Source organism: Lontra canadensis, unplaced genomic scaffold (genome assembly GCF_010015895.1).
Source record: "Lontra canadensis isolate GAN:19392208 unplaced genomic scaffold, GSC_riverotter_1.0 scaffold45, whole genome shotgun sequence".
Classification (NCBI taxonomy): domain Eukaryota; kingdom Metazoa; phylum Chordata; class Mammalia; order Carnivora; family Mustelidae; genus Lontra; species Lontra canadensis.
This window is the reverse complement of record NW_022631039.1, coordinates 5,088,150-5,226,475: the sequence shown is the minus strand read 5'-3', so window position 1 is coordinate 5,226,475 and position 138,326 is coordinate 5,088,150. Positions and strand designations below refer to the sequence as shown.

The 138,326-nt window shown below is 55.7% G+C and overlaps 4 protein-coding genes and 1 long non-coding RNA gene across 9 annotated transcripts in view; 3 read left to right on the top strand and 2 right to left on the bottom strand.

Annotated features, from left to right (window-relative positions):
- Nucleotides 1-8,888, top strand: part of NCF1 (neutrophil cytosolic factor 1) — an 11,606-nt gene extending 2,718 nt beyond the window's left edge. The window contains exons 2-11 of one of the 2 annotated variants that reach the window (XM_032872396.1): nt 74-154; nt 2,465-2,540; nt 2,671-2,836; nt 3,788-3,840; nt 5,060-5,173; nt 5,541-5,648; nt 6,428-6,545; nt 7,463-7,570; nt 8,081-8,226; nt 8,528-8,888. In XM_032872396.1, the coding sequence (XP_032728287.1) occupies nt 74-154; nt 2,465-2,540; nt 2,671-2,836; nt 3,788-3,840; nt 5,060-5,173; nt 5,541-5,648; nt 6,428-6,545; nt 7,463-7,570; nt 8,081-8,226; nt 8,528-8,649 (1,092 nt within the window). In that variant the 3' untranslated portion in view covers nt 8,650-8,888. Of the gene's footprint in view, nt 1-73; nt 155-2,464; nt 2,541-2,670; nt 2,837-3,787; nt 3,841-5,059; nt 5,183-5,540; nt 5,649-6,427; nt 6,546-7,462; nt 7,571-8,080; nt 8,227-8,527 lie in introns of both variants that reach the window. The other variant, XM_032872395.1, reaches the window with a different exon arrangement.
- A 3,555-nt stretch (nt 8,889-12,443) lies between these two features.
- LOC116876324 (general transcription factor II-I repeat domain-containing protein 2) lies at nt 12,444-44,882 on the bottom strand. Of its 3 annotated transcripts, none has more exons than XM_032872389.1 (16): nt 44,837-44,882; nt 43,459-43,562; nt 36,259-36,397; nt 32,869-32,988; nt 31,412-31,595; nt 31,212-31,240; nt 29,701-29,755; nt 29,352-29,395; nt 27,689-27,766; nt 24,083-24,139; nt 21,593-21,655; nt 18,133-18,210; nt 17,156-17,239; nt 16,148-16,331; nt 15,920-15,948; nt 12,444-14,196 (listed from the first exon to the last, which is right to left on the bottom strand). In XM_032872389.1, exons 2-16 carry the CDS (start codon nt 43,555-43,557, stop codon nt 12,587-12,589), a joined length of 2,853 nt encoding a protein of 950 aa, XP_032728280.1. In that variant the 5' UTR covers nt 43,558-43,562; nt 44,837-44,882; the 3' UTR covers nt 12,444-12,586. The 3 variants fall into 3 exon arrangements, with proteins under 3 accessions (XP_032728280.1, XP_032728281.1, XP_032728282.1); XM_032872390.1 differs by lacking the exon at nt 44,837-44,882 and adding an exon at nt 43,695-43,716; XM_032872391.1 differs by having other exon boundaries at nt 14,068-14,196; nt 15,920-16,025.
- A 9,950-nt stretch (nt 44,883-54,832) lies between these two features.
- Nucleotides 54,833-76,481, top strand: RCC1L (RCC1 like). 2 transcript variants are annotated; one of them, XM_032872393.1, is made up of 11 exons: nt 54,833-55,159; nt 56,972-57,101; nt 58,733-58,861; nt 59,701-59,767; nt 60,786-60,837; nt 61,617-61,701; nt 63,933-64,114; nt 67,642-67,729; nt 68,988-69,161; nt 71,097-71,182; nt 76,295-76,481. In XM_032872393.1, exons 1-11 carry the CDS (start codon nt 54,848-54,850, stop codon nt 76,370-76,372), a joined length of 1,383 nt encoding a protein of 460 aa, XP_032728284.1. In that variant the 5' UTR covers nt 54,833-54,847; the 3' UTR covers nt 76,373-76,481. The 2 variants fall into 2 exon arrangements, with proteins under 2 accessions (XP_032728284.1, XP_032728285.1); XM_032872394.1 differs by lacking the exon at nt 68,988-69,161.
- Nucleotides 76,482-83,775: 7,294 nt separating this feature from the next.
- Nucleotides 83,776-99,137, top strand: LOC116876323. Its single transcript, XR_004384374.1, has 3 exons — nt 83,776-83,863; nt 97,051-97,056; nt 99,127-99,137. It is a non-coding gene; the product is annotated as an uncharacterized LOC116876323 (long non-coding RNA).
- Nucleotides 84,717-131,094, bottom strand: CASTOR2 (cytosolic arginine sensor for mTORC1 subunit 2). Its single transcript, XM_032872388.1, has 9 exons — nt 130,914-131,094; nt 98,754-98,824; nt 90,826-91,019; nt 90,283-90,415; nt 89,652-89,775; nt 88,830-88,940; nt 88,480-88,562; nt 85,199-85,293; nt 84,717-85,119 (listed from the first exon to the last, which is right to left on the bottom strand). Exons 1-9 carry the CDS (start codon nt 131,024-131,026, stop codon nt 85,054-85,056), a joined length of 990 nt encoding a protein of 329 aa, XP_032728279.1. The 5' UTR covers nt 131,027-131,094; the 3' UTR covers nt 84,717-85,053.
- Nucleotides 131,095-138,326: the final 7,232 nt, after the last annotated feature.

The following is a 138,326-nucleotide window of genomic DNA, read 5'->3' as shown; positions in this document are numbered from 1 at the left end:
CCTGCTCTCCACCCCACCCCTGCCCCCAAGTCCCATGGGCTCCCCCAGGAAGCTGAACGAGTCCCCCCCCCAGGTGTACATGTTCCTGGTGAAGTGGCAGGACCTGTCTGAGAAGGTGGTCTACCGGAAGTTCACGGAGATTTACGAGTTACACGTGAGTGCCCTGCGCGCACATGTATGTGCATGTGCGTGTGTGTGTGTGTGTCGGGGAGGTGACGTCGCACCCAGTCCCAGCTCTGCCCTTCCAGGAGGAGGGTGGCCCAGGTGCTGGCCAGGAAGGGAGGAACCCAGAGCACCCCCAGCCCACAACGGAGGGGCATTATTCCTTAACTTAGAACATTTTCCTTAGAGCATGTTTTATTTTTTATTTTTTTTAACGTAAATTCAATTAGTTAACATATACTGTATAATTAGTTTCAGAGGTAGAGGCCAGTGGTTCATCATTTGCGTATAACACCCCGTGCTCATCGCATCACGTGCCCTCCTCAGTGTCCCTCACCGGTTGCCCCGTCCCCCTGTCCCCCCACCTCTCTCCGCTCCAGCCACCCTCAGTGTTTCCTAGAGTTGAGAGTCTCTTATGGTTTGTCTCCCTCTCTGATTTCATTTTTTCTTTTTCCCTCCCTTCCCCTATGAGTCCTCCGTCCTGTTTCTTAAATTCCACATATGAGTGAAATCATATGGTAATAGTCTTTCTCTGATTGGCTTATTTTGCTTCATTAGCATAATACCCTCTAGTTCCATCCACTGTGGCCGCAAATGGCAAGATTTTCTTAAAGTATGTTTTAATGGGATAAAATACACAGAACATAAACTTAGCATTTTTAAAAAAGATTTCATTTATGTAGTTGACAGAGAGAGAGGGAGAAAAAGAGGGAGAGAGGAGCACAAGCAGGGGGAATGACAGACAGAGGGAGAAGCAGGCTCCCCACTGAGCAGGGAGCTTGAATCGGGGCTCGAACCCAGGACCTGGGGATCATGACCTGAGCCGAAGGAAGATGCTTAACCGACTGAACAAGCCAGGCGTCCCACAAGCCTTTTTTTTTTTTTTTTAAGATTTTTAAAATTTATTTGACAGACAGAGATCACAAGTAGGCAGAGACAGGCAGTGGGGGGGGGGGGGAAGCAGGCTCCCCGCTGAGCAGAGAGCCCGATGTGGGGCTCGATCCCAGGACCCTGAGATCAGGACCTGAGCCGAAGGCAGAGGCTTAACCCACTGAGCCACCCAGGTGTCCCGACCCACAAGCCTTTTTTAAGATATAGAAAATAAAACAATACAAAAGAAGTGGAAAGCACCCTTTATCCCCTGCCCTTGTCCCAGCTCCAGCCCTGGATGGACACCCACAGACACACACACACACAGACACACAGACACACACACACAAGTCCAAGAACAAGACAGAGTCGTGTTAAGCGTGCATTTTCCGCAGGTTTTCCAGAAGCCATCAGCATCGTGGCTGTTTCCTTCTCTGCCTTGTTCCTGTTACTAGGTCGTGTTTTTGAGACTGGTCCATACTGATGTGTATGCGACGCTGTCTCTCCTCTTTAAACTGTCCTGGGTTGTTTCAATGTAGGATTAGCCCCTTTTACTGACTGGTGGACTTGTTCGTTCACTCAACAACTATTTACCGAGCACCCCCTGAGTGCCCGGCGCGTCCTACTTGGTGAGCGGGAGATGCTCTGAAGGTGACGGGGGCATAAAAAAGATACAAGTCCTTGCCCTCCCTTGTGGACCTTCAGTTCTAGCGGAGGAGTCAGGTTAACAAACAAAACGCAAGGAATTTACACAGTATGTTAGACAGTCATCAGAACTGTAGAGGAAATAAAGCGGGGGAGGGTGGGGGATGGGAGGACTGAGCTAGGAGGGGAAATTGCCAGGGAGAAAGTTTCACTGAGGGGGTGACATCTGAGCAAAGACTTGAAGAAGGACAAGAGAAAGAGAAAGCGCAAGTAAAGGGGGGAAGAATGGGAAGAGCAAGTGCAAAGGCCCTGGGGCAGGAGTGGGCCTGCAATATTCAGAGATGCCGGAAGCACAGGGAACAAGGGAGGGGTGGGTGGTGGCCAGGGAGGTAAGTGAGGCAGGCGGGGACAGGTTTGTGGGGCCTTGGAGACGAACGTGAAGCCTCTGGCTTCCAGTCTGAGTGAGCTGAGAGTCAGGGAGGGCTCTGGGCAGAGGAGAGACAGGATCCAGTTTAAGTGTGAAGAGGGTGCTGGATTGAGGACAAAGATGGAAGGGGGTGTAGGTCCGGGCTCAGTGGAAGCTCAGATCGAGGTGGCGGCTGTGTGGGTAGTGACAAGGGTCAGATTCTGGACAGATTTCAGGAGTAGAACCGGAAGGATCTGCTGGTGGCGTGAGCGTAAGGTGGGACAGAAAGAGAGGACCCAGGACGGCAGCCGGAGTGTCTAGCCCAAGCCAGGTGAGGAGTCGTTTCCGAGTGGGTGCCTTCACCTTTTCTTTTGTGTCCAGAAACTGTTAAAGGAAATGTTTCCTATCGAGGCGGGGGACATCAACCCACAGAACAGGATCATCCCCCACCTGCCAGGTGAGGAGCAGGGTCCCCCGGCCTGGCCCCCTTGGCCTGCCCTACCCAGCTGCGCCCCCCTCCTCCCGCCCCCTCGGGGACTTGGGCGTGTGCTCACGGGTCCTCTGCTGTCCCTCCTGGGCCCCTCCAGCCCCCCGGTGGTTCGATGGGCAGCGGGCCGCAGAGAGCCGCCAGGGCACCCTCACCGAGTACTGCAACGCCCTCATGAGCCTGCCGGTCAAGATCTCCCGCTGCCCCCACCTCCTCGACTTCTTCAAGGTGCGCCCCGATGACCTCAAGCTCCCCACGGACAGCCAGTGAGTGGCCCCTCATTCCGGCCCTGAAGTGGAAGAGGGAAGGGCGGTGGTGAGCTCTGCCTGGGGAGGGGTGCGGGACCTCCCCACTAGGACAGATAAGTCAAGTTCAGAGAGGGGAGGCGACTCGCCCAAAGTCACACAGCCCAAAAGAGAAGGAGGAAGGATTCCAACTCTGGCCTGTGTGACCTGGAAACTGTACCCCCCTTGCCCCCAGCATCCCTGCCAAGTCTCTGCCTGGAGCCCGCTGAGCCTCCCGGTGCTGGGTCTGGGGTGGGGGAGCTCTCTGGGCTGGGGGTCCGCCCTCCTAGGTCCACAGCCTCAGCTTGCCTTCTGAAAGCAGTTTCCCCATCAGTAGCGGGGTGGGAAGGGCCAGAGGGAGGAATGGGGGTCGGGGGGAGCATTTACAAAGTGTGAAGCGCAGAGTCCCCGGGGGTGGGAGTGCGGGGAGGGCTGGTGGCCACTGTTGGTGGAAAGCATCGGAGAAGCCGAGGGAGGTCCCATGTGCCGTCCTGCTGGGGAAGGTCCCTCTCTCTGTCCCTCTCGGCTCGCTGAGTATGGGGGAGGCCTGGGGAACACACAGCTCTGCTGAACAACCCCCCCGACCCAGGGCAGGACAGCGCAGCACCCAGGGGCCTGGGTGGCGGGGATGCCCATCTCCCGTCGGCCGCTGCCCTGAGGCCCCGGAAGAAGGGAGCTGCCCCCCGAGGTGACAAGAGCCTTTCCCGGACCAGAGTGCCTCACCTGCGTTCAGCTGTTGCCTCCTCCTTTGGGTCTGCAGAAGGCGGGGCGGGGGGGGCTCTCCTTGCCCATCCTGTGGCTTCCTTCCCTCCGCAGCAGCCCCATAGCCCCTACATTCCTTTTCCGCTTGGGAAGTTCTTCTGTAGGTCTGCCTGGAGCTTCTGCTCCCCTCTGGGAAGCTGCACACCTAACCCAGACTCTTCTTTCCTGCAGGACGAAAAAACCAGAGACCTACCTGGTGCCGAAAGACAACAACAGCGTTTCGGGTGCGTGGCGGGGACAGCCACCTGTAGGTCACCCCACGGGGACTGGGATATGATATAGGATCCTGAGCACAGTCTCTGCAGGGAAAAGGGCTGGGGTGGTGGGGAGGTGTCTCGGTGGCTTGCGCTAAAGGCTGGGGGTCTTTGGGGGTCGTTGGGCATCAAGTGAAGCTTTCGGAGCTCCCATCTGCGGCTGCTGAGCCCAGCCCAACCCTGGCTCCCGACAGCCAGCGATGTCGTGGCCGAATGAATGACCAGGTCTGGGGGTGGAAGCGGCTGTCAGGGCTCTCGGTGTCCGATCTGTATGGCCGATAATTGTTACTAATACAACCTGACCTTGATTAAGGACTCACTCTGTCCCAGGCCCTATTTTAAATGTCTTGCACGTATTAACACATTGTAATCATCTCTGTACCAACAGGAAGTAGGGACCAAAGTGCTATTAGCCCCATTTCACAGCTGGACACATGGAGCCTTGATTTACCTGGGGACTCAGGTCAAGGCAGCCATGAAATGGGGAGCAGGATTTCGACCAGTCAGTGGGATGCCTGGATGGGGTCCATGGGCCACTCAGGGTATGGTCTGGGGCCCAGCAGTGTCTTAGTCTACGCGGGCCTAAGCACCACAGACCTGGGGGAGGAGGGCGGCAGGGTCTTAAATGACAGAAATGAATTTTCTCACCGTTCTGGAGGCTGGGAGTCTGAGATCGGGGTGTAGGGCACCAGTCCTATGGGGTCAGGGCCCCATCCCTATCTCTTCCTTAAAGGCTCTAACTCCAGATACAGATTCTAAAGGTACTGGGGCTTAGGGCTTCAACATGTGAATTTTAGGGAGGGAGGAAGAGACGTATTTCTGTCCATAATATAGCGCAGGAGCAAGACCTGGGGGGCCGGTTAGAAATGCAGACTCTCAGGTCCCACTGCAGACCTATGGCATCAGAACCCGTGTTCCAGCAAGATCCTGGGGCGATCAGCGTGCACATTAGGGCCCTGGGGGGGCTGCTCACTAACCTCATTGAGTAAGAAAGAGCGTGTGTTGGGTGTGTGATTAGTGTCAGGAACACAGCAGGTGCTCCGTCAATGCGGGGCTGCCAAGACCGGCTGGTGTCGGCTGCTTTCCGGTTGGCAGGGGGGGGTCCAGTTCCGGCGGCCCGTGCAGGGGACTGCCTGGAGGAGGCAGCCCATCCGCCCCTGTCCGCTCACCCCACTCTCCTTCTGTCCAGACATCACGGGCCCCATCATCCTGCAGACGTACAGGGCCATCGCTGACTTCGAGAAGACTTCAGGCTCCCAGATGGCTCTGGCCACGGGGGACGTGGTGGATGTCGTAGAGAAGAGTGAGAGCGGTCAGTCTCCCTGCCCTGCTGGGACCCTCCTCACGGACGGGCTCGTGGTTCCTTCGGGGGGGCCCCGACTGTCCTCCCCACGCTGAGGGCGCCTCCCCAGCCCCCCAGGGGAGTGTTTGGGCATCTGTGCATCCCCGGGGGTTAGGTCTAAGTGGCCAGGCCAGCTTATGGTTGTCCTGGGTGGGAAGCAGACTCTGGGCTATAACCCTGTGACCCGCGTGCATGGAGTGTGGGACAGGTGACATTTCTGAATCTGAGTGTTGCATGTCAGTGTGTGTGTGTCCTGCTGTCCTTACCACCCTGGGGCGTGAGGGAGGCTGCCACGCCCACCCAGACTTCTGCCCCCCCCCCCCCGCAGGCTGGTGGTTTTGCCAAACGAAGACAAAGCGAGGTTGGGTCCCGGCGTCCTACTTGGAACCCCTGGACAGTCCTGACGAGTCAGAGGACCCCGAGCCCAACTACGAAGGTGTGTTCTGCCCTCCATGGCCGTAAGGATGTGAGGGGCAGGGGACCAGAGGGGCTCCGGGCTCTTCAGAAACCGGATACAATCATATCCACTTTGGGGTTGGCTAGGATTGTGGGGTGGACAGTGAGGTCACGGTGGAGACCCCAGAGTCTGGCTCGATAGGCCCAGGTAGGAGGTGGTGCCCTTAGGCAGGACAGAGAACCAGGAGGTAGAGTAGGGGTGGGTCCAGCTCTGGCCAGGTGCAGCGGGAAGTGGGCGGATGAGCAGCTCTGCGATTCAGGAAGGAGTACTGCCCGGAGGCGGGGGCGTCCTCGCTGACATCAAGGGGAGAACCGGCAGCCCCCCGAGCTGGATGGGGCCCATGGGGAGGTGGAGATAAGTTAGTTCACCCGTATTTTAAAAAGGAGAGATTTCACAACCGAATGCGGATTTATGGCACCTGTGGAAAACCCGGTAAAGGCATGGATGCCGGGTCAAGGGGCTCAGGTCCCCCGTGGACGGGAGCTCCACCCCTGCACTGCTTGCCTGGCCACGCGGCCTATTGAGGTGCCTGGCCCTTGATGTGGATGGTGGGGGGTGTCGCGGGCAGAGGGCAGAACTGCAGGTGACCCACGAGTGGGGGGCAGGAGCCTGCAGAGGGAGACCAGCAGGGACCAGCAGGAGAGGGCGGTCCTGGGCTCTTGCTGGAGGAAGCCTCGGGACCCAGAGAGCAGAGGAGGGGAGGCAGGCAGGTGCTGGGTCGACCCTCACACCGTGCCTCTGCCCGGGCGGCCAACCAGGTGAGCCCTATGTCACCATCAAAGCCTATACCGCGGAGATGGAGGACGAAGTGTCTCTGCAGGAGGGAGAAGCCATCGAAGTCATTCATAAGCTCCTGGATGGTTGGTGGGTCATCAGGTAGGAGAGCGTCCCTACCTCCCCCCCTCTCCCTGTGCCCACCCCGAGGGTCAGCCCTGGCCCAGGGGCTGGTCTGTTTGGGCTCCATGCTCAATGGCGAGTGGGACTCCAGGTAAGCCACCGCCTCTCTCTGGACTCAGTTTCCATTTTGGTAGCAGATCAGTGACTATCCCGCCCAACCCGGCTCTCAGGGTTCCGTGTCCTTGTCCTTTGTGACTTGGGGTCACCTCGCCATCTGTTGTTCTTTCTCCAACACGATTCATTGTTGCGTTCATTATTTTACTTGAGAAGCTTTTTGCTTTTAAATCTTTGGTTGTCACTGACTCTTGTCTGGTCATTCCTCCTGGGGACTCGCAGAGGCATCTTCTCAGACCCACTGGGCCTCCCCAAGTCCTTGGACACCCCTTCAGAGCCTGGAGTCCTAGGGCCTGTCCTCAGCTTGGCTTGCAGCTCGTGGCCACAGCACCCAATGGTCATTGGCCGGGCTGGGGGCTCGGAGGCAGGAGGATATCTCTTAATGACCAAGCACAAAACCCCAAATTTAAAAGCTTTTGGAGGAAAGCATAGGGGAACTTGGTGACCTGGGGGCAGGTAAAAGTTCTTAGACACAGGAAGCCGTGGCTTTGAAAGAAAAAACAAATACACGGGGTGGCAGATGTTTTACTGCAAACACATGTCCCTGGGGGGCAAGTTGGACCTGCTAACTTCCTCGAACTACCAACATCATGGCTGGGGGGCCTGTTTTGCACAGTTAAAGAAACTGAGGCGCGGCAGGACAGGGTCTGGTGTTGGCCAGGCTTCAGGGTGTCTGCAACCTCCAGCTGCCTTAACCCCAGTTGTTTAGAGGGACCCCTGAGCGTCCCCCCCCCCCGCTCCCTCCCTGACTGCGGGGGCTTCAAGGGCTGCCTCTGTTGCAGGAAAGACGACATCACAGGCTACTTCCCGTCCATGTACCTACAGAAGTCCGGGCAGGACGTAGCCCACGCCCAACGGCAGATCAAGAGCCGAGGGGCACCTCCCCGGCGGTGAGCGCGGGTCCCGGGACTGGACGGGGGTGAGGAGGGGGTGCCACGGGTCCCCTCTGTGGGTGCAGGCCCTGGATTGGCCGTGCCGGGGAGGGGGGCACTCCAGCCAGCCGGGGAGACGGCGCCCTCGCAGGATCGAGGGTGGACGTGCCCTCCCCCACCGTGGGGCCGGCACGGGGGCGGTGGGAACGCAGGGGTGTGGGGGTGCAGGTGAACACGTCGACGCCCCGCGTGCCTGGGGCTGGCCCTCGAGGGCAGGGCGGCGGCAGTCCAAAGGGCTTGCTGGGAGGGGCCGGGCTGAAGGCGGGCGAGGGGCGTGGGAAATGGACCTCCAGCCCCGCCCCGTCGTGTGGGGGCCCCGCCCCGTCGTGTGGGGTCCCCGCCCCGCTCCCCACAGCCCGGGGCCAGTCGTTGGGCCCCAGGGCGGGTCATGCGAGTCCCCGCAGGCAGGGACGCGGGCGCAGCGAGGGTGGCCCGGCCTGAGTAACGCCCCCGTCCCGCTGCGCCCAGGTCGTCCATCCGCAACGCGCACAGCATCCACCAGCGGTCGCGGAAGCGCCTCAGCCAGGACACCTACCGGCGCAACAGTGTCCGCTATCTGCAGCAGCGTCGCCGCCCGGGGCGGCCGGGACCGCAGAGCGCAGCCAGCCCGCTCGGTGAGTGCGGCCGGCCGCCTGGGGCGGGGGCGGGGCCTGGGGCGGGGCGGGGCCTGGAGGAGGGGGCGGGGCTGGGGCCGCAGAGCGCCGGGAGCGGATGCCGAGAGTCCCCGCGGCGGCCTGGGGGCGGGCTTTCTTGGGGCGGAGCCTAGAGGATGGGGCGGGGAAAGGGGTGGGGCCAGGGGCGCGGCGTGAGAGTCCTGAGCGGTCTGGAGGCGGGGCTGACCGGGGAGGCGGGGTCCGGGGTGGGGCCTGGAGGGTGGGGCGGGGCCTCTCATCAGGCCCCTGCATTCCGCCGCAGGGGAGCAGCGGGAGAGCGAGCGCGCAAAGCCACAGCCCGCGGTGCCCCCGCGTCCCAGCGCAGACCTCATCCTGCACCGCTGCAGCGAGAGCACCAAGCGGAAGCTGGCGTCCGAGGTCTGAGGCCGGGCGGCTTCCCCGAGGTGGTGTCCTGGCTTCTCCTCCCTGCCCCGCCCCCTCCCTGTATACACCTGTACAGATCCAGAAGTCTGGATGCCTCGGGCAGCCCGGCCCCGCCCGGCTAACTGTTCCGCGCTCTCAGTTAATGCTGCAGGGAGTGGGCAGAGGTCCTGCAGAGCAGCCGGGCGGACCGGGCTGGCATGCCCTTGGGGTTATTTATAGAATTGGGAGCGTGGACTGTGCGCTCTGCTGCGGCGGGAGGCTGGGGGAAGTTGCAGGAACCGAGGTCGAGGTCCGTTGGCACACTGCCCTGGCCTTGGCCGAGACTAAGTTTGCACGGGGCCAAGTGCAATAGGAACCCCTGGTCCCCCCGCCCCCCCCGCCCCGCGCTGGCTGTTTGGGCAGAAGCTGCCTGCTAAAACTGGGGTCCCACTGCAGAAGAGTTCTGAAGAAGGGTGCCGCAGCGCGCCCTGTGTGCCCCTTAGTTCGGTGACAAAGAAGAATTGTCATCTAGGTATAGGGAGATGGTTATTCACTGCCCAGTTAGAGCTCTACCAGAAAGCAGTCCCTCACTGATGCACCGTCCCTTGCCGGCCCCACCAGCCCTGCTGCCAGCCCATGGCCTCAAAGTCTTTGCTGGTGATCTTCTGCAAAATGCAAAGACACCAGGGTGCAACCTGGGCTGCAATTCTTGCAAAAGCAGCAGCTTAAGAGGAAGGCAGGGGGGAGGGGGGCCCCGCCCATAGGGGAGGTGGCTCAAGACAATGGGCAAGGCTGGTCCCTTTGAGATAAGGGGACCCGTGCTTCTCAAGAGAATAATTTGACCAGCACAAAGACTGACCCAGGCCTTGAGAACATCCCGGAGCCCTTCCTCTGCTTTTTGCACACTCGGTGTGCTGGAAAAGTCCAGCCCCTCCCGCGCTAGCATGCGAAGCTGTGGGAGAATGAAAAACCAACCATCCCAACCTCTTTGCTTGTTCAGTCGCAAGTATGATTAAAAAAAACAAACTGTGTGAGATAAAAATACTGATTTTCCTAATTTGTAGTTTCATTTTTTCCAAGCTAAGTTCCTGATCAAATGTTTTTCTCATGGTTTCCTGCATTCCTGGTCCCCTGGAGGTGGCCTTGTGCTGGCCCCACTGTTGCCTGCTGAGGAGGGGGTGGGGGGGTGCAGGGGCCTGAGGGCAGGGGGGCCTCTGCCGTCCCCCAGGGGAACCTAGGGAGAGCGCCGAGCAGGCACGCCTATAGGGGCCTGAGTTACGGCAGCAGCTGGTGTGTGTGTGCTGCCTGGTGTGTGTGTGCCGGGAATTTTCTCGGGGCCAGGCACAATGCGGGGCTCATTCTTTACCTTGTTTTTGGTTCTGAGAACAACCCTGTCAGGTTTATGGTGGTGGAAGCCAAGCCTCAGAAAATGTAAGCGGGTTTTCAGGGTGATATGGCAAGTGGGTGGCAAAGCTGGGAGGTGGAGGGAGGCTTTTCTTTCTGGTTCCAAAGCCCTACGGGACCCATTATTCTCTCCTGACCCCGCAGAGCTCCTGGTCTGTCGCTCAGCCCTAGCGGCGGGTGCTGTGGCCGATGGGCGCTCAGAGGAGGGAGGCGACAGGGGCCTGGCTTCCAGAGCTCCAGCCCCCCGCCCCCACCCCAGGCCTGTGTTGGAGGAGTGACCAGTGTCCTCTGGCCGCCCTGGGATGGGAAGACAGGGCCTTGGGGGAGATGCTGTGTACTCTCTGCCCCGAGGAACTGATGGGGACCACCAAATCCAGCCCCCGCCTCCTGGGCTGGGCCCGAGCACCCCGCTCCTAAGGGCTCTCATTTGGAGGTGCCCCATCAGTCCACGACCCCAGAAAACCAACTGCTCACTCAGTCAGCTCTCCCAGGCGTGGCTCAGTCGCCGGAGTGACGGTCCTGGGCCACTGCAGTGCCAACACACATGCAGGGTGAAGAAGGAAGCTAGGGGCGGTAGGAGGTGATTCAAAGCAGAACGGCCCATGGAGAGCCCAGTCACAGAAAGCAGCCCGGGCTGTCCCCTGCTGTCCTCTCAGGGGCTCATCACCAGAAAGCCACACAGGACAGCCACCTGTCATGGAATAACGTGGACTTTGGCGTCCCACAGCCCTAGTCTGAATCCTGACCACATCTCTGCCATGTTACCTTGGCCGGTCACTGAATCACTCTGGGCTCTAGCTACCGATCTATCACGGGAGGGACTGACTTTTCCCTGCAGGGTCCACAGGGAGACCCCTCTGGTACTCAGTGTGGACATCAGCCCAGGTACACGGGTACCCAGGTACACGGGGGACGGCCTCCCCTGACCCTGCTGTAAACCAGCCCATTGCTCCCCCCAGAAAGGGAGCCTCTGAGCTAGCTAGATCCAGCCATACCTGCAGTCCACCCGCCAAGGACAGGAACGTCTAGGGTGGGGTCATTTTCCCTGGGTCCGAGGACAGGCACTGGAGCTCCAGCGGGGGGCGGATCCCTTGTGTGGGAAATGGCCTGGAATTTGGTTTCTCTCTCTCCTGCAGCCTCCCTTCATTTTTATGCAAGTGTTTGGTCCATGGCTTCCTGAATGGGTCACCACCAGGTCGGGGTCTTTAGCCTTTTTGTTCCCTAGTCAGATTAATTCCTCCAATCTGGAAAGTGTTCACAATTTTGGGTCACTAATTCCAGTGGCTAATACAGAGTAAGAACACTGTATGTGTGTGTGTGTGTGTGTGTTTGTACACGTGCTTTCAAAAACCAACTCTCCAGGGGTTCCGTGCTATAAAGGGAAGGCCATCAGGACAGTCTCCAGGGGACTTGTCCCCAGCTTGCAAACATGTGAGAACACAAGGGACACCATGCACAGTGTCGTTTATGGTAAATGAGATCAAAGTATTACACCAGTGTTCGATTTACTAGAACTGGCCCCTAAGTCGTGGTTCGGGAATAGCCCTTAAGTAGTCAGGGGGCGAGGATATATGTAACCCCCGCAAATGGTTCAGAAAAGATTAAACACACATTATACTCAGAGACTCATGTCTACACACTCATAGGCAACGTACACACGCACACACACGTACACACGAAAGAGAGAGAGGGAGCCCAAACGAACAGGTGATAAAGCATTGGGGTAAAATTTCAACCATATGAGAATCTGGCAAGAGAACAGGTAAGAGTTCTTCATACCTTTCTCATTTCTGCAACTTCTCTGTAAATTGGAAATTACTTCAAAACACAGTTTATTAGTTTTTTAAGGCATCCCCGCACCCAACCTGGGGCTCGAACTCACCACCCAGAGATCAAGAGTCAGATGCTTTACTGACCGAGCCAGCCAGGAGTCCCTCAAAATAAAGTTTACCAAAAACAAAACAAAACAAAACAAAACACCCAAAAAACCAAAAACCAAAACCACCTCCAAACCTCAGCTCCCTTGGCCTTTGAAAGCCTGTGTTGCTTGCTAAGTGGGATTGTCCATTTTTAACTCCTACCTTTGTGGGTCGGCGTGGCAGAGGACACATCACACAGGACTACTGCGGTTGGCGAATGTCTCCAAGGGACCGTCCCCCAGCGTGCGAACGTGTTAGATCGCAGGGGATACCGTGCAAAAAGTGGGGGACTAGATGTGTGCGCGCTTACTCTCCACGCATACACGCCTCTCTCTCTGTTTCTCTGTTGAGCGGCCTACAACTTCCGTGTGCCGGCCTCAGGGGTGAGCGGAACCCGCCCGCCGCAAGGAAAGGCAACCACCAGAGACACAATAAAACGCTCGCGATCTTTACCGGACTGTGTGGAGGCATAGAATGTCATACGAACGGGTGGGATGCCGCAAGTTGCGTTTCCGAATCGAGGTGGAAAGAACTGGAAAGTGGAAATCGCGTACACATCGTCTTCTCATCTCGCCGTCCCTGGGATGCAGAGGGTTCCAGTCGTCCGCGGGGCGCGGCCGGGCATGCCTTCCACGTCATGTGGCGATGTGGAGCACGGAATCCCACGGCGAGTCCTTGAGCCGCGAGCAGAATTTCGTCCTGCTCAGTTTCATGATGGAGAACAGCTGCTCGCAAATGTACGTGCTCCCGAACATGGAGAGGATCTTGGCGCAGTGGACCCTGTACCTCGGGTAGCTGCCCCACAGGTACTTGCAGAACTCGGGGACCCCGACCTTGTCGTATTTCGTCTTCAGCACCGTGTTGCACTGCAGGTCAATGACCTCCATCTGGAGCGCCTCGTGCACGCTCTCGACCCTCACGGAGAACGGGGAGCTGAACAGGGCCAGTTCGCTTTCGTGGACTTTGAAGTCAGACAGCCTCTTCTGGAACTCGGTCTTCAGCTCCACGATTTTGGGAATGTAGTTGAGGCCGTCGCTTTCGTGTCTGGAGACCGACTTCAGCGTGGGAAAGTGGGCCAGGTTGTTCCGGGCCAGGTGCGTCTCCCAAAGGCACAGCTTGGCCAGGAACGCCCGGATGAGGTCGTACATCTGCGTGACGACCTGCGAGTGCCCCTGGAGGGAGATGCTCAGCGTGTTCAGGTGCGTGGTCAGGTCGACCAAGAAGGCCAAGTCTCTGATCCAGTCCGGAGAGCTCAGCTGAGGCAGGGGCTTGCCTCGGGACGACATGAAGGCGTCGATTTCTTGCAGCGATTCAAAGAACCGCTTGAGCACCAGCCCGCGACTGAGCCACTTGATCTCGGTGTGGTAGAGCAGGCTGCCGTACTGGCTGTCCAGCTCATACAGCAGCGTCGTGAACGCGCTGTGGTTCAGCCCGCGCGAGCATATCCAGTTCACCGAGCTCACCACCACGCTCATGACGTGGTCCATCTTCAGCTTCTGCGCACAGAGCGATTCCGGGTGAATGATGCAGCAGACGGACTTGAGGTCCGAGTCCTTGCAGACGGTGGCCACCTTGGACTTGAGTTTCGTGACCAGGCCGTCGTTCACGTCCACCATGGCGGGGGTGCCCGTGGAGGCCACGCTGACCAGTTTTGACCAGTCGACGTTAAACCTCTTCAGGCTCTTCTCGACGCGCAGAAACATCTCGTTGCCGGATTTCGTCCCTGTCATGGGCACCGTATCCAAGAGCTCCTCTGACACGTCGAAGTTCTCATCCACGCCGCGGATGAATATGGCCAGCTGCGTGGTGTTATTGATGTCCGTGATCTCGTCGATCGCAATAGAGTAGGCCACGAACGACTTGATTTTTTCGCGTAACTTCTCCCATAAGTGCCCGGCCACGTCTTCTACGGGCTGCGCGGCGGCCGTGGTTTCCTTCGGGCTCACGGTGGCCGCGAGCGCCTGTTTCTGCTCGGGACCCGCGATTTCGGGTGACCCCAGGAGGTACTTCCGGAGCCCTTTCTTCAGCTCGTGGAGCTTCTCGTCGCGCATCTTCTCCGTGTACTGGTCGTAGTGCTTACTGTGGTTCGTCTGGTAGTGGCGCCGCAGGTTGTACTCCTTGGACACGGACATGCTCTGTTTGCATATCAAACACGTGGGAATATTCTGCACTTCCACGAAGAAATACGCTCTCTCCCACTTCTCTTGAAAGACGCGGCCCTCCTGGTCTATCTTCCTTTTTCCCACTTTTGATAGAGACATGGAGACAAGACACATTTCACTTTTTCTCTTAATGCCACTATACGAAAACTGACAGCAACGACGTGATGATAAATGCCAGGGGTGAGGCGGCAGGGGGCGGGGGGCATGGTTAACCCCGCCCTGCAGAGAGGGACGGCTGACTCTCAGCCCTAGCCAGCTGCTGCTGGACGGAAGGTGGGATCTGTGGCCAGATCTTCGGATTCCAAGAGAACTTAGAAATGGACTTTTTTTTTTTTTTTAAAGGAAAACGCTATGCCAGACGGGCTCGAACTCACAACCCCGAGATTAAGAGTGGCATGCCCTTATCCACTAAGCTGGGCGCCCTGGATCCCCAAAATCAACTTTCATAAAAGCGTCACCAGCTTTTCTTTCTTTTCCTAGAAAACGTCCCTGGCTTTTTAGCATTGGCCGCTCATTCCCATTTTTAAAAGGTACGTGAGCCGCATGAAAGGCGTCTTCTGTGATTCAGCAAGTACCTGTTTGCCACGTCTGCTTTAAGCGACACTGATCTGACAGTACGTTTGCATTTTAATGTATATTTTGTTCATTTGGGTCTCAAGAGAGTCACAGATAGAGGGATGACCACAGAAGTCACAGAGAAGGGGATGACCACGGCATGTGGTTTACCTGCTGTGGGTCGCAAAGGACCCTGCTCATAGGCACAGAACCGCACACAACTTACTTGCTTTAAATTTAAAGGAATCTGGCCATGAAGCAGGTGCGCTCTACTTGGAGAGAACACGGGTCTAAACATTCACTTTAAGAAAGTGTGGGCAGAGACAAGAAAGAAAGTCAATTTGGTGGCAGCCCGGGGCTGGGGACAGCAACAGGAAATGACAGAAAAATGGGTAGGAGGGACCTTTGGGGGGTGATGGGAATGTCCTAATATTAGATGGCGGTGACAGTTTACCTAACTCTGTAAATTTATCCAAAATCGCTGACAGGTGTATACCTCACCGAAGTGAATGTTATGGCATGTAAATTATGCCTCCATAAAGCTACAAAGAAAGTTTAAAAACAAAAACAAAAACCCATCCAGCAGCAAGACGAGTTTGGGAAGAACCATCGGGAATTTTCAAAGAGTATTTTAGCTTTCCCAGCTTGAACCGAGGAGGTTCCTTCGTGACTCAGACTCCCGAGGACTTCCCTATGCCTGCTTTTCTCACCGCACGGGACGCTGTTGACTTGCAGGGACCCGGGGGGGCCATGCTCAGAATACGGGGCACCATTCAGTTAGAAGAGATGCTGACCTCAGCCCCGGAGGGGGTCCTGGGAGCCCTCTCTGTGCCCAGTGGTACCCTTTTGGCTCTGAACTGGGGGGACATCTGGGCGGAGGGCAGGGGTGTCCTGGGGACGGAGCTGGGGTTCCAGGCAGGCGCTATGTACCCACTGGTCTGGGCTAGTTCAGTAAATGCTACCCAGCCCCTCCACCGCTCGCCGGCCAGGAAGGGCTCCCATATGCGAGAGCCAGCGAGCGCCTTCAAACTGTGCGATGAGAATTCTGGTGAAGCCCCAGAAGGAAAGGACTTGATGACCAGAAGGAAAGGACTTGATGACCAGCAGGTCACATAAACTGCGTCCAGTGAACACCAGGCTTTGTTCTAGGGCTCAAGAAGCGAGGACCCTGGGGTGAGGGCCCGGCGACACGTCTGGCGCCTCACAGTGGGTGCTGGGACGCCCTTCTCGCCCCCTACCCGGGCTACTCACCATTGCTAAGCTCCAGGCCTGGAAGGGGTCTGAAGGGAGAGAGACACAATGAAAGCAACAGAGTTCATCTGTCCTTGGACATGCAGCTCCCGGAAGCGGCCACCTCCTGGGGTTAAAAAAAAAAAAAAATCCCACTGCCCCCTTCCCCATTTCCCCCCACCCTCATCGGTCAGGTGGCGGGCGACCTTCAGATTCATTCTCATGACCAAGCAGGGGGCGCTCACCTACCTGATGACCGTGAATTTGATAAATTCTGCGGCATCCAAGATCCTTCGCATGGAGCTGATTTCCAGGTAGCCAGGGGCCTTGAAGACCACGCCCGGGGGCATGCCGTCGATCACCACACAGCCAGGGTTGAACGTGATCTTCCTATAGGGGACCTTCACGGGGAAGTCTGCCCCGATGGCTTCACCTGGGAGGAGAGAAGCAACAGAAGACGCCTCAGTGTGCCACTTGCCTTTCCCAGACCACGCTTTGTCTTTACGGCCGAGGCGTTAAGATCCTTCCCGTCCAGTGACAGTGGGGGCGGTCGGCCACGGTTGCTTCAGGGACAGCCTTACTGACTTGGAAGTTGGCAATGAGCAAGGTAACAGACGCAATTTCTCTCTCCGTGAAAGAGAAACGATCCTGGCATCTACCTGAGAGACGGTTTTATGAAGATTAAATAATGAGTCACATGGGAGTATTGAAAGCCATGCTCGGCTATTACGTAGGAACCCAGTAAATCGAAGAGAGAGTTTCTTGTGATCACGGTGTTCACATAAAAGATCGTCGGGGAAAATACACACTGATTTTGATCATAGCTCCTTCCCAGGGAGATTATTTCTTTTTTAAAAAATATATTTGGGGGGCACCTGGGTGGCTCAGTGGGTTAAGCCTGGGCCTTCAGCTCAGGTCATGATCTCAGGGTCCTGGGATTGAGCCCCACATCAGCTGCTCAGGAGGGAGCCTGCTTCCCCCTCTCTCTCTGCCTGCCTCTCTGCCTACTTGTGATCTCTCTCTCTGTCAAATAACTAAATAAATAAATAAATCTTTAAAAATATACATTTTATTAAAATTTTTTTTTAGTAAGGTCTACACCCAACATGGGGCTTGAATTCACAACTCCTAGATCAAGAGTCGCACGTTCTTCTGACTGAGCCGGCCAGGCACCTCCAGAAAGATCAATAAAGTATTCATTAAAAAGAAATACCTCAAATATATACTTTTTGGATACATAACAATATAAAAACTTACCAAATTTTCGGCTAAAGAGGTCATTGACTTGTTCTCTTAGTTGTTTTATCTTTTCAATGCTGGATAATCTTTCCTTCTCATTATCTAAAAATAATCAGACAATCAAACAAACTAGGGTTATTGATATATTTGCCCCCTAAAAAGCTGTTGGAGAAAGAGCCTGACAGCATAGGAAGAAAGCACTTTACCTGGCTTATCGTTCAGTTTAGTTTTTTGGAAATGTGTAAATGGAAGCCATTGTAGATGACAGAGAATGTCCCAATTTATAAACCCATGTAAACACACTCCATACTGCTTTAGGGAACATTTTCAACATTATGTAGGACCAGAATATTCATGTTGACCTCTACTCTTCAACACTGAATTAGCAATCTTAGCCAACGCATTATGACAGGTAAAAGGAATAAGACGTAGTAGGACTAGAACGGAATATTTTTCAATACTTCACATTTTTATTGTATTTAATTTTGAATAACTAAAGCAGTTATGTGGTTCAAAACTCACAAGACAGAACACTGCACAGTGAACCATCTCTATCCCATCCCTCTCTCAGCTCTGTTTCCTTCTTTGGAGGGACTATGTTATTGGATTCTTGTGTATCTCTCCAGATAGATTTTATATACACATATTCAGAAAGGACTGCTCGATGGGCAGCAGATAAACTCCCCTCTGTGGCCAATTCCTATTCCATGGTAGCTGGAGTTGCCCGCCCTGAGGTGTATTTTCCAGTAATGCCAAGGCATGGCTGTGAGAAGCAATATATTTGATTAACGATGTCTGATATAAGCTAGATATTCAGTGTTTGACACTCTGTACTGTATTTGATATTCCTGAATTGTTGAAAGGGTGAACTAAGCAAAAAAAAATTAATAATAACAAAGTTCCAAGGGTTTATGACCCGTGTCATAAAATGGTTAAAATATAACAAAAAGAAAAATATAACATCAATTACAAGAACGCCAGATAGACGTCCATACCTGGAACTGTCACCTGAACAATGTTAAGATCTTCAACACCAGCCGCAGAATTTTTGACGCTGGATGAATTTGTGCTTCCTAAAAAGAGAAACTGAAATTTAGGACTTGAAGAAAATTAGTTTAATTCTCCTCTAAAAACGTCCACGTGCCACTCTGATCAGAAGCACAAGCTCAAATTCTAAAGCTTCAGAGAACATGGGCTGTAGGCAGTCAGGCTCCATGCTCTGTGTCTAAGACACTCTCCATCTTCCCAGCCCCTCCGCCCTGCATGCACTTTCTCTCCCTAAAATAAATAAATAAATCTTTTAAAAAATAAAATATGAACGTGCTCCTCTGGCTCCACATTCTATAAGTCATCGTAATAACCGCCGTCTGACGCAGGACAAGCGCACACCTACACATGGGCTTCCAAATGCCTCGGTTCTTTGCTAGGTGGTCATTATCTACCAAATAACTTATAGTCAATCCTTTAGAAAACTGCTCTCCAGACCAAAAAGGTGATTGGACTTGTAGTCCCTGCACGAGCGTCATGCCCCACAAGAGAGGAGCACAGCAGGGAGGCCATCTTGGAGAACGTTTCCATCAACCTGTGTTCAAATCGCCACCAGACTTGGATTCTAACATGGGATTCTTTATTGTTTCCTCGTTTAATTCAAGTAGAGTGCACACACAACATTGCGTTGGTTTCAGGTGTACAACATAGCGATTTGACAACTCCGTATGTTCACACTACATTATATTCATAAAAGTACTTTGAGGTAACAACCTAAGCGTTAATCTATGGAAGAATGGATAACCCGTGATTTATGCACACGGTGGAATATTATTCAACCTTGAAAGGAAGTTTTGTCATTTTTTGCCATGTGGATGACCTTTGGAGAATTTATTTTATTTGATTAAGTTATTATTTCTAACTTTTTTGAGAGACCGTGTGAGTGCACATGAGTGGGGCGGGGAGCGGGGGGAGAGGGAGAGAGAGAATACAAAGCAGGTTCCACCTTCAGCTCAGAGCCTGGCACAGGCCTCCATTTGACGACCCTGAGATCATGACTGGAGCCAAAATCAAGAGTTGGGCGCTTAACCGACTGAGCCACCCAGGAGCCCCTAGAGATTTAAATGAAAGAAGTCAGGCCCCAGAGGCACCCACTGTACAACCCCACCTGTATGAAACAGGTAGAAAAGGTAAATCCATGGAGACAGAGAGTAGCCTGGTAGATGCTAGGGGCTTGGGGAGGGAAGAGTGGGAGGAACTAGTAACGGGTTTGGGGTTTTCTTCTGAGGAGATGAAAATGCTCTGAAGCTAGATAGAGATGGTCAGTCAACACCATGAATGTACAAAAGCTACTGAATCATTCACACTAAAATGGTTAATTTTATGTAATGTTAGCTTCACTTCAGTAAAAAAAATTGAAAGTATTTTAAGGGTTTCCTTTCGTGGGATTTTAAGGGAAAACCACCTCACTGTATGGCTCAGAACGGGGGTCCCAGATGCCACAGTGAGGCCTTATGATGGCCTGAGACTGGGCCATGTAAATATCACGTTTTATCTGTAAACCCACCAGGCCCCACTGACTTCAGGTATGGCGGACTTAGCACAAATCCATCCCCACTGAGGGAAAATCCATCCATCCCTCCCTCCTGGCTACGGGCCAGGGACATCACCTCTGGACAGGGGGCATCTCCTCTGCGTCCGGTTACCCGGACGGCATCACCGCATGACTTCCAGTAAAACTGTCAGAGCTAACACCCCGCGGAGAAGCGGTCCCTTCACACAGAACCCATCAGTGTCTGAATTTTCCCCCTCATACGTAATTAACCTACGCTTCCTGGGTAGAGTGAGGGAAACGGGGAAAGGCAAAATGAAGAAAAGTAAAATCACACACAATTCCAACACTGGTCGCTATGGTTTTTTTGTTTTTTGTTTTTTGGTATTATCTTCTGTTTTTTCTTTCTACATAAAATTTCTTTTTATGTAGATCGCAGTATAAATTATTATTATTTTTAAAGATTTGATTGATTGATTGATTGATTAGCAGGGAGCAGGGGCGAGGGAGAGAGGGAGAGGAAGAGAGAGAATCCCAAGCAGACCCCATGCTGAGTGTGCAGCCTGACGTGGGCCTGATTCCAGGACCCGGAGATCAGGACCGGAACTGAATTCAAGAATCAGACGCTTAACTGACTGAGCCACGCAGGCGCCCTGATCCTACGGGAAATTATGACTTGGGTCTCCCTCCGTTTTGTTTCTAACTTGCCTCGAGCCAGACGGCTTTGTTTTCCACTGAATGAACGTGGGCAATTTTCCCAGCGGATGGCCGCAGCCCTTCTTCTAACCGCTGGGCACCTGGGCTGCTCGCTCTTTCTCTCTCTTATAAATCATGATGGGAGGGATTTTCCCTCTGAAACAAAGTCAACGTGGTGACAGCAGTTTCAGAATTCAGAGAGATAAAGTAAAAATGGAAGAACCAAATCCGGATGGGAACAACCATTCCATTTCCAAATCCCCCTAAAATGGCAAAATCGATTCAGACTCTGTGGTGAGTCACGGGGAATAATATTATCTCTAAATAAAAGGGCTCCCGGGGCGCCTGGGTGCCTCAGCCATTTCGGCGCCTGCCTTTTGGCCCAGGTCATGATATCAGGGTCCTGGGATCGAGTCCCAGGTTGGGCTCCCTGCTCAGCGGGGAGCCTGCTTCTCGCTCTCCCTCTGCCTCTCCCACCCCCCAACTCATGCCCTCTTGCTCTCTCAAATAGAGAAACTCTTAAAAAAGAAAATAAAAAGACTCCCACAGCAATTAAGCAACGTAAAGAAATGAAAGTCCTCCAACTGGTAGGAAGAAGTAAAGCCGTCACGATTTGCAGACGACATGATTCTACCTATCAAAACCCCTAGAGGCTCCACCAAGAACTACTAGAACTGACAAATGAATTCAGTAAGGCCACAGGGTACAAAATCAAGGCACAGAGATCTGTTGCGTTCCCACACACTAACAGTGAAGCCAGAGTGAAATTAAGAAAACGATCCCATTGACAACTGTACCCAAAACAGTCAAATAGCTAGAAATAAACAACCAAAGAGGGGAACGACCTGTACTCTGAAAACGAACACTGATGAAAGAAATTCAAGACGATGCAAAGAAATGGGAAGACATTCCATGCACACGCAGGGGAGCAGCAGGCGGAGGGAGAGGGAGAAGCAGGCTCCCCGCCGAGCAGGGAGCCCGACGTGGGACTCGATCCCAGGATTCTGGGATCATGACCTGAGCTGAAGGCAGACGCTTAACCCACTGAGCCCCCCAGCTGCCTCCCCCCCAAGCCCCTTCTTTCTTCCTCACTCGGGATGGAGCATAGTCTGCGTCCCGGCCAGTGCTGAGCTGCACGGACAGACATACACACACACACACACACACACACACATGCCACACCGAGCAGCGTCCCTCTGACGAGGCTTCCGGAAACTCACCTTCGATTTTCACCTCAGCTTTGGGGTCCTCACTCATTTCTGAAGGGACACGCGGAGTGGAATCTTGGGAAAAAAAAAAGTCTAAAATGACACACGTTGTTATGTGCCCTCATGTTCCAGCCTTCTACGGCTCTAGAGGTCAGTGGATCAGCTGCGTCTAACAGCCAGTGCTCATCACGTCCCGCGCCCTCCTCAATGCCCATCCCCCAGGCACCCCGTCCCTGACCCCGGTGCCCTCCAGGAACCCTCAGTTTGTTTCTTGGAGTTAGGAGTCTCTCATGGTTTGTCTCCCTCTCTGGTTTCTCCCTATGTAGTTTTCCTCCCTTCCCCTACCCTTCCCCTATGGTCCTCTGCACTCTTTCTCATATGCCTCATATGCGTGAAACCACATGATAATTGTCTTAATCTGATTGATGTATTTTGCTCAGCATCACACCCTCCAGAGGAATATTGAAAAACAAAACCGAGGTTGGTGGCATCACAATTCCAGACTTCAAGCTCTATTGCAAAGCTGTCATCATCAAGACAGTATGGTACTGGCACAAAAACAGACACACAGATCAATGGAACAGAATAGAGAGCCCAGAAATGGAGCCTCAACTCTATGGTCAACTCATCTTCGACAAAGCAGGAAAGAATGTCCAATGGAAAAAAGACAGTCTCTTCAACAAATGGTGTTGGGAACACTGGACAGCCACATGCAGAAGAATGAAACTGGGCCATTTCCTTACACCACCCACCCAGATAAACTCAAAATGGATGAAAGACCTAAATATTTATTTTTACTTATTATTACTATTTTGTCATAATCTCTACACCCAACGTGGGGTTTGAACTTATGATCCCGAGATCAAGGGCCTCACGCTCTTTTGACCGACGCAGTCAGGCGTCCCTAAAAGTGAAGGTAATTTTAACTTTAAGAGGGATCATAGGGTAAGAAAGGGTAACCTTCTAAGGGATAAGGGGAGGCAAGAAACTCTCACATATTAAGAAACAGTTCCCGTTAGTGGACATGGAATGTCCTTCTCTTTGAGGTAATGGAATTCCTATGGTCAGAAGCACTTTTTTTGGTGTCATCAGAAATCCCTTGGACAAAAGAAAGCTGGGTGCTCTGTGGGGCGGGTCCCCTGCCACCAGCCCCCAGGGTCCAGCCTGTTATGACCCCGGAGACATAATCGTTTTTTCTGGTTTGCCAGAATTATGACCCGCGGACACAAGCCTGGCTGGACGATCTCATCTAACTCTGGCTCATTTTAGAAAGCTTCCGTTAATTGTTCGTAGAGGAAGAAAGACTCTAAAGGGATCAGTTGTTGGGTATTGGACTATTGTAACGTAAGATACACCGTCTTGGGGGGGGGGAACAGTGAAGACACACCACACATCTCTGCTCTTGAAGCTTCTTCTTCTTTTTAAGATTTTATTTATTAATTTATTAATTTATTATTATTTGTTTATTATTTATTTATTTGACAGACACAGCGAGAGAGGGAACACAGGCAGGGGGAGAGGGAGAGGGAGAAGCAGGCTTCCTGCCAAGCAGAGAGCCTGATGCTGGGGCTCGATCCCAGGACCCTGGGATCATGACCTGACTTAGAGAAAATACAAATCATTTTGGAACCAAGAGAGGCATCATCCTACTCCTAAAAGCAAGGTCTTCTTGCCTGTTAAACCGATAAAGATGTCCCATGCCTCTAGATGTGGAGACAAAATCTCCTTTATTAATGTTACCTTGGACATGTATGAACCATTTTAAGAGTTCAGGCCTTACACAGGATACTCAAGATTCATACACACAGGGAGGGACGTACCATCAAATTTTACTTCTAGGGGCGCCTGGGTGGCTCAGTGGGTTAAGTGTCTGCCTCTGGCTCAGGCCATGATCCCAGGGTCCTGGGATCGAGTCCCACATCGGGCTCCCTGCTCAGCAGGGAGTCTGCTTCTCCCTCTCCCTCCGCGCCTGCTGCCCCTTCTCCTGCTCTCTTTCTCTCTCTCAAATAAAGAAATAAAATCTTAAAAAAAGAAGAATTTCCTAAAATAATTCTCATCTCTGTTCAAAAGAATTTGGAGGGGGTGGGCACCTGACTGGGTGTTGGTGGACCATGCAGCTTTTAATGTCATAAGTTCGAGCCCCATGTGTGGTGCAGAGTTTACTTAAAATTATTAAAAAAAAAAAGAATTCTGGTATGCCCATCAAGAAGATAAAGTGGATAAAGCAGTAAATGGCACAGGTGTAAATCTTTCTTACCACACAACTTCTAATCTGGGTGTTTTAAGAAGAATTACTCACGGGTCAGAAAAGCAAGGGTGACAGAGCTCCTGAGACCACATTTTAGCACCAAGACCCGGGTGGTTTTCTGAGGAGGCATGCGGGGAAGCTGCCTCACTGTCCAACATGCGTCACGGGTCTTTAAAAGACCGTGTTCTCTGCAAAAACACTGCAAACCAGAACACCAAAACCGAAAAGAGGCTAAAATGCCTGGATTCTCTGACCTTCCATGGGTAACTCCATTTCTGTTACTTCGCCGCTGGCACAAGGATGCTGGCTTTCTGAAAGGGAAGCAAATGACACAATAAAAAAAAAAAAAAAGGCCAAAATAGAAAATGTAAACAAGAATTCATTTAAAACCAAGTCAACAGGTCAAGCCCCACGCAGGGATGTTCTTGAGAACCACTGCAAGTCCTTGCCACGACATTCACACAAGTGATTCCTTCTTCACGTTTTTTCTTTGCTGATTTATCTGCGCTTGGGAGAAGATCCAAATGTCCCAGAGCGGAGATGGCAGAACGATGCTGTGTGTCCATCTCCCATGCCGACAGCCACCAACGTGGGCCCCCGCCCCGTCCTTCAAGTAAATCCCAGGTCTGGCCGCGCGGGGGCGCGCAGACCGTGCATGTGCGAGCAAGACGGCGGGACTCCTCCGGCCCCTTCCCCACACCATGGCTCCCCCCAAATTAACAACTGTTCTGTACCCTCAGCTCATACCGGGTCACTGTGCAAACTTCCTCAACTGCCTCATACACATCTTTTAAAAAAATGTCATATTTGGGCATAGTTTCAAAGTTACAGAAAAGTCACAAAGAGGAACCACATACCGTCTCCTTCAACGACACGGAGATAAGGGTTTATGGTTTCCCTTGATTATGTGCAATCCTGGCCCCCTACCCCCGCCCCAGCTTCCTAAGTAGCTGGATCGATGCATGTATAGGGGACGTCCTTTTCTCCTTCTCCGACCCACCCGAGGGCAAGTTAGGGACACCGTGGCCCTTCACCTCTGAACACTTCCTCTCCAGGACGGGATCCGGTCTAGGGCCCGGCACTGCGTCTTGTTTCCACTGCTCTTCACCCTCATTTAATCTGGAGCGGTTCTGTAGTCTGCCTGATTTTTATGGCATTTCCATTTTAGAAGAAGAGAGACTCCTGGGGCACCTGGCTGGCCCGGTGAGTGGAGCGGGCGAACCTTGATCTCGGGGTTGTGAATTCGAGTACCTTGTTGGGTGTAGAGATTACTTAAAATTTAAAAAAAACTGGGTGGCTCGTGGGTTGAAGCCTCTGCCTTCAGCTCGGGTCATGATCCCAGGGTTCTGGGATCGAGCCCCACATCGGGCTCTCTGCTCAGCAGGGAGCCTGCTTCCCTTCCCCTCTCTCTGCCTACTTGGATCTCTGTCAAATAAATAAATAAAATCTTAAAAGAAATTTTTTCTTAAATTTAAAAAGAGAGGGAGACAACCCTCCCTCCACTTTTTAGTGCTTGTCCTCCTCATTCTCCATTCCCAGGGGCCCTGGAGATGGGGTACTTGCACGTATGAAAGACCTTATGGGAATTCCCAAGTCACCAATGTGTGTACGTGAGTCAGGGGTCTTCTGAGAGGTCTGTGCTCGGATGGAGGGTGAGGTCCAGGTGGAGTCGGGAATCAGACTTTTGTATAAATCTCACACAAGCCCCGGGCCCCGGTGGGGCCACAGCTGACATCACGGGCTGGGGGGGCTCCGCAAAGGCCAGTCAACATTCTGAGCAAGGGGCCTTGGTTGCCCTTATGGATCTAAACATTTCTCCCTCACTTCAAGGGTATATAACGATGTCAGTACTTCAGCACGTGAGGACTTCGCCTGAGTGGTGGCAAAAACTATCCGTCCCCTGGAAAGCCATCCACGATGTCAGGCAATTTTCACCCTTGGGGCATCAAGAAGGAAGGGGCCCCGCTTAGGAGTTTTTGTACCAAGAAGATATCTTGAATAGTTCCGTCCTTTCCAAACCAAGCCGGAGAAAGATCAGAAAGCGCACATGTAACCTAAATGTGGTTCTTCAAACGTGCTTCTTTCCGAAAAACTGAACCAGAATGATGGTACGTACGTCTATCTAGTCCCCTACTCACTTCACTGCTGCCTTGGGAGCAGACTCTGTAAATACCCCAGATCCCCTCAACCTATACATTTTGATAAAGCTCAAGGTCATTTAAGTTGAAAAGGATATTCCTGGGAGTCAACATGTAATCATGTGTACTTTTTTCCAAAACGGGAGCGATTGAGAAACAGGCACATGGATTCTTTGCGAGGGACACGCTCAGCTCAGCAAGCACGTGTGAGCGCCTGCTGTGTGCACAGCCCTGGGCTCGGGGCCCTGGGGCTCAGAGCTGGGAGAAGACGCTGTGTGCCTCCCCCCACCCCACCCCAGGAGCCCGCCACTGGCTGGGGTCGTCCGCAGTGAAAGCATAAATACCACACGAGCAGGCAGGACTAAAGGTGCATGCACTTTGGGGGCGGAAGCTCCCTGCTCTCCTTGAGATTCTGACTCTCCAGAAAGTGGTGGAACTTGCTGGAAGCCTGCAGAGCTAGGAGGGAACCCACCACACGGAGGGATCAGCTTGTATAAAAGCCGGGGGAAGGAGGATTCGGGGCCTGTTTAGGGACAGGAATCAGCCTGAGCAGGACGTCTGAAAAACTGAGGGGAGGGGGGACTGATCGTGGGGGGACGGGGTGGGGGGTGGGCAGACAGAACAGGAAGGGAGCCGGGAACAGCGATGGAAGACACGGGTGAGGAGAAGCCACAGACGATGTGTGAGCAGGGGAGGGAGGCGACACACACCGTTCTCCAGGAATAAATGATTGGGGGACAGGATGTAGGACGGATTGAAAAGGGGTCCAGCTGTGGGTGGGGGTGGGGCGACCAGCCCAGAACCAGAGTGATACGACGGACACTCTCACTGGTCTTCAGTTTTGGAAAAAAAATTTTTTTACCGTAAGTTATAGAGCTCAAATGGCGCAGGAATATTTCAAAGGTAAGATTTTCATGGGAAACACTTGGAACCTGGTCAGTTTGAGGAATTAACTGGGAAATGTCCCACAGTCTGCCTGCCTTCACACCAGAGTCAAAGACGAGACGGGATCCGGGGGCTTACAACGCTCTTATGGACGCGACAACGTCGTGTCATCCAGCTGGCATCATGCTGGGAGGGGTCCATCCGGACTCTGGTCTCTGGGGAGAGGACCTCGCCAGACAACTACTGACCAGCCACCCGCGCCCTGTGTGAAATGTGTGCGTCTCTGGTAAGCCGTGTCTTCTGTTCCCCATTTAACTTGTCAATGAAACAGATATTATTAAGAACGGGACCTGAATTTCTTTTGATACTTTCCCAGTAATTTAGGGGACAGACCGGACAGGAGAGGATCAGAGATAAGTTGTTGTTGTTTTTAAACAGTTTCCACGCGCAGCACGGAGCCCAACGCGGGGCTCGAACTCATGACCCTGAGATCAAGACCTGAGCTGAGATCGAGTCACATGCTTCACCGACAGAGCCACCCAGATCAGGATTTTTGAACGCACAAAATAAGACTTCCTAACAGATAAACTCAGGTGATGTACACCCTGGCTTACCTTCACCCTCACGTTTGCCCTGAAGCATGTGGACTCGGGCTACACGGGATCTGTGCTATGACTGTGAAACACTTTACGTCAATGGCCCTACGCTAGGTCCCCGGCATGTGGGTCTTCTTCTTCTTTTTTTAATTACTCTCTGACTGTTTTTCAGAAGGGGGCTAATGACAATTTTCCATCACCGATAACTTTTAGGAAGAAAATGAGGCTAAAATGGTATTACCTTGCGTGTTGTAGCGATAGTAATTAGGATCTTCTGATTCCTTCTTGACGGACACAGCCGCCGTCTTCACCGCGGTGCCTTTGGAGGCAACGAAAATGATAAAACCATGTGTGAGTCCGCAGCTCCCTACACACACCCAGAGAGCCAGGAGCTGCTGCTGAAACTTCCAGGCTCTGTGTTAACACGACGACACAAGAGTGAGCGAAAACATGCGGAGCTCACACTCTCTGAGCAAACGGTAAACCCGTATAAAAACAGAAGTCGTAACAACAAAACAACATAAAATCAACATCAAAGGGAAGAAGAAAGGAGGGAAAGAAGGAGGATGAAAGGAACAGAAAGAGGAAGGGAGGGAAAGGACGGAAGAAGAAGGTCAAGTTCCCAGCTTGAGAAAAATGTTCCCTTTCGAGACAGCAGCATATACGTGTGCATTTATATAAAATCCAGTAAACATTTTTTCCTTTTTTTAAAAAGACGTTTAAAAAATTTATTTATTTGACACAGAGAGAGATCACAAGTAGGCAGGGAGGCAGGCAGAGAGAGGAAGGGGAAGCAGGCTCCCCGCTGAGCAGAGAGCCCGATGTGGGGCTCGATCCCAGGACCCTGAGACCATGACCTGAGCCAAAGGCAGAGGCTTAACCCACTGAGCCACCCAGGCGCCCCGAGGTTATTTAATGCCCTACTCACCACCACCCCTGGTACTGGTCAATTCTTGGGACTTTCTACATAGACAATCCTGGCGTCTGTGAACAGAGGCCGTTATGTTTCATCATTCCCAATCTGTGTGGTTCTTATTTCCTTTTCTTGTCTTATCACATTTTTTTCAGTACGATGCTGGAAGGGAGTGGGAGAGGGAATATCCTTGCCTCGTTCCTGATCTCAATGGGAAGGTTCTAGTTTTGTTTTGTTTTGTTTAAGATCTTATTTATTTGGGGCGCCTGAGTGGCTCAGTGCGTTGGGCCTCTGCCTTTGGCTCAGGTCTTGGTCCCAGGGTCCTGGGATCAAGCCCTGCATCGGGCTCTCTGCTCAGCAGGGATCCTGCTTCCCCCCTCCCTCTGCCTGCCTCTCTGCCTACTTGTGATCTCTGCTGTCAAATAAATAAATAAAAGCTTTAAAAAAAAAAGATTTTATTTATTTATTGAGGCTCCCAGGTGGCTCAGTCAGTTAAGTGTGTGCCTTTGGCTCAGGTCATGATCCTGGAGTCCTGGGATCGAGCCCCGCATCAGGCTGTCTGCCTAGCAGGGAGTCTGCTTCTCCCTTTCCCTGTGCTCCTCCCCCCACTCGTGCTCTCTCTCCCAAATAAATAATAAACTCTTTGAAAAAAAATTTTATTTATTGAGAGAGAGGGTGTGTGAGAGAGTGGGGGGAGGGGCAGAGGGGGAGAGAGAGAATCTCAAGCAGACTCCACACTTAGCACGGAGCCTGATGCAGGGCTCCATATCCTGACCCTGAGCCCCGCAGACGTCGCTGAAAGGATCTAGTTTCTCACCAAGTGTGATATTAGTTGTTGGCTTTTTGTATTTTTTGTTGTTGTTGTTGTTACTTTGAGAGAGTGCCCCCCCTTTCTACTTTACTGAAAGTCTCACATTTTAGAAGTAAAATCAAAGAAAGGACTCATGATAACCCGCTAAACACTTGGTTTTAAAGGCATCGGTGTACATACCAGAATCTTCCATGGGCTCAGTTTTCACACTGACGGGGCCGCAGCTGAAAGGAGAAGGGAGCCCCTGTCAGGACAAGCTGGTGGCGTGAGACGTGACCACAGGCATCGGGACAGGCTGTACAACAATCCCCCCGTATCCACACCATCCTTGCTCCCCTTCCCGTTAACCAGCCGAACACAAAGCTAATTTAGTATTAACATTCTTGTAATTTGTCATACAAATAAAGGTGTCCACAGAACATAGTCTTAAAATCCCCAAATCCCTTTGAATAAAGAATGTCGAACTTCCCACGGTCTAAAAACTAACACTTTAGGGTTATGTGTGCATCTGATTTGTTACACCCCCTACCTTTCGCTTGGCGACGTCACCGACCTCTTAGCGTCTGTGGCCACCACAGGCCCACCTGTGCAGGAGGAGAAAGACACATGCTAGCCCCTTTCTGCACCTTGAAAATGCCAACATTCAGGGGCACGTAAGGTGAAAGCAAAGGTAGAGAAAACACAAGTACAGCCCCAGCCCTTACGCCATCGTCCTGGGCAGAGATAAACTCAGAGCAGCCCTTGTGTCCTGGTACCAAGTGTGGGGGCAGATTGGGGGCCGAGGAGTAGACTGGGGCTGGAGCGACCTCATGCAGGTCACTAAACCTCCTGAGGCCTCAGTTTCCTCGTCTGAAAATGGTGGTAGAGTGATGTGACGATCAATTAATACGTACAAAGTACTTAGAATCGTGCCAGGTACGGCACACGTGCGGAGAAAGGCTGAGCAGCTAATACACTCCTGTAGTGAAAATATAAGCCATGGGGGACATTGGCCACCAGGTCACCGGCCGCCCCTCACCCTCAGGTCCCTGCTTTAACAGTACCTGGGGAATTCTGGGAACTTAAAAGTGCTCTCCAAGGGGCTTTGCTCGGTGAGTAGTTCAGGCTCAGCACAATGTCACGTTGCCCGTGAACCCCGCCTGCGCCTTGTGAAGCCTGCCCCACCCCTCCCCTGGGCCTTTTGTTTCTGTAACTAGTCCTCTCAGCAGAACACCCTCTTAGGCCTGGTCTCCCAAGGCCAGCTATGGTCACTGTGTTTCCCACTGCATTCCAGAATAATCTGAAGGAGTAAGAAGTGGGCAGAGGTAGATCTCCAAATGCTTCTGGCAAAATTGTAATTTCTTGGTCCCTTGGTCATCAAAAGTTAAGGAGATGATGAAGGGTTGTGGGTTCTCAAATGCGGCCTCCAACACCCACATGTCCCGCTTTCTGCCAGAGCACGTGGGATGGGCTTCCTGGCAGAACCAACACATTGTGACCCTGCATCAGCTTGAGAACCTGGTCCTCTAGGAAGCCCTTCTGGCCACACAATTCTAACCCCTTCCAGGCTTCCGGGGATGACCACCAGCCATCCTGAGAACATCACAGGCCATCGCTGGTTCTCTGTTGGACAGTCTCCTTCATTCTAGATCGTGAGTCTCAGAAGCACGGGAACGGTCACATCTCCTACCCCGCCTCTGGACCCCAACAATGCCCGGCCCGTGGGGTGACCTGGCATCTTCACGCTCCTGTCCTTGAGGACAAGGTTGGCCCTACTGCCCTCCATGGTCCAGCCGTGGAAACTTGCCTGCTTGAGACCGGGGAGCAGAATCCCGTCTCAGTTCTTGCTGTGGTGGGTCCTTCCCTGACCTACTCACCCTCCAACAACACGATCCCCCCACCCCCCGCCCACCCTGGAGTGTCAGAAGGTTGCTCCCTCCGCGGGGAGAAGGCAAGGAATACACAAGCTTCCGAATGTACCAAACTTGCATTTTAATTAAGAAAAGCAGAACTGGCTTAGCGGCCAAGGGCAGTCACCAAGTACGAGACGCTGTCACTTACCTAGCTGACTCGCTGGACCTAGGAAAGGTCTGCAAGAAAACCGATACTATTACCTGACATGAACACACAAGGAAGACAGATCAAACATCCGCATAACCAGCTTCTACGTGTAACAGAACTTAATGAACAAATGAACTTGAAACGAAGTTGCCCATTTATCCTCAAAGACGAGCTGTTACAAGGGGGATAGAGCCTGCCACCTGTTTATGATGAATGAAATCCCCGCTTTGTTCTCCAAGATCCATTTCAGGGTGGCGAGACCATAGTTCTCAGGGGGTTGAAAGGCCACTCCTTCTGGAAGGCCCTGCACGGCCACGGCCCCGGGGTCTCGCAGCATCTTCTCGTACGGAACAGGTACCATTGCCGTCGTCCCCAAGGCTTTCCCTAGAGGAAGAGTCCAGATGCCTTTAGATGGAATGAGCCCAGACCCTACAGGTCGGTTTCATTCGAGGTAGGATGAAAACTTGGGTGGCGACACTCTGCTTTGAAGGTCAAGTAAAAGCTCATGTAGCTCATTCCTTACAACCCAAGTTCACAAAGTTTCCAAAGGGCCCAAGGAAGAACTTATCAAACATTTTACTTTACATCTTCACTTAAGAAAGAGGAAATAATAGGCCTTTTTCCTCCAGGTTGTTGGAGACGATGCACAAAGGGTGGCAGGGAGGACCTGTAGTTCTTCAAGCTGCTGTCAACAAGGGATGGGAGCCCCCACCCACAGCTTAGCCACCCCTATGTCCCTATGTCCCTCCATCCCTCCAACGAGTCAGGCCAACTTCCCGCGGAAAAGTTACAGAGTCAACATGGCCTCACGTTGCTGCCATCTTGGGGCCGTGTCAGCCTTTCTGCACTGTCTGACCAGCCCCCAGGGAAGGAGCCCCATTTCTCTCAGGGGAGGGTAGCCTGAGACCCCCAGATCCCCTATGCTCGGGGTCCCCCACAGTTGAGTGCTCACAGGGACCTGAAAGTCCCATAAATATATGAAGCTCTTTAAAAATGACAAACAAGACCCTGAGATGCTAAGGAAGGAGCTTATGTCACAACTAAGTACAACACCCCTGTAGCTATTTGGGTACTGAGCCCTTTTTTTCTTTTTTTAAAGATTTTATAAATTTATGACAGAGAGACACAGTGGGAGAGGGAACACAAGCAGGAGCAGTGGGTGAGGGAGAAGCAGGCTTCCCACTGAGCAGGGAGCCCAACATGGGGCTCTATCCCGGGACCCTCATGACCTGAGCCGGAGGCAGACGTGCAGTGACTATGCCACCCAAGTGCCCCAGCCTTTTTTTTTTTTTTTTAAGATTTTATTTGTAGGGGCGCCTGGGTGGCTCAGTTTGTTAAGCAACTGCCTTAGGCTCAGGTCATGATCTCTGGATCCCGGGATCAAGTCCCATGGCAGGCTCCCTGCTCGGCAGGAAGCCTGTTTCTCCCCCTCTCTCTGCCACTCCCCCTGTTTGTGCTTTCTCGAATAAATAAAATAAAATTAAAAAAAAACAAAAAAAAAAAGAAGAAGAAGAACTGGCTTTTTACTAAAGGAGAATGTGGAGTTTTAAGTGTCAGAGGCATCTAAGTGGTCCCATGAATAAGGTGATCTGAAACGGGGTCCAGCTGCCCCTTGGTGAACTATTTAGAGAATTAATGCTTGGCCTGTGAACTTTACCGTAACAAAAGCAGAAATAGTCCTCAACCGCTTTTCTGAGTATTTCCGTTTCTCCTGACTCCATCGGCATCCCGTTTGAGGGGCCCGGGGGCTTGGCCTCCTGCGTTTCTTGGGCAATGCCTGTAAGTGAGTGACAGGCACAGAGTCATTATCCCAGCATTTGTCTTGTGCGTTCCCTTCATGTCTCTGCTTCTGGTATTGTGAAGCAAGAAAGGGGAAGAATGAAGAAACACAAAACACATTTTTGTTTTTTTTTTTTTCCTGAGTAAATTCTACCCCCAAAATGGGGATTGAACACACGACCCTGAGATGGTCACACACTGCTCTGACTGAGCCACCCAGGTGCCCCTAAAACAGGATCTTTTATTAAGAAAACCCACAGAGATGGGGTGCCTGGCTGGCTCAGTTGGTAGAGCATGCAACTCTGGATCTTAGTGTTGTAAGTTCAAGTCCCATGTTGGGTGTAGAGATAACTTAAAAAATAAAATCTTGAAAAAAATTGGGGGTTCCTGGGTGGCTCAGTCAGTTAAACATCCAACTCTCGATTTTAGCTCACGTCATGATCTCAGGGGCGTGAGATCAAGCTCTGCCTTGGGCTCCATACTCAGCTCCACTGAGCACGGGGCCTGTTTAAGATTCTCTCTCCCTTGGGGCGCCTGGGTGGCTTAGTGGGTGGCTCAGTGGTTAAAGCCTCTGCCTTCAGCTCAGGTCATGATCTCAGGGTCCTAGGATCGAGTCCCGCATCGGGCTCTCTGCTCGGCGGGGAGCCTGCTTCCTCCTCTCTCTCTCTCTCCCTGCCTCTCTGCCTACTTGTGATCTCTGTCTGCCAAATAAATAAATAAAATCTTAAAAAAAAAAAAAAAAGATTCTCTCTCCCTTGCTCACTGCCACTCCCTGCCCGTGCTCACGTGCTCGCTCTCTCTCTCTAAAATAGATAAATAAATAAATTAATAAATATTAAAAAATTTTTAAAAACTCACAAAGACCAGGGTATTTTTGATGAATAGGATAAAGTAACAGTGATCATCACCTCTGAAATGAATCTACTGATAAAGAACTATAAATAATTCCACAGACAGAAAACAGTAGTAGCTCAAAGGAAATGATAACAGAAATGCTATTTGCTGTATAGTCTAAAGGTAACAGTCATGGTATGGGGAGACCTTCACCATGGAACGAAAGTAGAGGCATCACTACAGACATTAAAATTATAAGGCAAGTATTATAAACCATCGTTTTGGTCACCAAATTTGACAACTTACATGAAAGGAACTAGTTAAAAATGAGGTTGAAAGTAATATTAGAAGTGCCTGAGTAGTTCAGTCATTAAGCATCTGCCTTCAGCTCAGGTCATGATCCCAGTGTCCTAGGATCGAGTCCCACATCGGGCTCCCTGCTTGGCAGGAAGCCTGCTTCTCCCTCTCCCACTCCCCCTGCTTCTGTTCCCTCTCTCGCTGTGTCTCTCTCTGTCAAATAAATAAATAAAATCTTAAAAAAAAAGAAAAGTAAAATTTACTGAAATGCGTACCGGAAGAAATAGAAAGCATGAACAGTCCTGTATCTGGAAAACCAGCCCATAACTGTGAAACTTGGAAAAAAATCTGTAATTAAATATCAAATATTGGGGCACCTAGGTGGCTCAGTGGGTTAAGCCGCTGTCTTCAGCCCAGGTCATGATCTCGGGGTCCTGGGATCAAGCCCCGCATCGGGCTTTCTGCTCAGCGGGGAGCCTGCTTCCCTCTCTCTCTCTCTGCCTGCCTCTCTGCTTACTTGTGATCTCTCTCTCTGTCAAATAAATAAATAAAATCTTAAAAAATATATCAACTATTAGAAATCCAACCAGCGAGGAGCTTGGGGGGTGTCAGTTGGTTAAGTGTCTGCCTCTTGGTTTCAGTTCAGGTCATTAACTCAGGGGCATGACACTGAGCCCTGTGTCAGGCTCCACAGTCAGTGGGGAGTCTGCTTCTCTCTCCCTCTGCACCATAGCACACGCCCCCCACCCCCACGGCTTGTGCGCTTTCTCTCAAATAAATAAATATATTTTAAAAAAAAAGAAACTCAGCCGGCACCTGACATGAGTGGAATGAGAACACCCTTCATGTTCATCAATTACACACTCACTGTATTATTTAAAGATTGCTTCATGTTTGAATCTATCTTCCTGAGAGTGCAGACCCTAATTTTGGTCTTGGAAACCAATCTGAACCAAGCAATCCCTCTCTCCTTTCCATATTTGTATGATCTTGACATGTAAACATATATTTATGTCCGCATGTCCTCTGACAACCCTCGGGAACATCTACATCTATATCTCCCCTCTCTCTCCACACTCACATTCACATTATATCCTCTGATAAACCTCTGTGGGTCCCCCCTCCCTTTCTTGGTTCTAGAAAACACTAAGGTGCCTAGTCAGTATTTGGTAGATGACCTACCACTGTAGAGATCATCACTATGCAAGGTGTAGGTTTTAACTAACACCCTAGACTAGTTTCCGTCACATATGGCCCACAGGCTCACCACTCATAACACACTGAAGGCTCTGACGGTCCCATAGTGAAAAAAGGGAAAATGGTTATTAACTCAGAGGAATACCTAACAAGCCCTGAGTTTCTTCCCTTTCCTTTGGGAATAAGTAAAATAAGAATTTTTATTTATTTTTTATTTTTACTTTTAAAGATTTTATTTATTAATTTGACAGAGGGAGAGAGAGCCAGAGAGGGAACACAAGCCAGGGGAGTGTGAGAGGGAGAAGCAGGCTTCCCGCCGAGCAGGGAGCCTGATGCCAGGCTTGATCCCAGGATCCTGGGATCATGACCTGAGCCGAAGGCAGATGCTTAACAAGTAAGCCACCTATGTGCCTCCCCACATTTTTTAAAAATAAGAATTTTAAAAAAGATTTATTTTTTTTTTTCAGAGAGAGAGAGAGAGAGACATGGGGAGGGGTAGGGGAGAAGGAGAGAGAGAATCTTAAGTAGACCCCATGCCCAGCGTGGACGCTGAAGCAGGACTTGAACTCGCGACCCTGAGATCATGACCGCAGCCGAAACCAAGAGTTGGATGCTCAACCGATTGAGCCACCCAGGGGCCCCAGAATTTTTTTAAAATGTGGGTTTATAAAAGGAGTCAAAGATCATTTACTCTTTGTGCCTCACATTTCTTTTACAAAACCAGGGTGCTCCTGAGGACACAGGACAAAACCCGCCGGCCCTGTTTCTTGGACTCCTCAGTGTGAGGCAGCTAACTCACTGGGATGCCAAGTCACAAGAGAGGTATCAGGACCACTTTTAGGATAATGCTTAGGATGCCTTCAAAGAAAACGTCATGTAAGTCTTCCTAGCAAATATTTTAAGAGTTACGAATACAAAGGACAAAACTGTTAACACCTACAGTATTTTGCAAAATCCTTCTGTAGATCGGTCCTGGCGTTGACAAAAGCACGTCCTCTCTCGGTTCCGACGACGAACACGTCTGTCTCATACATGGCGATGCAGGCCACTTCTGCTTTGGACTTGGCGAGTTCTTTACACTGAAACAGACATGAGGAAGAGTGTTACACACCAGTGTTAGACACATCCAAGTCTAGTGGAGCCCGAGAGATCTGTTTTGAGAAGAGAGCACGGGGGAGCCTGGCTGGCTCAGTCCACAGAGTGTGTGACTCTTGATGTCCTGATTGTGGGCACACGGTGGGCACAGAGATTACATCATTAAGAAAAATATAAAATTAGGTACAAAAATGAGTATTCATTTAGAATGAGAAAAATCCCCCAAAGAAACAAAGCAAATCCACCAAGCAAATACCATAAACGTCATAAAACCCAGAGAACATATTTTTATTAACTTATGATAATTGTGATTTATCTATTTTTATTTTTTAAATAATTAAAAAAATTTTTATTAACATATAATGTATTATTAGCCCCATGGGTACAGGTCTGTGAATTATCAGTCTTACAAAATTCACAGCACTCACCATAGCACATACCCTCCCCAGTGTGCATAACGCAGCCACCCTCTCCATACCACCCCCCACCCCCCCCATCAACCCTCAGTTTGTTTTGTGAGATTAGGAGTCTCTTATGATTTGTCTCCCTCCCAATCCCATCTTGTTTCATTTATTCCTTTCCTACCCCCCAAACCCCCCATGTTGCATCTCCACTTCCTCATATCAGGGAGATCATATGATAATTGTCTTTCTCTGATTGACTTATTTCGCTAAGATTTATTTATTTTTTAAAAAAATATTTTATTTATTTATTTGACAGAGAGAGAGGGATCACAAGTAGGCAGAGAGAGTGGGAAGCAGGTTCCCCACCGAGCAGAGAGCCCTACAGGGGGCTCCATCCCAGGTCCCTGAGATCATGACCTGAGCTGAAGGCAGAGGCTTAACGCACTGAGCCACCCAGGCGCCCTGATCACTGTGATTTATAATAAGAAATATATATTTGTTCTTTAACCACTGTTCCTGGCCCAGAGCTCCTAAAACCCTTGAAATTTCTTAAGAGAGCAACAAAGAGATTAATGTCGGGATGCTTGGATGGCTCAGTGGGTTAAAGCCTCTGCCTTTGGCTCAGGTGGGTCCTGGGATCGAGCCCCACATCAAGACCCGCATCAGGTTCCCTGCTCAGCGGGGAGCCTGCTTCCCTTCCTCTCTTTCTGCCTGTCTCTCTGCTACTGTCTGTCAAATAAAAAAAAAAAAAAATCCCCCCCCAAAAATTAAAAAGATTAATGTCAAGGTTAATGGGGCTGGTTGCCAGGGGAACCAATCACGTGAGTGGAGGAGTGGCACTTTCAGCCCCGCCCCCTGGCCTCTGGGCCATGGAAGAAGGGCTAGAAGCTGAGTTCAGTCCCTAGTGGCCAGTGATCTAATCAGTCGTGCCTAAGTAAGGAAGCCTCCCTAAAACCCCAAAAGGACAGGGTTGGGAGCTTCCAGACTGCTGAGCACAAGGGCTTTAGGGAGACTGGCTCACCAGGAGAGGACATGGAGGCTCCACACCCCTTCCCCATACCCTGCCCTGTGCCTCTCTTCCATGGGCTCTTCCTGAGTCACATTCTTTGGTAGTAAACTGCTAATCCGGTGAGTAAGATGTTTCTGCGGGTTCTGTGAGCTGCTCTAGCAAATTAGTCAAACCCAAGGAGGGGGAGGGGGTCTCTGGAACCTTGATCTACAGGTGACAACCTTGACTTGATGTTAGCGTCTGAAGTGAGGGGCAGCCTTGGAGGGTAGTGGGGTCCTTATCCTGTGGGCTCTCACGCTCCCTACACGGTCAGCACTGAGTCAGGCTGTGGGACCCCCGGGCGCCTGGGTGGCTCAGTCAGTTAAGCGTCTGCCTTCGGTTCAGGTCGTGATCCTGGGGTGGGAAGATGGAGCCCCGCATCAGGCTTCCCGCTCGACAGGGAGCCTGCTTCTCCCTCTGATCCTCCCCCATTCCGTGCTTTCTCTCTTTCTCGCTCTCAAATAAATAAATTTTAAATTAAAAAAAAAGAAACAACTGTAGGACACCCAGTAGCTGTCAGAGAATTCCTGCTGCTTGGCAGAATCCGGGGCAGTGTCTTCACAGCTGACACCCCGCCTCTGCAACAGGACTTCTTCCCCTGATAGTTTTGCCTACGGACTCTGACTGCCTCTTCCTAGGACAATTTTGTAACCTTTTCTGTAGAGAGATAACTTAGTATTCCTTCCAACCTGGTTGATTACGTTTTTATTATTGATGGTAGAGATGCACAGAAGGTGAAAATTCGTACATAAGACACACTCCCTGTTCATCACGTGTATGCCCTACAGACCAGAAATCTGTTACATTTACCTTCTGTAAATCCTTCCAAATATTGGAAACAATGTGTGGTGTGTTTATAACTACGTTGGTGGGTATACCCCTGACCAGAGAGACCTTCTGTTTTGACAAACAAATCCTCTATTTACAGTTGAGAAAGAGGGGCGCCTGGGGGGCTCAGTCCGTGAAGCCTCTGCCTTCCACTCAGGTCATGATCTCGGGGTCCTGGAATCGAGCCGTACATCGGGCTCTCTGCTCAGCGGGGAGCCTGCCTCCACCTCTCTCTCTGCCTGCTTCTCTGCCTACTTGTGATCTCTGTCTGTCAAATAAATAAATAAAATCTTAAAAAAAAAAAAAGTTTTCCTGTTTAACGACTGAATCTTCCACAGTCGAGTTTCTGGCTCTGTACATTGAAAACCTGCCTCTCCTCTGCTCTCTGCCTACGTCTGGAGAGGAGCCCCTGGTCCCACCAGGGTGAACTCACGTCCTATCCCCGATGTTCCGTTACTGCGTGAGCCGACCCAACGGACTGTGAGAATGTTCCGGGAAACCATCCCCCACGGGGGCGTCCAGCAGGAGCTCAGCCCCACATAGAAGTAACAGCAAGCCACACGAAAACGCTACACTAAATGTATCCCCAACGGAGCGTTCCCTTTTGGAACCCCAAAGATGCCTCTGTCCCCTCATGTCACCTGACCCAGGGCATCATGGGAGGCAGAATCCTGCCCCCCGCCCCCAATGTCCATAGCCTAATCCCCAGAGCCTGGGAATGAATATATCGCCTTAGGTGCAAAAGGGTTTGCTAGCTGTGGTTAATCTTTAGGATCTTGACAGTGGGGGATTTTCTTGGACTATTCAGGTGGGGCCAGTGTAATAATCACCATGGGTTTTGATAAGGAACGGAGGGAGGCAGCAGGAGGAGGGGTGACTATGGAAGCCGAGGACAGAGGAGTGCCCTTGGTGGAAGCGGCCACAAGTCCAGAAACATAGATGGCCTCTGGAAGCTGGAAAAGGCCAGCCAGATTCTCCCCGGGAGCCGCCCGTCGGAATGCAGTCCTTTGATACCTTGACTTCAGTCCCATAGAACCCCTCCCCCCCATTTTGTTGAGATTTTATTTATCTATTTGTCAGAGAGAGAGAGAGAGAGCGCGCACAAGCAGGGGGAGCAGCAGAGGGAGAGGGACAAGCAGGCTCCCCGCTGAACAAGGAGCCCAACATGGGGCTTGATCCCCAGCCCCCGGGATCATGACCTGAGCCAAAGGCAGATGCGTAACCAACAGAGCCCCCCAGGTGCCCCTCACAGAGCCCGTTTCCCGCCTCCTGGCCTCTAGAACCGTTTCCCAGTGTGTGTTGCTTTGAGGCACATCTGGGGAACGCAGGGGTGGCGGTGGGGGGCCAGTCCGAGCAGGACACAGCGGCTCTACCGATGCGGTGAAGATCTCTGACTCAGAGAAGTGCACAGACACGCGTGTGCACGCACTGCTGCGGCTCCCCCACGGCCCCGGAGGGGACACAGATGCGTCCGCTCCATTCGCGTCATGGCAAATCTCCCTGCATCTCTGTCGAATGAACCAGAAATTCAGCACTTAATCTACTGGAACTAGAGAACCCAGTATCAGGAGAAATCACCCATTTTTATTTTTAATTTTCAATGATTTATTGATTTATTTGAAAGAGACAGATGCTGCTCAAGTACGCACTGGGGAGGGGCAGAGGGAGAAGCAAGCTCCCCACTGAGCAGGAAGCCCGAAGCGGGGCTCGATCCCAGGACCCTGAGATCATGATCTGAGCCGAAGGCAGACACTTAACCCACGGAGCCACCCAGACGCCCCTCTTCTTAGCTTCTTAAAGCATATTACAAGCAGTATTTCAGAGGGGCTCACACTCCCACCGAGACTGTGGGAGAAGTCACGTCACCCTCTCATGACAGATGAGGATCATTATTTGGGGGCTGGACTTTGAGACCTGCTTCCCGAGAACAGGGCATGGAGGGGGAAGTAGTAACTGGACGGTGAAAAAACATGGCAGACACTACTTGTTTCAGGGTTCTCCAGAGAAACAGAATGAAAAGGAGACATTCTCTGGTGATTACGGAGGCTGAGAAGTCCCATGGTGGGCCTTCCTTCAGCAGCAGTCGCAGAGGAGCTGGCGGTGGAGCTCAGAGGCCTGAGAGCGGAGGACGGAAGATGTAGATCCTACTCTGAGTCCGAAGCCCGAGAACCAGGAGATGGATGTCCCCGCTCAGGCGCTCGGCCAGAGAGGGGAGTCCACCCTTCTTCTGACTTTTCGTTCTACTCCGGCCCTCCGTGGACACCTGCCCCCAGCGGGGAGGACGGTCTGCTCCGCTCTGTCCCCCCACTCAAGTGCTCATCTCTTCCCGAAACACCCTCACGGACAACTGTGGAAGTCATGTTTAACTGGGTGTGTGGGCACCTGCAGCCCGGCTGAGTTGACAGATAGAACTAACCGTCACACCCGCCTCACCAGGTGACCAGGTCATGCTGGCGTCACGGGCCCCTCATGCAATGGGATGAAGTGGGGGGGATCTCACCTCTGTGGTCTTCTTTCCAAAACCCCAGTCCAAGCAGGAGGAGAAACCTAGTGAAACCCAAACTGACCGATTTGAAAACATCCCTACTGGGACTCTGCGAGACCATCGGGGTCGTGAAAATCAAGGGACGACTGGGATGCTGTCACAGACCCGGGGTGCCGAAGGAGACCTCATGACTGAAAGCAACGGGATGTCCCCGGTGCCCCGGGACAGAGAAAGGACATCAGTCAAAATGCGCATGAAATCTGGGGTGCCCGGCTGGCTCAGCCGGTGGAGTGAGCGACTCTTGATCTCAGGGTCGTGAGTTTGAACCCCATGCTGGGTGTAGAGATTACTTAAAAATAATAAAAACAAAAACAAAAAAAACAACTTTTTTTTTTTTAAGGATGTATTTATTAATTTGAGAGAGAAAGAGGGAGAGAATGAGGAGGGTCAGAGGGAGAGAAAGAATCCCAAGCAGACTCCCCACGGAGCGTCGACCCCAACACGGGGCTGAGTTGTACAACCCGAGATCATGACCTGAGCCGGAATCAAGAGTAGGACGCTTAACTGATGGTGCCATCCAGGTACCCCCCAAAACCCAGCTTAGTTTCCACAGGGTTGAGGGAGGGGCAGGTGGGGAGTAATTTTGTTCAGTGAGTGCAGAGTTTCCGTTGAGGAAGAAGAGAAAGCTCTGTAGATGGATGGGGGTGACAGTTACATCACAGGGTGGATGGCTTTAATGTCCTTAAACTGGTTAAAGGGGTTAAAATGGTAAATTCTGTGATCCGAATCTATGTATCTTACCACAATTAAAAAAAAACAAGTCTTGATGTTCCCCCTATGAAAACCTCACAACTCACATCCAATCTGTTGCTAAGTCCCGTTAACTCTACAGACCCTTCCAGAAGCATCGCTGCGTCCCACCAGCACCACTCCCAGCCTCATCCATTCCACGGAAGTCTCCGTCTGAACCACAGCCTCAGCCTGCCAGCTGGCGTCCCAGCCTCCCTCTCTGTTCTACGCTCACCGACCGTCCACACAAGCACCATGCCCCCCACGTGAGCCCTTCATTCAGAACCTTCCGAACCCTTCCCACCACACTGCAGAGAAAGCCCCAGAGCTCTACGTGATCTGGCCACCTGGGGCCTCTTGAACCTTACCTCACACCACCTTTCCTTTTGTCTCCCTGCTTCATCGTTATTGGACTTCTTGATGCGCCTTGAAAATACCACACTTGGGCGCCTGGGTGGCTTAGCGGGTTAAGCCTCTGCCTTTGGCTCAGGTCATGATCTCAGGGTCCTGGGACCAAGTGACGCATTGGGCTCTCTGCTCAGTGGGGAGCCTACATCTCACCCCCACTCTCTGCCTGCCTCTCTGCCTACTTGTGATCTCTCTCTCTGTCAAATAAATAAACAAAATCTTAAAAAAAAAAATACCACACTTGAGCACCTGGGTGACTCAATAGGTTGAGCGTCCAATTCCTGGTTTTGGCTCAGGTCATGATCTCCCGGTCGTGAGATCGAGCCCCAAATCAGGCTCCACACTCAGCACGGAGTCTGCTTGAGATTCTCTCTCTCCCTCTTCCTCTGCCTCTCCCCTGCACTCACCAACCCCCCTCAAATAAAGAAATAAAATCTTAAAAAAAAAAAAAAAAAAAGTCCAGCCCCATCATTTTGTAGAATGTCCCTTAATTTGGCTTTGTCTGGTGTTCCCCCATTAGATTCAGGTCATGCGTTTTTGGCAGGAACCACAGAATCAGTGACGTCCCTTCCTGGCATGTCATATCGGGAGGCATGTGACACTAATCTGTCCCATTATGTTGATGTCCGCTCTGATCACTTGATGAAGGGCCCATCTCTCAGGCTTGTCCGCCTTTATAAAGGTGAGGATTTCCCATTTCTAACCAGTAAGTATCTTGTGATCGGATCCCTTGAAGGGATGTGCATTTCTTACCAAGTTTTGCCCCCAAGGTCCATTTTACACACTGCAGCTAACGAGGGGGTATCAGTGGACTATTAGCTTACCTCTGAATTCAGACCAAAAACATTCTCAACCAAGGCAACAGAGGCGCCCGCATTAAATATTCAGATCTGGAAAGCTCACATTAATTTAATTATATCCATAATGTAAGGAGCATCTTTAAAGATGACCCGATGAACCCGGGACCTCCATGGAGAAGGCTACGGCTACACAGACAGGGACAGTGAGAGGTGGTGACCCGGCGCTGCTATTTCAACAGTGGTCCCACAAGGGGACATTATATAGAACTGAAGACTGTCTCACCATGGACTCCAGAGCAGACACGAGGAACGTCACTACCATCCTGCTCTCCGAGGACTCCTCGTTTTCCATGGGCAGAGCAGACATTTGCACTTGGGCCATGATCCCTGTCCAAGAGAAGTAACAAGACAGTGAGCGGTGGAAATCCTCAGTGTCCCACAAGCGCGCGTGCAGAGCCGTGAGGATCCTCACCGATGACCACCAAGTTCCAACCTCCCTTTACCAGTGAAGAAACTAACCAGAGACCCAAAGTGGTTTGGGGTGCCTGGGTGGCTCAGTCAGTTAAGCTTGGGGCTTCTGACGTCAGCTCAGGTGTGACCTCGGGGTTGTGTGACTGTGCACCATGTGGGCAGGTACTGGGTACTGGGGCTGGAGAATGCTTGGGATTCTCTCCCCTCCCCCTCTACACAAAAACAACCCCCCCAAACAACAACAAAAATGTACATGAATGTTCATGGTAGCATTATTCATTATAGCCAAAACGTGGAAACAACCCCAAATCCATCAGTCGGTGGGGGGAAGCATGTGGTCTGGCCATACAAGGGCTCGCAATTCAGCCATAAAAGGGAGGGAAAGACGCAGATACACAGGCCCCCCAGGATGACCCCATCTATATGCGGGACGTCGGAGCCGGCAGAGAGGGCGGCTGCAGGGGGCTGGAGCTGGGCATGTCCTGCGGCTGGACAGCGGGGCCACTTCGCCACACACCAAGGGCTGACCCCACAGCCCACCCGACAGAGCCGCGGCCAGCACAGCAGAGTCAAGTCAGAGCGAGTCACCCCCACCAGGAACCGCCGCCCCCCGCCCCGAGGCTCTCCTTCCGGCCTCCGGGTCACTCTGCCGCTGACGAACACGACGCCGGACGCCGCCCCGCCGCCCCGCGGCCCGGTCCCCTCCAGAACCCCCGCCGGGCGCCCCGCAGCCACGCGCGACGAGGGGGCGGGGCCCGACAGAGCAGTCACCCGGCCACAGCGCGGCCCCGCCCCCTCACTACGCAACCGGGCACGTCCGCGCGCCGCGGGAGCGCCCACGTACGCCGGGCGGAGCGTGACGTCACGCGCACGGGGCCCAGAGCGCCCGGAGCCCGCAGAGGCCCGCCCCCGGCGCCCCCGCGCAACCAATCAGAGGGGACGGGGCTGCGCGGCCGTGCGCGCGGCCGTGCTCCCCGCGGCGGGGCTTCCCCGCCCCACCCCCACTCTTGGGCCCGGCCCGCGGGGACCGGGGTTCGGGGGCCGCGGGGCGGCGACGGGCGCGCCCCCCTCGGTGCCCCGGGCCGGCCGGCCTCCCTCCCCAGGCCTCCCCGTCGCCGGCCTCGCGGGCGCAGACCGTTCCCGGGGCAGCGCCGCTCCTAATGGCGGCCGCGGCGGGGCGGGCTACGCACCTGAGTGCCCGCCGGCGGCAGCGCCGGGCGGGCCGCGGGGTCCGAGGACCGGGCCGCGGGGGAGCGGCAGGGCGCGAGGGCGGCGGGGCGGGCGGCGAGGAGGCGGGGGCGCGGCGTGGGGGCGGCGGCCCGACCCGGTCCGGCTCTCCGCCGCTCTCCCTCCTTTTTCTCTTTCTCCCCCTCTTTTTTTCTTTCTTTCCTCCTTTTTTTTTTTTTTTTTTTTTTTTTTGGGCTTCCTGGAAGGCGGCCTCGGCTCGCGCGGCCGCAGCGCCCCCAGCGGGAGCCGCCGCTTCCGGTGCGCTCGGTCCGCCGCGCTGCGGCCGGGTGGGTCGGGGCGGGGGCCGCGGGGCCGGTCGTCCCCTCCGTCGCCTCCTCCGTCGCCTCCTCCGTCCCGGACTCCGACGAGCGAGCGGCTGGCACCTGTGTTCCCGCGCCACGACCCCGCCCCCGGCCTCCTTTCGTGCAGCGGCTCACGGAGGTTCCGCCCTCCTGCGGCTGGGGCACCGCAGACTCGGCTTTAGTCTTTTTTTATTTTATTATTTTTTAAAAATTTATTTATTTATTAGACAGAGATCACAAGCAGGCAGAGAGGCAGCAGAGAGAGGGGGTGGGGAGCAGTTTCCCTGCTGAGCAGAGAGCCCCATGCGGGGCTCCATCCCAGGACCCCGAGATCATGACCTGAGCCGAAGGCAGAGGCGTGACCCATGGAGCCCCCCAGGCGCCCCCGTAATGACTGTCCTGAAGTTTGTATGTTCTAATGCACATTTTCTTTTGCAAAAAAGACAAGTGTCTCCTTTGCGGAGACCTTTTTCTGGAAGGGACTGTCAAAGTTAGGCTTCCTAGCAGATGCTGTTAAAAAACAAACTGGCATTTCAAGGTAAAGGTAACCATTTCAACAGTTGATTGAGAAAATATCACAAACCAAGAATCAGACTCTTCACTATAGAGAACACACTGACGGTCACCAGAGGGGACGTGGGGGAGGGCGGTGGGTGAGACAGGAGGAGGGATTAACGAGTGCATTTACCATGAAGAGCACTGGGTACTGTGTAGAATTACTGAGTCACTGTCATACACCTGAAACTAGTACAACACTGTATGTTGACTATACTGGGATTTAAATGCTTAAAAAAAAAAAAAAAAAAAAAAAACCAGGGCACCTGGGTGGCTCAGTCGTTAAGTATTTGCCTTTGGCTCAGGTCATGATCCCTGGTTCCTGGGATGGAGCCCCACATCGTGCTCCCTGCTCAGCGGAAAGCCTGCTTCTCCCTCTCCAGCTTCCTCTGCTTGTGTTCCCTCTCGCTGTCTCTCTTTCCGAAAATAAATAAATAAAATATTTTTTAAAAGGTACCTGGGTTTTTTTTTTTGACATTTTAAAAAGATGTTTGAAAATATTCTCATTATGTTATAGCTGCTGCTGCTTATTCCAAAGAGTTCCGTTCTACAGAGTTTTGTCAAACAGTAAGGAAGCCTGAACTACTACTCTGAGGGTTAGTACAAGGTTAGGTTTCTGCCAGGGTCATGATGTTTTTGGGAACCCAGCAGTAAAAGCGACAAGAAGCACAAAATATCAGAAAAACAAAAAAACCCCGTAGCATTAAAAAGACTGGCAAAAGGACACTTTACAGTGTGAGAGCTGAAATAGGAGTGGGACCTTGTTCTACCTCAGCTGGGTAATGTGCATCAGGCAAGGTAAGCTTTTTGCCAGTCCGGGCCTGTCCAAGAAGAACCAGGGAGAGCCCTGTAGTGGTTTTGGGTTTACCCATCAATTTCAGTGAGCAGGTAAATTCACAAACATGAAATTGATGAATAATGCGATTGCCTCTACTTTGTTGCCAAAAACGATCAGTGCGTAAGACTCGAACTTGAGGGTGCCTGGGTGGCTCAGTGGGTTAAGCCGCTGCCTTCTGCTCAGGTCATGATCTCAGGGTCCTGGGATTGAGCCCCGCATTGGGCTCTCTGCTCAACAGGGAGCCTGCTTCACCCTCCTCTCTGCCTGCCTCTCTGCCTACTTGTGATCTCTCTCTGTCAAATAAATAAATAAAATCTTAAAAAAAAAAAAAAAGACTCGAACTTTACAACTTAACCTGGAAACCATTTTTTAACGTGTTTGGAACCGCTTATGGGAACGGCGTGACTGGTTTGAAAGAACTGACCTCAAGACGCGTTGTGTGCACACCCCCTCTTTGATCTCCCCCCTTTCATTCTCTCTCTAGCCCACCCCAGCGAGCTTTCACTCCTCCACGGAAGCTGTTCTCTCCGAGAGCACAGGTGACCTCCACATTGCCGGTCATTTTTCAGTTTGTGAATGGCTCGATCTGTCAGCAGTGGACGTAACCGTGCCCTGTGTCCTCTTTGCAACACTTCTGTGGCCCGGCCTGCCCTTCGGGCCGCGCTCAGCAGTCTCCTGCGGGTCCTTCTTTCCCGGCAACCTTTTTTTTTTTTTTTAGGATTTTATTTATTTATTTGACAGAGATCACAAGTAGGCAGAGAGGCAGGCAGAGAGAGATGTGGAGGCAGGCTCCCCGCTGAGCAGAGAGCCCGACGCGGGGCTCGATCCCAGGACCCTGGGATCATGACCTGAGCCGAAGGCAGAGGCCTAACCCACTGAGCCACCCAGGCGCCCCTCCCGGCAACCTTTTGAGTAGTGCTGTAGCTCAGGGCTGTCTTACATCTCTGCTCACTCCTTACATGACCTTGTCCAATCCTTAAAGACCTTTGGTCTGCTTATGACTCTCAAGTTTGTATCTCTAGCCCAGCCCACTCACCCCCACCCCCATCAGTATGACCAGCTGCCTACTTTGGCATTTTCACGTGGAGGAGGAAGGGGCATCTCAAGCAAGATGCATCCCATCCTCTGTAGTCCCTTCCCACCTCAATGAATGAAACACCATTCTTCAGTTACTCAGGCCAAAACCTTGCAAGTCCTTTACTCCTCACACATCTGACTCTGTGACACGGATCCTTCAGTGTCCCTGATCCTGACAACCTCGTCAGCTCTGTTTCCCAAGATTCTACCACTCTGACCACTGCGACTGCCACCGCACTGGTCCGGGCCAGCATCATTTCCTGCAATAGATTCCTAATTTGTCTCCCTTAACTTGTCTGTCCTTAACTCATCTTCAGATGATTCTTTTATTTTAAGGGAGAGAGAGAGAATCTTTTTTTTTTTTTTTTTTTTTTTTTTTAAGATTTTGTTTGTTTATCTGACAGAGAGAGATCACAAGTAGGCAGAGAGGCAGGCAGAGAGGAGGGTGAAGCAGGCTCCCTGTTGAGCAGAGAGCCTGATTCCGGCTCCATCCCAGGACCAGTTGGTAGAGCATGTGACTCTTGATTTTAAGGTCATGAGTTCCTGCCCCATTTTGGGCATAGAGATTACTTTAATAAATAAATAAATAAATAAAAATGAGGGATGCCTGGGGGGGTTCAGTTAGTTAAGAGTCTGACTCTTGATTTCTGCTCAGGTCACAATCTCAGGGTCATGAGATGGAGCCTACTTAAGTTTCTCTCCGGATGCCTAAGTGGCTCGGTAGGTTAAAGGTCTGCCTTCAGCTCAGGTCATGATCCCAGGGTCATGGGATCAAGCCCTACATTGGGCTCCCTGCTCAGCAGGAAGCCTGCTTCTCCCTCTCCCACTCCCCCTGCTTTTATTCCCCCTCTCGTTGTGTCTCTCTCTGTCAAATAAATAAACATCTTTAAAAAAAGAAGAGTTCAAAAAATAATTTGGAGATTATTGCTCTAAAAATTTGGAAGATTCTGTTGTCAGAAAACCAACAAGATTTCATCTGCAAGCAGAGGGCTGAATTCATTCAAGCAGATGAGTGAACCCAATAATATTGGAGTATGCCACATTTATGTGATACGGGAAGACTCAAGATTGTAAAATGTCATTTATTAATTTATCTCAACTAGGTCATCCATTTAATATAGTTCCAATAAAAATCCCAGTGGGATCTTTCATTCAGTTGACAAGATGACTTTAAAATTTATATGGAAGTAAATGTTATGAGTAGCAAAGGCAAAAGAACAAAGAAGACTTGACTGCATAAAAACCAGAGTATAATATAAAACTGTAGCAGTCAGATAAAGAATAGGTCAGAAGGAACAAACTCCAGAAACTGGCCTGTATACAGAAAAGCGTCATATTATAAATGACATTTTAAAATCTTCAAAGTATGTTATAGTCAGTTAATTATTTGGGGACAATCATGTATCTGATAAAATATTAATAAATGTACAATCATACCACTCATAAAAATCAACTCCATAGGGATGTCTGGGTGGCTCACTTGGTTAAGTATCCGATTCTTGATTTCGGCTCAGGTCACGGTCAGGGTTGTGAGATCGAGCCCGCTGTCAGCACGGAGTCTGCTTAGGATTCTCTCTCCCTCTGTCTCTGCCTTTTCCCCCCCCCCCCCCCCCCAGCCCCCCCTTAAAAAAAAAAAAAAAGATTAATGCTGACCTCACTAAAATAAAATTTTGTATAAGAAAGGACACCGTAAATTAAGTAAAAAGAAAAGAGAAAATATTTCAACACGTAACAGAAGGTTTCCACGCAATTATATCAAGGTCTCCTATAAATTAAGAATAGTCAATTCAGTAGAAACATGGCCAAGGATATGAAGAGCCAAACAATTCTTGGTAGAGGAAACATGAAATGCCAGTAACCATAAGGTGTTCTACCTTTCCAAGACATTACAGAAACAGAAGAAAAATCAACAAGAGATATGCTTTAGGTATCGGGATTGACAAACATTTCAAAAGTTAAAGCCTCTGCCTTCAGCTCAGGTTATGATCTCAAGGTCCTGGGATTGAGTCCCTCATCAGGCTCCCTGCTCAGAGGGGAGCCTCCTTCTCCCCCGACCCCTGCAGCTCCTCCTGGTTGCGCTCGCTTTCTCTCTCTCAAATAAATATATAAAGTACAAAAAATAAAATTAAGAAAAAAATATAAAAAAAGAATAAAATGAGCATTTTCTATGACCCTGCAGTTCTGTTTATCCCTATCTACTATCTACCCAAAGATACCATTATACAGATACCAAAGGAAACATCTACAAGAACACTCACTGTAACATTGTAATAGAAAAAAAGAAAGGTAACAACCTAACAGTTCACCAGAAGAATAAACAAGACTTATTCATACTAATACGCAAGGCTGAAACGGAATGGGCCAAGTGCAAGCAAATTACTATGAAAGTGTCTCCAATAAAGTTTTGAATGAAAAGAGGTGGTAGAATAAGGTACATATTATACTGTTTTCTTTAAACACACACAACAAAAATTTAAGAATATTTTTTCTATGACAACGTATATAGGTGGGGCTGTGGTTAAAGGAGCCTTTCCTTTTATCCATATAGAACACCTAAGTAATTATTATTTTTTTTTACAAAGGCACTTCATCATGTATTAATTATATAACTAAAAGTTTAATAATAATAATAATTAGAATACATAAGTGAAGTTCACTCTTCCCCAGACCAGAGAATTTTAACTATCCCAGTGTAACGAAGAAATTAGAGGGGTGCCTGGGTGGTTCAGTGGGTTAAGCCTCTGCCATTGGCTCAGGTCATGATCCCAGGGTCCTGGGATCGAGCCCGGCATCAGGCTCTCTGCTCAGAGGGTGCCTGCTTCCCTTCTTCTCTCTCTGCCTGCCCCTCTGCCTACTTGTGATCTCTGTCTGTCAAATAAATAAATAAAATCTTAAAAAAAAAAAAAAGAAGAAATTAGAATGACTGCAGGAAAATGTCAGTATAGGGAAATGGAGCTTGGTTACCGATAGCAGACATTTTAACACTCCGGGAGGGCTGGTATTTTGCTGTGGACCATCTTTTCCAAGCAACAATATGGACAAGTATTAGCCAGCATACAACCAGTATATAAAACAACCAGGTTTTAATAGTAAAATATAAAAGCCCAGTTGTCGCTACAAAACCAGCTCTCTCCATTGGCCCAAACTGGCTTTTCTTGGTTGAGTAAGACACAAAATTGATGGGCAAGCATCGCCACCCAGTGGCTGAGGCTCACATAGCAGATTTTTATCACCGTGCCCTTTGTCCCCTAAAATCTCCAACCGATGGTACCGTCTTTGGGATATTTGTTAGAAGACAAATGTTTGATAAATTCAAGACATCAGGGCCACTGGGCTGGCTCAGATGATGGAGCATGTAACGCTTGATCTTGGGATTGTGGGTTCGAACCCTGCATTGGGTGTGGAAATAAAAACATAAAATCCTTACTTATCATTTAAAAAATTTTTTTAAAGATTTTATTTTTATTTATTTGACAGAGGGAGAAACAGTGAGAGAGGGAACACAAACTGGGGGAGTGGGAGAGAGAAGCAGGCTCCCCACAGAGCGGAGAGCCCGATGCGGGGCTTGATCCCAGGACTCTGAGATCATGACCTGAGCTGAAGGCAGATGCTTAAGGACTGAGCCACCGAGGCGCCCCAAAACATAAAATCTTTAAAAAAAAAAAAGTAAATTCAAGAGACCTACATAGGGTTATCGATTTTTTCTTTCTTAAGTTTTTAAATTTAAGTAATGTCTACACTCCATGTGGGAATCGAACTCAGGACACTGAGATTGAGTTGCATTCTTCTGACTGAGCCAGCCAGGACCCCCTCAATTTTAAAAATCTTTTCTTTTCCCTTCCTCCTTCCCTTTCTTTCTTTTTCTATCTATTTGTTTATTTAAAGATTTATTTTATTTGAGAGCGACAGCAAGTGAGAGAGCATGGGGACTGGGAGAGGGAGAGAGAGAAGGAGACTCCCTGCTGAGCAGGGAGCCTGAGGCAGAGCTTGATCCCGGGATCCTAAGATCATAAACTGAGCCCAAGTCAGACACTTACTGACTGAGCCACTCAGGCGCCCCTCAGCTTTTTAATTCTGACAAACATTGTGACAAGGAAAGATTTTTTAAAAACCTATCTACCATCATCGCCAGTTTGTAAAAGATCCTTAAAACCAAAAAACCAGAGAGGCCATGGACTCAGATAAAAGGAAAGTCCCATGGAAGAGCAGTTAAAAACTGGATACACACCTCGTGAATAGATACACATCTCATAACTACGTTAATAACTAGTTATTAGTTACCAGTTAGTTATGCTAGTAAATGTGCCGACTCGACTGGGCTAGAGAATGCCCAAAGACGTGGTTAAGCATTATTTTTGAGTGTGTCTGTGAAGGCGTTGCTGGAAGGAACCAGATTTGGAACTGGCATGCTGGATAAAGATGGCCTCCCCAATGTGTGTGGGACATGTACAACCCCCGAGGGCCAGAATAGAGCAAAAAAGGAGGAGGAAGGTTGAATTCTCTTTCCACCTGGCTGTTTGAGCTGGGACATCAGTCTTGTTCCTGGTTCTCAGACGTCTGCACTGATTGGAACTCTACCTCTGTCTTTCCTGAGTGTCCGGCTTGCAGACGGATCATGGGGACCCCTATTTCTCCTATCTCTGGAGAATCCTCACTAATGGACGGTACTTACGTAATTCTTCTTCACCAATATAAGTCTCAGATTTTTTAAAAAAGATTTTATTTATTTATTTGACAGAGAGAAATCACAAGCAGGCAGAGAGAGAGGAGGAAGCAGGCTCCCTGCTGAGCCGAGAGCTCAATGTGGGGCTCGATCCCAGGACCCTGGGATCAGGACCTGAGCCAAAGGTAGAGGCTTTAACCCACTGGCCCACCCAGGCACCCCCAAGTCTCAGATTTTTTTTTTCTTTAAGAGAGAGACCACAAGCAGCGAGGGGCAGCGGGAGAAGAGAGAATCCCAAGCAGCCTCCAGCCCTGCATGGAGCTTGGAACAGGGCTAGATCTCACGACCCTGAGATCATGACCTGAGCCGAAACCAAGAGTCGGATGCTTAACAGACTGAGCCACCCGGGAGCCCCTGATTTGTAAATAAAAGCAGAGCGGGAGACAAGATCTTGTACACAGATACTTAATTTGGGAGGTAGCACGAGCCAAGTCAGGGAGAGTTAATGAATAATAGTGTCCTTTCTCTATAGAGCTGAACTGCCTTTGAGTCTCTTTACCACTGGAATCGAGAAGAACCCATCCACCAGATCAGTATCCTGTAACAAGGTCCTTAGCTGTGTTGGTCTGTTCTAGAAAAACTCTCCCCCAACACAGCAGCTAGGATTGGGTTATGCCCTTGGTTAAGTTTACACAGTTTATCACATTATTGGCCATAACCTGCCTGGGTTTTGTAAGATCCAAGCATATGAGCAGAATGGGATAATGATGGGAACCAGGATCCTCTGCATTTCCTTCTTCTTCTCTCTCTTTTTTCCCCATCCTCTGCGTTTCTGAGGATGCCACTCAGGTTTGCAATTCCACCCAGAATGCAGTATGTCTTCTGATTTAATACTGGCTGGGTCAGGACAGGATGAGGAAACCGGGATGAGTTGCTAAGGATGTCTGTCCGTCCCAGTTGTGGACTCAGGAACCTGAGGCATTTCAAAGGGCCGGTGCAGGAACACACGGACCCACGCACAGCCATGCCTGTACGGGCTCCTTAAGCTCCCGGTCTAACTGCGGTCCTTGCCAGTGTTTCGGGTCTTCCGGGGTCACTGTCATCTCGGACCCTCGATGAAGCTCTGGAGAGATCTGCTTATTCTCATTTCTCTAGTGTATAGGATACCCACAAATTCCTCTGGGAAGCGATTAGCTATAGCCTCTACTCGTGCTGGCTCCACAGGGTCCTTTAAGTGCATTCTGCCTCCCCTACAGTTGCTGGATTCTGGTCTGAGAACAGAGTCAGATCTTTTTCTGGTTATACACTGTCAAGGAGGAACTTATACCTCATTCCTCGGAATACCGTGGTCAGGTAGCCAAGCCATAGGCCAATGGTGCCAGGGACTAGGGCTGCCACCCTGCCCTGACTGCCTCTTCTATCAAGTCCAGCCACCTAGCCCTGCCGTTCTGGAACCCTACCATCCTGTAGGGTGCCTAGTTTCAGAGTCCTCTGTCCTCAGCTTTTGGGACTAGTATTCGGAATGTCCATCATCGGTCGGCATGGGCCGCAGAAGATCCTACAGGTCATAAAGCGCAAACATCTCACATCTCATTTATTTCAAAAAATTCATTTCACTCTCCCCCTCTTACCCTCCTCACTTTAGAGGTGCTGTCCAGAGAAGGGAGACAACTTGCCAAAGCCACGTGTCAACCGAGTAGCACAGCCAGGACTAGACCCAGGTTCCCGGACCCCCTGTCAGTTCCCCCCTCCTGGGAACTTGGGAGCAGGTGCCGGATCTCAGAAGATGGCTCGCAGTCGGCTGGACACCTGCAGGGAGGAGCGCGGCCGGAAGGACATGCGGGGCCCCGTGTGCTAAGCAGGCATCCCTGAACCCGCCCCGGGATTCGGAAATTACGAGGAAAGCCACCTTACTCCGGGGCAGAGCGCGGCTGGGGGGCGAGGTGGGCTGGGGCGGAGGACCACGAGCTGCGGAAGGCAGTGCGGCTTCCTTGCAGGGCCGGCGGCGGCAGGTGCACCTGCAGAGCTGCCCTCCAGCGCGCTGGGGTGGAGCCCGGCTGAGCGGCCTGGAAGCGGACGGGGAGTCTGCGACGGCGCCCGCCGGGAACGATGAGGGGCCGCGGCGAGGAGGGTAAAGCGGGGCGGGGGAGAGCGCCACATGGGAGCCGCGCAGAGCGGGCCACCACTACGTTGTACCTCTACTGACAGACAGGCAGCAACGGGCCTTCCGAACGGAAGCGCCCGCCGCCCGCGAGAGCCGGGAAGACCCTCCGCAAGGAGCGCGGGAGGGGGAACGCAGCCGCGGGGCGGGTCTGCGGAGCTGGGAGACAGGCACGCGCTGCAGTACAGCGCCCCGCCCACTAAGCCCGCGGCGCCCAGGCCCCGCCCCGCCTCCCGCCTCCCCCCAGCCACTGGCGGCCCTCGGCGCCTTTGCCTTCAGCCAATAGCCGACGAGCCCTGGGGCTCTTCCGCCAGAGCGTGGGTTCAGGGGTCATCTAAGATGGCGGCGCCCAGGAGGCGCTGAGGCGTGGAGCGGGGAATGGCGCTGGCGGCCGGGGCTCGGCTGGGGCGGCTGCTGAGCGGACCGGGACCGGGGCTGCGGGCGGGGCGAGGGCACCGGACGGCGGCCGGGCGCTCGCCGAGCTCGCGCGAGGCGGACGCCCCGGTGTTCCAGTACGTGGGCGAGCGGGCAGCGCGTGCCGACCGCATCTTCGTGTGGGGCTTCAGCTTCTCGGGGGCGCTGGGCGTGCCCACCTTCGTGCTGCCCAGCGCTGGGCCCAAGCCTCGCGCCGGCTCGCGGCCGCCCCGCAGGATCCAGCCCGTGCCCTACCGCCTGGAGCTAGACCAGAAGGTGCGCGCCGCGGCTCTCTCCCTTCCTAGCGCCCTCTGGCCTCCGCCGCTGCTCCCCGAGGCCCTCGGCGGGAAGCTGGGACGCTGGGTGGTCCAGCGGCGGGGAGGAGGACCCTCAGCGGGCTGCAGGCCCAGGTGGGTGGGGGAGGGCGTTAGGGCGCCTCTCAAGTTTAACGAGTGGCCGAAATGTGCCCCTGCTGTGCCGGACTGGCGTCATTCGCACGTCACCCCCAGAGCAGGGGGTTGTCATCGGAGTCACAGTTACATTCCTTGTGGTCACAGAATATACTTTCTCTAATTTCAGCCCTTTTAAGTGCATTGAGACTCCGTTTTATAGGCTAGCCTGGGGCCTGCGCTGGACAGTGCTCCACGTGTGCTGGAAAGGGATGAGCATTCTGCCATGGTCCGGGGGGGACTTGATGTCAGGTCAAGTGGGTTAGTGACTTCTTGGTTGACCTGTACCTTGCCCCAGCTGTTCTCCACCACCTCAGGCAGCTGCAGTGGTCAAACATTAGCTGCTGATTGTTTTCAGCAAAGAGCCCTGGGGAGGATGCTGTCTGCCCTGGGTGATACCTGGGTCAGGTCACAGGAGGAGAGCTGTGCGCATGGGGTCTTCCAGGGCGCCACCGGACAGATGAGATGAGAACGCTCTTTTCTTCCTCTTGCAGTGGCTGCCAGACTGTCCGCCCGCGCTGTCACTGTGACCTGTTCCTTTTCAGAGCTACCGCAGAGCTTCGGCGAGGGGAATGGGAATAGGTCAAGTTGAAATGCTGCAAAGCATTTTGCCGAAATGAAAGAAATTCATATTCTCTAACCACAAAGCTTGCTGTTCTTACGGAGACTCAGCTGCTTTTCTTGAGCAAACAGTCCCCAGATCACTTGAAGTCTTTGATTAATTTCCAGAGTTCTGAAAAAAAAAGGATTCTGGCATTTGCCAGTGTTTTCGTCAATCTGCCGTTTTCCCTGATGTCACTCAATCCATGTCCTTATAATGTCATTAATGATAGGGTTGGATCACATCTGCCTTCTTGCTGTTTGTTTCTGTAGGTCTTTTGTTTCTCTCTTCATCCTTTGCTGCTTTCTTTTGTGTTAAATAGAGTAATTCCTTTGTTGGGGGAGCGCCTGGGTGGCTCAGTGGGTTAAGTCCCTTTGTTGGGTGTATTGCTGTATATTTGAGGTTTTTCTTGGGATTATAATATCAATATTATAATATTACAATACAGTATTATCACAGTCTATGTTAGGTTGATAGTGACCTAATTCTGAAACAAACAAGCAAACAAACAAAAAACGATAGCAACTTTGTTCCAGCGAAGCTCCGTTTCCTCCTCTCTCCCTTGTGGGGTTATAGTGATAGGTATTTACATTTTAGGCCCAGTAATCCGGTTTTAGAGTTATTATTTAATTTGTTTTTTTGAGTAATCTCTACCCCCAAGTGTGGGTTGAACTCAGGACCCTGAGATCAAGAGTTGCATGCTCTACAGATGGACTGAGTCAGCCAGCCTTTCAGTTCTTTAAACATGGTTTTTATTTTTTATTTATTTAATTTAATTTATTTATATTTAAAAACTTTATTTATTTGTTAGAGAGCACAGGCATGGGGAGTGGCAGGCAGAGGGAGAAACAGGCAGAGGGAGGATCAGGGAGTCCAAATTGTGACTCAGTCCCAGGACCCTGGGATCATGACCTGAGCTGGAGGCAGATGCTTAACCGACTGAGCCACCCAGGCGCCCCAGAAACAACCTGTCATTTATTGCAGAGAAAAACTCGATGTCAGAAATCAGCTCATGCTTTATGGGAACTCTTTTTGCAGATTTCCTCTGCTGCCTGTGGCTATGGATTCACGCTGTTATCCTCTAAAACCAAGGATGTGACGAAAGTTTGGGGTATGGGGCTCAACAAAGATTCCCAGCTTGGATTTCACCGGAGCCGCAAAGATAAAAGTGAGTGTGTTCACCTTGGCTACTCTGTGCTGCGATTGGTCTGAGGGAGCTCTCCCTTTTGTTTTCAAGAATGTGATGACACAAACCCGACTGGCAGAATGGAATAGAAGGAGTCTTACACGAATGTTATTTGGAATCTGGACTAGATTGCTCGTGAGCCCCTTTGGTAATAACACTGGACCTTTAGGCAAAAGAGGCTTTGATGATAAGTAAAGATATTTCTCTTATTGTGCCTGATATATAAAATTTTTAGAAGATTTTATTTATTTAATCGACAGAGATCACAAGTAGGCAGAGAGGCAGGCAGAGAGAGAGGGGGAAGCAGGCTCCCCGCTGAGCAGAGAGCCCCATGTGGGGCTCGATCCCAGGACCCTGAGATCATGACCTGAGCCGAAGGCAGAGGCTTAAGCCACTGAGCCACCCAGGCACCCGTAGAGATTTTATTTTTAAGTAACCTCTCACCCACTGTAGGGCTCAAACCCACAACCCCGAGATCAAAAGTCACACACTCCACCAACTAGACAAGCCAGGCGTCCCTATTCCTTTTCTTTTTTTCTTCCTTAAGAAAGTAAGCCTTGGGGCGCCTGGGTGGCTCAGTGGGTTAAAGCCTCTGCCTTCGGCTCAGGTCATGATCCCAGGATCCTGGATCGAGCCCCGCATCAGGCTCTCTGCTCGGCGGGGAGCCTGCCTCCCCCTCTCTCTGTGCCTCTCTGCCTACTTGTGATCTCTGTTTGTCAAATAAATAAAATCTTAAAAAAAAACACCAAAATCAAACAAAAGTGTAAGTTTCTTCTGTAGAGTGACTTCTAAGGAACTTTCCCCTTACTTGCTTATTTAAAAGTTAAAATTTTCAGGGGCCTCTGGGTGGCTCCGTTGGTAGAGTGTGCAACTCCAGATCTCAGGGTCATGAGTTCGAGCCCCACGTTGGGTGTAGAACTCACTATAATTAATTAATCAATTAATTAAGAAAAATTTAATTTTAGGGATCTTACTTTATTGTTGAAGTAATCTCTGTGCTCTGTGTGGGGCTCAAACTCATGACCCTGAGATCAAGAGTCTTATGCTCTACCAGGCATAGGGCCAGGTGCCCCTACAATTTTCTTTTTTGACTAGAGAGTGTATTTTTGTACTTGAGAACCCTCTAGGTACACTAGAATATTTTGGAGAAAAGGCTGCTTTTTGCTTCTGTCCTCCCAGCCCTACAGTTTTTCTCCCTGAAGAAAACCCGTGTTAACAGTTTCCTGTTTCTCCTGGAGAGACGTAACGCATACACAAGCAAAGGCTCCCGTGTATCCTTTTCCCCACTTTTTAATATGAGCGGTATTGTAAAATACATGCTGCCCTTCGCTTTACTGGGAAATGGTAGTGGGTCTTTGCCTTTGCTCTCCTTGGATGCAGATGGCGTGACTGACACAGGAAGGCTCACTGGAGGCAGCGCAGTGCCGCGGGTCCGGGCCCCGGGGCCTGGGGTTCCAGTCTTAGCTCTGCCACTAGCTCAGGTGCCTTGACGAGTCCCTCTGATCTCTGACTGTGGGGCAGCGTGGGGGTCGGACAGCGTGAGGTCTGATGCCGGGAATGCTGTCACTCTGGGTCAGCGTGGCTCGCCGTGAACCTGCTCATTCTTCTTTCAGCCAGGGGGTATGAGTATGTACTGGAGCCCTCGCCTGTCCCACTGCCTCTGGACAGACCTCAGGAGACACGGGTGCTGCAGGTGTCCTGCGGCAGAGCCCACTCTCTCATCCTGACAGACCGCGAAGGCGGTGAGTTGGCCTCTGGGGTTCTTGGAGGAGCCGGGGAGCCACTTTCCTGCCCTTGGGTCGAAACCGGGTGGTTTGATGGAACCACGTGTCACTAGGGAGGCCACTGGCATTTCCCGAGCAGACCGGGAGGGTGGCTCAAGGTCACCGTTGGGGGGTCCTGCCAGCTCTTCCGTGATCTCTGCTGTCTGCGATTCTTAGAGAACCTCATGTATTCGTAAACGTGATGGCGCCCACTGGGCCGCCTTCGCAGGGCCTCCTGCTCGCTTTGCCATGAAGTCACTGCACTGCCCGCAGACAGCGTTTTCTCTTGTACTGAAAGGAGCCTGTTGGCTGGCGCTTCCTTCAGCAGGGGGGCTGCTTTCAGACTCCAGAGAGCACAGATTCTCTCCTGAAGAGCGAGTGTTTCTAGGGAAAAGCCATCCTGCCTCAATGTTCCCAGTTTCATTTTCCGGCTAAGCGTGCTTCGTGGGAAAAGGCAGACGTGGTGTTCAGGAACTCTTTCCAGAGCAGCTCTGGCGTGGAGGGCAACCTCTAGTGACACGTCCCGGGGTGGGGGTGGTGGGGCCTTCCCCGGGAGGGGCTCGCCTCGGAACGTGGAATTTGTAACAAGGGCCTGCAGGGCAAGGCAGAGGGGCCCGGCAAGGTGGCCCAGGCTTTTGCTGCAGGTCCCGGCCCCAGTTGGCCTACGGTGCACCTGCAAAGGCTGGTGTCCGAGAAGGAAACCGGGCGCTTAGCCTGAGTGGTTGGAGTAAGACCCCTTTTGAGACCCCCTTGCAGTCCTGACATTCCGGGATCCCACGAGCCCGCAGAATGGATTTCACTGGTGGTGTTTTCTGCAGTCTTCAGCATGGGAAACAATTCTTATGGGCAATGTGGAAGAAACGTGGTCGAAAATGAAATTTACAGGTGAGTTCCCCAAAGGACTTCCCCAGATCGTGTTAAGCATTTAACATTTCCCGTGTGGTTAGTAAGTGATGGACCCACAGAGCAGGAAGTGGCAGGCTTCCCCCTGCTTGAGAAGGGAGGTGAGAGTCACTGGAAAGCTGTGGAGGGTTCGTTCCTCTGAGGGCTCAGCTCTCTGTGGTGCCTGCGTGGAAGGGAGGGCAGTTGAGCATTGACTGTGGTGCGTCGGACTTGTTCTGAATTAGTTTTTTACTTTTACCAAATTGATTAACTTTAAAAATTCCCCTCTATTCCATTTATTTCAATCTCTTTTTTTTAAGACTTTATTTTTAAGTAATCTCTACACCCAACTCTACACTCAAACTCACAGATTGAGAGTCGCATGCTCAACCCATTGAGCTAGACCCTTATTGATTTTGGTCTTTAAAAAGATTCCCTTCTCCTTCCTCACACTATGCTGTTGGGTCTGAGTGCAAGTCTCATTTCGGGCAGTATATTAAGATCACCAAAGTGGGGGGGCACCGGGGTGGCTCAGTCGGTCAAGTGTCTGCTTTTGGCTCAGGTCATGATCCCGGGGTTCCGGGATCGAGCCCCGCATGGGGCTTCTTGCTCAGCAGGGGCCCTGCTTCTCCCTCTCCCACTCCGTCTGCTTGTATACTCTCTCTGTCTTTCTCTGTCTCTGACAAATAAATAAAATCTTAAAAAAAAAAAAATCACCAATGTGGGGGCAGCTGCTTGGCTGTCTGTAGAGCACGTGACTCTTCATCTGGGGGTTGTGAGTTTGAGCCCCACATTGGGCACAGAGCCTATTTAAAAATAAAAAATCACCAAAGGGTTGTTGTCCTGTTTTACTCTCCTGCCTCATTCTATCTCTCCCCTATATTTGCCCTTGAGAGTTTCCCTAACAGTTAACTGTGTGCATGTGGGGGCTGTCAGTTAGGGGTGACCGGCAGGGGCAGAACCACACGGTGCTTATGATGACCGTACCTCTTGCTTCTCCCTAAATGGCTCGTGGCTGCAGCGAAAGTCACAAAGTCAACAGAATGCAGGACTTCGATGGACAGGTGGTTCAGGTAGGACACACCCTAGAGAGATGCTGAGAGCCTGTCCTCCAGCCCCCTGGAGGTGTTTTTGCAAGGGTGAAATGTGGCGGGGGTTGGTGGCGGCAAATGGGTCAGGGCAATTATCTGAGTTAATAAATTATTTTAGTAAAAATTATCGGCTGCCTCCTGTAGGTCAGGAGGGTGTTGGTTTCCACTAGGTTATGGGGATACAGAGTTTAGTAAGGTTTGTGGGGGTGCTGACATGGTAAGGGGGAGGCCCGGCTAAGCCAGATCTGTGTGCGTCCCAGGCCGGCCGTATCTTCCTCACCATTTTATTTCCATCCCTGGTGCAGAGCCTGGCACACGGTCCTTGCTCACCATACAAACTTAAATACGTAAGCGGACACTTACAGGAAGGGCCCTGAGAGCGCAGAAGGAGAATTGTTCAGGCTCCCAGGGGTGGAAGGGAGGGAGAGAAGGCATCACGGAGAAGGTGACAGGCCGGGGCTGGCTGGTCGGAAAGGGGTTACGGCAGAAGGAGGGGGCGCCCCGAGGGCTTAGAAGGGTGAACAGGGAGCTAGTGACAAAGATCGGAGGCCGGTGGGGAGGTCGAGGAGGGGACGGGGAAGAGAAAGGCTTATGGAGGAGGGGACTGAGCAAGAATCAGGTGCGGAGGCCGTGCAGGGCCAGCCCGCCTGGGCCCGGCCGGCTCACTGTTCGGGAGGGTATGTGGCGAGCTTTGGGTCCGTCCACCGGGATGCTGGGCTCCCAAGGATTTCTCATCAGCCTCCCCTCTGTTCATCTGACAGGTGGTTTGTGGCCAGGACCATAGCCTGTTCCTGACGGACAAAGGAGAAGTCTACTCTTGCGGCTGGGGCGCCGATGGGCAAACGGGTAGGAGGCCCTTCCCCGATGGGGATGGGGCACTAGGGGGTGGGGGCTACGGGACTCTTGTGGGCGAGCACCTGCCTTCCTTAGGCTCATCCCTCTCTCACTGCCCTAGCCAGCCTGTCCCACCTCATTCCCCTCGCCCCCAGCGCCCATGGCAACCATCCCATAAAGGGTTGGGTGGAAGATTCTAGATGCTGCTGGAGAAGAACAGGTTCACAAAGGCCCGCTAAAGGGAGCATGGCTTTAACTGTTTTGAGGAGAATGGGATGAAAAGCGGGAGGAATGAGGGATAAGCTTTATTAACCTTGCTTATTTGGTCCTCCTGTTTTTTGATATTTGTCTGGAGGGAGGGCCTTTAAATTTAAGATTTCAGTCTTGTATAAATCCTCCCTAAGACGCCCACCGCATGAGCTCACCTTTGTTCTTGGTCTCGCGTTTCCTTCTCATTCTTGTTCATACGTGCACATCTTTTGTATTGTGATAACAGCATAGGTGTGATTTTTACACGCTTGTTTTGTCTTTTAAATCTTGTCGGTACAGTTTTCACAGTTGCGTTTTTAATAATTTGTGCGATACAGCATCAAGCTCATTTACCGTGAGATAAATGACTCATTACTTACCAAATCATTAGTTAATCATTACCCTGTTGTCAGGAGGTGCATTTTTGGGTGGGGGGGACAGGGGGCAGCCCCACATTGGTCATTGAAGATATTATGGCATTTATCATGTATACACACACTTTTTCTTTTTGGGGATTGTTGCTGTAGGATTGATTCCCAGGAGCGGATCAGAAGAGTAGAATATTTTTGTGTTTTCAGAACATATTATTAGGTTGCTTTCTAAACATCGTACCAGCCTGTACTGTCCTTAGCCACGTACAGAAGTTACCACGGTGGCCATAAGCTCTCCAGCAACAAATACTGTCCGTTTAAGTGTGCTGATTTCATCCCTGTGCCAGTATTTTCACATGCGTTTTTTCGGTATCTGTAAAGTCGAAGGTTCTTTTTATTTTTAATATCGTGCTGTGGGTCATTTTTGAAAAATCAGCTTTTTTTTTTTAAGATTTTATTTATTTATTTGACACAGAGAGATCACAAGTAGGCAGAGAGGCAGGCAGAGAGAGAGCCCGATGTGGGACTCGATCCTAGGACCCTGAGATCATGACCCGAGCTGAAGACAGAGGCTTAGCCAACTGAGCTACCCAGGCGCCCCGAAAAATCAGCTTTTCACAAAAATAAGAAGCTTGTTGCTAGATGCATCCCAACAGCCCAGAGAGGAGTAAGGGGAGATGCAAAAGCCCTGCTCGCTGGAGATGACCGTGGCAAACAGTTTCCTGGTGCCGTTCCAGAAGCGAGCCGTCGTAGGTGACAGCTGGCCTCCCTGCCCGTGCTGGGCCTGGTGTCCAGCTCTGCAGGCTCCTGCAGTCGGTTCCTGGAGCCGGCCTTTTGCAGCCCCAGGGCCTTGGCACAAGCCTACCCTTCCTTATGGGTTGAGTAACTTTTGACCGTGGGCTCCTATTTCATTGAATTGACCTTGTGGAAACTGCAGGGGCCTAAATGGAGATGCTTTCCTTCAGAGAGGATCCAGGTTCGCTTTTGTCTGTCGCTAAGGGGTGCTGCGAGTCTGATGCTGCCTCGGGTCCCGTTGTGAAGCCTGATTTAAAGTGGGAGTCTGGGGTGTGCGTTCTGCCTCGGTCCTGCTGCCAGGGCTCCCCTTCCGTCACAGCGTGGATGGTGCCATTTCTCCCACTGGCCTCTGGCCACCCTGCCTTTTCTCCTGTTCGCTGTCCGCCACGCCGGTGGGCCAGTTCCGGCTTACTGTTATTTTGGTGGGGGGACATGGGGAGCTGGGGTGGAATGGGCTCTGGGAGAGTTCCTTCATTTTCTGGTAAGCCCTGCAGTGCATTAGAGATCACTGGCTGCAAAGGTCCGTGTGTGTGTTCCTACAGGGTCCCCTGGCCTCATTGTGTTATGCTGTTCTGTCTCGTAAACGTTTCTAGCTTGAGTCAGACTTAGAAAGTCTCCGGGGTTTTAAAAATAAACGCTGCCTCTTCTGTTTCTTCCTCCTCTGAGAGAGCGTGGAGAAGGAAGCTGTAGCGTACGGAGAGGAACAGACTAGCCTTGCCAAGCTGATGCTTGTAAAGCATTTAAAACTGTGCTCGGCACATAGGAAGCCCGTGGAAGCGTCTGTGCCGAGAGCCCGTGACTGGGAGTAACGCTTCGCCGTTGTGGCAGGTCTGGGTCACTACAATATCACCAGCGTGCCCACCAAGCTGGGCGGGGACCTGGCCGGAGTGAACGTCGTGCAGGTGGCCACCTACGGTGACTGCTGCCTGGCCGTGTCTGCCGAGGGCGGCCTCTTCGGATGGGGGAACTCGGAGTACTTGCAGCTGGCCGCCGTCACCGACGCCACCCAGGTACGGGGCCGCGCGCAGCCGGGTCTGGGAGCTTGGCACACACAGAGGGTCATGGGCGTTTGTAAGACGTCCTTCTGGGGCGCCCGGGCGGCTCGGTTGGTTGGGTGTCCGACTCTTGCGCATGTCATGGTCTCGGGCTGGTGGGATGGAGCCCCAGGTTGGGCTCCGCGCCCTGCCGGGAGTCTGCTGCAGATCTGCCCCTCCCCTGCCTGTGTGCGTGAGCACGTGCTGTCTCTCTCTTTCTCAAATAAATAAGCACATCTTGATAGAAAAGAGCTTCTTCAGCAAAGTGCGACGTGGGAAGTGCTGTTTAGGCCCGACCACCTGTAAGGCTGCTGGGGTTCAAAGCCATCGTTATCAAGCCTTCGATGCGATAGTTCTGGTTCAGAGTGGGCCGATCGGTGCGCCTGTGCGCCCTGTCCCAGTCTGAAGGGGGTGTGGGTTCCCATGGTGTCGCCATGTGCTTCCTGTTGGCAGGGTAACGCACGTGCCACGTACAGCACATAGATCGCTGGTGTGCACCTGCTCCCCCCGCCCACCCCCGGCAGTAGCACACGCACAGGACGTCAGAAGCCACTGCCTGCGGCCTCCCTGTCACCGCCCCCGCCTTCTCACTGAAGGGAGCCACCATCAGTACAATACAGTAGGATTTTAGACATGAAGGGGAATTGGACATAAAAAACTCCTCTGCATGAAGAACCTCTCTCTCTCACCCACATTCAGCAGTTCTCAACTAATGGCCCAAAACCAAAAACAGCCCCGAAAAACCCAAGACGTAATTCACCTTTTTCAAGTGTAGAATTTAGTGGTTTTTAGTGTAGTCACAAGTCGTGCAGCCATCTCATTCCAGAAGTTTTTCTTTACCTTCCTCCCCCCAACAAAAAAATAATCCTGAATCCCCAATGGCCAGTTTTTGTTGCCATCTGCTTCTCTGCCCTGGATTTGTTTTGTTTTGTTTTGAGAGGGATTGAGCAAATGCATGGGGCGGGGAGGGGCAGAGGGGGAGAGAGGGAGAGAGGAATGTCAAGAAGACGCCCGGCTGATTATAGAGCCTGACACAGGCCTCAGTCTCATGACCCTGAGCTCATGGCCTGACCTGAAACCGGGACTCAGATGTGCAGCTGGCAGAGCTACATGGGCACCCCTGCCCTGGATTATTTTGCAGTAAATCCCAGACATCATATTTTATCCATAAAAGTTTCCATATGTATCTCTAAAAGGTAAAGACTGTTTAAAAAATATACTTTATTCCTTAATACCATCAAACTTCTGACAACATGCAGAAGGTTTAAAATATGTATTTTTTTTAAAGAGCTATGTATTCATTGTAGAGTAGAAGTGGGAGGGGCAGGGGAGAGGGAGAGAGAGAATCTCAAGCAGATTCCCAGCCGTACACGGAGCCTGACATGGGGCTCGATCCTGCCACCCTGAGATCACAGCCCAAGCTGAAATCGAGAGTCGGCTGTTTAACTGACTACGCCTCCAGGCTCCCCTTAAATATGTATTAGTAAAGAGATCAGCCCAGAGGAAAACTAAAGCCAGAGAACAAGATGAGGAGAAGCCTTCCCTGTGGTCCTGCCCAGTGGCTAGAAGCCGTAGCAGCTACGGTTCTGAGCTTCCTAGTAGCCAAAGTGGAGAAGAAAACACGCCCATTCAATTGGTTCATTGTTTCTGTAAGAGAAACAAATAACACGTTCAGGAAAATTGTTGCTCTTCCTGCTCCCGAGTCCTGAGAACAGCATCTCCCAAGGGCTTCCCGTGGGGGACAGACCCAGGCTGGTGGCACTGTTACCGCAGCATGACAGGTGACCGCACCCCGACACTTTGTGCTTTCACCCAGCACACACTGATTGTCTCACGGTTTCTGTAGGTCCAGAATCCAGGGGGGGCTTAGCCGGGTCCTCTGGCCCTCGTCCCTCGAAGGTTGCAGTCGTCTCTGGACTCGGTGGGAGACGGCTCTGCTTCCAGGACCACCCTGGCAACGGTTGTTGGCAGGACGCAGGTCCTCGTGGGCCGTTGGACTGGAGCCCCGGTTCCTCCCGGGTGGTGAGCCAGCTACTCCCTCTTGGCCCAGCCGTCCTTGGTTCCTGGCCACGGAGGCTTCTCCCTGCGGCAGCTCCCACCATGGCAGCTGGCTTCATCGGAGCAAGCAAACGAGGGAGCGCAAGAGTGCCAGCGAGACGGAAGCCAGCGTTTTGTCATTTAATAAGTCTTGGCAGTGACCTCCCCTGGCTTTCACTGGCACTCTGCTCCTTAGAAGCCGGTCACGAGGTCTGGCCCCACACCAGGGCGGGGGGCCGCGTGGCTGCGACTAGCAGGAGGGGTGATCACGGGAACCTTCTTGGGAGCAGCCACCGCAGCTGGGACTCTTGACTGTGGCCTGAGCCTCACCCTGTCTTGGACAGCCGTGGGCCGTCTCCGGCGTCTCCATGCTGGGGTGTTCCTCAGGCCTTGCCGGGCGTTGTACCAGAGCACCCAAATCCCTGACCCTCGTGTCTCGTTCTCAGCAGATCTGGTCCCTGATTCATGGGGAAAACGTGTGCTATCAGATGCGCCTGTCTTCAGTTTCCCACTCTGAGTTCTCCACCCTCCAGCCCAAGCCCGCTCCCTTCTAGCACGTGGACAGCATCTCCCTCCCTGGTGATGCCAGTTTTCTCTCTGCCTCAGGGACCTGTTTCCTCCCACCTTCTCGGGAGCCCTCCTCCATCTGGCCTTCTTCCCCATGGCTCTAACCTCCCCTTCTCCACTGGTCCCGCCTGTCCTCCCTAACCCGTGTGGCCTCCACCTGCAGACGCCCCATATGGGCTTCTTGCTCTCCACCCACATTGCTCTTCGGGGCATCCCCGAAGACATTTCCCCTCGGCCATCTCTGGGCACAGTGAACTGGATCCCCCATACCCTGGTCCTCTGCCGTGTCCCAGGTCCCCTCCTGTTGCCTCTGGAAATCCCGCCTCTCCTCTTAGTACCCCTGCTGGCTCCCCTTTGTGCTCAGGAGAAAGACCAGTTCCTAACCATGGCCCACAATCTCTAGCCGATGTGGCCTCCGCATCCCGCCCATGCCCCTGCTTCAGCCTCTCTGACCTTGGTCAGACTCCCTGAAGGTGCCCCACTCACCCCCTTCCCTCTGTGCCTGCCAGCTCTGTTCTGGGGTGGCCTCTCTCCCCTTGCCTTGTTACCCCTACTCATCCTTCGGGTCCCAGGATAAAACGAAGCCTTCTCGGTCGCTCCCCCCAAATTAGATCAGGTTCCTTGACACTCCTTCATTGCATTCAGTGCACATTAATTTTGGGTTCGTTTTGGCCAGCCTCTTACCTTTTCCACGGACTCCGCTCGGGGAGAGGGACCAAGTCGCTTCCTTCCTGTCGAATCCCCGGCACCTGGTTGGGTCTTTAGTGTATCTTGGACGTTCAGGAAGGCCTTGGAGATTGAGTCAACGACCGGGGACTTACCTGCTTTGTGCACGAGACGGAGCACTGCCGCGTTCTCACTGGTGTGTCTTCCTAACACTGGCTCTGGCTTTGATTCAGGTGAACGTCCCCCGGTGCCTACCCTTCTCGGGAGTGGGGAAGGTGAAGCAGGCTGCGTGCGGCGGCACGGGCTGTGCCGTGTTAAATGGTGAGACCCTCCTGCGTGCGGTTTGTTGGGAAGCTGGAGGTGGGTTGGATGGGGGATGGCTCAGGGCCCACTGGAGTCGCAGCTGTGGCCCTCACCCCGAGGGAGGGAAGGGAGCGTGGCCGTGGGAGGTCTGGTTAGCCTGGGCTCAGTTTCTTTTATTTTAAATATTTATTTATTTATTTTTTTTTTTTTAAAGATTTTTATTTATTTATTTGACAGAGAGAGATCACAAGTAGACGGAGAGGCAGGCAGAGAGAGAGAGAGGGAAGTAGGCTCCCTGCTGAGCAGAGAGCCCAATGTGGGACTCGATCCCAGGACCCTGAGATCACGACCCGAGCCGAAGGCAGCGGCTTAACCCACTGAGCCACCCAGGCGCCCTTATTTTAAATATTTTTAAAAAGATTTTTATTTATTTATTTGACAGATCACAAGTAGGCAGAGAGGGCAGTCTGGGGGTGGAGTGGGGGAAGCAGGCTCCCTGCCGAGCGGAGAGCCCAGCGCGGGGCTCGATCCCAGGACCCTGAGATCATGACCTGAGCTGAAGGCAGAGGCTTAACCCACTGAGCCACCCAGGCGCCCCATGAGCTCAGTTTCATAGGCGGTGAGGGTGACGTTTTTGACGGAGGATGAGAGCCTTCTAACCTCCGTAATGATAGCCGACCTCTGGGGTCTCCTCCTCCCTGTCCCTCCCCCTGGGCCAGAGACTCAGCCCCGCCTTCCCCAGGGAGGCTGTGCCCAAAGACACTAGGCAGAGAGGAGAGCCATCAGGTATGGATCCCAAGGCCTGTGCCCAGTTAAACGCCAGGCACCACTGAGAAGCAGTAAACCTTCTATGACCAAGATACTCATTTCTGAGACTTTTAGGAATGTGGCCACAGATTGGTCGTGTCCTCGGCTTGCTCCTGCTCTCGGTGTGAAATGCAGAACATCTGGGTGGGGAAAACTGTCCCGAGCCTCCCCTGTGCTCACCGGGCAGCTGGGTGGCTGGGGCCCGGGGCCCGTCCTGGTTAGCTCCAGATGTGGGAAGCTCGTGTCCTCAGTAGGGTTCGCTGGCTAGACGTCTGCCACAAGCAAGACTTGGAAAGAGGGAGAGAAGAAACGCGATTTTAGATCTCTGTCCCTGGGTTCTTGACAAGCAAGGAGGGGGCAAAAACCCATGCACGTGGCCACAGGGGATTTTGGTGGCATGATCTGAATTTCCAGGGAGGGCGGGCTACGCTCGTTCGCCCGAATGACCGTGGTGTTTGCTCTAATGCAGGAGAAGGACATGTTTTCGTCTGGGGCTACGGAATTCTTGGGAAAGGACCGAACCTTGTGGAAAGTGCCCTTCCCGAGGTGATCCCGCCCAGTCTCTTCGGCCTGACGGAGTTCAACCCGGGAGTCCACGTTTCCCTGATCCGATGTGGCCTCAGCCACTTTGCCGCCCTGACCAGTGAGTGGCCCGGCCCGTGTGGCCCTGGGGGCGGGCCGAGCTTACGGACCTTCAAGAGGGCGGCTAAGCCACGAGGTGCTTGGCCTTGAGGTCGTATGATGTGTGTCTCCTCTTCATCCCAGAGTTCACTGGCTCTGTGGTCAGGCCACGGCAAAGCGAGTTTCCTCGTGAGGACACCTGTTGGCGGTGGGAGAGGGTCGAGCGTGTCGGGGTGCCGGCGGAAGCCAGCCGCGGGCTGGTGAATCCGCAGTGGGCGACCAGGAGGCGACAGGGGCTACAGGAGGTGGGTCTGGGAGCCCGTCCTGCGGTCTCGCGGGGGCCAGGCTGCCCGGGTCCTCCAGCAGGATCAAAGGCAAGGCCAAGATGCAGGTTTTCGCCGAGTGTTGCCAGACTACAGAGCCATGAAGGATCCCGTGGCTCGGCGGTCCTCTGGCTGGTGTGTCGCCGCGTCTGTTACGCCGCCTCCATGAGCGCTGCCGGATCGGTTTGCCTCTGTCGCGGACGTGAATGGTCAGGCTCAACGACACTCATTTCCCGTTGTGGTTCTCAAGTAGATTTGTGGTTTCCTTGTGATTGGAAAATCACATTTCATGGGAAGAATAATTGTTTTCTTTGGGAACATCTGGGCTGGGACGGTGAGTTTGGGTTGCCCTGAGTCATGGCAGGTTTTTGAAGCCGTTTTGCCTGAGCCCATAAGAAGCCATACGGCCGAATTCTGGGGGTAACAAAGGTGTATTTTCCAGGGCGTTTCCAGGCTTACACTGCGTGCAGAGTCGCATGCTTGGAAGTCCGTACGACGTGTTCGACTTGGGTGGACTGTTTCCCGTTTGCTGTCGGGCCGTGCGGCCGCTGTGGGTCCCGTTGATTTTCCCCAGGGCCCGGTGGCCGCCTCCAAGCGCCGGTTGCTGCCCCTCAGTCGGGGCAGCGTCAGAGCTGGAGCTCTGTGGGCCCAGCATTTGCGTCCGGCCAGCTGGGGGTTGGCTGGCGGTGGTGCTTTACCCCCAGTCTGCTCTCGTTCCAAAGCGGGGGCCAGACTGAATTGTTCTGTCGAAAGGCTCAGAATCGAGTGGGGAGGACCAAGGAGGACAGTGAGGTCAGAAGGCTCTGACAGCTTGGAACAAAGGGGTTTCTTTTTTAATCAGCCTGGATCGTTGTAGTCCTGGCCTTTCCGTGGCTTTTCTTCTATTTCCTCTGACCGCAGCCTTTTGCCAGGAATGGGGTCTCTGTGCCGAGGGGCGCCCCCAGCTGGCGTGGACGGAAACCTGCAGCAAAGGTGGGGCTGCGGGAGGTGCCCTGCCGGGGCTGGGGGTCCGTCCTGCAGGTTGGCACTTCCGGGGCCCCCTCTGCCTTCGGTCTGCCGGGCCGTCCTCCTTCACAGCTCTTCATACAATTGGTGAACATCCGTTTTATGGTGAGGTCTGCTCCCTCGTCTAGGTCTTACTCTTTGAGTCACCGCAGCCCCGTGCGGGCAGGAACCGGGCGTGTTCAGTCGCGGCCCTGTCCCAGCTCCTGGCACACGGACGTAGACCCGGCCCAGAGAGGCGCTGGTCACTGCGTATCTCTGGACCACGTGGTCCTGAGATACGGAAACCAGATAAGGAATGACGGATCGCCCTGCTTCTCACTCTGTCGGGGTGTGACTTGGGCCCGAGGGGGTCGGCTGCCGGGCTTTGAGGAGGGCGTGTGCAGAAGGGGCGAGCAGAGCGGGCTGTGCGGAGCTGCTGGCCGCAGAGCTCCGCACGTGTGCCCGTCCCCCGTGTGACAGGCGCGGCGCGTGTCCATTCAAAGGAGAGCATATTAAGGCCGGGTGGAAATTGGAATTTGACTTTGGGCCCTCCTGGTCCCTGGTTCTAGGAAGCCTGTTCTCATGACCCTCCTCCTGGAGACTTGCTCTTGGTCTGGCTCCAGCCACGCACCATTTTCCTTTCTTTGCAGACAGAGGAGAGCTGTTTGTGTGGGGCAAGAACATCCGCGGGTGCCTGGGCATCGGCCGTCTGGAAGACCAGTATTTCCCGTGGAGGGTAAGGCTGTGCCGGGCGGGCTTGAGGGCGCGTCCAGGGCGCGGGGCTCTCCCAGCGTGTGGCTGGCCACGGTGCCCCCTCTCAGGTCTCGGCTGTCCCCTCCTGCCCCGCGGCTCCAAGGGAGGCCCCATCGTGGTGAGGAGCCAGGGAGGGCGCCTAGCTCGCTGGGCTCATGCCCTCAGCTCTGTCCCGTGGCCTGCTGGGTGAGCGGCCTGCCGGAGAGGGGAGCGGGCGGGCCGAGGGTTCCAGTCCCTCGTCCGGAGGCTGTCTGTGGGCAGGTGGAGCAGGGAAACAGAGGCACGCCAGTGCCTCCGCAAGGAGAAGGCCACATGCAGGCCGGGCACCCTGGGGTCCCTGAGAGGGAGAGATTGGAAACGTCGAAGCTGCTGTGCTGGGACCTGTTTACAGCCTGTGCGGAGGGAAGTTTTACAGCGAATTGGAAAGAAAAGATGTTTAATATTCATAGGGCCTTACCACAGCCACCAAAGTAAAAAAATGAAAGCTCTCCTTAGGGGGAGGATGCAATTATACAAAAAAGGCTTATTACGGGGCGCCTGGGTGGCTCAGTGGGTTAAGCCTCTGCCTTCGGCTCAGGTCATGATCCCAGGGTCCTGAGGTCAAGCCCCGCATCGGGCTCTCTGCTCCACGGGGAGCTTGCTTTCCCTCCCTCTCTGCCTGCCTCTCTGCCTACTTGTGATCTCTGTCTGTCAAATAAATAAATAAAATCTTAAAAAAAAAGAAAAAGAAAAGAAAAGGCTCATTGCAAAATTAAAGGGGAAAAAGGTTCTTTTCTAAATTGTAGCTTATCTCAGTGTTGTTTACTAAGCTCTCCTAGGCAAAAAAAGCGGTTCGTATTTTTGCATACAGACCGTATGTACCCACGTGGTACCAGCGGTATTATAAAAAACGAGTCTCCCATCTCTTGTCCCAGAGGCCGCTGGTACTGGTTTCTTGGGTTTCCTTCCAGACAGTCTCTGCGTTGAGATGTGCGTGCACGCGTGTGTGTACGTGCTCAAGGCTCTTTGAAGGCTGGTTTTAATGACGTGTTTTGAAATAGCGCAGAGCACTTTTTAAAACCTCAGATGAAAAGGCGGAAGCGGTGTATAACTTAAATAAAATCAGGATTTGTCCAAAACCCTCTGCAAGACGTTTCCAGGCACCTCAGTCTCTGGGGGGGCTGTTTCCCTTGGCTGCAGGCTGTCCTGGTTCTCGGTGACCTCGGCAGGCCCTGCCCCCTTTATAAAGACTAGAGGTGCCGCCTCTAGGAAACCAGGTCAGAACAGGGGCTTTCTGTTCGCTAGAAAGAATGGTTGTGTGCCGGAGTGGGGCGCAGTCTGGCCGAGGCCGCCTCGCTCGTCCCCGAGCCTGGGATCCCCTTGTGGGTGAGGAATGGACCGTTGCTTGGTGGACAGTGGGGGTTAGGACAGGTGACACGAATGCCCGTGACGTGGAGGTCCCACTGGCTTTCGTGGCAGATCCTCACTTCTCGCCGGGGGGTAGCGGCCGAGTGGCTGGGGTTTGGACGCGTACCGCTGTGCCGGGTGTGGGGGGCTCCCTCCTGCCTGCCTTCCCCCCAGATTACAGTGGAGATCAGGCATTAAGATTTGGAATCTTGGCACTGTCCTGTTGAAATGGCCGGGGGTGGTGCCCGCTGAGGGGCGGGAAGCGCCCAGGTGCCAAGGCCACACTTGCTGTTCAGGCCAGAGCCCCCCTCCACGGACTCCTCCACCAGGTGGCCTCTGGGAACGTTGCTCCCTGCACCCCTGCTGTCAGGGAGGGACACCCCAGGCTGCCCCCCAACAGCTGCTTTCCTGTCAAACCACTGCCCTCCCCCTGGCACTTTGGTGGAGCCCTGCCTGCGGGTGCGTGGCAGGTGGCCCCGAGTGCCTCCGGGCATGGTGCTGAGGGCCTGGCCCTCGCCGTGCTCCCCGGGCCCAGAGCTGCCAGCCCGGGCTCTGGGCAACGGCGGTGGCAGGAACTGGGTTTGGGATCCACGGGGTTGGAGTCCTTAAAGATCAGACTCGTCTCGTGCCGGGTAGTGGGGTCTTATTTCCAGCCTGTTCTCTTGCACTTTCTTTCTGTTGTTGTTGTTGTTGTTGTTGTTTTTAATGACACGTGATTTTAATTTTAATTTTATTTATTTTTAAAGATTTTATTTATTTGAGAGAGAGAGAGAGACGTAACAAGAGAGAGCATAGGCGTGGTGGGTGGAGGGGGACAGGGAGAGGCAGGCTCCCCACTGAGTGAGGACCCCCCCCCCTCGACTTGGGGCTCGATCCCAGGACACTGGGGTCACGACCTGAGCCGAAGGCAGAGGCTTCACTGACTGAGCCACCCACGCGCCCTGTGATTTTTATTTTTAAAAAATTTGTATTTTCTTACTAATCTTCGGTGGGGGAACCGTTGTGTCACTTTAAAATATTCCAGGAAGGGGAGAGAAAAGAGGAAAGCCCTGTCTGTAGCTCCTGCAGCAGCACTGACTGGTTCTTTGCAGACTCTCAGAGCCCGGCTGCCCTGACCCTCTGCAGGCTCAGGGAGGGCCACCCGCGCCCCCACCCCCGACTCCAACCTCTCTTTCCAGAAGCTTTCCTGGAGGTTGTCGAGCCGGACACTGACACTCAGAGCCGGTCAGGGAGCTCTTCAAGGCCACTCATCCAGTAAGAGGCGGGGCCCAAGGTCAGACTCTGGTGTGTCTGACTTTTTGACCCTTCCCTGGTGCCTGAGTTCCAGGCTGTGCGAGGGCCCCGGAGCTGGCCGGACGGTGGCTGGGGGGAGGCGGGGACATGCCCCCAAGTCTCTGTGGGGCCCCCTCCAGCCTCCCTGCGGCACTGCGGGATCAGGCCACCAGGGCAAGAGCTGGAGTGGCCTTCCCCCGCCCTGTCACCACCCAGAAGTGCCCAAACATCTTTGCCTGTCTGAGGGCGCCTTGCTTTCGTGCCCTCCCCAGGACAGCCTGTGAGGGCCCCGATCCCCGCCCCCAGCTGGCCCCTGTGGTCGCTGACGTCAGGAATCCAAGGGGCTGCCCCACGGTGGGAACCGGGGGCTCTGCATGCAGACCCTGCTGCCCCTTGCCGTGCGCCCTCGGGTCGGCCCGGGTGGGCTTGGGGCGCGTGCAGGCTGGCCACCCCTCTGGCTGCCAGGCCTCTTCCCACGTGGCCCCGGGCCCCGGGCGGGAGGTCTTGGGTGGGTGGACGTGTGGGGGCCGCGAAGGAGTGCAGTCGGGTCGGGGAGCAGCCAGAGCCGCCGTTCAGGGCTCCTGCCCAGCCCGCCCCCCGCCTTCCTCCAGGGCCGGCTGAGAACTCGTGGTGAAGACGGACTGTCCTGCTCTGACAGCGCTCAGACTTGCGGGAGCCTGTGAAGAGCCCTTCAGGCCGGGTGTGGTGCGGGTTTCAGAACCGGGTTTCCCTTTGCAAGAATGCAGCGAGCGCAGCTGGGTTTAGAAGACACACTGCGTTTCACGGGAGGAGGACACAGCGCCCGTGTGGCCGAGGGCAGTGTCGTCTTGGACTCCGTTCAGAGATCGTCAGAGACCGAGAGCCCTCGCGCCCGGGGGAGGGGGGACCGCGGGGCCACAGAGGCCAGCCAGTCGGGGCCAGGGGGTTCCTCTGCTGGGGGTCTCGCGGCCAGAGCGCTTGGGGCCGAGGACGGGGGTGCTGAGGTCAGCAGTGTGGGGGCGGGTGCGCCGAGGGCGTGGTCCCCCCGGGAAGGGTCGGTGATGCCCAGGGAGGTTGCTAGGAGGTCACCTGGGCCAGTCATCACGTAGGTGGCACATTTCTCCTTCCCACGGCCAGACTGGGACGTGTTCCGTGCCCCCACGCCTCAGTGATGAACCCGCGGACTGGGGCGCTGCTGCTGATTTGTTTAGTGACCTCTGTTGTAGGCGTCACTAAATGCCTTTCTTTGGGGGAGAGGAGCAGGCGGCGCGCGCCTGGTGGCATGGAGCCCTTAATGGACTTGTGTCCTCGCGCGCAGGCACCCGGCTCGGGTCCCTGCTGCTGCCCCCGGGTGCTCAGGCCAGGCCCTCTGGCTGAGGCCGTTCCCCGGTCTTGTGCTCAGTAAACTCCACAGGCTGCGACAGATCCCCGTCCCGGCTGTCAGGCTGCCTGGCAGAGCACGGCCACCGGGGCGGGTGGCTGAATTCGGATCTGCGTGGACACCACTGCAGCCTCGGCGTCCTGCGTGGGTCCGAGCACTCAGCAGGGCGTGAGCACGGACCTGCAAGCCGTTCTTGAAAATCACCATGTCCCACACGTGCTGTGATTGTGTCAGGAACCTCTGCGGGGGCTGCGGAAGCCAGCGGGAAGGGGTTTCCGGTTCAGAGGGAAGGTGGGAAAAAAGGGACAGATGCCGGCAGGGGGCGGTTAAAAGGTACTTAATACCAGGGCGCCCGGGCGGCTCAGTGGGCGGAACGTGTGACTCTTGATCTCGGGGCTGTGAGTTCGAGCCCCACAGCGGGTATAGAGACTAGTTAAAAATAAAATAAGAAAAAAAAAAGGGATTTCATATCTTTTTAATTCTTTTTCACTGAATGTCATTTTATAATGTGCCCAGGAGAGGGTCTTACCTATTGAAAAAAACGATAATGATAGACGGCCATGCCGTCCGCATGGGCCGGCGCTGCTGCAGGGTGGCCCGCAGGGCCCGTGGCCCCCTCTGCGACACGGGAGACCTTCCTTGTCGAGGATGCACGTCGTGCAGGAAACAGCCGGCCGGGGGCTGAGGCTGACGGCGTGCGCAGCCGCAGATGCCGGCCGGGGGCCTCCTTCCCAGAGTGGACCCCGGCGTCGGGAGCTGGGGCTTCTTGAGCTCCAGGAGCCATGGGGGCGACCCCCAGGAAAGGTCACCGAGCCCCTGACTTGGGAACAGGTGTTGACCGCAGGGCTGAGTAGCCTCTGTGGGAGCTGCGGGTTCTGGTAGCCTCTGCGACGGGCGGCTAGGAACAGTCACGTCTGCCGTTGGCTGCGTGGGACGCCGGGATGACTGCACGGTCGTCGGAACTGCCCTGCTGGGCTCGGGTGGGTCAAGTCACCAAGAGGCAGAGCCGGGCTCAGGCCCAGGATGGGCAGCTTCCGAACCACGTCCCCTCACGCTGTGCTGGGTCTTGTTTTGCAGGTGACCATGCCTGGGGAGCCCGTGGATGTGGCATGCGGTGTGGACCACATGGTGACTCTGGCCAAGTCCTTCATCTGAAGCTCGACCCTGGAACCTGGCCTCAGAACCCCTTGGACTGCTTGGCAGAGACCCCAGTGGGGCTGTTGCCGGGGGTCAGAGAGGACCCAGACCCCTTGTGACGCGTGACGCTCTCTGCCAGTGCCCTTAGCAAGAATGTACTGGAAGTCCCGGGACTCAGGCCCCTCTCTGGCCGAGGGTGGGACCCCCTGCATCACCACGGATGGCTGTCCTCATCCGGCCAAGCACCAGCGAGAGGGGCCCCGGGCTGTGTCTCATCTGACCCGAGCAGCTGGTCTGGGGGAAGCTTAGCTCTACGCCATGCCGTTCTGTTTGCGCTTGAAGGTTGCCTGACGGTCTAGTGGCCGGGAGGGGTTCCGTAAGCCTCGGACCCCAGCAGAGCTCGTGGTGGGCGTGTGGGCGTCAGGGCGAGTCCCCGCCTGATGGCGGGAGCCGGGCTGAGAAGCTTGGAGAAGTTAGAGCAAGGCCAGGTTCTTGTGCACCAAACACCCCTGCTTTCAGAAGCGTGGCTGGAGGGCCAGCCCCGGAGGAGAGATCCAGAAATCGTGGAAAACAGTTGAGGTCGTAACATCAACTTGGCCTTTCGTTTAAAAACACCTTTGGAAAATCTCTTTTGGAATAAAGTCTACTTTCTGCCTTTTTATTTTTGAGCACTGAAGAATTTTTTTTTTTTTTTTTTTTTTTTTTTATCTTACTTGATCATTTAGAGATTTGCTCACAAAAACAAGGCTTTTGTTAAAGAGACAAACTAGAAGCCAGTGACAAATACTTCAGAAGACAGTCCTGCCTGAAAACGGTGTGTCTGCACAGTCTCCTCCCCACGGTTTCGCTGGGAGAAAACGACAACCGGGTCACCCCCCGGGGTCTCGCCCCGTGGCTGCACCCCCTTCCTCTGACTCATTCCTTCAACAGATACTCTGTCCCCGGCGGGGCAGCTACTGTCGGTCACACTGGACCACTCGGGGACGACGCCCCCGGAAGCAGGTCCCATGGAGCTTACGTTCTGGGAGGCGAAACACAGCGACAAGCCAAATGGAGTGTATGGGGCTTGCTTACGTGGGCCGTGGAGACCAGCAGAGCCGGGGAATGGGGCTGGCCGTGCAGGGGCTTTGCAGGAAGGGGAACGGTCGGGGCGGCTGGCTGGCTTGCTCCGTGGAGCTCGGGGTTTGGGTTCGAGACCCATATTGGGTGTACAGATGACTTAAAAATACAATTTTTAGGGGGCGTCTGGGTGGCTCAGTCCGTTGAACATCTGACTCTTGATTTCGGCTCAGGTCATGACCTTGGGGTTGTGGGATCAAGCCCCTTGTTGGGCTCCACGCTGGGCGGCATGAGCCTGCTTGGGATTCTCTCCCTCTGCCCCTCCCCCTGCTCATGCTCGCTCTCTAAATAAAAATCTTAAAAAAAAAAAAAATGAAACAGTCACTGAGTAGTCCTTGCTGTGAGCTGAGGCCATAGGACCTAGCCAGGTTCCATGGACTTTGTGTCTGGGGGAGCAGCCCTGGGACCATCTCCTGGGCTCACGTTACCTCCATTTCTCCGTGGAGAACCAGCTCCTTCACTTGCCACGAAAGATCTTACGTAAACTTGAGAGAGTAAATGACTTGTCGTTTTCCTTCCCGAAACTCCTGGCGGGGCCGTGTACCGTCACCCCGGCGGTGGAGAACAGAAATCCGTCCCCATGCAATCTTAGAGCACCTGCCGATTTAGGGAGGGCACGTGCCCCGAAGGTCAAGGTCATGCCTCCTGCGTCCCACCAGCCTGGTGTTCGGGGCCAGGACGTGATGGTACTGGGCAGGGTTTCTGTTGAAGGTTGGAGTGGTTTCAAGCCTCCCACCCAAGGTTCAGGCCCCGCCACTACCTCCGTGTTGGGACACAGCAACCAGGGCACTGAAAGGGACGGTCTTGGATGTGTCTTATGACTCAGGTTCTCGCAGTCGGGCTCCATCTGCCTGGCTGGCTGGAGTGCGCCTGGCACACGCCAGACCCTCTCCACAGTTGTCTTCCCTGGTGTCTCTGCTTCTGTCCCCTCACCCCTGACCCTCCCTGCGGCGGCCACCTGAGTCCCCACGATGTCCCGGCTCCCGGGTGTCCTCTGACGGCCTGAGAGGGTGCTCGGTCCGCAGACCCCAGAGGGAAAATCCCTCACAGCAGCAGAGCTTCCTGGGGCTCAGGGTGGCAGGGCTGAGATGGGGTGGGCCTAAATGGGGACACGGGTCTTCAGCCCTGCCCTGCTCACACCTGCCTTCCTTCCGTGGAAAATACCAGCGAGGTCCAGGGCCTCTTTCCTGCTGGGGTAGCCGTAACGCCCACCTGCCAAGAGGGCAAGGAGCCAGATGCCAGAGTCCTGTGGGAGGGATGCTGGGCAGGTGCCCTCCCTTCTGCCTCCAGGGTGTCCTGTGTGGAGGTATCTGTGCCTGGGCTTCTAGAACGTACGTGTGTGCGTGTGGGTGTGTGTGTCCCCAACCCCCAGGACCGACCCTTCCAGAACCAGGCAGTGTTGGGGGCGAGGGGGTGGGGTGTGTGTGTGTGTGTCCCCGACCCCCAGGCCCTGTGTGTGTCTGTGTGTTTTGTCCACAGCAGGGCTCCAGGCTTGGGGAAGGAGCTCTGTCCTGCCCCACAGGCCCCCCGACCCCCAGGCGCACCTCTGCCAGAGGCCTGGGGAGGAGTGGTGGGTGGAGTCAACGGTCTCCAAGACGGTCCCCCGAGACCCTGACCTTGAGTGGTCTCTCCCGGGTCAAACCAGAGCCGGGCTTTATGACCACAGACTGGGGTGGTGGGTGGTCTGTGGGAATTCCGAGGCGTGGGAACTCCAAACCGTCTGGGCTTCTACCCTGGCCCTCGTGTCCCCGGGCTCTGGGGGAAGCCAGGCTCCCTACTGCGAGTGAACTCCACCCCGCGGGGAGCCCCAGCCCACCAGCTGTGACTAAACCACCTCCGGAAGCAGACCCTTTGGTCTCAGCCGAGACTTCAGGTGACTGAGCGGCTCTGAGCCAGAACGGCTGCAGCTGCTCCCCCATCCCGAGCCCACGCACGCCACGACCCGCGCGCGTGCACACACACACACACGCGCGCACCCAGTCCTTTGTGAAGCTGTGAGGTCTGGGGGCTGCTTGTTACACGGCACCGGGCAGCAATGACAGCCCCCCTCGCTCTGGGCAGGTGTCTCTCCTCTCAGACTCTGGCTGTGGGGCTGGAAGACTTGCTCTCCCTCCTCCCGGCGACCCCCTCCCACCCCGGCTGTGCTCCCCGCCACCAGCCCGTCCAGCCGCGGCTCAGAGAAAGGGAAGACCGCAGATGCGGACCCGGGTGGCCCCCAAATCAGACAGTGGTCAGCCAACATCCATTTTTGTCTCCATTTTAATTAACACTTTACAAAGTACAAAATATACTGTCTTTTTTGGGGGGAACATTAGGTACTTTTTTTTTTTCTCTCCGTCATACAGTACATGAATCTCAAGGGTTTTGTGTGTCTTCGACAAAGAGGGTAAAAGCGTGAGGGCCCTGGGGCGTTGGGTGGCCCCGTGCTCCCCCTCGCCCCAGAACTTGGGACAGATCTAAGCGCCCCTGCTACGGCTGCTGGTGACCCGGGACATGCCAGGTGAGGGCCAGATCCCCGAGGCGAGGCCCTGGGCGGGGCGGAGGCCCCTCAGAGCCCCGTCACGCACCCACCATCCGCTCACCCCCGTCTCAGGATAACGGAAATAATTTTGGCATAGAGCAAGAGGACTTGGGATTCTGTTGTCAGTCCCCCCCACACCCCACCCCCGTTGGGGAGCCAGCCCTGCTCAGTTCTTCCTGGACGGTTTTCTGGGGAGGTAAACTGAGGCAGAGGACTGGAAAATGCACTGGGCTTGACCTCTCTCTTGGGACCCGAGTTTGGCCTGTTTCTCCTCCTCCACCAACTGCGCTCCTTGTCCTGGGACCCTGAGGGGCCCCCACAGGTGAGGGGCGCCGGCACCCGAAGCCTCTCCTGGCGAGTGCTGTCTGCGGGGGACACGCCCCACCCCCTCCAAGCAGCTTAATGAAGTCGAGGGAGTTGGGGGCAGCCCTGCGGGCGAGGCCTGCCACCCACACACTGCCAACCCCACTCCGAGCGGCCCATGGGGACAAGGCTCCCGAGGCTGCAAAATACGGACCGGGAGAGGCCCCTTGCCGGGATCTGGGTGGGCCCGGGGGTGCTCACACACTCGCAGGCGGGACACCGCGCACGCGGGGCCCAGCACACGACACTGTCCGGGCTCCTGGCCTTGTCCTGCCTTGAACTGAGAGCCTCAAACTGCCTCCTGCCCCGGAGGCCATAGGGCCAGGCTGCAGGCCTCCCCCGCTGTCCCGGGGCCACTCCTGGTGGCTCGGCTGACAGCGCCTGCCTGGCCTTGGCCTTCTCCACGGAGCAGGCTTCCTGGGAGTCAAAGCTGAAGGCGCCCTGTGGCTTCCTCCCAGGGCTTAAGGAAAGAGCAGGAGAGACTCTAATTTGAAAAGCCTCTAATTTGAAAATGAAAGGAAGAAAACGAGCCTGGGATGCAGGGAAGGCTATCTAGAGTGGGGAGTGGGGCTCAGCTGTCCTCAGACCACCGGGCCTCTCGCCCCAGGACCCCCTCCCTGGGGGCCATCTTGGTTGGCTGAGGGCCTCACAGCCTCTTTCAAGGGAGGCTACTGCCCGCTCTGGGCCGAGCCCTCTCCCAGCACGGCATCTGGGAAAACCCGAAAAGCCAAAGCTCCCGTCTTTGGGGGTGTGAGGTGCGGGGAGACTCCATTACCCTCCCCCCCTCAAGCTCTGCTCACCAAGCCAACCGCCTGCTCCATTTCCCAGCGGCTGTGACCGCCACGACCGGTGGGTCCCCTCTCCCCGCTTACAGGGGACCCAGATCTACTGGGGGATTTCTTCCTACCCCGCTTCCCTGGGGTTCACTCAGGAAGTGGCATCAGAAACTCGGTCACAGAGCACAGGAGCACTCTGCTGTCTCCTGGGAGATCCTTGAGGTCCCTCTTAGCCCCGCCTGGGAAGGGCCCAAGTTGTCCCCACTTCCAGATCCAGAGGCCCGGAAAGGTGGTCCAGGGACCCCTAATGGTCAGCCTGAGAAAAGAGGCCAGGAGGGGCTGGTGGGGGCGGGGGCGGATTCATCTTTGACTACCAGGCTCCTTGGCTTGGGACAGGGGCCTCACCCTACCCATCAAACCAGAACCTTCTCTCCTGACCTCCAGGCCGTCCTCCATCACCTCACAGGGGACAAGCCTCGCCAGACCACGCATCTTCTTCCGGACCCGGCACGGGTCACCAAGGCCATGCTGCCCAATGGGGGGGGGCCACGGCTGGCGGCTCTGGGTCCCACCAGAGGCCCGTGGCCTGCAGTTGGTGGAATGGGGAGAATGCTGGTGGTTGGGAGACTCGGGACGCCCTGGATCCCGCGGTGGGGAAGTCCGCACGCCTCTCTAGCTTGGATGTGTGCTCTGGGCTTTGGAGACCCTCCCCCACCCCAAAGAAGGTGCAGGGCTGGCCCCGCCCACCTCTGCCCCGGGGGCAGAGGGAGGAAGGGCTTTCTTGGGAACCGGAGGAGCCCATGCTGAGGGATGAACCTCGGAGACAGATTTTTATAACTGGGGTTGAGAGAAGGGGGTGGTCACGCCTCCCCCTCTCCCTACCTCCTCTCTGTAGTGCGCAGGGATGGAGCAGGCGATGGGCAGGGGTGGCCATCGGCTGGCATGGGACACAGAGGCAAAGCCACACACACCCAGAACCCACCCCTACCTCTCCACAGCCTTGCTCAGGAGCCCCATCTCCCTGCCCCTGCCACGTGCCCGCCACCCAGAGCCAAGACAGCGTTGGCCCCGCGGGTCTGAAGACCCCCCACAATGCAGCAAACTGGGGGCATTCTTCCCCCCGAACTGTGGAGACCAAGTCCCTGTGACTGTGCTCCTCACGGGCACGCAGACAGCGGGAAGGGAGACTGGGGAAGGGGAAGGTCCGGGTGGCTGCTCCTGCCCAGGCCTCGCCAGCCCCTCCTGGGCACAAGGTCAACGGCATCGGTCCTTTTCCTGGCTAGACGGGGCTAGTCTGCAGGAGGAGGCCTGGGAGAAGAACCTGAGGTATCTGACCTTGTGGGTGAAAACGACGCAGACACAGCCACGTTGGGGCGGGGGGGACCCCGGGTGGAGAGCTGGGGCGGAAGCTCCCTCCCCGCCCAGGTCTTCAGGCTCAGGGCGATGGGAAGACGGCCTTTCTCCTCCCTCCGTACCAGTGTCCCCCAGACCAAACCCTGGCCGTGGAAATGGGGGTGCAGGATGGCACTGGATCCAGCTTTCGGGGGGGACAGGGGGGGCGGGCCCCGGGGGCTCCGCTCTTGGGCTGCTGGTTTGGTTTTGCTCTCAAGCCCCGGCTTCTCCGCGAACGTATTGCCTGCGTAACTTGACTGAAAAACACACGGTGGCTCGAAACGTGCCCGTGTGCGTCGGGGACACGGCGGGCGGAGGCCCCGGCGCCCGCACACGCGCGCACACGGTGGGGTCTGCGTCCGCACACCGTGCACACATGCGTGTGCGTGCCCACAGCATATATTAACATATATTGCTCAAGTATATGTGCTATTTACAGTATATATCTATATCGACATAAAACACAAGTATTTATAGGTGTGTACAATCGATACGTTCTCGGGGGGGTCTGGACAGCACACGCTTCTGGGGTCGCGGTGCCGACACACTTGCTGGGCAGGGAGGGACGGCGGAGAGCGGACTCCATCGGGAGACCCGACAGGGGCGGCTGGAAGGGCGGGCCACGGAAAACCGAGGCCTTCCAAGGAGAGAGAAAGGGGGCTCGGGGCTTCGGGTCTCTCCCTGCCCACTCGGCCACCGCCCCGGTTTGGAGCCAGCAAACAGTGGACACGTTTTGGTTGTTTTCGAGTTTTGTGCAAAATGAATTAACTTTAAAAAAAAAAAAAAGGAGAGGGTTCCTAATCAGTGCTTGGGCCCTGAGCATCTTCAAGGATCCAGACCCACGGCTCTTCCGTGGTGGGCTGCTGGGGCTCAGAGGGTCTTCTTCACGCTGGGAGAAGGGGGGACTGGGGCTCGCATAAGCCCTTCGCCTAAGGGAACGTCCTTTCTCCTCTGAGCTTCTCGGGAACGGCGCAGTCAGCCACGCTGCCTGAGAGAGAACACCAGGGAGGACAGGGGCCTCAAGGGAGCCTCTGGTCCAGCCCGCTCGGGAAGCACCCCCGGCTGAAGGGGAGGCTCAACCCATGCTCCCTGGTCAGCCTCCCAGGGGTACAAGACCTCCTCAGCTGGCCTGCCACCTGGCTGCCCACCGCCCCGTGGCCTCTGGGTCCCCTCTGATGTTCACACAGACCACGGCTCCCTGGGTGCCCGTCAGTGGGGCTGCCCCCCGCTGTGGGCGAGGCCTGGGGGGACCCTTGCCTTGCAACAGACCTCTGTGGCCCACTTCCTGCTCCAAAGAGAGGGCCCACACTCCTGGGACACCCCCCGATTCTCCTGCTTGTCCTGGGAGCCGCAGGGCACCAGCCGAATGATACTGAGCCCCTGGGCCCCCCGACAGAACTCAGTAGGCCCCATCCCCCGAAAACTGCCGCTAACCACAGCCTGGGCGCAAATATATTAAATAAGAAACTAAAACGTACGGTACAGTTTTCTCTATTAAGGCTCAGATAAGCTGCCCCCCCAGGTCAAGTACTCATGAGTGCCACAGTCCCCAGCTGAGGGGTGGGCAGGCAGGTGAGTTGGGGGCAGGGGCCTTCCACATCCCCCAAAAGTGGGGCGGGGGAGGGGGCAGGATATCAGGGGAGGCCTGTGCTGGTCTAGTCAACTGCTGGGGAGTGGGGGTGACCCAAGAAACCCCAGGTCCAGAATGCTGGGGATGCCCCCACTTGGGGGAAACCAAGGCTCTGCCTGCCCAGGTAGGGTCCAGGGAAAGCAAGAGGGGACAGGTGCTCATGCCCCAGGCTGGTGGGTCTCCCGGGAACCGCCCCCAGGAGCGAGTGCTTACGGTGGGGAGGGTCTGGACAGGGCCCCCTTGGCAGTCTTGCTGGGAGTCGGGGCACAGGCCCTGTGCATGGCAGGCGAGATTCTGGGCGGCGCGGGTCCTCCCCAGCTCGGGGCCCACCCAGGTTTGTCCGAGCTGCCCCAGCACGCGACCCAGGGGCCGCCCACTGGCCTCCACTCTGCGGGAACCAGCCCGGAGCTGATGGAACCAGAGACCAGCGACCACAACATCCAGCCCCAGGTCCTCACGGGGGCCTCCCTGGGCTCCATGAACTCAGCCCCGCTCGGCCAGCTCCCCAAGATGACATGAGAACCAGAACCCCATCTCGTAGGAGGGCCCTGCTTCCTTCAGCATCCGCCCCCCCGCTGTGGGCGAGGCCAGGTGGGAAGGTGGGTGGGCTCCCAAGCTCCCAGGGCCTCGGACGTCATTTTCTGGAGGAGGAGTCGGGGGGAGGAGGAGACTAGGGGCTCTCTGGAGGGTCTGGGGGCTCCAGGAAGGGCATGGGGAGGCCTTGGCTTGGGCGCCCCAGGCCTGGCAGGGGAAGCGATTGGGGGCGTCTCCCAGAGGCCCCTTCTTGGGGGCCCCTGGGGCCGATTTTCCAGTCTGAGAAATACTGCAAGAAGAATCTTCAGGGTGGGGGCTGGGCCCAGGCCTGGGGGGCGGACAGGGAGGAGGGAGGAGGTCCCCCCTAGTGCTTCTCTGCTTGGCTGACTTTCAGGGCGCTGATGACGGCACTGATGTTCTCCTCCGGCACCTGCGAGGGGGCAGGGGAGGCGAGAGCCGTGAGCCCGGCACTGGCGTCCCCTGCCCGGGGGCCAGTGCGGGACACTCACCAGCGCGTGGTCGAACTTGAAGGTACTGATGTAGTAGGCGGGGATGTCTGCGGCGGCCAGGGGCTCGGAGATCTGCGCCACGATGCCACATTCATCTGGGGACAGAGGCGGGGATGACGCTCAGCCAGCCTCCCTCCGGCCCTGGCCGCCTGCCACGCGGGTTCCCTGATGCCACGCCAGGATTCCCTGGTGCTCTGGCCCCCACACCCAGCAGCCTTCTCTGACCCCCCACCCCGCCCCCGTAACGAGCTCTCGTCCGCAGGGCTCCACAGAGCTGAGCTCTCTGCTCCCCTGCTCCCGGTCCCTACCACCTCGCGAGTTCTCCGCGACAGAGCAAGACGCGGTGTGGCCGAAGGGAGGACGTGGGTTCAGGCCCCCTTTCCTGTCGCCCTCTCTTTTCCTAGCCAGAAGACCATGGTCAAGTCACTTCCTCTTTGCGAGCACGGGGTTCCTCCCCAGAGTCCCCACTGGGAATGGGGCTTCTACCTCCCTCTAGACCTCCAAAGCGGGGGTGTATCCCCTCCTCACCCCCCGGCTCCCTGCCTGATTTGAAGGCACCACTCAAAGCTTCCTCCTCCAGGAAGACCTCCAGGGTCTGAGGACCACTCTGCCACCAACACAGCCCCTTCCAAGCTTTCACGTGGTTTCCCCCAAATCCATTATTCCGATTTTGACGACGATGCCTTTTCCCAACTGGGTGGGAGAGTCCAGATCGGGTCACCAGCCCTCTGCGCGGTTCTGAGGCTGGAGTCAGGGAACCGACCCGGGCTCCACACCTATGACACCCCACTGCCATCCCTTCCAGCCTCCCCTCTGCTCCTTCACTCCCTGGCCCAGCCCTGGACCTGTGCGGTGACTCTGGGCTCCTGCTTTCTGCTCGGTCTGCCGGGGCTCCCGGCTGGACACACAGGCCCTTGGTGGCTGGGCGAGCCCGGCATCTGGTGACTGTCTGTGCCACCGTGTGGTGGGGACGTGCAGTCTCCCCAAATCCTTTTGCTATGGACACAACTACTCCGACAGAAATGGAGGTTGGAGACGGGAGTCGAGAACGATGCTTTCCCGACTGCGGGTTTGGAACCCCCGTGTCACGTCAGTTTGGAAGGCCGGTGACCCGCACTTTGCAGAACGACAGGGATGGCCAAAGGGAAGCCCCGAGGGCGCGCGCAGCACAGAGCCGGGGCGAGGACGGAGCCACGTGCACCAGGCATGTTGGGTTTGGGGGGGGGGCTGCATTTACCCCAAAGCACGCTCACAAGCACGCGGAACCTGCCGGTCTGGAACCCTTCAGATTCTCGGCGAGCTGCTTCCCTGCCAGGGTCTTGCCGGCTGTCAGGGTGGCTCAGACCCCGCGCCGCCCTGCGAGGGCAGTTTTAGCGGTCGGCCGGGAGGCCAGCACCACCGGCAACACATCTGGACACGTCATCGCGTTCCGTGACTGTCTTACAGGCAGTCCTCTGAAGGACTCGGGCTCCTGGTCGCCCCCCGGCTGCTCCCCGGCCTGCGGGAGCTCAGCTGCTCCCCACTGCCTACAGGAAGACATGGCGGCAGACCTCTCGGTCCGGCATCAGGACTCCGTCCCTCTGCCTGTGCTGACCTGGCTGGGTTCTTCTACCCTGCCTACCTTTGGAGCCTGCTCCCCGGGCACGGCCACCTGGAGCCATGTGGGTCCCGCAGACAGGTGCTGCTGCGTCCTACCTCCCCTTCCCCCCAAAGCCCCCCCACCCCCGGTCACCTTCTCTGGGGAGCCTTCTCCTGGGCCACTTGGACCTTACATGTGACGCTGACAGCAGAGCACCCGGTACAACAGACACGCACGGGTGCTCCCCACCCAGGGGAGGGATCCACCATCCTCATTAGGATGGCGTATTAGGGAACCTGCCTGTGGCCATGCTTGTTTCTAACAACCTCCTTGATGAGGAGTTGTTCCAGGGCTCAATCCCCACGACCCAGCACTGGGCAGCCAGGGTGGGCGGGAGAAATGTTAGGGTCTGTGGCAAAGGAGGCCCCTACCCCCACGCCGAGAGGCAGACTGGTCGCCAGGGTTGGGCCAGGAGCCTTCAGTGTACACTTCCTCGCACTCCACAGAGCGGCCTGCTGTTCTGCCCCCAGGACGGCTCTGGCTTTGGCCTTGACGCGAGCAGAGTCAGGGGGACCCGTCCTGTCCTGCTAGTGACCATCACCTGCAAGCGCGTCCACGGGCAGGTGAGGCGGGAGGCAGAACCTGGCTCCCTCACCGCCCCCCCGTCCCCAGGTCAACATACGCTGCCACCTCTGTCTCCTGTCCTAGGAACGGGCGTCCGAGGGCCGACGTGATGGCCCCTGGAGCAGTCTGGGCTTCGTCGGGAAGGTCCTTCCCTCTGTCTGTGGGAACTCAGGGTTCACCGATCCCACCCAGGTCTGTGGACGACGTTTTCCAGAGACAACTGATAGCCTGTCCTGGGTTCCAGCTCTGGGGTCTAATAGGTCTAGCTGCAGGAAATCATTTCTGATCGGTGCATCCCTGACAGTGGGGCTGGCGGCCTCCAACCGGCCCCGGGCCAATCAGTGCCCTGCAGGCCTGCTAACCCCCGAGGACCCTGAGCCCCACGGCCCCCTGAACACGCTTGTGGACAGAACTCGCCCCCAACGGCGCTGTTCGGGCAGCTGTGGAAACTGAGGCTCGAGACTCTCAGGGACTCTCGACAGAGGTCCTGTGTAGGGTCAGCTCGTCGTTGCGGAGAAGCAGCTCCTTCCGGGACAGGAACGGCGAGGTATTTCGGGGTGAGTGCTGGGGTATCCGAGTCTGACTGCGATGGCATTTATTTACGTGAAGGACCCTCATCTGAACCACGGCCGCGGCCTGGGAGCCGCTGGGACTCACAGGTGACATTTTCCCTTCTCCACTGCAGACTCCACGCCCAGCACAGAGCCCAGCAGCAGGGCCCGAACTCATGACCCTGAGACCAGGACCTGAGCTGAGATCAAGAGTCGTTAGCTTAGCTGCCTGAGCCTCCCGGGCCTCCCTTCCCTTTCTGTTTGTCTCTGGCCCCCGGCGTGCTAACAAATGGCAGGAAGGCGCTCTCCAAGGCCGGGAGAGGTACAACTGCTTTGCCTGAAGGCGCTCCTCCCGCCCTCTTGTCTGGAGCCCTGTGCCTCCTGTCACTCGCCGGTCAAGGGCCACGGACGCCGGCTCCCCCAGCCTCAGTCCCCCCAGCTGCACCGCAGGATGAGTGAGCCCGGATGGAATGCGCGCGGAGACGCTAGGCCCCCCGCCCGCTGGTGCGGCACCCCCCGGGGCTCACCAAATCCCAGGGGCTGTCCTCCGATCCGCACCATCTTCCAGAGCTCTCCAGACGCGCTCGTGAACAACAGATTACTAGGGAACCTTAACAAGGAGAGAAAGGGAGAAACCCCAGAGGCTGACGTCGGTCGCGGTCCCTTGGTGGAGTGGTGGCTACCCTTGGGATGATGAGGGGTCTCGAGGCCCTGCCTGAGTGCCCCCCTCGTCTGGGGGGAACGGGAAGGCAGGGCTGGGAGTGTGTTTCTGAACACTGCCCCTCCCCCACGGCCAGTCCCAGAGAGGAGGCCGAGGGACCCCAGGCCATCACCTCTCTGAGCTGCTTGTGGTCAGTAAGTAAGAAGCGCCACTCACCTCTGCTGGGTCTGCACGTCCATCACCAGGGAGATGTAGCCCTCAATGAGGGAGAAGGAGAAGAACCGGATGTGGCCACAGTCCTCCCCGGTAGCCATGGGGTCCTTCACTCTGGGGGCCGGGGGATGGGGTGGTGAGGGGGACAGTGGACCCTGACCATGCCCAGATCCCCACCTGGTCTGCTCGCCTGCCTACCGGCCTGGAAGAGCTGGGGCCAAGTCCTGGCCCCAATCCTGACCCTGAACCTCTGGCCCCAGCCTCGGTCTCCCTACCTGAGGCGGACGAGTCTGTGGCGTTCACGGAGGCGAGCACCATACTTCCTGGAGCCCAAGACCCAGCCGGCCCTCGCTGCAGACCACCCCCGCTCCTTCCTGGACAGGGTTTCTCTGTCCCTGTGCTGACCCACATCTCGGGACACAGTCTGTGGTCCCTGCCAGCTCACTGGTCCCTGGTCCCAGCCCAATAAAATCCGAGAAAAAAAGGCAACAAAGCCTAATGTCCGCCAAACAGAAGAGCCCTGGGCTCCTGGCGCCCCTACAGACCGGGCTTGCCACTGGAGCTCTGGGGATGGTGAGTGGGGACGGAATCCGTGGACATGTGCCCCTGGGGCTTCACCATGCTTTGGGGTTCCCGAGGAAGGATGTCTCCTCAATCAGAGCATGGCTTTGGGGTACAGTTGTGACCCCCTGCCCTAGACCAGCTTCCAGGACAGGTGGTAGCTCAGTGTCTCCCCACTCAGACCAGGGCTCCCAGGCAGAGCTGTGACCCCTTGGCCTCCCTGGCCTGCCCTGCAGCCTCTCCCGTCCAAGGGGGGGGCCGTACCCATTGGAGTAGAACATGACGTCCATGAGAAGTGTGGCGACCGCAGGCAGCGTGTCAGGGTCCAGGCTGGTGACACAGAACCTGTTGCTCGGGCTGGACAGAGGGTGGATGACAGGTCTCTGGACTGTGAGAGCAAAGACAGTGGGCGCTGAGGTTGGGAGGAGGAGTGGCACGGGGCAGGAGGAGGGCCCAGGACAAGAGGTGGGGTGAGCCGGCAGCTGCTCTGGGGGACCTGGCCCCTGTGCCTTCTCCAGCCTCCAGTACATTCACTCACGGCTCTCCTGATTCTCCGGCTCACTGCCAGACCCCTGGGCCTTTGCACGTGCCTCGCTGGCTGCCTGGAATGAATGCCCTTGCTAACCTCTACCACTTGGCTGAGCTCCTACTTAGGCTCCAACCTTCAGTTCGAGAGTCGCTGCCTCTGGGAAGCCCATCTTGATACCCTGGATGGGTGAGGAGTGGCCTCTGGACATCGCCGTCTGTGTCCCCTTCCCGTCTTTGCTAGACCTTGAGAGCAGGGTCTGACCCTGTGTTATACTTGGTGCTTTGTGAATGTTCTGAGAACGGGGCTGCTCTAGGGTAGGCCCTGGGGACTTCTCGAGGTCTCCCCGGCAGAGCCTCCTCAACTCACCCATCTTGGGCTTCACGAAGCCATTGGTGATGCCAAGGTTCTCAGCAGCTACCGTCTCACCGTTGACGACCCGCAGGATGGTGAACTCTGATGACAAGGTGTGAGTGACAAAGGGCAGGTCCCGTTCACGCACCTACGGACGGGGAGTCAAGGATGTTGGTATCCCGTGGTCCCTGGGGGGGCACCTCCCTTCACTCTGAGATTTTGTTACCCGAACCAGCTTCTTCCATCCCTCCCGCCATGCTCGTGGGGGATGGGAGTCTGGAACCGCTGCGGCCTGTGAGCAGACACTCTTGCCATCCCCACCCTCGTGTGCCCTCACAGCCCAGGCTCCGGGTCCAAGCCAGCATGGTCTGCAACAAGCACTTGGTGTATGGGGCTGAATGGAGCCCTGCAGTCCCACCCGGGGCCTGTTGACACTTGAGCCATGACCCCGAGGTACCCTTGACCTCTCTCTGAGCTGACCATGCAACGGGGGGGGGGGGGCACAGAACCCTGTAGATGATGCCACCCAAGGCCCCAGGGTGCGGGGCCCCGGCTCACCAGGATGAAGTCCGTCTGGTAGGTGGAGAGCATGAACACGGAGATGTTCTGGTCTGCCAGTGGGGCGATGACCGACTTGGCAATCTTGGTGACACCGATGGGCTGCGAGCTGGAGAAGCTGCCCCCGCCCGACACCACGTTCAAGGCCAGCCAGGTGGCGTCCGCCACACTCAGGTGCTCCGAGGAGGGCAGCTCTGCATGGGGAGGAAGGGGACGACACATGGAAGGCGGGTCTGTGACTATGACGGGTCCTCCGGGCAGGGGACAGGGCTGGCTGCCTGCCAGCCCCTGCCATCGGGCCTCGGTTCCCTTGTCTGTCAGAGCAGAATGGAATCAGAGGTCCCAGCCTGGGAGGACCGAGCAGGGAAGGCCCTCAGAGGACCTCAGACGTGCCGACCGCTGGGCAGGGCGGGAGCTGGGGTGACAAGTGGCTCATCTGTGTTTGGCTTCCGCTGTCCCACCCGTGGAATGATGGGCGTCCAGCAGCGAGTAATGATCTTACCTCCAGGTCCCACTATGCTGCTGCCCTCAAATGGGTGGAACAGGCCCCTGGTGTTTTTTTTTTTTTTTTTAAGATGTACTTATTTCTTTGAGAGAGAGAGTGAACGAGCGTGTGCACAGGGGTCGGGGGGCAGGCGGAGAGAGAACCTTGCGCAGACTCCCTGCTGAGTGTGGAGTCCCACACAGGGCTTGATCCCACGACCCTGAGACCAGGACCTGAGCCGAAACCAAGAGTCGGACGCCTAACTGACTGAGCCAGCCAGGCAGCCCCGCATCTCCTTCCTCCTGGTTTTCATACTGGTTCCCGGGAACCTCCGGGGAGCTGGGGTAGAGGAGAAGCCAGAAGACAGGGTGGGGGTAGCCTGGGATTTCTCTCCCTGCTCTGGGGGAACACACAGCTCCGGGGGGCTCCAAAGGACGCCACCTTTTGGCAACAGTGATTGTCACCCAAGTCCCTCCCCCAGAGAGCTCAGGGATCCTGGGGTTGGCGCGGGCAGGGGCAGGTGGAGGAGGGTCCAAGTGGCAGCAGTCACCGTCTCCTCGACCAGCTCACAAACCCCCGGAATCCAAATGCTCACGACTCTGCCTGGTCCCGCAGAGAGCGTGCCCAGGGGGGCCTGCCCACGTGACACGGGTACACGCGTGTGCACGTGTCTCCACCAACACACGCTGCACGCGGGACGTGCCTCACGGGGTCACCACTCGCATGGTAACCACAGCCTGGTGCGCCCAACCGGTCCCGCTGGCTGAGAAGGGGCCGTCCTGGCCTGGCCTGCTGGAGAGGCAGGCGGCTTCCCAGGAAAGGGGAAAGCTTTGGGAGGAAGAGCGGGAGGAAAGGCGTTTAAGGGGCCCTGGGCCTCGGGCTTTGGCGTCCGGTCTGTTACGTGGGTGTTGGAAGAGAAATAGTCTGACGGCCACAGGAAAACTCCCCAGAAACAGCGGCTCGATTCTGAAATTCTAAGGGGCCTGGACCTGGGGAGAACGCTGCGAGCCCCCAATCCTACCATCTATTTCAGAGACAGCCCCAAGAGCCGCTGAGGGCCGGGGTATCCTGATGGTCCAGCCTTGCTCAACGCTCAGCCCAGGGCTTCCCCGGAGCTGGGTGTGAGCCACGCAGCCGCGACGGGGGCCGTCATTTTAACGTATTTAACGCTGGATGCTTGAAAACGCCCCTTTCCATTAGGGCAGAACCCCTTCAGCCCTCTTGGGAAAACCCTGGAAGGGTCCGTTATGTCTTAAGTCGCTGCCTATTAACAAGAGACCACACCGGCATTTGCGAACCGGCCCTCTGCCAGCAGCTGCCAGGGTCCTCGTGACCCCAAACCACCCAGCGGCTTCCCGCATCCTTCGGAGAAGAGCCCAAGTCCTTTTCCCCAGAGAGCTCTGTGCGGAGAAAGGGAGGGGTACGTCTACACCCGCACTGCCCCCAGACCGTAGCCGCTCACTGTGGCTTCAGAGCGACAGAAGAACGTGGCTAATGCAACAGAAAAGATCGTATGTTTTATTTCACTTTGATTCATTTTGCTTCTGAGAAGTGCACGTGGTGCACGGCTACCATGTGGGATGGTGGCCTCGTCTATGCCCGGCACGTGGCGCGCAGGGGTGCGAGAGGAGGATGAGGGCTGGTGGGGGGCAGCCGGCCCTGCCTCTGTGCTCTGTCCGGGCCCCACGTTCCCACCCACCTGCCTTCCCCACTCCTCTGTCGGGGCTCGGTCACCCTGCCGGGCCCGAGGTTGGGGGTGGCCTTCAGCATCATCCCTTGCTCCCATACCCCACCTCCCAGGATTGGGCCACCGGGCCCCAGTGGGGAGCAAGTGCCATTCCCAGCCCCAGCCCCCCAGTGGGGACAGGGCATCCGCTGCCCATCAGCTTACGGACGCACAACGGGCTGTGTGATGTCAGCCCCGCCCCCGCTGGGCAGAGTAGGCTGTGGGGTCCTGTGAGCTCAGGGAGGCGGAGGGCAAAGTACGCCAGCTTCAGGCTGGGACAGCGACAGACTCTAGTCCGGGCTCCAGCCGCCCTGGCGGAGGCTGCCAGGACGCTGCGGCAGGTCCAGTGGGGAAGGCGTGTCCCCCTCAGTCGGTGAAGTGCTGGGGTGTGTGCATTTTTAAGGGGCACTGGTGCAGACACGGCTCTGCTCTGGGGAGTCTCTTGGTGGGTTTGGATGCGTCCCAGGGAGAAGCCCAGGCCTGGAGCAAGCTGAGCATGGGGATGTGGGATGGTGGGGGGCTGAGGGGGCGGGGGACAGAGGACTTCAGGGCTGTCCAACTGCTGGCCAGTCTGAGCAGCAAGCGGGTCGGCCGGGATGGGTCTGCCCGCCCTGCTCCAGGCCTCGGGGCCAGCCACTCCTGACTCTCGGCCCTGGGTAGAACCCACGGACGGTGGTCAGCTCGGACCAGAGGTCTCCCCTCGGATCCTCTCAGAAGTGTGAGTTTCATCAGAGGAGCAAAGGCAGCTGGAAGCCACAGTGTTCGCTGCTTCTGGCCTCTGGGATCTGCAATACCGGGGCGGGGGGGAGGGGGGGCCTGTCCGGGGCCCATCCTCACCCCGGGCCAAGCCTCGGGGGAACAAGGCGCCATTTTTGGGGCTGTGGAGATGAGCTCCAGGAGGCTGACCAGGAGACCGCAAGCCTGCCCGTCCCTAGAGGAAAAGTGGACCCATTCCAAGACTAAGGTGGGTTGTTTCTGTCACCGCACACAGCACAGGCCCTTACAAATAGCCTCTGGGAGCCGCATACGCTTTGTGGTGGTGGAGGTTAACGGTGTCTTATCACCCCCCAGCCACAGACTGGGGTAGCTCTGCAGCTGGGTAGAGCCCTCCCCCTGCCCTCCTCATGGTACCCAACCCCCTGCCCCGGGCCTCCCCTGTTCCGGCTGCAGGACCTGCGCGTCCCTGCGTGACACGGCTGTGTGTGCCCCACCCAGCCTGTGTTTCTCGGGCTTCTCCTGCCCTGCCCGCAGCAGGGTCAAGGGTCCCGGGGTCAGGCGGAGGGGGAGGTGTTTAATCTGCCTTGACTCTGGGCAACGTCAACGCCCCTCAGTTTCTTAGCTGCAAACGCAGAAGGAGGAAATTGGGATGGGCTCCAGAAGATGCTTCTGGGATTAAATGAGATAATCCCCACACCAAGTGCTTAGCTGAGTGCCTGGCGTCTGAGTGCTTCCCGAGCACCAGCGCCTCTTCCGTCCGCACGCTGATGCTGGATTCTCGATGGCAGCTGGGCGACGCGCAGCCGGAGGGGTACAAATGAGCAGTTTCACTGCAAAGGAGGCGCTGACACGCGTGGCAGAGACCAACGCCGCAGGCCAGCGTGCGACCCCCAAACGCCGGGTGCTCCCCAAACTGCAGCGACGGGGCTGGGCAGAGGAACCCCGGTTCATCCACGACAGAGAGACACCTCTCGAGCGCATGCGCGTCCCATGGCCACATGGGCGCCCTGCAGAAGGGACGGGCGCTCCTGTGTTCGGGGGGAGGCCCCGGGGAGTTGGGCAGCTGGCCAGAACCACAAGCCGTGCAGGTGGCAGAGCAGGATCTGAACCTGGGTCTTCCCGTCCGCGCTAACGGGGAGGCCAGGAGTCGCTTCTGGACGACATCCTCCCCCGGCCTCTGGACGACATCCTCCCCCGGCCTCTGGACGACATCCTCCCCCTGCCTCTGGACCAGCGCGCGTGCGAGAGACACTGCGCTCCCGTAATCGTACACGGTTCAGCCCCGAGTGCCGACCAGGAATCGTGGCCTGGAAGCGGCACCCCCTACGCAGCAGTCGCAGGGTTGCAGACCCCTCCTCTCAGCCCCTGCTGGATGAATCATTTACACTGGTTTTTCTCCCCCTCCCGGAGCCGCCTTCCCCACATTGAAGACACTATTACTGCTCTGGCCACCGGAAGAGGCCTGGGGAGAGGCCAAGTGATTATTAACAGCTCCAGGGAAAGTCGGGGTTTCAAGATTGTGGGTAATTCCCTCCCTGGGTCAGTCAGGGTCTCAGCCTAGGCCTGAAGATCTCACTTCGGACAAAGCCTGCTTATTTGCCCTCTAGGGAGGCCCCCACGTCACACTCTCTCCCCTCCGCATACTCACCCCAGGTGCCTCTTCCTGAGTCCAGCCTCAATGACGACTCTCTCCCGCTCAACAACCTTCAATGGCTCCCTACTGCCTGCAGAACAGGGTCCAAATGGACCCTGCTCACTCTTTTTTAAATTTGAACCTGTCTTTCCATCTACTTTTTGAACCTGGTCTCTGCTTCTGCTTCCAGACTTACTCATACATCCCCACCTGACATGCTCTCTCCCTCCTTAGCCCTTCAAGGGCAGCAAAAACGGCCTCCTCCAGGAAGCCTTCCCTGACTACCTAAGCTCCCCCAAAGTCTCCTCTTCCGAGCTCCCAGAAAGGGACATGCTGAAAGCTCACCAGTTCTTCCAGACGTAAATACAGTGTGAGGCTCCCTGCTGGTTCGCGGTGCAGCTCAGGAAAAAGTCCCAGGTAAATTCAGATTTTGAATCTTTCTTGATTCCTGCTCTGTCCTCACTGCGCCAGCCTCCTTACTCTGCTCTCCTCCAGGCAAGCCCTTCAAGGTCAGATAAGACTCTTCACTGGCTCCCCCTTGCCTCTGTCTCTCCTGGCCTCCCTCGTCCCATCTCCCCCTCTCTGTCTTCTCCCCTGCATGCCCAGTGACCCCCCATTCTAGAAGCCTCCCCACTCCCAGTGTCATAGATTTCACCGGGTGGGCTCATTAGTTATTTAGTTGGGTTTGCCTCAAGCACTGCCTCCTCTGGGGAGTCCTCCTGGACTGCACTTCTGCCAGCCGGGTTGGGTGCCACTCTCTATTGATACCGTAATTCTGGTTCCTGTGTTTCTGTCCTCCCAGAGCCGTAAGCCCCTGAGGGGCAAAGTCCGGATTCCTGCCCTTCTGCTCTCCCCGGCCTCGGGCCCGGCCCCTGGAGGCATCCGGAGAGGACACCGGCCGCGCGACAGCCTTTTCTGCACTTCAGGTTCCTTGTCTATAAAATGCAGTTAGCAAGAGTCTTTCCCAGGGCTTATATACCACAGTGTCCGCAGCCAGAAGCCCCGCTGGGGCAGGGAGGGAAGTCGGAATAGGTCGATTCAGGCCCCTCACGGATCCACTCTGCTGGCTTGCTTACTATTCCAAGGGTCCCTCCTATGGGCTCTCCCGCACAGCACCCACCGCAACCACGACTGACCGCGTCACTGGCTGGCAGACCCCGAGGCTCATGGGGTCAGCGGGGCTCTGTCAGTGCTGCCTCCTGCAAGCCCGGGGGGCAGGCGGTGCTGGCTGGGGACAGGCAGCCATTCACCTGCGCGATGCCTCCCAGGGGACTGAGGATTCCTACAAACGTGGGTTTCCAGGGCCTGCAAAACCGGCCCCCTGGGTCCTGCGGCCACAGCCTTCCTCTGTCCCTGGTCGCCGCATTTGCTCGTTTGTGGCCTCGAGATGGAGCTAGCTTGTCTCGTCTGGGGAGACGGAGCCATGAGGGTATCTGCTCCTAGAGCAGAGACATCCTGGGGCATCCTTTCTGCGTCCGAAGTGCCGTGCTTCTCGGCAGGACCCACACAAAGATGGAGATGGGTTTGGGTTGCCCAAGTGTACATTCTTCACGGGACCGTGCTTTGTGGTTAGGGCAAAAGTTCCTGTTTGTGGCTCCTGGGCTCCCAAAAGGTCTGGGCATGGATGAATGACGGACCAGAGAGACATCTTCGATGATGGGGTAGGGGCGCGTAAGGACGACAGAGCGTAGGGGTGAAGTCAATTCTTCCAAGGCTCCCCTCGTTCACCAGCGAGGATGTCTAAAAAGGCAGCCCCCCTCCACCTGTGCTAAGAACCACACAAACAGCTTCCGACCCCGGAACGCCAGGTCTCAGACCCCATTTTAGGAATCAGCCGGACTGAGAATAAAGGTAAAAAATGTGTCCCTGGAGAACCATGAATGCCCACTTGGACTCTAAGTGCAGGGGACCGGGCAAGGAGGCGGGTCACATCCACCACGGCGTGGACCGTGAGAGGCCGCGACATCACAGGAAACGTTACATCACGGTGTCAGGGACAAGCACTTCTCTCCGGGACAGGACGGCACGCAGATTAAACAGAGACAACTCATGTCCCGTGCAATTGGAAAGAGAAACACGAAAGAGTGACCAGGAGTTGCCTTTGGGGTGGAATGAGGTTTTTATAAAAATGCGGACTCAGGGCTTTCCAGAAGGGAACTGGGGGGCCCCGAGGGAATGCCGGCTCTGGGGGGAGCCCCGCTCCGTGGCTGTGGGCCTGGTCACCTGACCTCCCCTCCGCTCGCAGCCTCCACGCCGGCGGGACGTGAACACACCCCGTTCTCATAAATGAGTGGGCAGCGGGCAGCGCAAACGGACGCTCGCTGTCGCGTTAGACCAGGACCAACATAATAAACCTACGGGGGGACACGGCGGAGAAGGGGGATGGGGAGTGATGTCAACGGAGATGAGGTTGTTTTGGGGGGAGGGAAGATGTTGGAGGGCGTGGCCACACAACCCCGTGCACATCACAGACCGCTGAACCGGACACTTTAAAAGGGTGCATGTTTGCTACGTGAATTGTATTTCAGCCTTGAAAACGGACACACGCGAAGGAAGGAAGAGCAGCAGGGCTTACAGGAGCCCTGACCGGGAACCAGGGACTGAGGACCGACAGCCTCTCACTCAGCGGTGGGAGCTCAGTGAAACAAGCCCTGGGTTGTAGCTACTTTCTCCATAGCCTGTAGTTCCCAGCTGGGTAAGCACGCTGTCTTACTGACCCTTTTAGCTCTGGGGCCTTTCCCGGGGCAGTTTCATCAGTGGAAAGGAAGGGGAGCAGCCACGGCACAGGGAGAGAAGAAAACAGACTCTGTGCTGATTTTCTAACCCACTTGCCAGAAGGAGACGGAGGCAAAAATAAGGTGGCAGGTGGGGGGGAGGGAGAAATAAGGCGGTGGTTGGTAGCAGAAATAAGGCAGGGGGCAGGAGCAGAAATAAGGCAGCGGGCAGGAGCAGCAATGTCTGGGGTACTTTTGTAGCAACATGGACGGGACTGGAAGAGATGATGCTGAGTGAAATAAGTCAAGCAGAGAGAGTCAAGTATCATATGGCTTCACTGATTTGTGGAGCATAACAAATAACACGGAGGACAAGGGGAGATGGAGAGGAGAAGGGAGTTGGGGGAAACTGGAAGGGGAGGTGACCCATGAGAGACTGTGGACTCTGAGAAACAATCTGAGGGGTCTGAAGGGGCGGGGGGTGGGAGGTTGGGGGAACCAGGTGGTGGGTATTGGAGAGGGCACGGGTTGCATGGAGCACTGGGTGTGGTGCAAAAATAATGAATACTGTTACGCTGAAAATTTAAAAAAAAAATAGTATAACCAAAAAAAAAAAAAAAAAAAAGAAATGTCTGGGGTGATAGAAGCACTTACCTAGGAACCCCTCCTCGTCAACAATGATGGTGTAATCCTCCGGCGTCTCAGTCAGACTGAAGAACTTGCACCTGGATGGTGGACAGACAGACAGAATATCACCGTTAGTCCCACTTCAGACCGCAGGACCCTGGGACCCTGTGGGAGATGACTCGGTTTACCCAGAGCTCTGACCCGAGGCTGCCACGTGACCTGCAGTGAGCTGTGTATCGTCCCCTCCGCTGCCCTCCAGTTCTGACTCCGGAGGTCTCAGAGAGGCTGGTCGTCCCCTCTGCACCGCCCCCACCAACCTTTGTGGACCCCTGAGCTGGCCAGCCTCTAGGTCCCCATACAGCTCAGGGGTCCTCGATCCCACTTTTCCCCGTGGAAGCAGCAGCTGAGGGAAGAATGGCAGGGACCTGGGAGGAGAACTGTCTTTTCTGTAGGAGCCCCACACCTCGACTTCTGGGCCTCTGCTGCGGCCCACCCCAGGCCCCCCACACCCGTGGGTCCCAGCCCCTCTCCTCACCAACTCGAGAGTCCCCATGGTCATTTAAGACCTAAGTCAAGTCATCCGACCAACAGCCCAGACTTTAGGGTACTTCTCTTCTGTGCCCAAGAACGGGGTGTGGCCACCTGTGCGGCTGGGGTTGGGGGTGGCGGCACGGATCCCCGGATTGTCCCCGGCATCTTTGGCGATGCTGGCTTAGCCTAGGGTGTATGTGTACGTTGCCCTTTCTGCCCCAAACAAGACGATCGGTTTCCCAAGGCCGGGGCTCCCACTCACTCTGTCCCTCTGTATCTTGTCCCCAAGTTCATTCTTAGTGCCTGGCAGACACGCGGGGCTCGGTGGCTTTCTGCGGCCAGGTTGGGGGGTGGTCACCGCCCCTCACTGCCTGTCTCCCTGTCCCTGCTCCAGCTAGAACGGCCCCCGGAACACCTGCAGGGAGAGACGGCGCGCGGCACGAACAGCGGCGAGCAGGAAACAGCCTGTGGTCATTTATCTGGCGTCACTCGGGCTCTTGAGCGCGAGGCCCGGCGCGGTCTCCGTGCCCAACGTGTAAAACGCATCCATCACGGGAAGCCCTACCAGAAAGAGGACCAACCGGGAACCCCCGCAGGGGCCCAAACGGCACTTCTACAAAGATTCGAAGGGAAGACAATCCTGAAGGGGATGCGGGGCTGTAGGGCAGGGGGGTGGAGGGAGGTGGGGCTGGCCCACCTCCGGTCAGGGCCCTGTGGCACCAGAGCCCAGCCACACAACCTCCCTGGTGCCCTGTGTGCTTCGTCCTTGAATTTTTTCACAAGGAACGGGAAGGCAAAAAGGCACAGCCCGTGGGAGGAGGCGGCAGCTTCTCCTGAAGGGAAACACACACAGACCACGTGACTCGGCAACCCCGCGCTTGGGGGACCAGCGGAGAACTGAACACCCAGGAACACCCAGGACCACGCCGAGACCCGCGTGCCGGTGTTTACGGCCTTTCTTGGTGCTCGCCCCAAGCTGGGAACACGTCCAGTGTCGGCCCCTCAGCTGGAGACCCGGTGGCCCATCGGCCCCACGGACACCGGTCAGCAACCCAAGGGGTAAATTACCGGTTCGCACAGTAACATGGGTGGATCGTGTGTTTTGCCGAAGTTAAAGCAAGACTCAAATCAGACACGTTCCCTGATTCCATTTCGAGGACATTCTGGGAGAGATGCAAGGCTAGGGACAGAGAAGGGAGCCACGGGTGCTAGGGGCTGGGTTGGGGTCCACTTTAGAAGGGCATCGGAGAACTTTCTGGGGTGACAGTAATGCTTGGGATCTTGGTTATGCTGGTGGTCATAAGAGCACATACATGTGTCCAAACTCCAAGAATCATACCCTAAGAGGGGTGACTTTTACTGTACGTAAATCATCCCCCAATGTGCCTTACTTAATTTTTTAAATATAGTTTTTAAAAGATTTTATTTATTTTTCAACAAAGGGGGAGGAAGAGAAGCAGGCTCGCCGCTGAGCAGGGAGCCCAACGCGGGGCTCGATCGCAGGCCCTGGGGATCACGATCAGAACCGAAGGCAACTTGCTCACCGACCGAGCCACCAGGCGCCCCGTCAGTGCACCTGACCTCACAGAAACCGCTAGAGCGGGTCATCAGCGAGGCGGCGAGCTTCTCCCCAGACGCTCCGCTCAGCCAGACCCACACACGCTTCAATCTCCCTCCGGCTCTTCCGTTTTCAAATCACATCTCTGTCCCGGTCTGTCTCACGCCCAATTTGCGAACTGCCCGCACACGTGAAATCTGTAATTGCTCGGGGACAACAGCAAATTATCATAACCTCAGAAAGTGGCAATCACTGGTCTGGCCTGGATCCTTCTTGGGGACCCCTGTACACTGAGAAAGAGCCTTGGAAGCATGTCCCCCCACCCCACACCGGTCACCAGATTGCCACGAACGGGGACTTGCTGGGTATGGGGAGTGGCCACCCAGCTATCTGTGACAGCAAACAGAGATGGCACTTGCCCCCACCCCCCTGCCCCCCACCATGTCCTCTTGGCTGTGAGGGATGTTCCAGAAATAGACCCTATAAACTATCCCAGAAGGCAGAAACCCCAGCAGAAGGCAGCATCGGCCTCCGTGTAAATGGGGTATACATGTTGTTGACGTGACCCGTCTCCCGGGGTTGAATGCCCGAGGCCCTGCTGTTGGATATCCATCTGCAAACGTGTGCCTGGCGGGGTGGGCAGGCCCCCGGGAGGACGGGTCAGCCCAAAAGACCAGCCACGATGGCTGTGGTCAAACTCGGGCGGTCAGGCCCCTGGCTGCATGTCATTAGCCCCACCAGCCTTCTCCCTGACCCCCGAGTTGCTCTCAGGTTTCCCCTCTGCCTACCACTCCCCTCCACGTGAACCTCTGCCTTGGAGACCGTCCAGGCCTCCTATGTTGCCCCGTTCCCCTACTCTTGGCCTGCCTTCCAGTCTCACGCCTCCAAAGGCTGACAAATGGTCTCTCCACTGCCCAGCACCCTTCCCTCTTCTTCGGCTGGAGACTTGCCGCTCATTCTCTAAGATCCAGCAAGCATCTTCGTTGGGGTAAAGCCTTTTCAGATTGGCACAGGCCGCCCCATCTCCCTCACCTCCCACAGCAGGGTTGTGGTCCTCCCTTGACAGTCTATAGCCTTATACGATGTCTACAGAAGGACATTAGAGCCACCGCGGACAGCTGGGCTGCTGGTGTGTTACAACTCGCTCATCTCACGGTTTATGTGAAGACTGCCCTTAGAGTTGAGCAGTGCACAGTCTGAACAACTGTGCATGATGAGGGTCCTAGGTGATTTCCACAACCTATGACAAATAATACTCATTTTCCCCAGCAGACCGAGAGCTCTCTCTGGCAAGGACTGTGGATTCTCTGTACATACAGCTAGTCCCTGACACAGGCTGGGAAGAGAATAAACACTCATTGTCCAATGAGCAAAAAAGTGCACTAGGGCCACAAACTTATCCCCAAGCCAGAGAAGCCCTGATTGGACAAACCCTGCTAGCCCTTTGTGGGGCACTGCCTTGACTGCCCTCCTCTGGAAGACACTGAAGTCTCCAGTCCTGACTTTCTAATGAGTCATGGCTAGAGCCACACTCCAGATGCTTGGGGCCCCAGCGTTCGCGGCCTCCCTCTACTTTGTCTATGAGGAGCTGGAGAGAGGACAAAACCCAGCAATTAGCCAGCCTCTGCTCAGTGCTGTCAGGAAGTCCAAGGAGGAGGAGGAGAGTGGGGTGCCCTCTGGATGCCCTCATGGTACTCAGGAATGGGATGTAACAACAAGGAAAATGAAGCGGACTGGGAAAGTGTGAAGGCCTGCGTACTAGTCCCAGCTTGGCACCTGGGGGCGGTGAGCCCTGGGCTGCTTCATTCCTCTGTACAGTTAGGGCCAGGTTCAAGGTGGACTGGTTCCCATCCAGCTCCAGTGTGGGCCACATGGAACCCCGTCAGCATCACAGCAGGGCACCCTTGAGGGACCTGGCCCGGAAGCCACAGAAAGATGATCCTAGAACCATGGAGTCTGTCTGGAAAACACCATTCAAGGGCAGGCAAAATCCGAACCAGCTCAGATCAGAACCCAAGATGGATCTGCTATCCAGGTAGCGGGGCAGGTGGTGTATCACAGCTCTGGGGGCAGGGCTCATTCACTGCATGGTCTCTGTGAAGAGTGCTCTCAGTTGAGCAGTGCACACCCATGCAACAGTGCATGACCATCACCTGGCAGGTTCTGCTGGAGCCATCATCAGGTAAACAGGACATAAAACTCTACAGCCCTGAGCAATGAAGGCAGGGAGACTGGGGAGCAGCAGCTTGTGGTTCAGGACACACCCCGAGAATCATGCAAGTCCCCCATCCAGGAGGTAACAATGCACTGCTGCACTCTGTTGAACACAACAGGGGTACTAGATGTAGGCAGGCCATGCCAGGAAGCCTGTGTCTGTTCAGAGCCTCATGGCCAACACAGAGCATGCCCGGGGACTGCAGACTATGCCCCCTTCGGCCTCGAGGAAGAGTCCAGCCGCCACCTTTATTCCTCTGTGGCTGTTGTGCTGCAAAGGATGGAAGAAGTGCTGCTGTTTATGGCTATGTGACCTCAGGTAAGTTGCTTACCCTCTCTGTGCTTCAGTCTCCTCCTGTATACAACAGGGATAATAAACCTACTTCCCAGGGTTGTTGCTGAAGGACACCAATGAGCAAAGACCCAGTGTACGTCTAGTTAGCACGCAGCACAACAGGTTGGCTATCTACTCTTGGACGGCAGAGGGAGCTGACCGGGAGGCCGGCCTGTATTCCCAGGAAAGAGAAGCTCTAAAGCCAGTTAGCTCGAGAGAGCAGCGGGCTGGCTAGAGGGGCGGTGGGCTGGCGGTTCTCTGAGGGGCTGTAGGCGGGATGGGGTCTCCGCGGGGAGACCCCCTCCACGTGATGCCGGCTCTTACACACTTGATCCTCCAAGCCACGAGCTCTGGCTAAAAAGCCTCCATCCACCCAGACTGTGGCCCAGCCCCCACCAGGGAGCCAGCATGATGGGTGAGGACGTTAGAGGCTCAGCCCGAGATCCCAAGGGCTCTGCAGCCCCAGGCCTGACCCTAGCACCCCTACCCCCCACTCCCTGATACGCCATGTAGAGGCCGAGGGACCTTCACAGACATTTGGCGTGTCTGAGCAGGCGGGCTGTCCAGATCAGGGCAGCCAGGGATGGGGACCCCTATGGGCACGCACCTCGCCTTTTCCGTCCACCTGCTGGCTGGTGGAGGGTCCCGGCAGGCTGTGCCCTGCTCCCTTCCCCTCGTTTCCCAGACACCACAAAGACCCCCTTACGTAGTCAGGGATCCGCAAAGGTGGTCTGGACACGGAGTCCCGAGCTGAGGACCTCAATCTAGGGCAGACGGGAGCCAGACCAGTCTGGGACCAGAGCCCGCTTCCTGCAGGGTCAGGATGCCCTGTGTCGGCCAGACCCTGCTGAGGTCACCTGCCAGCTCATCACAGAACAGGTGCAGACGCTTTGGGAAGACAGCCTGGCCTGCCGGGGAGTCACTGTCTTCATGCACTGGGATGGACCCTGTGCACAGGACTGAGAACAGGCGTCCCACATGTTCCAGGCACCTGTGGACACACTGTCTTTTGTTCCACTGGGCGGGGGGTGTCTCTGAATGCGCATGGGCCTGTTTTGAATTTCAGCCTAGGAAGCCAGAAGTGTTTCTCACCAAGGCTAGCCCACTGGGCTTGGAGCCAGGGTCCGCCCCGCTTCTGGCTGCCTCCTGCGCCAGCCCCCTGGCCACGGCCAGCAGCGCAGGAGCCTTCCACAGTACACAGCAAGCGACACTGAGCCGGCCTCATGCTGGTCCAGGCTTTTGATCCCTCGACCGGCCGTGGCCTTTTTCTCTCTTCCTCCTGGGTCTTCGCTAGGTCTCTTGTGTTACTGACATTTCATTTCTACGGTCTTTGGCAACCGGAGGCTGCTGTTTCAAGTTTTAGGTAGAGAGAAAGCCCTGCGTCGTGTCCGTGACTTGAAGGGTCATCCCGAAAAGGGGAAGTTTTTTCTTCTGTTAAGATGGAAAAAAAAAAAATCTGCTTAGGTCATGGGCGGCCAGGACAATCACCGTGTGGGCTGTGGCACTCGCAAGTTCTAGGGTGACACAGGGATGGCAGAAAGGGGACGGGTAGGGCGCAAGGGGGAAGCCCCTAGATCCGGGCAGGAGCTGAAATCAGTGGCTAGGTCAGTCATTCGACAAACAGGTCACTAAGCGCTTGCATGTGTCAAGCTGTGTGGCAAGTGCTCGGGGACACACCTCCAAGAATCGGACAATCAGGGTTTATGTGCTGGGGTGGGAAAAAACAAAACCAAAAACAAAAAACAGTGCATCAGACAGCGGTGTGTGTGGCAGACCAAATCAGAAAAGTGGAGAAAGGGTAGAGGGGCTGGGGGGGATGGGGCTGGCGAGCTCAGACCGAGCAGGGTGTGGCTGCCAGGAGCTGCGGGGAGGGGAGGCGGGCAGCGGTCACTGAATGGATGGAGAGCTGTGGTCTGAGATGATGGGAAAGTTCTGGAGAGGGACGGTGGGACGGAAACTCAGCACGACTGTGCTTGATGCCAGGGACACACGCACTTCGGGACGGCGACAGTGGTCAATTCGGTTAGGTCCGTGTGGCCACAGTAAAAAGGGAAATTGAGCGGGTACCGGCAAGGTCCTCACAGGACCTGGGGGAGGAGGAGCTGGCATGCCACTGTCCTAGGAGCAGCCACATGCCAGGAGTGACAGAGGCCAGAGTGGTTGAGTGGTGGGGGCGTAGTGACTGGCAACGCTGGGACAGGTCACCGGGCAGGGAGGACGCCTGGTGGCCACTGTAAGGAGTGGGTGGGCCCTAAGACCGGCTAGCCACTAGCTAGAGCTGACGGTGGCCTGGATCAGGCTGGAGGTGGTAGGCGTGGTTCCGTGGGTGGCCAGGAAACAAGACTCAGCACCTCAGGAAGATGAGGTCAGCGGGCAGGTTGCTGTCACCTCTGAACTTGATCCCGGCTGACACCTCCATTCTTTCCTCCATGGAGACCTGGGGAAGGTGGGGAACTTGAGGCAATAGGCTGGCCTAGTACTGCACTGAGGGCCAAAGCCACAACCCTCTTATGCACGTCCCAATGGCCTGGGGCAGCCAGGTGGGTGGGGTGAGGAAGAAGGGCCCAGCCAGGGTAGGGCCACAGTCTGGGAAAGTTGAGCCTCTTGCTTCACGAACCCAGTGCCAAGTGCAGGCTATGCGCCGACTGGTAGTTCTCTTTCTTCCCTTGGGGGGGGGTCGGAGATGGAAAGGGCCCATGTGTGTGTGGATCTTGGCTTTACCACCTGCCCCAGACAAGACCTGAACAGCTCTCTTATCTCTGAAAGACGTTTGGCAGGGTAGTGTGGGATTTAAGGAGGTACCGAACACACAGGGCAGTGCTCAGATCTTGCCTGGGCTCGTGTGGTCATGCAAAGTGGCGAGTCCAGGGGCTGGCCCGCAGACCCAGGTGGAACCGGACCTCCCAGCAGCATTCCTGTCCAGGCAGTGCTCAGGCCTCGCAGGCAGGGGAAGGTTCTTGGCTTCTCTGGTGTAAAATGACCTCTGTCTGATTCCGGATCTCCCCATTCCTGTGGCCCCCACCCCAGCACCCCCAGGCAGGTCAAAGCCCCGGCCCATCCCTCCCCAGTGATGATAACATGAAAGATTATTCACTTCCAGATCTGATGGTGCTTAGTGACACACCTGCTCCTGGGAGATGGGCCGAGTCTCCCCACCCCCCCCACGGCCCCCGCATGGCTGGGACAGGAGGTGACACGGTCTGTGCGTCATCGGCACTAACCAAACAGATGTGTAGCCTGACTAATTATTCCCATTTCGCCGGCAGGAAGCCTGAGGCTCAGTTAGGGTAGGAAGTTACAGCCTTGGGCCCAGTAGGCTGTGCAGTGTCTACGGTGGGGACAGCCGGGAGGCCGGTGTGGCCCTCGCACGTGCCCTGGGAGGCATCCGCCCTCTCCCATGTGTCACGGGAGCCGTGGATGCGAGAATTGATAACCACTTGTTCTCGGGGACAGAAAGCTGGCTGTGAATCCAGATGGCCCTTGCCGGGCAAGGAGGCGGACGAGGACAGACGAGGACCAGCCGTCAGGATGAACGGTCTAGTGTGACTTGCAAAAATACGAGTGAGTCCCAACAATACGGTAGATGGCAAAGTCAGTCCGCAGACACCACGGACGGCAGCATCTGTTCCGGCAGAGAGAGAAGGAACCGCTCTTAAAAATAATAAAATAAGCCTTTCAGACCACATGTAGTCTCAAGACACACACAGAAAGGAAGCGGAGGGGGGTGCCTGGGTGGCTCAGTCGCTAAGCATCAGCCTTCAGCTCAGGTCATGATCCCGGGGTCCTGGGATCAGGCTCCCTGCTCAGCGGGAAGCCTGCTTCTCCCTCTCCCACTCTCCCTGCTTGTGTTCCTTCTCTCGCTGTGTCTCTCTGTCAAATAAATAAAATCTTAAAAAAAAAAAAAGGACACAAGGGAATGAAGAACATGTGGTTACCTGGGGTGGGGGTTAGTATGGGATGGGTGTGACCCTTGGTCAAACCCAGGTGATTGTCTGGCCCCAGCCACAGAACCACAGCCACGGCAAGGAAACACTGGAGTGGGGACAGAATCAGGCAGGAGTGGCAGGATGAGTGGACAGGACCCGTCCCAGGGCTGTGACTTCCCCCGAGCCAGGTCATTCCAGGTGGCCCTGGCTGGTCAGTGATCTGGGGGTTCCCTTCAGCTCCACGGATGGATCCCGACATGGTCCCCACAGAACACTGCTCTGCGGGACAGAAGCCTGGGTGTAAGTCTCAGTTATGGCGACAGCCCTGTGGCCTAAAGACATTTACATGACCCCTGAGCCTGTCTTCCCACTCATCGAGGGGGCAAACCCCCCCGTTCGCAGGGGCCAGGTGGGGGAGGCCACCACCCCCTTGGGGGTAGAAGCCCCAGGTCTACAACACACCAGTTTTTCTCCCTCCCTTTCCGTCTGGGCTCTGGGCTGATGTTCTCCTGGTTTCCTCCTGACACAGCCAGAAGCTTATTCGAGGTCCCCTGGTCCTCAACATGGCCACTGAGGACAGAGACACACAACCTCCTACCCACCCTTCCAGCCTACTGTCGGGACGCCGAAAACCATCAACATACTGGACCCCAAAGCCATCCGTAGGTGTCCTCTGCGCCGCCCCCCAACCCCCACGTCAAGTCCAGGACACATTAACTGGAAACCACAGCCCCTAGAGGGTTTGGCTGTTACAAGGCTGCAGAACCAAGCTGGGGGGGTTGCCCTGTTACCTGGCAACTCTGAGGGCCCCTGGCCCCTGGGTCACTCGAGTGCCTCTCCTCTCTGACAACCACTTGGATTGCGTGCCATCCGCTGCTCGTCCAGAGGCAGGATGTCCTGGGTGGCCCCCTTGGCCGACCCCATCCTCAGATGACCTCTGTCCAGCACCAACGTTCTCAGCCATGACCTCCAGTCAGAAATCCCCCCAGGCCCAGCTCCTGCCCCGTCTGTAGGATCGGCTCAGCCCGCCCTCTCCCCCGAGCTCTGCACCCTGACCCCACACCCCTGGCTTCCTATGATTGAGGCCAGCTGGGGAGGGCCCCCTCTCAAAACGTCTCTGTTTTCTCACCCGTCTTATCTCTCGTCTCTGGCCCGAGAAAACCAGCTCCGGTGTGAGCTTCTCTCGCCATTCCCACAAGCGCCTCCCTCCCTCCCTCTCGGGACTCCAGCTCCTTCTTGGCTTCCTGGTCTTAACTACAAACAGGCTTAAGTTTCCAACATCCTAAAAAAAAGTCTCCCTCAACCCCATCTCCTCCCCAGGCCACCACCTTCTTCCTTCCCCTCCCCCAGCGGGTCACCCCAGCCCTCCTCGTCACTGGCCAGCCTCTGCCTTAGGAAGGATCCGGCTCAGTTCAGCAATGACCCCTCCCCCTTCTCTCCCGCCCTCCTGTCCTTGCCCTTGATCAACTAGACCCCACCCGGGGGCGGCCAAGGCTGCCTTCCCCTGGACGTGGAATCTACCCCACGGCCTCCAACTTCTGACGGTGACGCCCCGCTTTCGTTTTCTGTGATTCTTCTGTAATTCTTCTCTTCCCCTCCCCGATGAAGGTGGCTCTCCGGGGGAGGGGTGGGTGGGTGGGGCGCCAATTCTGTCCCTCCCAGGGTTCCCGCTGCTGTGGTCCAAGCTCTCTTCCCAAGCTTCCAGTGTGCACCTCTCCGCCCGCACTGCCTTGGTCTCCCTTCACACCCCCCCGGCCCCCACACCCTGGGAGAGGAACTGCTGATCCCATTTCGAAGATGGGGAAACTGAGGACTGCAACCCGCCAGGCGGCCAAGGCGGCTCATCCTGACAGCGAGCCCCGTGAAGTGCAGCACAGTCCTCGAGCCTGGAAACCCGCTGCCATCCCCTGGGGCTCGGCCGACAGCTGGTCACCAGGGCAGAGCTGAGGCCGGGGGCTGCCTCCACCTGGGGGCCGGCAGGCTGAGTCATCTCAGAGAACATTCTCCTTTTCCACTGCTGTGGTGCCTGTCATGGAAAAGCCCAGCTGACACCGGAAACTCGATCTGTTTACTCTCGGATTCCTAACCCAGCAGAGCGGGGCCCTCACACCGGCCTCCCCTCAGCCATCCTGGCAAGCCCCGGCCAGTCAGAGCCCTGTTCTGGCGACGAACCTCAAGCAGGAGGCAAGGGGCAGGGCGGGGGTGGGGGGGGCGTGTTGCCGCCGGGAAGGGCCATTTCCAGATTTCCAGGTAAACTTGTCTGGCAGACCTGCTCTGAGAGCTCCGATCTGTGAGGTCAGGTCAGTGAGCAGAGGGAAGGGAGCTGGAGGGTTTAATTTGTGGGACCGTTTACAACAGGTTCCCCACAGAAGCCACAGAACAGGGATGCTCCTGAAATCCTCCAGGCAGGGAGGGGAACACAGCGGGGGCAAAAAATCAAGCCGGGGTGTGGGGGGCGGGCTGTGCATCATCTCTTTCAGTAATGGACTCTGGAGAGCTCCCATTTGCATACCCCTAGGCCGGGGACGCTCACTCCTTTTTGAGGCAATTCCTTTCATCCTGGGGTAGCTTGTTTCTGGAAGGTTCTATCAATGTGGTCTCCACTTAACGGATACCCAGCTAGCCCTGATTCTGTCCCTCAGGGACCCGCGGGCATTTGCTCCAGCTGTAAAAATGGCAGGGAAGGGGTCCAGTAGGACCGTCATCTCTTCCCACAGGGGGAGCAGGGTTTCTGGGCAAAGCTCTTCACTGCTGAACGCACTGGAACTCAGCTGTAAGGCTCTAAAAGGTACAGCTGACGTTGTAGGGCCAAAACTGGAAAACCAGAGAGATTGGGGGTGGTGGTACCAGCCTCCCTTGCTGGATGGCCCCCTGGTCAGGAAGGGCCCCCGGTCAGCTGCCCAGCCAGGGGCTTCGACAGAGCGAACCCACTGCCACGTGCCGCTGGCCCAGCCTGGGCACTCAGATGGGCAGAATCACAGAGGCCAGGAAGCGGGTAGGAGAGGGTCGTGGGCGAGTGGGGGCACTTTGGGAACGCTGGGTCTCTCGTGAGTGTTGGCCTCTCCAGGAGCTGAGCTACGGGAAAGCACAGAGCCAGGACGTCTGATCCGTGATGCCCCACGCGGCTGCCACGTCCCCACCAAAGAGGAGCAGTCTTGGAGGGGGCGTGCCGGGTGGAGGCCAAAGGCACAAGCTGCCTTTCTTGCTCGGGTCCCCCCTGGGTCTCCTTCACGCCACGACTGAGTGGCCGGGCCACGTGGCTCATGCCCCTGGGTGGGCCTCCAGGGTCCCCCTGGACACAGGTGTGAGGGAAGGCAGAGGCAGTGAGGAGGTGATGTGCTGATGAGAAGGAAACATTCCGCAAAGCCCCTTGGCGATGTCCCTGTCACAGAGCCCGAGCCAAGCAGCAGCAGCTCCCAAAGGGCCCTCATCGTTTTGGGCGAGACATGCTTTTCATGAGATCAAAGCAGGGCTTGGATCATCATTTCCTACACCTTTTTTTTTTTCTTACCCCAAACTCTTCCAAAACCGTGGCACAATTTACTGTAATGAAACGTATGGATTTCAGGGGTGTGGTCGGATGAGCTGTGACAAACGGACACCGCCACGTGCACGCTGGCTGGGCTGACATACGAACGTTCCCATCACTGCAGGGTCGTTTGTCCCCTCCTGTCAGCCCCTCCGACCCACGAGAGGCAGGCCAGCTCCCACCCGCACGGGTCGGACTGCTTCGTGAGCCCCACCGCCGTGACCTTGTACTGTGGGGACCGTTCTGGGTCTGGCTCCTTTGGTCCAACGTATTTTGAGACCAATCCGTTTTGCTTTATGCAGCCGGCGGCTCTTTTTACTGCCAAGAAGATATGTATGTTCATACGGTGATGTAGTTGAACCGTGTACACCCGTCTACGCCTTAGAACACGATGCCGGGGGGAGACAAGGACGCCCCAGAAGGCAAGGCACAGCCAGACTGGCTTTCTCAGGTAGATGCCGGGGAGCACGCTGTTTGCAGAAGTCAAGGGAAAGATAAGCGTGGGTAGACAGCAGCCGCCGTCCGTGTCATGGTCGCCGTGGGGGGTGCCGTTCTTCAAACAAACAAAGGTAAAGTAAAAGCAGGACCAATAGGTCTGTCACGCACCGAGGATGATGAATCATCGAATTCTGTGCACCCAAGTCCATTAAAAAAAAAAAAAAAAAGCTTTAACATGTACGAGGCAGGGTTGAAGGGGCGGGGGTGGCAGCTGATCGAGTTTGTGTGTTTTGTTTTGTTTTTTGAGATTTTCTTCCTGCATCTCCCCAGCAATCTCCCCGTTCAATCTCCGCACACCCCTCTCTGCTCCTGCTTGGGTCCCGTCTTCCCTCGGGGCGGGGGGCAGCTCAGGCTCCGTCCGCTGCAGTCCAAAGCAGGGACCCTGGGGGATTCTGGGATGCGGGCACTGGACACAGAAACCTGTGAGTTTGGCCACATCGGACAGGCACCGAGGCAGACCCCAGTCCCTGTGCCCCTCCAGCTGGGAGCCCCCCTGAAGGACAGTCAGGAGCGCCAGGAGGAGCTGCAGCCAGTCCCCACTGCCTTGACCGAGTCTGTGGTATTTGCCGGAGCCCCCCAAGGTCGGGAGCTGGGCACAGGTGCACCCGCAGGGCTTCCAGGGACAGGAAACCAAACAGGGTGGGAAGGAGGATGGGAGGAGGCCCTTGATCAAGGAAGAGCTTGGAAATGTCTAGAACAGAGGTTACACTCGGAGGCCGGCTGGGGCAGGCAGCTGAGATCCTCAGGTGAGGAGAACCAGGGCTGAGTAAGCCACACTTTGCCTATGACACCCAGGGATGGTTCTCACCTGCACCAAGACACAGGGGGGCCTCTCACTCTGCTTTTCTTCCTTGCACTTTTGGGCGAGAAGAACAGAGACATAATTTTTCTGTACCCACGGAACTCGCTGGGCATGACCCGATGACAAACGGGCCCAGCACCTGGTCTCGTGTGAGGGGCCATGGGGGAGGCTGCCTTGGGGTCGGGGGGGCCCTCCCTGCTGGAGAAATTGTTACCCCCGTGGGCCCTGGGTCACAAGATCCTCCCAGTGTTTCCAGGGAAGATGGAAATCCAGAGTTTCATGAGCTCTCTCAATGTTTAAACATTGCTGGTGTCACTTTTTAAAAACACACTGGGTGGGCCAAAAAACCACGTCTGGCCCCCAAATACCTCGTTTTCCCTTCCCAAACCGTTCTCAAGTGTCTGGGGTTTAGGGTTTGGGGGGAGTCGATTTCCTGGATGGCAATGGGTACCGTGGGAGTGGCCACCGTGGGGTCTGCACCTGGAGCTCTGATGGCGGCGGCGGGGGGGGGGGTTCCTCAGAGCTCCCTGGTGCTGCCTCTGAGGAGGGGTCAGGAGTCGGCTATGCAAAATGTAAACCAGAGAAAACAGAGTGGCCTGTGCCAACAAGCCAGCTCTGGACCCTGAGTGGGACTTTCAGCGGTTTGCTGCCCCAACAGGCCTGCCTCCCTCTGGAGCTCCAAGGTGCCCAAGCCCAGAGTCTGGGCAGTCGCACCTCAGGGCCCGTCACCGTCCTGGGAGGGCCTGTGGTTGGCAGTCGGGAAGGAGTGTGAGCTCCGATTCCCTAGCGCTACTCCCTGCAAGCTGGGTCGCCCTGGGTTGTCCTGTGCCTCCCTGTGCTTTGGGCTGGTATCCTGCGGCTCCCCAAGTCAGAACACATGGCCTGTCCACCATGGTTCCACGGCCCAGGGCGGTCTGTGGGGGAGGCAGAGGGGATGGTGTATTATATATATGTATTCCCTGGGGCTCAGGGAAGGCTTCCAGGAGGTGGTGTTGGGCGCGAAGCTGAAAAGCTAAATCCGTGTGTGGCTGATGGTTTCCCAATGGAACCGACTCCCACCAGCCTGGCCAGGCAAGGCCCTATCACAGCAATGGACACCACGCACAACTGCTCTGTCAAGAGGCCCATGGTGCAGACCTGCCCCCAAGGGATGGCAAACCCAGCCAGGTCTGACCCGCTGAGACCATGCCCGAACTAGGCCAGCCACTGCCACGATGGACCTGGCATTCTCTCTCGCTGCCCAAACAAATCTTCTAAACCCTAAACCAGGGCTGTCTGGGAGCGCTTCCGGGATCGTGCAAATGTCCTGCGCCTGCACTGTCCCGCTCGATAGCCACTGGCCACACGTGGCTATGGAGCCCTTCGGGAATGCGGCTAGTGTGGCGAAGAAGTTTTGGTTCGATCTGATGTTAATTAATCTGAATTTGGACAGCCACGTGTGGCTGCAGGCTCCGGATCTGGACTGGGCAGTTCTGGAACTCTGCGGTCCGTCACTTGCTCAAAGGCAAGAAGCCTCCACCTGGAGCCAGGCCCTCGTGCTCCCCTTGGGCCGCTGACTGCTGTGCTGTGGTCAACCCTCACGCCATCGGCACCCGACCATTCCAGGCTTGGACCGCACCCCTGGGTGTGTGACGTTGGGAGCCTCAGCGCAGCCCTTGGGAGCAAAAGGCTCGCTCCTGGCATGACGCGGGGTTTGGAGTACAATGCTCGTTTTACCACGACGTTTCCCAGGACAGTCCTCGGGGACAGCACTGGCACTGAGCGCTTTTTAAGGAGCTCAGCCTTAAGCCAGGAAGAAAGGGCAGGAACACTGTTCACTGTGCCTCTGAGCCCTGAGCTCCTGCCTCTCTCTTCGCCCTCCCATTACCAAGGTTGGGCACACTGAGGCCAGGACCCAGTGCCGTCAGCGGTGGAGGAGGGTCTGAACAAGCCTTGAGTCTGGGCTCCTTCCACTAGTCCTCCCTGTGTGGGCCCGGGAAGGTCGGGGAGCTGTATGGGGGACACAGGGGACACAGAACTCCCGAACAAAGCACCCGCCACGGGGTGGCTTGAAACAGAGATGCCTCGCTCCCAGTTCTGGAGGCTGGAGGCAGACGGAGGTGCTGGTGGGGTTTCTGGAGAGAATGTTTTTCCTGGTTTGCTGTGGCCACCTTTCCGCTGTGAGCGAGCTCCCTGGTGTCACTTCTCACCGGGACACTCATCCTATGGGGTCGGGCCCCCACCCTCCAAATACTGTCCCAATCTGGGGTTAGGGCTTCAGCATATGAGTTTTGGGTGGACATAAGCATTCGGCCCACGGCACCCACGAAGGCTACTGAGAAGACGTGTTGGTGAAGGAAGTGGACAGAGGCCCCACAAAGAAGAGTAAAGGGCTGAAATGTGGAAAAGACTCTGAAAAATGGTGTGGGACAGCTCCCCGGGGGGACTGGTGGGACCACCGTGCACCACGGTCAGTCAGTCCTGTCTTTCTAGGATTCTGTCCCAAATCCATGAAATGAAATTTGAACCGAAGGTGGTCCAAGAATGAGGGAGTCCTTGCGCTATCCATCCTCCTCCATTGGGAAGGCAACACTTACCCCAACAATGGGGGGAGCCTTCGGGAGGGGACAGGAGAGGGGTGGACATGACCGCTCTGTCCCCAGATCACAGCCTGCCCCTCCTTGCTCCCCTGGACACAGCCTGCTGGGCTGATCTCTCCGGCTGCCACGGCCACATGGGCCCAGTCAGAACAGGGCTCTGCTTACTACCTGGATCCCTGAACTTTCTGGAACGTTCAGGCACCTGGCCAGGGGCCAGGTGTCAGTCGAAACACGCCTACAGAACTCCCACCAGGGTCCAACTTCAACACGGACGCCCCCGGGGCCCGTTCATCCCCCACGACCCAATCTTCCCCCAGTGCCTCCCTGACGATGGTACATTTGGTTGTGCTTGGTTTATGCCTGTCATTGCCTCCCTGGGCTGCCCCGTGGCGACGAGGTCCAGGCCCTGAGGGCTTTCCATGGGCTTTGGGCCCAAAACTTTCATTAAAGTCATCGAAATCATTAAAATAAAAACTTTCATTAAAATCCTCACTTGGCGAAGGCCAACATCCCTGGGGCCAAGTTCCGTCTGCCCAAGTCCCTGAGACGGAGGGAGGGAGGGAGGGAGGAAGGGAGACGGCATTGACAGGGAAGAGGCGAGAAAGTGTAGGATGTGGGCAGTACCAGCCCATCTTGCAGATGAAGAAGCTGAGGCCCACGGAGGCCAGTGGCCTGACAGGCTGTGAACTGGTAAGTGGACAGAATGGGTCACGTGTGAGCGCTAAGTGGTGGTGGTGGGCGGAGTCAGGAGACCCTCTGGGCCCCAGAGGCTGGGTCCTCCACAGCACCAATGTCCTCTCTACCCGCACAGGAGGGGGGTGACCCCAGGGCTAATCGTCTTTGGCAGGAGTGAGCCCCCCGAGGCTGAAAGGGGCCAGAAGCTGCCTACTCGCTGCCCTGGGGTGGGCAGGTGTTACTATGGGTGCTGGCACCTATTACCTCTGGGGACAGCTGGAAACTGCATGCAGGCCCCGGGGAGGGTGCTGCTTGGGGGCCCAGCCGGTCCCCGAACCTGCAGCCTGGAGAGGCTAAGTGTGGCAAGAGGGTGGGACGGCTGGGGTGCTGGTACCTGGCGTGGTTTCCAACAGAACTCAGGATCTGGGAGGCGGTGGTCCCGGGGTGGAGGGACCCAGCTTCGAGGGCCGGCTGAGTGTGGGTCTGGCACGGCAGGAGACGGAGGGACAGCTGGCCATAGAGATGCGGAAATGCCCACGCCTGGAGCCGATACGGTCAGGGCTTTCAGTGTGCTGGCCGCCTTCAGGCTGGACGCTCTGGTGGTGGGCGGTGCGGGGGAGGGTAGGGAGCGGGGAGACCCTTAAAACTCCGCAGCCCACTGGGGTCCCATGAGCTAGCTGGAGAGGCAAGATGGACAGTGACGAAGAACACAGACAAGAGGGCGGCCAGGCATGTCGGGGCCCGCACGCATGAGCAAACACACCTGGGCGCCCCCAGAACAGAAGGTGACATCAAGGGGGGCCTTCCACTCCCGGGCCGTGGGATGACAAGATGGGTGGTAAGGCTGCGAGAAGCAGGCCCGGGACAGCGGCCGGCGGTGTAAACTCAGAACCCGTCTCGGCAGGGACTGCGTGAGGACCTCGCCGACACAGAGCCTCGGGCCGGGGGTTTGGTTTCCGGACCTCTGTGGGCAGACACAACCCCAAGCATGCAGAGGGAGGTCTCGGCCCCGAATGGTATGTTACAGCATTAACGGTCGTCAACAACAACAACAACAACAAAAGAGGACCAGGAACAAATGTCCACGGCGGGTGACAAGTCAGGGATACGAGTGTCACCTGTTCTGCGGCTCATGGCACGACAGTTCAAATGAGGGACAGGTGTCTCTGCGAAGACGGATGTCGGCTGAAAAAGCCAGAGTGGGACGGGAAGCAGGGAGTGTGGTTCAATACCAATTTATGCTTAAAACAACAACAACAACAACAAAAACACAAGGGAAAGAACAGATATGCAAGTTTATATATATCTGTCTCCCCCATAATCCCATCCCCGCAAACCTCGCTGTCTGTGGGGGCGGGAACAGGGCTGGAAGAGAGCTTTCCCCGGGCACCTTGCTGTATCTTTGACTCCTAGTCAACTGTGAATTTATTATCCACCCCAAAATTGACAGTGAGAAAAGACAGCAGAACAGGGAGGTCAGGAGGCCTTCCTGGAGGAGGAGGAGGTGGGGCCGGGGTGAACTGTAAAGGCAGGGAGCAAGAGGGGCGTGCTGAGAAGGTGCGGGAAGGAGGGAGCGTGGTCAGGGGCGTGGCGTCAGGAGCCAGCCGTCCACCCGCACGGTGACGTCGACGGTCACTCCCTGCCCGGAGTCCAGGGCCGTCCCAGCCATGAGTGACGCCAGGAGTGTGGAGGGGGCTCCCCTTCTCCCAGGCTGGGGTGCGGCACTTCTCCGCCGTCCGCCACCTGCTGATCGGGGCACTCTGACCCATCCAACAGGCCAGGTGACCGCCCCTGGTGCCTTTTGCTTTCTCCCACGTCAGGGGTCCCAGGAGAAGCTGTCGGGTCACTCCCTGGGCAGCCTGGGCCTGACAGGGGTGGGGGAAACCGTAAATCTAAGACCTGCAGGCTTCATGGGAAGACAGACGCCCGCACAAGCCTTCCTGGGGCCCAGCAGTCACTCAGCCCCCTATGTGGAAACCAGAGCCCCAGGCCCAGCAAGAGAAGCCCCAAGCACAGCCTGTCGGGGGGGAAAGAGCAGCTCCCAGAGCCCCAGGCCTTCCGGGGGGCACCCGAGGATTACGGCCCTGCCTCGGTGGGCGCCTTGATCTTGGACTTCCAGGCCCCAGATCTGCCCGCGAGACCGGTCTCTTCCGTGGGCCGCCCGGCCTGGGGCTCTTTGTTACTGCTGCCCGGCAGACAGATCCAGCTGATTCAGCAGGGATTCAAACTCACATCCGTCCACACCCCAGGACAGGCCTGTCCCCACCCAGCCACACCCCACCCCTCGACCTTCTTCTCTTTCTCCCTAGCCCAGACGGGTTGCTCCTGTCATTCCGTCTGCATTTCCGATTAACGTTTCGTCACTGTGTTAAAAGGCGCACACACCACAAAACGTGCCGTACGGGAATAAACACTCGCATTATTACGTGGCCGCCACCGCCGTCCACCCCCATGACGCTTTCCGTTTTGTGAAACTCAGACTCTGTACCCTTTAAACAGGAACTCCCCGCCCCCCTCCCCCAGCCCCGGGCACCCACCCCGTGGCTTTCTGTCTCCACGAATCTGACGGCTGCTGGGCCCCTCGTGTGGGGGGATCACACGGTGCCTGTCCCCCTCTGGCTGACGGATTCCACTGAGCGTCACGTCAAGGCTCACGGGCCGCAGCAGGTGGCGGAGTGCCCTTCCCTTCGGAGGCCGCGCCGCATTCTACTGCAGGCACAGATCACGGTTTGCTTACCCGCCCGTGGAGCCGCGGGCCCGTGCGGCGTGCCCGGGTTCCAGCGACCGTGAGCAGCACCGCCGAGAACGCGAGTGTGCAAACAGCTCAAGGTCCGTGCTCTCTGCTCTTCTGCGTAGAGAGCCAGAAGTGGGGTTTGGCTAGCCTACACGTCCCGTACCGGACTCTTCCTCGCTTCCTTTCTACCAGGCCCTTCCCCAAGCTGTCCTCGTCCTGGTCTGTCCTCCCCTCCCCCGGGAGCCTTCTCTGGCCCCGGCATTAGGCCAATGACTGGATCCCAACCAAGGAGCCTGGACACAGCCCTTCAGCTCCTCCCTCATACCCTCACGCTGGGCCACTCCCTCCACCCCCATGCCGTCCCACACGGCCCAGGCCACTGCGCTGTCCGCACACACGGTTCTGCGTTCTTGGAAGTCCCTTCCCCACTTAATGCTTCAAGCCTGGCTCAGAGCCATCTCTCCTGAAGCCCTCCCCGGCCCACCCAGCCTCAGGACCTCCTCCTACCCTGGGCCTTGGGACTTCCCTCTTTCCAGACGACGGGTGTGATCAGGGGTTGCAGAGCTGTTTCCCCCACCTGGCTGTCCACCCGTCCAGGGATGGGGTCTGAGTCCCCACGGCACCAGCACTCACCACGGGCTTGGCATCAAGACTCACTTGTGAGCTGGTGGAGGAGGAGGGGGCCTCGGAAGCCTCAGGGCCAAGGGCCCACGCCAGGTATAAGGAAATCACAGACAGGAAGAACGAACCTTCTCCACGGGGGAGCCTCTCCCTTCCCCAGCCACCGTCCAAAGGGCCTGATGCCCCCTTGGGGTGACAGAGGAGCCCCTGGGGGGGCTGGAAAACAGCACTTTCTTACTACACACTCACCCAGACTTCTCTTATGGGGCCTCCCTCTGTCCTTGCCCTTTGAGGGACAAAGGACGAGACTGTGGAGGAGACCCGCCCTCTTGGGACACACAGCAAGAACCACGGGTGATGCGAGAGAAGTTCCTTCTACAGGAGGAGGCAGGGGTCCTGGCTTTGGGGGACAAGCACTCCTTGGGGCCTTAACACAGGGAATTTTTCCAGTGACTTGACTTTTCCGGGACATTCTAGTGGCGTGACCGGGGTGTGAAGCAGGCCCGCAGCAGGGGTGGATGCCGTGGGAGCTGAGAGGGGCCACATTCCTGGGCCCCACGACCACGGCTGCCCCAGACTGGGGACCACGTGCGGCCCTGGGACGCGGGTGCCAGCGCCTTCTCTGCTGTTCGGCAGAAACGACTACGGACGGTTAACCAGGCTAATTTGGACTGAAGAGCTGGGGAGGGAAGCGGCCAGAGGGAAGCTGAGGGGGTCACTGTGGAAGGCTCTCCTCTGAAGAGAATTTGGAAAAGAGCAGATAAAAAAAGACTGTGGTCTCACTGCCTTCAAGCGAGGGGTACTCCCAACTTCTGGGCCACCCGCCAGGGGCCCTCAGAGGCCTGGCTCCGGGCGCTGATGTGACACCCGGTCATTTACAGGTGACCCTGTAAGCCCTCTGGTCCCCTTGCTCCCAACGGTGACACTCTGCATGGGCAAACCGTCCCTAAAGGATCGCTTAGCTCTGGGGGGTCCTGTCTGGGCGGGGGGTGCCAGTTCTCCCAGCGGTGCACCAGGGAGGCCCCCTCCCCTCCCCAGAGCTGCACCTGCCTGGGGCCAAGCGGTGGGAAGGGGAGACAAGAATCAGAGACAGGTCCCAGCTCCTGGTTCGGAGGGTGGGGGTTGGGAGGCGGAGGGGGTATCTCCGGTTCCTGAGTGACCTGCCCCAGCCTCACCCCTAAGGCAGTTAAGGGGGGTGGAGTCCAAAAAGTCTCCTGACTCCCGCCACCCCCACCCCCACTTGGGCCAGACCGTTTAGGCTGCATAGAACACGACTGTCTTCCACACGAGGACCCCAGGGCCAGGTGGGGGGCAGGGGACTCAGGCAGGGGAGCACGCAGGGCAGACTAGAGATTGTCCCTGTTGGGGAACAGGGCACTGCAGGGGGACGGGCAGCAAGAAAGAAGGAGGGGGGAGGCTTCGGGAGGCTGAGTGCAGAGGCCGGGGCCCTAAGGGCCACACTTAGCCCCAGAGTGGGCAACATACTTGCAGGCCTTGGGATCAGGTATCTGGGCAGCCGCCCCCTTGCTGACGCCGACAGTCCAGCCCCGGGCACTTCGGTCCTCCATAAACATCCACCCGGTTCCACCAGCTTGCCTCGGGTTGGGCACCTAAGTCCTCGGCATGAAATTTCCCCGCCGTCCTCACCGCAACCCAGTGACTGATGCCGTGCCGCCCATTTTAAAGATGGGGACACTGAGTCCCATGTGAGGTAGCTGACAACTTGCCGGTGTTCACACAGCGGGTAAGCGGTGGCCTTGGACTGACCGTGGCAGGCATGTCCCCGAGAAAGGTCTGTCAGGAGTTAATGGGGAGGGGGGAGGCATGGAGTGGGGCCTGGCAGAGGACGGCCGCGAGCAGGGGAGCCGGCGTGAACCCCACCGTGCTCTGTGTCTGCTGTGTCACCCGGGACGTGGCACTGAGTCCCGGGCAGTGGGGTGGGCTCCCCTTCCTTCCCACAGAGCCACGGGGGAGGGGAAATGGCGCACAGTAGGCTCTTTAGAAAGATCTCTGGGGTTAAGCTTTGTCATGAAGCTCCCTGTACCGGTCACTGCCTCAGTGAATTTTGAGCCCCAAAGGAAAAAAGACTGAACTTTGAGAACAAATTTCCACCCCGTCTTTCCGGCTCGAGAAAGGCAGTCGGCGATGGGGTAGGGAGGATGTCAAAAGGAAGGTGGGCCTGGCGGAGCAAGGCAGAGGCCCAGAGGGCGGAGGGGAAAGTCCAGGGCAGCGTGCAGGAGGCCCCGGGCTGGTGTCAGGGGAGACCCAGCCTGGGAGGGAAAATGAACTGTACCTCGAGCATGAGCCCCTCGTTGGAGCCCAAGACACGGCAGGCCCGCGCAGAGAGGGCTGGCTGACCCGTCTGCGGCCTCTCCCCGGCTCCCTCCCTGCTCGTCTCCGGGCAGCCCCCTGCTCAGGTCGGCAAGGGAGCCCACCTCCCTGCACGGACACCTCACCAGAGCCTCCGGTGTGGCCGCCTCCTGAAGCCCACCAGTCCGGCACCCACTGCTCAAGACCGCCGCTGAGCAGCAGGCAAGTGGGAGCCGTCTCCGAGGGCCCAGGAGCCACCGGGACCACACAGGAGCTTCCTCACCTCCACTCACGGGTGTGCCTGTGTCAGTGACGCCGAACTCCCATAAGCTCGGGACCCTCGGGACCAGGAGGGCTCTTGGAAGGGCCTGCCCCGGCTGGGTGCTTGTGTGGGCCACCACTTCCCCGTAATCCTCTTTGCCCCCAAACCAACAGGAGGTCCCTGAGACTGGGGTGGCCCAGAAAGGGTCTCCGGGCTCCTCCCCGCACTAAGGTAACGTGGTCGTGTGGGACTCTGTGGGGGTGCAGTCTACGGTGCCGGGTTCAAGTCCCTCCACCTCAGGGATGTGAAACGCCCTGTTGCGTGGCACGACGGGGGGGGGGAGGGCAGCCCGGGGCTTCCTCAGAACGTACACACAGAGCCACCTCGGGACCCCGTGTGACCACTACTCCTCGGCGTACGCATACCCAGGAGGGACGACCACACACGTCCACACCAACGCGGGCACACAGATGTCCCCGGCAGCCTGACTCACGTGAGCTCAAACGTGGACGCGATCCAAGAGACCATCTGGGGACGAACGAACAAAAGGTAGCAGAGCCAGAAAGGGAGTATTACTCAGTCGTAAAAAGGAACGGCGTCCCGCCACATGCCACGGCTGGAAGGAACCTTGGAAACATGACGGGAAGTGACAGAGGCCAGTCACACGAAGAACCACATGGTCAGCCTGCATTTAAACGAAATGTCCGGAAGAGGCAAATCCGCGGAGACAGAAGGCAGCCTGGTGTTGGCACGGGCCGGGGGTGACGGCTTAGTGGGTATGGATTTTTGCGTGTGATGAGCATGTTCTGGAATTAGACTGCACAACGCTGGGAATGTACCAGACACAATGTGAAGGAAAACGTGAAGCGAGCCGGTGGTACGGTACGTGAGCTATAGCTCAACAAAGCTGTTATGAAAAAGACCCGACTCTTCCCTTACTGGTTTTTGGGATCTTGGAAAGGAAGCGAACTGTGTGGTGCCTCAGTGTCCCCAGAGACATGGGGCCGGTGGCTGTACACACGTGGACTGTGGTGAGGACTAAGTGGGCTGCCCCGGCTCACCGCCCTCCGGCTGCCACACTGCCCTTTGGTTTTCACATGCTCTCTAAGTTCCTAGAGCCTTTTTTTTTTTTTTTTTTGGTAAAACATACATAATATAAAACCATCTTAGCCATTTAAAAATAAAAAAGATTTTATTTTTATTTGAGAGAGAGAGAGTGCGTGAAAGCACAAATGGGGGGGTAGAGGGAGAGGGAGAAGCAGACTCCCTGATGAGCAGGGAGCCCGACCCAGAGCTCCATCCCAGGATTCTGAGCTATCGTGACCTGAGCCGAAAGCAGACACTTCACCGACTGGGCCACCCAGGAGCCCCCATCTTGACCATTTCTAAGGGTAGAGTTCAGTAGTGCTACGTGTATCACACACGGTCGTGCAGCTGATCTCCAGAACTCTTTCCATTCTGCAGAACAGACTTAAGTAGCCACAAACAACAACGTCCCCACTCAGTCCCCCCCGGACCCCCTGGCATCCTACTCCCTGTGTCTACTCAAAGTATCCCATGTAAGTGGAATCATGAAGTCTTTGTCATTTTGTGACTGGTTTCCTGCACGGGGTGTAATGTCCTCAGGGTTCATCTGAGCCGTAGCAGGGGTCAGAACCGGCTTCCTTCTGAAGGCCGAGTAATATTCCACCATACGTACCACATTTGGCCCGTGGATGGACACAAGAGGTGTCACCTTCGGGCTACTGTGAATTCCACGGGCAGACACGTGAGTGGACAAGACAGACCCCAGGCCTTTAAGCACAGATCTCAGAGGTTGGAGCACATCTAAGAGAGTCTATTTAAGGGGCATAAGGCATCTAAAGGTAAGTTTCCCCTTAAACGTTTAACTGAACACGCTCCCAGCAAACACACCCTCCAAAAACTAGTGTACTGTCAGCTGCTGGACATTCCCCCGGGCCTGTCTGCTTGCCGGACAACCAGAATCCGACTGCTCCAGGCCCCGGTGGGGCTGGCTCCTTGTAGCAGAGGTTATAAGGAAAAAAACCTGTTAGCCGTATGCAGGCTCCGGAAAGACCAGTTCCGTCCTTTACGACTACTCTGGTCCCACGGGAGACACATCGGTACCACAGAGCATTGGTCCCAAGGCCTGGCCACGCATGTGGACTGAAGAGAGGGGACCAGTCCTCCTAGCCTGTACCCTGCGGCCCAAGTGATCCCAGGAAACCACACACCCAGCCCAGGGGGGCTTCCTGGGGAAGGGGATGCTTGAACCAACTCCATGAGTCATCTGAGCACCCGCGAGGGCTGTCAGATCGGACTACTGATCATACGTTCCGGTTTGCCCTGTTGTCCAGGATAATTATTTTTAGGGCTCCCTATTATTCTCAAGAGTATCCCCGTGTGGAAGATAAGTTATATGGTCCCTGTAGTAGTTACCTATTGCCTAACAAATCACCCCAAAACTCAATGGCTTGGAAGAACAACAAACTTCTCTCTCTTTCTCACAGTTCCTACGGTTGAGGAATTTGGGCGCGGCTCCACCGGGCACCTGTGGCTGAGGATCTCTTACCAGGTCACGGTCAAGGTGCTGGCTAAGGCTGAGGTCACTGGAAGGCTTGCCCGGGGCAGCAGTGTGTTTTCCAGGTGGCTCGGGCACAGGCTGGCTGTCAGTGGGAGGCCTCGATCCCTCTCCACACGGCTGCTTCTGTGTCCCCACGATATGGTAGCTGCCCCCACGGAGCAAGAGATCCGAGAGAGACAGGGAGACAGAGACAGGGAGATACGGCCAGGCAGAAGCCATCCGCTTACGCCCAGAGGCCTACACCATCACCTCTGCCACCTTCCGCTCGTTGGAGGAAAGTCCCTAATCCAGACCCCACTTAAAGGTAGGGGTGCCCTAGCTCTAGGAGAGAAGGGTGTCAAAGGGTTGGGGACAGTTAACAAAATCGGGTATGCGCGGTGTGGACACGGGACAGAGCCAGAGAGGAGAGAAGAAATCAGATTAAGGAATGTTCACAACGCCCGCTGAGAAGCAGGGGTAGTCGGAGAAGGGCTCTGAGCAAAGCAGAGCAAACCGTGTCATCCGCCCCAGCACCAAACTCTAGTGGGGCGAGCGGAAGCCGTGCCCAGCTGTCCCTTTCCTCCGGGTCTTTGGGGCCTTCACCCTCTGTCTCTGGTGGGGAACGTACCTTTCCTTCCCACAGGATGGAGGCTCCGTGTGTGTTCCCCGCTGGGCCCGGCCTAGAGCAGGTGCATCGTGCAGGGTTTCTGCGTGGACAGCCAAGCCCAAGCGGGGCTCACAGTGGGGCTCAGCCTGGTGCTCTCCACCTGCACCCTCCCCCGCCCCAACTGTGCGCACCCACTCCTGCTGCCCGCCGGACCGGTCTTCCTTCATCCCCAACCCCAACGCCTCCTGACGTCTTCCCATTCCGGCTCACACGCTGCCACCTCCTCCGGGAAGCCTTACTCGCTTGCAGGCCTCTTGCAGGGGCCCAAGTGACCTGTGTCCCCAGATAGGTTCCTGGAGGGCAGTGAATGAATCCGCTAGAATCGGATGGGGGTGCGGAGCCATAAAGCCTCCTAACCCTGGGCTTTTCCGACTTGGCCCTGGCCTTGGCCAGCCTAACCAGGGCCCCTGCTCTCCGCGAGCGCTGGGCGGGGCCGAGAGTGCACCAGGCTCTGTGGAAGTGCTTGTCCGTCTCACGAAGTCCTCGCAAGAGGCCAGGCAGCGGGCGCGATCGTTATCTCTGCTTCAGAGGTAAGGAAGTGACAGCCCAGCTAAGCCAAGCGGCTGGCCCGAGGTCACACAGGGCGGCGCCAGGATTCTGCCCCAGGGCCTGGGTGCTGGGCCCTCTCACCGTGGCCACTGGCCCGCACCTTTCCCTAAAACTGCGATCAAGCCGGGTGCAAGCTGGGTGGGGGGTGGGGCTCAGCCCCGTGCACTCAGGAAACCAATGGACTTTGGATGGACTGTTTGCGATTCTGAGCTTTTCCCCCCCATAAACGGATCTAAAGTCTTGAGTGCTCTCTGAGACTTGCTGCAAGATTTCCCGCAGGCGACAACACGCACACCCGCCCGACCGCGGGCCACGAGGCACCAGGGACCAAGCAGGCTGTGGGTCTGGCCCAGGTAGGCGGTGCGGGTCTCTGTGGGCATGCGTATACCTCATACTCACCGAAAAAGTGGATTTTAAAGATAATAGCATTTTACTGGCAAAAAGAAAAAAAAAAGTGTGTAGCAGGTTCCTGAAACCTGAACAGACTCTGGGATAATGACCTTGCCCCGTCCCCCTTTATGGTGACAGATGAGCTCTCAGCAATACCTCTGCTATGTGCTCTGGGGATGGGGCAACCAAGCCGGTGGGCTCCTATGCTTGGCTGAGTGGTCCCTGGGACAGTTTTTTTTGTTTGTTTTTGTTTGTTTAAGATGATCTTTATTCATTTGGGAGAGAAAGAGACAGAGAGAGCACAAGCAGGGTGAGAGGCAGACAGGGAAGCAGGCTCCCCGATGGGCAAGGGGGCAGATGCGGGGCTCCATCCCAGGACCCTGAGATCATGACCTGAACAGAAGGCAGACGCTTAACCATCTGAGCTGCCCAGGTGCCCACCAGGACAGGTCTTACCGCCTTAATTCCTGGGTTCAAATCCCAGCTCTGCCACTTCTGTGTGCCCCGGGGCACTCAAGTTCCTCGCTCTCCTTATCTGTAAAATGGGAACATCCCACCTCCAGCTTGGCGCTGGCCTCATTGTTACTATACACTTACTATCCGTGGCCAGCGTGCTCCAGTTTCGCCTTGGACGGCTGCAGGGAGTGACTCTGAGTCCCACAAGAGCAGCAGGAGCTTCTTCCTGCCCCTGCCCACCCCCAGCCCCCAGGCAGCAGCCCCCCCCCCGCCCCCCGCAGTGGGGGGTCCTGATTGGTCTGTGATGGTCTCATTCCCTGAGCCAGGGATTGGTGCAGGCCTGTCCATGTGACCTGGTTCTGCTCAATGAGGCGAAGTCTGGGCAGGAGTGGGGTGTGCTCCTGGAGAGTCTGAGACACTCTGGAGGCAGGGAGCCTTTCGCAACACTGGGTTTCCGCCCCACGGCCAATAAAGCTTACAGCGGCCCGGGGCCACTCCAGAGGGAGCCACGCTGCCATGCCAAGGATGGCCAAACACAGACAGGAAGCCCTGGGTCCTTGAGGACATCATCAAGCCTTTAGGTTACCACACTTAGAGCACCTGACTCACAGCCTCTTATCACACAAACCTATCAAACTTAGCCCGCAAAGTGAAGGGTATTTGGTATTTGCAACCCAAAGCATCCTGCTGATATCCCGGGGTTGGTCCCATCTCCTCTGCTTGAGATTAAGCCCATCAGACAGGAGGAAGAGTCTGAGCTCAGCCTGTGCACTCAGGGAAGACTTCCTGGAGGAGGTGAAACGGAATCCAAAAGAATGAGCAGGCAGATAAAGGGAGCAGGGCAAAGGGTAACATTCCAGGCAGCCAGAACAAAGGCTTGAGGTTGCGGACTCCATAGTGTGTGTGTGTATGTGTACGTCTGTGTGTCCATGTGTGTGCGGGCAGGTGAGACAGTCTGTGTGGCTAGGAGCCGGGAGAGGTGAGGCTGGAGAGCCAGAGGTGGGGCGGGCTGTGGGGGGGCCCTCAGCCAGGCTACAGAACCTCAGGCTATCACAAGGGCGGAGGACAGGGTCTGTGGGCGGCCTTGATTTTGTTCACCCATGGTCTTGCTCTCCGGCTTTGTGCCTAGAATGAGTGGCCTCCACGGGTCCGGCTATACCCAAATGCTGCGCTGAACCTGGGGCAGAGGCAGGGCCGCCGGGCCCAGCTTCTCCAGGTGCGCTGCTGCCCACCGTGCCTCTTCCAGCCCCCAGGGCGCTCACAGGAGGCCCTGGCTGAAATCTGGGTCACTCCCCGCACGAGTCGGACATCTATCAAACGGGCGGTTACTAAGTACCGACAAAGCAGTGTGCTAAGCGCGGCGGAGAAAGGACCTGGTTCAAATCCCAATTCTCTCTCTTCCCAGCTGGGTGACCTTGAGCAAGCCACTTTCCTTCTCCAAACCCGGCACCTTTACCTCTTTGTGGGAGATGGTGAAATCAACGGGTGGCCCGCTTCTCTCTGGGGCTGGCTGGGCATGGGCGTAAGCAGTGGGTAAAACAATGCTCAGAAAGCTTCCGGGGGGTAAGTCTTCCCACCTGGGTGGGACAACGAGAGGCCGACAGTATGCTGTGACAGACAGCTGAGCAGCGATGAGAGGTTCTGGCGGGGGGAGCATCTGAGCGGGGCGGCGAGGCAGTACAAAACAGAGCCGGTAGGCGAGATGGGCCAAGGGTTCCTGGAGAGAAAAGGTCCACAGAGGCAGGGCAGAAAGGACACACAAAGCCTGTAGCCTCCGGTCTGTGTCCCCGAGGCCTTTAGAACTGTGTGCTGCCCACAGAAGAGCAGGACGGACTGTTGAATACGGGTGTCGTTTGAACCTGTAGTAGCAAATCTCTGACTGAAGCCAGAAGATGCGGATTCAAAAACCTCGCCTCTCCCGCTCACCGCGTGACCTTGAGCAAGTCATTTCACCTTTGAGCCCCAACCTCCTTCTTTGCAAATGGGTATTAAACCCAGTTCACAGAGCTGTGCGGCGGTGTATGTGGGATCTAGGAGCAGGGTCCCCTTTCCCACCTAGCTAATTCCTATTTTAAAGCCCTAAGATCCAGTGCCGCCCCCTCCAGGAAGCCTCCGAGGCTCCCTCAGGCAATTGCAATCCCCCAGACCTGTCTGCTACCCCAGCTGAGGGGCATCTTAGCATGCCTCAGACTCGGCTGCACTCTCACACAGACGGAGTGCCTTCCAATGCCTCGTCCTTCCCCAAGGCTCCACCCAGGCAGAAACAAGAAGGAAAAAGTGATTCAGTCTGCTGGGGGCGAAGCAAAGGGCAGGGGGTTCTGGCAAGGTTCAGGGGTGATATCACTAGATCTTGAGGGGTGAAGAGAAACTGACTGGGAGAGGGACCCGCTTCCAGGAAGAATCAGAAGTCTAAAAGCGCAGGGGTGTGAAGGGAAGGTTAAGTAAACTGTGGCTCACCAGAGTCTCTGCCTTGAGTGGCTAACGATGAGAATTCCGGGTCTAGATTCCACCGGGCCTCAGAGGCCACGCCAAGGATGCGACCCTACAGGACATGGCTGAAAACTTGTGACCCAGCAGCACGGGGACACTGAAGGGTGTGTGTGTGTGTGTGTGTGTGTGTGTGTGAGAGAGATGCACTGGCACCTGGGCTAGCCTGAGCTAAACTTAGGTAGGGGGTGGGGTGGGAAAAGTAACAGGGCTTTGGGCCACCATTGGGGAGGGGGTCAGCACTGGTGGGAGAACCAAACAGGAGCAAAAGTTCGCCCTGGAGGATGGTTCAGAATGCTCCAGGAGTACATTCACACTCGACTACCCCTCGCTAAAAAGCCAGCGTCCACAAGCACCGCATGCTACACACGGCAGCCCTGTGAGATCGGGTCCGGGAGGGGGGTCTTCATTGCAGGGGGACAGAGTGAGGGCCCGGAGGAAAGGGACGCTGCCACAGTCACGCAGGCAGTGCGGGGCTGGCCACAACCTGAGGCCAGCGGCCCGGCCTGGAGTGCAGGGGAGGCAGGCCTTCAGCTGTCTGACAAATGTGCTCAGCACCTTCCAGAGCCAGACCCTGGAGACAAGGAGGTGACCTTTGACCTCTGAGTCATCTTGAGCTTGGACTGGACACCTGGGCCACAGACCCGTGGCCTCCAGCAGGGGAGAGAGAAAGGGGAACTCAATGAGGGGTAGGTTTCCTGCGGTCAAGAAGGTCAGCAGGGACTCACCACTCTCCTCCCCCCGGCCCCCGACACCCCCCATGTCTATCTGTCATGTCAGTCTCCTAAACTGGGCCCTGGGGTGGAGGCTGGAAGAGGGCCAGTCCCTATACAAAGGTTGAGGGGCAGAGGGAGTGGCTCTTTGCTGCCTTTCTAAGAAGCCCCCAGATGCCCCCTCCTCCCAGCACCCACCCAGGCCCTGCTCAGCCGCAGCCTGAGTCATCATCTCTGTTTGAATGGTAGCCGACAAATCAGCCAGGGGGCTGCCTGGGGCCGAGGGCCAACGGTTGGAAAAACAAGGCCGGTTTCTCTTACCTCCAACCTTGGAAGCTCAAGACAGGCTAGGGGGTGGTGGGCCGAGGGCAGGTAGAGGTGGGATGGGGGGGTGTCAACGGGGGGTGGGTGTGGGGGGGGAGGGGGAAGGGGGGAGGGAAAGGTTCAGAATTTGAGCTGCCGGCTTTTGTTTTCAAATGACCTGTTTAATAATTACCTTTGCAATCAAAGGAGCCAGGGCTCAGGGAAGGAGAGGGTTTCAACCCTCCATACCCCACCGAGCAGCCCGAGAAGAAAGTAAACAAGATGCCACCAGCGGCTCTCGCTCCTTCTTGCAAACAATGGCGGGACTGAGCTGTCCGCTCAGACACACACATCAAAGTGAGATTTCCAGGCAAGAACTTTAACAGGCAGATAAGAGGCTGGGACCGAATCATTTCCCTGCATCCCCAGAGCTTCCCTGAGCGCTGAGCCCAAGAGGGGAGGCTTAGGGGGCCGTCATTTCAACCTTAACCTTGACCTGGAATATATTCATTCATTTTGCAGCCAGGGAGCACCACCTCCGCCCCGACCCCTGAAAAACTCAACCAGCAACAACTTCACCCTTTGACTGGTCACAATGCAATGATGTACAAACAAGGGATTTAAGTTACAGCAGCCAGCTCCGGCTCACACTCCTCTGGGCTCCTTAAAAAAACACACCCCACCCCAGGCATCCACCGGGGCTCACAAAGTCAGAGCCTGCCCTGGCAGTGGGAAAATCCAACTTGGTTTGTTTTAAAGGTGGTTGCTGCTTCCCCAATCTCCCAAGGCCTTCAACTATTTTCCCCCTGCAGCATCCAAGCCCAGCCTCGAGGCTGAGCCATAAACACGCCTGCTCCTCCCCCTTCCACGGTTCGGCAACACCCCCCCCTCCCCACCTTCCCGGACCTGGAGGAGAAAGCAGCACCGCGACCCTCTCCCGCAGCCCCTCCCGGGCCCTCCCCCGGCCCCCCGCGCCGTCCGCAACCCTCGCAGGCACCTCGAGATAAACACCCACTAATGATTTTATGATTTTCTGCTCTGGGTAGCCGCGCTCAGCAGAATCCCTCCCCCGGCCCCGGCGCCGGGGCCGGCCCAGCCGAGGCCTTGGGGGATGGGGGTGTTAGTTTGTGTTTGCCACGGTCGCGTCCCCACACCTGTTTTTCATTCATTCGTTCGTTCGTTCATTCATTCCCGGGCTCGTCCCTGCAGCCTCCCCGGCCCTCCGGATCTCGGGGAGGGGATGGGAGGGAGGGGACCGAGATGGAGGTGCGGGGGGGGGGAGACAGCGGCGGAGGTGCACCGCGGGGGGGTCGGCTCGGGGTGCAGAGACCCCGCTCGAGGGCAGGCCCGGCGGCTTCGCCGACAGCAGGCGGGCGGCGGGGCGGGGGCGCTCCCCGGGGCTCGAAGTTGTTTTCCGCGGCTCGGCGGCCGCCCGGGTGCGCCCCTTTGTCTGCGCCCGGCCGGCGCCGCGTCCCCGCGCGCTCACCTGGTCTTGGAGGACAGGAAGGCAAGTTTGATGAGGCCGTAGGTGAAGAGCGGGATGCTCTCCTTGGCGACGCTGGCAACTTGCAGCCGGTGCTCCAGGATGTGGAGTTCCATCGTCCGCCCGCGCTCCGCGGCGGCTCATCGGCGGGGGGCGAGCCGCGGCCCCCGCCCCCTGCGCGCCCGGCCGGCCGGCCCAGGGGAGGACCGGGAGCTCGGCGCCGGGCGGCCCCGGGGCGGACAAAGGGGAGGCCCGCCGAGCCGCGAGGGGCCGCGGGCGGCGGGCGGGCGGCGGGCGGGCGGCGGGCGAGGGCGGCAGCGCTGGCGGAGCGGCGGCGCGCGGCGCCCGGCGCGGGGAGCAGCTGGTGTTCGCTGTAACAAACAACTTGCCACTCAAACGCCGGCAGGCTGCGCATGCGCGGCCGCCGCGGGGCCTGCCGGGACTTGTAGTCGCGCGCGGCCGGGGCTGCGGGGGCTCGGCGGCCGCGCGTGGGGCCGGCCGGGCGCGGGGGGAAGGCGGGACCGCGCGCGCCTGCGGGGCCCGGGGGAGCAGGGGGTGCGGGTGCGGCGGTGCGCCGGGGGGCCGGCTTGGGCCTAGCTCGCTGCGAGCTCTCCCCCGGAGATCGGGGCCGTGCGCTCCGGGGTGCGCAGCTCCCGCGCCGGGGGAGGAGGCCCGGGTCGGGGAGGGGCGAGATGTGGAGAACCGGTGGTCAGAGCGCGCGGAAGCCGCGCAGACTCTGGGGCCGCGGACAGAGGTGGGGCCGACGGCGTCTGGCGGGGGGACGGGGGAGTTCCCGGAGGAAGGGTCCTCCCGGTGGGCGCTGAGGGGTGGATGGGAGCTCGCCCCGGAGGGGGGCGGGGCGCGGCCCGAGGCCTTCCAGGCAGAAGGAACAGCGTGTCCGGAGCACGGAAGCGTGAAAGCCCCCGCCGGGCGCTGTTTGGCTTTGCTGGAGCGGAAAATGGGAGGGAGGAGAGGCGAGAGATAAGGCAGGCGTCGTCTCCAGGAGTCCGGTCGAGAGGGGTCATGGGTGCGGATCTAATGAGGCGGCTGTGGGGCCCGCGCGGGAGCGGGTGACGGGGACCGTGACGGCCGAATTAGTGAGCAGTCTGCCACAGTCCGAGGGGTCATTCCCACCCCGGGGCCCCTGTGCGGTGACCGTGGCCTGCGACGCATCCCCGTCGTGGCCGGCTGGTTGGAGATGGTCTAGGTTAAAGTTGCCGGTGCTTCTCCCGTTGGCAGAGTGACCTGGGGACAGGGTGGGTCACGCTGACCTGCTGGGGCAGGCCGTCAAGGCTCTTTCTGGGGGAAAACTCCAGCGATGCCCTCCCACATGCTCTCTCCAAGCTGGCCTCTGATAGGTAGCAACATATGAGGCTCCCTCTTCCACAAAGGGGTGTGAAACCTGCAATCTGGTAGCTCCTCCAGCCGGCTGATCCCCTTCCCGCTTTGTTTTCACTGAAGAATTTATCACCCTATAATAAAGAATATATTTACTTTTTTTTTTGTTTTTTGTTGGTTTGTCTCTCCCTCTTGCAGAATCTCACCTCCATGAAGGCATTGACTTTTATCTGTTCTCTGCTGAATTCCCACTGCTTGTGATGTGGCTGTCCTGTGAGACACAGGCGTTTCAATATTCATGGAGTGCACAAATGCAAAACCTATTCTTTGGGAGTCTAGGGGTCTACAAGGCCCAAACAGAAATGTGCGTTCAGGGCCCAGGCAAGTAATAGGGATGTGTGAACCAGTTGGGTATCAGACAGTCCTGAGTAGAACAGGGGAAGGGAATCCTGCTTGAAGGCATCACATTCTATTAAAAAACAAAACAAAAAAACAAAAAAAACAAAAACCCCACAAAACCACCAACAGAGGAAAGCAAGCAAAGTCTTACTCAGAAGCAGTTGACAATTCTCCGTTTTTTCTGGTCAAGCCAGACCATCATAACGTTTGCAATTTTGATGGTATGGCTTTGCCTTGCAGAATTGCTTCTGTTCAGCTGTATTTGTGATTCTAGTTTTGGGGAGATGACTGCAGAAATCAGCGTTGAGGTGTTAGAGAGACTGTCCTGTGGGCTGCCAAGTCCAGGGCATGTTTTCAGTCTGGGACTAGGGTGAGACAAGGCACTCTTGACGTCATGGAGTTCACTCCTCTCCCTTGATTCCTTAACGCTGTGCCCTTCTGGTGCCCCTCTGGTTCTTCCACTTGCCAGCTGTGGTTTCTTCTCTGCCCAACCCTACAATGAATGGAGGCCCCCTTGATGTTCCTTCCCATAGAGGATTTATACCAAAATGGCTGCCAGTGAATCATGCCTTCCGGTAAGTCGTTCTGCATTGACTCTGGGTTTGGCTCTAGGACCTTTTCGGCCAATGTGCTTGATAAGTCCTATACAGTGGGACTCGCCCTCTTGGAACGCTGCCCTGAGACCACTGTGCTGTGGAGAAGTCTGGATGAAAGACCACAGGGAAGGAAGGGCCTGAGTGTAGGCCAGCTCTTCCCGGCCTACAGCTGGCCTCAACTACCTGACATGTCCTTCTTGGACCTTCCTGCTCGCTGTCCAGATGAATGCGATGTCCTGAGTAAGCTGGCTGACCAGAAGAGCAATTAGCCAGCCAACCTGTAGAAAAATAACAAATAGTCGTTTTTAGCCACTAAGATTTGGAGTGGTTCATTATATAGCAATAGATAATTCAACCCTCATCTTCTCTCACTCTGGGTGGACTTAGTCTCTGACTTTGATACGTTGATGGTCCCCAGATTGACAGTCCCCCGTAAAAATATGTTCCAGAGGCCCTGATTGATGCATCTGGCTTCCTAGCGGTTGGCTACCCCCTTCTGAATGTTGACAGGCTCTGCCAACCCAACCTGTTTGAACCTGACCGAATTGTCTGACCCACCTTTGACCTTCCCTTTCTCCTCTTCCTCCTGGAATCCCTGTCTTGGTGAAGGACACCAGACCTGTTTTCTCAAGTTACCAACCTGGTGTGGCACCCTGTTTTCCAAGATGGCAGCAGTATGGTCTTCCATCCTCCATGTTCTTCTGGCAACATGCCAATCAGGAGGTGAGTCTATGTTCTCTCCCCTTGAAATTGAGCAGGACTGTGTCTTCTGAAACCAGGTCCTCACAGGTGAAACTTTTTGCCCCTTGTCCTCTTGGGGATGGTCTCCCTTGGAACCATTCTGCCATGCTCTGTGGAAGCACGGGCCACACAGACCACAGGTAGGCGTTGGTATTGGTTGGTTAGGCCTGTGTACCAAACCACCACAGACTGGGGTGGGGCTTACACAGCAAAAACGTATTGTCTCACAGCCTGAAGGCTCAAAGGCCGAGATTAAGTTGTCGGCAAGTTTGGTTCCTTCTGAAGCTTCTCTCCTTGGCTTGTCAGTGTCTGTCCTCTCCCTGTGTCTTCACATGGTCTTCCTCTTTCTGTGTATCTGGTGCCCTCATCTCCTCTTTTTATAAGGATGCCTGTTATATTGATTAGGGCCCCCGCTAAAGACCCCACTTAATCACCCTTTCAAGGTGATCACCCTTCCAAGTCACCCTTCCAAATACGGTCACATTCTGAGGTCCTGGGGTTGAAGACTTTGACATTGGAACTTTGGGGACATGAGACACAATTTGACCCATAGCACTACTCTGGCCAACGGCCCCACCGAGGTTCAGCTGGCCACCAGCATCCCTACCAGATGGGTGAGGAAAAATTTGTACAACGCAAATGCATGAGACACCTCCCCTCCGCCCCACCAAGGCAAGAACCATCCTGCTAAGCCCAGCCTCTGCAACTCTGAGAGGCAATAATGAAATCCATGTTGTTGCCTTAAGCCACTCACTTCGAGATGGCTTGGTAAGCCGCAGTCGGTAACTGGAACACCCTGGGATCAACTTGGGGGTGGGGAATGGAGGAAGTTGATTGTGCAATTGTCCTAGATTGTTATCTCTCGCTTCCTGTTCCCCCAACCCTATAGACAGATAGATTTTTTTTTAAGGTGGGGTGGAGCAGACGGAGAAGGAGAGGGAGAAACTTAAGCAGACTCTAGCATGGACGCCTGACCTGGGGCTCCAATTCATGATGCTGTGATCATGACCAGAGCCAAAATCAGAGTGGAACGCTTAACCGGTGAGCCACCTGGGTGCCTCCCCACCCCCACCCCAACCCCTATATCTGAACAATCACCAAGTCCTAATGATATTAGAGACCATATATCTCTAATCCATCATCCTTCTCCACTATGGCCACCATGACCCCATGTCAGAGCATGACTCCCCTGTCCTGAAGGTCCTAATGTCCATTCTATCTACCTCTTGTTCCCAGGGTAGCTATTCTACTCTGCGACCCTATCCTCCTGTAACAATTCTGCCTAATGTCCTTTAAGGCCCAGGAGGAAACCACAGTTCTCTTAAGAAAACCAATCTCAGATCCTCCACAGCTGGTCTTATGTAAAAGGGAAATGCTTCCTGGTTTCTAGAACAATTTTCAATATGGTAGCCATTAACCACATATGGCTATTGGGCAGTTGAAATGTGGCTAGTGCCATGAGACTCTGATGTCTTAATTTCAGTTCATTTTAATTTAAATTAAAAAACTGCTACTCGATTCTGTTATTAGAAAATGTTCAAGGGGCTCCTGGCTGGCTCAGTGGGGAGAGCGTGCAACTCTTGATCTTGGGGTCATGATTTCGAGCTCCATGTTGTGTGTAGAGATGACTTAAATAAATAAACATTAAAAACAAAAAAGTTCAAGTGTGTTTGGAATAGCGTGCTTAACTGTCCTCTTTTCTCGGGGACTGAAGAGGATTTCAGGACGTGGGGTAAACCGGGACACATTGATCATACGACTATGAAACAACTTGGTATGGAAATCTGTGAAATCTAAAACCTAGATCAAGAATTGTAGGTGAAAGTTAAGCATCCAAATGGTGATGTACAATAAAATAAAGTATACCCTGGCTTTCCAAGACTTGGCATTAAAAAAAGAATGCAGAATATCTCAATTTTTTAATATCGATTGCATGTTGAAATAATAATATTTTAGATATTGGGTTAAGTAAAATGTATCATTAAATTGATTTCATCCATCCTTTTTCATTTTTTAAAAACTTCCAAAGACCATATGGCTTGCATTATATTTTCTTGGATGGGGCTTTTCTAGCTCAGTGGCTCTTAGGCTGTGTTTGGTGTCAGAATCATGGGAGGTAGAAATACCCAGGCCCAGGCCATCTCCTGCTTCAACGAGCCTGGGCCTCTGTTCTTTATCGACCCCCAGGCCTTAAACACCTGGCTGTGGTGGGATGGGGTGTGGGAGTGTGTGTGCCAGGAACCCCTTTTCCACTTAAGTCTGGAGTCTCTGGACCCAAGAAAGCGATGCTCAAAGGTAGGCAGGACTTCTCAGTCTGCCTGGCTGGGGCCTAGCATGGCCTTTGCCTCGAGTTCCTAAACTTAAGAACCCACCTCCTCTCCAGAAGATGGGCCCCTATAATGTCCACCGTCTTCAGAGAAGGTTCTGGCCCCTCTCCACAGGCCGAGACGTGCTCACTCAGGCTGCTTTGGTTCTATTGATCTGGAGTGGGATCGGACACCCCCCCCCCCCCAGTTTCCCTGTGATTATCAATGTGCCCCCAGGGTCGAAAACCGCCACCCCCAAGCCTCCACACCCACCTCTCAAATTCCATCTGAGCAAGAATACCAACACCTGGGTACTTGTTAGAAATGCAAACTCTCAGGCCCCATCTTGGACCTGCTTAGTCAGAAACTCTGAAGGTGGGACTCTCAGGTCTCTGGAACAAGCCCTCCAGGAGACGCTGACATAGTCTCGAGTTGGAGAGCCACTGCCTTTGCAGAAGAGCAAAGTCAGCACCTGAGCAACGTGGCCGGATCCAGAGTCTTGTAGAAGTTCCGGGGGACGGGTGAGGTAATTTCTGTCACTGGCTAGAAGCCCTTAGCCCCCACAAGGAGCTGAAGCCACTAGCTCCCTTGGCTGGAGCTAGTGGTCATCTCTCCGTGGTGGCCACCCAGTGTACATTTGGATGATTTCCCATGTTCTAGAAGCTTCCAGACCTCCCTCTTGGCTGTGGTGCGGGCATATCAGACCAGCGGAAGACGGGGTCAGATTTGGGTTCAGAAGCCCAGCAGAGGAAGGTGGCAGGATTCCTCCTGGGGACTACTGCTGTGTGACATGCAGCCTACCCTTGGCAGAACATAACAACAGTTTGTGATGAGCTCACGAATCCCGCAGGTTGGGAATGCAGACGGGGCACGTGGGGGCGGTTAGCCTTGGCCTCCAAGGCACTGAGCTGGACTTCCCCTGGAGAACTTGGATCCTGGGAGTGACTTGAGGGCTTGGGGGCTGGAATCATCTGGAGGGTTGTGCCCTCACATGGCTAGTGCTTGGATGGGCTGAGCTGGGATTGTGCACGGGAGCTCTCCTGTGCATGGCCTGGGTTTCTCAGCATGGAGGCTGGACCCCCAGAGGGAGCATCTCCAGAGGCAGAGTTCCACGAGAGTCAGGGAGAAAACATAGGGCCTTTTTTTTTAAACCTTAGATGTCACATGGCGTCACTTTCATGGTATCTCTCTTGGTCAAAACAGGCACAACCTGTCTTGAGTCAAGACGGCGGGGGGGTGTCGTAGGCTTCCCCTCTTGGTGAAGGAATGACAAAATCACCTTGAGGGGCAAGTTAGATGGAATTCTTAGTGAAGTCATTTTTTAAAAAAGATTTTATCCATCTATCTGTTTATTTAGCGGGCGAGCTGGGGAGAGGGTCAGAGGGAGAAGGAGAGAGAGGATCCCAAACGGACCCTGTGCTGAGTGCAAAGCCCGACCTGGGGCTCAATCCCACGACCCTGAGGTCATGACCTGAGCCCAAACCAAGAGTCGGAAACTTAACTGACTGAGCCACCCAGGTGCCCCTATGCAGTCATTTTTGGAATCACTTGCCACTTGGTAAGGTGAGGTCCCTAGGAAAAGTTGTGGTTTGCAGAATTGCTGCCCCATGGTAGGGTCTGTGAGTTCAGCCTAGACCCTGTTTCTCCAGCTCCCCCAAAGAGTCCATTCTTAATTTTTCTTTCTTTCTTTTTTTTTTGAAGATTTTATTTTTAAGTCATTTCCGCATCGCCTCTGGGGCTTGAACTCACAGCCCCAGGATCAGTAGTCACATGCTCTACCAGCCAAAACCAGTCAGGGGCCCCTGTTCTTCTTCTTCTTTTTTTTTTTTTAAAGATTTTATTTATTCATTTGATAGAAATCGCAATTAGGCAGAGAGGCAGGCAGAGAGAGAGGAGGAAGCAGGCTCCCTGCGGAGCAGAGAGCCCGATGTGGGGCTTGATCCCAGGACCCTGGGATCATGACCTGAGCCGAAGGCAGAGGCTTTAACCCGCTGAGCCATCCCGGCGCCCCAGGGGACCCTGTTCTTAATCTTTTT

Bases quoted from the DNA above. Each gene is read 5' to 3' on its own strand.
- LOC116876324 (XM_032872389.1), bottom strand. From the start codon at position 43,557: ATGGCCCAAGTGCAAATGTCTGCTCTGCCCATGGAAAACGAGGAGTCC. The intron at 31,241-31,411 runs GTGGCAGGCTCT...GTTTTCTTGCAG, and splicing joins ATTTCATTCATCATAAACAG to ACCTTTCCTAGGTCCAGCGA. The intron at 21,656-24,082 runs GTCAGAGAATCC...TTTTTTCCCAAG, and splicing joins AATGGAGTTACCCATGGAAG to ATTCCACTCCGCGTGTCCCT.
- CASTOR2 (XM_032872388.1), bottom strand. From the start codon at position 131,026: ATGGAACTCCACATCCTGGAGCACCGGCTGCAAGTTGCCAGCGTCGCC. The intron at 90,416-90,825 runs GTGAGCCGGGGC...CCCCGTCCGTAG, and splicing joins ACCAGACGGACTTCATCCTG to GTGCGTGAACGGGACCTGCC. The intron at 88,563-88,829 runs GTGAGTGGCGCT...CTCCTTGTTAAG, and splicing joins GACGTGCAGACCCAGCAGAG to GTTCCCTAGTAATCTGTTGT.
- RCC1L (XM_032872393.1), top strand. From the start codon at position 54,848: ATGGCGCTGGCGGCCGGGGCTCGGCTGGGGCGGCTGCTGAGCGGACCG. The intron at 55,160-56,971 runs GTGCGCGCCGCG...CTCTTTTTGCAG, and splicing joins GCCTGGAGCTAGACCAGAAG to ATTTCCTCTGCTGCCTGTGG. The intron at 64,115-67,641 runs GTACGGGGCCGC...GCTTTGATTCAG, and splicing joins CCGTCACCGACGCCACCCAG to GTGAACGTCCCCCGGTGCCT.